The sequence below is a fragment of the Telopea speciosissima genome, chromosome 3 (genome assembly GCF_018873765.1).
Source record: "Telopea speciosissima isolate NSW1024214 ecotype Mountain lineage chromosome 3, Tspe_v1, whole genome shotgun sequence".
NCBI classification, from domain to species: Eukaryota; Viridiplantae; Streptophyta; class Magnoliopsida; order Proteales; family Proteaceae; genus Telopea; species Telopea speciosissima.
In genome coordinates this window covers 27,951,515-28,095,693 of record NC_057918.1, presented here as the reverse complement: position 1 = coordinate 28,095,693, position 144,179 = coordinate 27,951,515, and the positions used below count along the sequence as shown (strand labels likewise).

The window sequence follows — 144,179 nt, the reverse complement described above, 5'->3', positions numbered from 1 at the left end:
CTCCATGTATGTGGAATTGATCCCGACCAGCCCTAGAACCACTAGCAAAGAGTGGAGGCCATTAAATCACAATCACATCTACTCTTTTCTTCTTCCCAAATGACATCTACCTCCTTCCTCTCTCAAATACTGATGTAGCTAGTTACCGTCGTAAATAATGGAAACACAAGGGTAGCTCAGGTAAGTCTTTTGGTCAACAATGATGAGATAATGTTAGTGCATAATTCAAAAATCTCGGATTCAAGAGTCCAAATTTTGCAACAACCTGGAACCCAATGTCATAGTTGAATATCCTGACATATAACGAAATGTAGTCGGCACCATCTACTAACCAACTGACCATCGACAGTGCCGATGGATTCAGAGATTTTAGAAAACACAAAACGAGTGATCACTCTTTAAAATAATTTACAAAATACAAATCCAATATTAATATCTCCAATTCACAACTCCTTATATTTTTCAATTGATCGAAGACACAATCATAAGCATCATACAAAGGTGTAATGGAAAAAGAGTATACATAGAGTAACAAACCTCAATCTCAAAAATGAGGAATGATAGATCAAGCGAAGTTTGTCTCGCCATCTTACTAAGGTAGTTGCATATCAATTCCTTGTATCTTTTTTGGTAAACATAACAATTCCTTGTACGATCCAGAGTTTTCTTGAAAAAATCATTAAGGGGCCTTTGGGGGCTTGGAACTGTGATAAATGTTGTAAGAATTCCAGATTAGGGCCTAAGAGTGTACATCTAGGTGCAGAACATACATATTATAAATTGTTATATGTAAAAAGTGAAAAATATTACATAAAACGGAAGTCTTTGTGACCTAGATAAAAATAAACAACATCATCCATATAAATTGTTTTTTTTTTTTGATAAACACCTCATCCATATAATTAACTACAATGAATCAAATACGTGTAGAGGTGAATATATTCATAAGCACCAAAAATAATTTCGATATGGTCTTAGCTTGGCTCTGATCAAGAAAGGCTTTCACTTTGGCAATTCCGCTCTCAATTAACTACAACCCTTCCTCAAGCATAATTGGTGGATCATTTTCTTTGCTTGTTTAGCCTGAATGCGCCAGTTCCCTATCAATTGTCAATGTGGTGTTGTTTGAAGGACATGAGCATCAGTCCAAGTATTTGTTGAGGATTGATATCTTGTATTATTAATCAGACATTTATGGTCACTCTTGTGGACATAGGGTTGTGGGCCGCCTTTGAAGGTCTATTAAAAGACAAAGGCATGAGACAGAGATCTCACTTTGTAACCATATTTCTCCATTTTCTAATTAAAATACACTCATTGGACCATGAACGTAGGCATGTTGTCAAACCATATATATCTTTGTGTTGTGGCTGTTTGTTGTTTCCTGTCTTTGTGTGTTTTTTTTTTCTTGTTTCGTGTTAGGTTTTTAATTTCAACAAATTGATAACAAAGCAACAAGTTATTTTGATTCTGGTGTTTTGCTACCACGATAGCCAAAAGGGACTCAAGCATCAAGCATGACATCAAAGAACAAGTTTACTCTTTGGTGAGTTAGGAGAAGGATCTTCTGATACTGCAAGACTTGGCTCAAGCTTTGTATGGGAAATCAAAGAATCAGAGAAGATGGAAAATGATGAGTGGGAGGTGATGGATGAAAAGGTGGTAATATTAAACATAAACCCGGGATTATATCGAAATCAGAAACACAATGTAAGATACTTAATCAAAAGTGTTGCATACCTGAAACCATGAAGTTGATCATCGCCAAATTAAACAAAAGAGTGAATCTGGAGCTTATTTCCTATCCAACCCATAGTGCAAGAGTGCTAGAGACTATTATAGTAAGAATTTTGCTAGGGAAATGCCCAATTTCAATTAAATAACTTTAGGCTTCCTAATCCATCAAGTTGGTCTTAATATGATAATGTCTCAGTAAGGTGGCTACATCTTTATTTCTTGTACCACTCATAGAACTGTCTCCAAAAATCATTAGGGCCTTTTGGGTACACATTATAAATTTTTCTGTTTAAAAAGTGAAGGATGTTACATATAAAGGAGTTTTTGTGACCTCGATAAATATAAATAAATAATTGGCTATAATGAACTGGATATGTGTAGAGGTGAATATATTCATCAGCACTAAAAACAATTTGGATGTGTTTTTAGCTTGGCCTTTAAGAAATGCTTTCAATTTGGCAATTCTGTTATCAATTAACGTCAATCCTTCCTCAAGCTTAATTGGTTGGTCATTTGCTTGGCTTGCTTGGTTGCCGTTGAATGGGTTAGTTCCATATTGATTGTCGCAGTGGTGTTGTTCGAATGAGATTGTACAGCTAACCTTAAAAATAAATAAATAATTAAAGGATATGAGCATCAGTCTAAGTATTTGTTGAGGATTAATATCTTGTATTTTGAAGAAATTGATCAGTGCTTTATGGTTACTCTTGTGGGCCTGGGGTTGTGAGTCGCCTTCAAAGGACCGTTAAAAGACAAGAGGCGTGAGGCAAAGAGCTCACTTTGTAATTCTTTTTCTCCATTGCTATTGAAGATACTCTAATCGGACTATAAATGTATAGGCATCTTGCTTAACCATGTATATCTCTGCGTTGTGGTTGTTTTTTGTTTCTTCTTTCTTGCATTGTGGTTAGGTTTTCAATTTCAACAGCATTAAGAACTATAACCAATGCTTAAGACATTCCTACAAGACGTGTTTCTTCTCATCAATTCTAACCCGTTTACTCACTTTATTCTTTGGACCCAGTTTCTCTCTACATACGGTGAATAGAGTCTCTTCATCTATCCCATCTGACCATTTGATTATAGTGGAGAAGAGTATTTTGGACCATGAACATTAAGGGTTGGGAGTTAGTAAAGAACCCAAAGTCCAATCATAGTGTCACATCACCATTGGGAAAGAGATTCATCCTAAAACTCAGCTTACCCTTAAATGCCTTTGTAGAGTAACGATATCTTTTAGCAAATAAAAAGAGTAATGGCAAAGAATCTTTACCCATACACACCCCCATCTAATCAACCCATAGCCCTTAAAATTAAAATATTATTTCATGTTTAGGTCATAATACTAATGGAATTTTGTGAAATAAGAGTTTCACTCATTTTTACAAGAAAAGATTTTGATACACATATACATGAGCAAAAGATACATATCAAGATCATTCACAAAATGTGTAACATACATTTAAACAACAAGAGTATTTTTTTTAGCCTAAGTCCAATAACTGATAATCATTATTAATACATCAATGGATATTTATCTAGATCCTATAGGGTTAACCTCATCAAAATTAGACCCTCTGATACCTCTACGATTGAATTATTGCAACTTATGGGACAGGGTAGGGGGGAAAATTAAAGGGGAGAGGTTTCCCATGACTCTAGCATATAATTTGAGTTTGGTTTCTTTGCACATACCAACAGGTGAACGTACATGTGAGAGTCAATCACCTGTCCTTTTTTTGCCATTTACAAGGGGAAGAGGGGTTTTTATGGAAACAAAATTAAAATGTGATTGACTCTGAGATGTACGTTCACCTGTTGGCAGGTGCAAATGATTTATTCTCTATAATTTCCCACCAATAGGCATTGTGTGTGGAATCATACAGTAATGGAGGGCCGCAATTAATGAGGGAAGATAGTGTGAGTCCCATGGATGTAATGTGAGTGGACGTATAAAGGAATCCACATGCTAGCGTCGTTGTGTGCTTCCTTTTCCCAAACTTAAAACAAGGTAGTTTTGTAGAAGAAAGGCAGTACAATCATTGCATCTACCAAAATTACATTATGAGGGGAAAAAATTTGCACGTAATAGATTATTGGGAACTAGAAATGTCAACATAAGAATTTCTTGACAATGGCATTGAATTGTTTTGGATCCTCAATTTGGGGAACATGTGATGTGTTGTTCAATATTTCCAACTCAACCTTTCCTCCAAGAAGCCTGCATGAAATATCATTAAGCTAACACACTATTTATTCAAATGATGCCAAAATGAGACATGTGATTCGTTATGTTTGAACACACCCTTTAAGGTCAATAGCCTTCTTCAATGGGAATATCTGATCTTGCTCTCCCCATACAATCAAGGCTTCCTATAACCAAAACAAATACTTCATCACCATATAATTAAGGAAATGATGATTACATAAAGAATAAAAGGCTAGCACGCCTACGTAGTATTTTGCGATCATCAACCCAATATGTGTGGGGAGAGGAATTAGAACTTGAAAATTTCTAAAGCTTTTGATAATGCAAGTGAACAGTTAATTTCCTTCAGAAATTATTTGAAATAATTTTTTAGATAGCTAGTTCGCCTTATGAGATTAAAATTTCCAAAGAATCCTTAATGTGCCAATATCAAAGAAAGAAAAAAAAAACAATCATTGAACCATTTATCACTTACCACTTGGAGAGGAGAAACATGTGCCACGTCATCACTTCCAATTGTCAGTCCCTTGAGAAGTTCCATCTTCTCTTCTCTATTTTCATTAAACAATGTCTATAACCACAAAATAGTTAATCAAATTTAGTTCAATTTGCAAACTTGTCAAAACTTGTGAAAGAATAGGCAAGTTTATATAGTTATAATGCGGCAAGTTTATATAGTTATAATGCGCAACTGGGATTGGGCATTTCTTTTTTTGATGATTGGGTTTATCATAAATCTTTTTTTTTTTTAAAAAAACATAGGTAGCCCCAAGGACAGTTGAAATCATGGCCTCTTAATTGGGAGGTGTTAGTTCTTGCCAACTGAGCTACTCCCTTGGGTTTTATCATAAATCTTCATGTGCACTAACTCAATCAAAATTATAGAACTATATTATTTTGTGTTTACACCCTCTTCGGAATATTGCTAAATATGTACTCTTGTTCCTACCACCAAGCAATTTAAGAAATCAAAATTGCAATAGAGCATAATAGTTCATTGATAACAAGAGGAAAGCAAAATAAGAGGAAAGGGGGGGAGGGGGGGGGGGGGACTAACAAAGGAATGAACTTATTAAATGTGTTTGATAGAAAATTTTCATTTAAAAAATGGAAAAATGATCTCCACGTTACCGGCATCATTTGCATTCTCATAGACTCTATCCTTCCTGACATGTGGGCTCCATGTATATGCACCGTGTGATGCCTTCTTGTGCTCCTATTAGTTTGGCGTGAGTGATTTTATTTACACCAACAACATATTGATCTCTCGGCTCTAAAAAATAATTAATTATAACTTTAAGGTTAAAAATTAAGTACACATAACTGCCACTAGAAAAAAGGAGGTGTTTGTGATTATTTCATTCCTCTTAAAAATCCATAACCACTCATTTTTGGCATCAAGATATTCTGTGAATTACTTATCTTAAATAAAGGAAATAGTGTAAATCCTCTTCACAAATATGGTAAACATTTTCTTAGACAATGGAGTCCACTTTAGACTTACACACTTAGTTGTGCCACATGGAAGGGCGATATATCAATTCTGACCTTTGGATAAAAAATGGTCTAGATTTGTCATGTGTCAAATTTGAAACTCAAATTCAATCAATACCCCAATGCTGGAATTTTCCTCTTGTATATTTAGTCATCTATTTTTTAATATATTTATTTTCAGTAAATTTTTTTAAATTGTATCTTACTACTTGGCCAACTTTGTTTGATTTAATTTGTCATGTAAATATGGAACATTGGGATCTACACATGTTTACATAGACTAAAACAAGGTTTCCCAGAAGTATCGGAGTTTAATATGCTCATTTGCAATATAAAGGTTTACACATGTTTACTTTCTTGTTGGCAAAACTTATACTGTTTTTGTTAAAATTTCGACAGTTTTTTGGTTTGACCAAAACATGACCATAATATGAGTTTTCGAACTATGTAGCTATGGGTCTGGATCCTCTCCCCCACAGGAAAGATGAATTCCTCTTCAATAACAACACAACCTTATCCTAACTAAATGGGATCGGCTACATGGAACCTTGTCCTCCAATCAACTCTATTCTTTTTTTTTTTCCGGGTAAGAATCAACTCTATTCTTTTTTTTTTTTTCGGATAAGAATCAACTCTATTTAAGATTATACTCGATACAATTAAGGCCTAAGTTATGCATGTCTTTCACCATTTCTCCCAAGGTTATTTTAGGTTTGTCTCTTGCTCTTATAGGTACTCTTTTATTTATCCTTTATGTTTTGGTCTTTCATATTTTCTCTCTCTCTCTCTCTCTCTCTCTCTCTCTCTCTCTCTTCTTGCCTCCCCGTGTGATCCCACAACTTCCACTCTTGGGAATGGTGAAACGTTAACGGAACTGTAACTTTTAATCCTGCAACGTCCCTCATCCTTCTCACTTCGCTTTCACCATCTCTCTGTCCCTCTCTTGCTAAAGTACTTTATATCTTGTTTGCTATTACTAAAATTTTCCATAAAAACAGATAAAGCCAATTGGTTTTTCATCAACCATCAGTCTTTATCTGTAATACTAACAATTTATTAAAATTTAGCTTTCTTTACCTTCAAATGAATTCAATCCATAATAATCAATGGCTTGTTTGATAATATTAATTGGTGTTTCGGCATTTTATGTGAGACATCAACTTCAATGAAGAATGAAGACAAGAAAAAGGAGCATCTAATTACTCCCATTACTTTATGTAAGTAGTTTGATTACAGGTTTTCTCATTTCTGGTGAAAATGAATAAGGTTTCTTTCACCAAGTGAACTCCCAAACTGGCTATCCAGGATAATTTTGCCATATCATTAAGGGAGTAAACTCTTTTTTTTGGGGTAGAAATAAGGGAGTTAACAACCATGCGTGAAGACTCAAGAGTTGAAAGTTAGCCCAAACGGGTAGGTAACACGTGGGAAGGTGGAACCTATCTCCTTTATCCTATTGGAAGGCTTGTCATCCATTCATTAACCTGTGCCTCTACCACGTGTACGGATGAGTGGTCAGTAGGGATGTAAATGGATAGTCGAAATCCAAATCCATATCCGTGTTCATATCCGTTTAGCACTATCCGAATCCATCTGAAAGCTAAACGGATAGGCTATAGCTATCTGAAAAGCTATATTTGCATGTAAACAGATAAAATATTTGTTTCCGTATCTATTTAGCACTATCTGAATCCGTCCGAAAGCTAATTAGATACGGATGCGGCTAGGCTATAGCTATCTGAAAAGCTATATTTACATGTAAACGGATAAAATATCCGATCCGTATCTGTGACAGTATCTGTTTAACACTATTCGAATCCATCCGAAAGCTAATCGGATGTGGATGCAGATATAGCACTATCCGATCCGTGAAAATCCAAAGATTATGTCAGATTAGCCGAGATCAATACCAATACCCAAAAAGATCATGTCCCGCACCTTGCCCGGGCTGCATGTGCAGCGCCAGACAGAGTGAGGCGTGAAAAGATCTTGCCTCACCCTTGCTCGGACAGGGGTGAGACGGCCTTTTCACACCTCACTCTGTCCGGTGCTGCATGTGCATCCCGGGCAGAGTGCTGGCCAAGAGCCAAGTCCATACCGATACTCTGTCCGATATGGCTGATAACTATCGGTATTTATATTTTAAACGAGGCCTATAAACGGATCGAATTCGGCTCGGATACGGATCGGATGTAATCGGATTCGGATATTTCCTAGTCGAATACGGATACCTCTAAACGGATTCGGATGCGGATCGAATTTGGATTTTCGGCCATCCGTTTACACCTCTGCCTTGTGTAACTCGAACCTTCCTCCCCCTAGTGGATACAATTCACTCTCAATCCATAGTTTTAGATCATGATTCTCTTTTCCTCATATTCTAAAACCTGTTGAATCTTCAAAAACCCCAAAGATCGTTATTTACTTAATTTTTTATAATTAAGTATTCGGATTCGGATTTCTATCGGAATATTTGGATTTTTTTTGGGATATCTCTAAACGAGTACGGATGCCCCTAAACGGATACAGATGCGGATCAAATTCGGATTTTCGATTATCCACTTACAGCCCTATTTTAAACCATGCATGGAAGAGAATAGAGAAGATAGACTTACGGAGAGAAGGTCGTTGAGCAGGAAATTCGGTAATATCGAAGGAGGCTTGAAGACCGCAAGTCTAAATAAGTTTCGTAACTGCGGTGCCGTACTCGGCAACATAAGTTCATCAATCCTCTCCACTTTCGCTCTCTCCCGAGTCTCCTCTTCATCTTTCCGTACCATATTCACGGCGGAGCTCGCAATCACCACTTTCTCGATTCTTTCCGGCCACATCGACGCCATATGATACGCCACCATACCACCATAGCTCGTTCCCATAACACTAAATCGTTTCAACTCTAACTTGTCGAACAGCTTTCCCAGAGAAACCGCCTGGAAAACCTCTGATCTCTCGGATGACTTTGTCGTCGATTTACCAAAGAATATGAGATCGGGAACGTAAAGGTCGAAGTGAGCGGAGAGCGGTCGGATCTGGTGTTGCCATTGAAATATACCACTTGGGCCAAAACCATGGATTAAAAGAAGTGGTGGTTTCCCAGTGGATTCTGAACTCGGTTTAGGACCCCAGAAATGGAGGGTGGTTTCAGCATCTACCTCTATGGTTTTCGGCGAGAGGCCGGCCGACTTGTACTTACGGCGGAGAGAGTATCCAAATAAGGAGACGAGGCTTAGGCGAGAGGCACCCATGAGGAGGAGGGGATGATCTGCCTCAGTACCTCAGCCGCCGTGAGCGACGGCGAATTGCGAAGCGAAACTACGAGAGTGATTGCTGGAGAGGAAAATGGTTGTCGCCTTCTTTATTTTTCTGAATGTTAAATGGTTTATATAGTTATTTAAGATAGCGGGTGCCACGGGAACATGTTCTTTACATGTAGGCATGGAAAAAAATTATGCTATTACCCAGGTTGCAGGAATTTTCCTGCTACCTTGGCTTGGAGCCAAAGAAATAGAATAATTCATTTTTTCTTGTTCACAAATATTCTCTTGGTTATAACATTTTTTAAAATACCTTTTTTGATTTCATTTCATTGACTGTGAACCGGATAATAGGAATATTCCTACAACTCGGGTAGCAACAAAATTTCGTCCCGTGGTGATAGTCATCATGAAATGAACGAATCAATTTTAGCCACCTGGAGGGATGGTTCGGGCAACAGATGGTTGGATAAACAGGTGAGGGAAGCTTGTGGTTAATTTGGTGATCCGTTTGAGACGCATGGCCCATTTTGTAGGAGGTGTTTTAACCTTTCGAAGAGAATATAAAAGGACTTTCCCTTTTTTCTGTTTAAATAACCCCAGACCCCAATGGCCCTGTGGCCCTATGGCCCCAATCTATAGTGACCCCTTGTGCATTTTGAATTTGATACTTTCTTTATGGTATATTTCTCCTTAAAGTTCGTAGGTTACAATTTTTAAAATGTGTTTCTCTAGTCTTTCTAAGTTAGAAAAATCTTTAAAAAAAGAATTTCTTGTTATGCTTAAACTTGATGGTTTCATTGGATTATATACTATCTACGTGGATGAATAATGTGGTAATTCCATAATTTTCATGAGTAGATATCTAGGCAATATTTAGATTAGCCAATCAAAAATTTTTTGGCTCGAATTCATTATGGAAAAAAGAATGTTGCATGGTCAATTGATCCTTGTGCCTAGATATAAGAGCATGTAAAATTACCATCCAGCCCATGTGAAATAAAAAATTACCATCCATGTTAATGCTCCTGTGTGCATTCTCAATTCCCCCATGTAGGTGCAGAGGCTACACGACCAAACAACAATATTTTATCCTTAATCATATACCCCCTTCTTAAGGGTCCAAGTATCGACATGTATCCTATTAAGAGTTTTGAATTTTTTAATATTTTATTTTGCCATTTACCCAACTTTGTTTCAACTGAAACTTGACGTAAATGATTGCATTAGCCATGATTTCAAAAAAAAAAAAAAAAAAAAAAAAAAAAAAAAAAAAACCATGATAAGACAAATAACATGATGATACAATTATTAGTTTATGTGTCTCTCTCTCTTCTTAAATTCAATTTTTTTAAAATTTTTTCTTGTCTTTTCTCGGCTTCCAAACATCGCTTAACGTACTCTCACCAAAAGAAACAAAAACATAGCTTAGCATACAGTCATAGAAAACCATATGCGTACAAGCGCTAAACCCCAAAAAAAAAGGGAACGGGAAAAAGGTGAAACTTTTCTCTACATCAATGGGTATAGGGAGAATCTCTACAACAACATCAAAAAATTCTCCACTTATTTGGCATAACTTGAAGTACTGGTGTAGAAATACTCTATACCACTTGGCTGCTCTGGGGTGGACTGGGCCGGGCCCAAACCATTGTCTGTCACTGTCTTGTTTCTTTTCTTTTTTTTCTTTTTTTTTTTTTTTGTGTATCGTAAATGTCTGTCTTGTTTTAATAGACAATCGGATGTCCTCACCAGGAGTTTAGTAATCGGTATCGGAAAACCTGACCGATCCAGATCCAGATCCAGATTGGTCCGTATTGGTTGGGATCGGTCAGGTTTTTCATTGTTTTTTTTTTTTAAATTAGATTTTTTATCCTTGGCCGTACCAATTCATCAATACGGGATCGGCCGAAAATCGATATCGTTCTCCACTGATCCATAATTCCTCAAACCATGAATGTCACGGACCAATTAGCAATAACATACAAAATAAACAAAAAACTAATTGTGACGGGCAGTGGTAACCTTTTGTGGTGTCATCATCTACATGTTTCGGTTGATTGTATGTTTTTTTTTTTTGGTAAAACAGTTGATTGTATGTCACTGTTAGTGCAGGCTAGCATCCATCACAACTGGCCATGTGGAATATTGAAATGGGTCAATGTGAGAAGGACTGTCCCACGAATTTTTATCTTCTACTGTTATAGCACGGTGCTGTCGCACATCGTGCGGTGCAGCAGAGGCCATGTCTGTGCCACATGGCCTCTGCTGCGCATCGTGACGGATTCCAAGCCTTATACATACATTGACATTATTACAAATTGCTAAGGATTTAAAACAAAAGGATGTTTAACTTTTTTTTTTGATAAGAACAAAGGATGTTAACCATAGGAGATGAGAAGAATACTTTTTTTCTGGATTGATCCTTGGATACCTTCCATTCCTGGTTCCTCTCTTGCTTCTGATCTTCCCCATGTGAGCGTCGTTCTATTGGTGGCAAATGTCATCTTACATGGACAATGGGATAGGCCTCAACTTTTTTTCACTTTGTTAATGAAATTATTAACACCCCCTTTCCAGGAATGAGGATAGATGGTAGTGTACTCTATCTTATGATGGTCGTTTCTCCACTGGGCTTGCTATAAAATTTCTCTTTCTGATAGCCCCTCTAAGATAAAAATTTTCTCCAAGTAGTGGCGCTTCCTTTGGAAATTAACTTTACATCCTAAATTTCCCAATTTTAATCTACGCAGGGATTGCTAACCCAACCCTGAAAACCTCTGCTTCGGCTTTTTGCACTTTGGTGGATGGATCTATCACTACTGTCATTACAGGATTTGTGTATGCAATTTCTGATTTTGAAGCTGAGCTGCGTGAGATTCTGGAAGGTCTCAAATATGCTCGGAGCAGGAACATCTCCTTCCAAAAAGTCTGGTGTGGAGATTATAGGACTCCTTGCTTTTTTCTTCAAACCAAGAAGGAACGCTGGAGCTGGAACTGGAACTGGAACTGGAACTCTTTCTCAATGGTAACCCAGATCTTTGGAGTTTTTAAAGACAATTTAAATTTAAATTGTGTTCAAATCTGAAAGTATTATGTGCGGCAATTTAAATTTTTGTATACCACGAACAATATTTGTAAATTCCTTTCATAATGAAGTTTTTTTTTTCATAAAAAAAAAAAAAAGGATTTTAACTAGAAGGCTGGTTTTGTATGACCAAAATTATAGAAGTTCATTTTACATTTAATGTATTCCCAAGGAAAGCGAAGAAACATTATCTAAGATTTGTCACGTAGTACCAAATTACATCATGAAAGAAACCCTTTCCTAACCTTTTTCTTGCTTAATCCCCATCTTTTTCTTTTTGAACTTCCAAGAAAGAAACAAAACATGGCTTTGACATCAGGGAAGCAACCTAGTTCAAGGATTGTAGATGCTTACCTGTCCTCGAATCTTTTTCCTTCCTTAAATTCCTCTTTTACTTATTATTGAATTTCCAAGAAAATCAACCACATATAAGCTAGCCTAGTTGATTATCAATTAGCCACAATATGAATCCAGTTAGCCATCGCTTCCACATCCAGAACCATAATGTACTTCTGTACAAGGAATTGTTTATATACATGAAACCAATTGGGTGACAAATTGTCACTTGGAATAGTAATAACATTTATAGAAGACACAGATCAAGGTCTCCAGCCAGAGCTACTGGTAACCCCTTGGCTTGAGACAGATATGTTGCTGTCACGGTCATACATCCGCTGGATCTCTTCCCTGTACACAGTCAAGGATTTATCAGGTATGGCTGGAGTCAGCTCCACCACATCCCCCATTTTCAGCTTGCATGTAGGATCACTCACAGGCTCGTGATTCAGTCTAGGTCTCAACTCTTCCTTAACAGAAAACCAGTATGGATACCATTTTGAGTTTCCCCGCCCAGCTCTATCCATCAGATCCATCATAGTTGAGTTTGCCGGAAACTCTTGAACAGACATCTGCAAAATCAACACCCACAATAAATTAATGGAGTACTCTGTGAAGTTCAAATGAGAGTACACTGACAGCAGCTGGCTTGATATTCAAGCAATGAAAAAGGGGCTATTGAATTAACTGAACAAGCAAATAAAAAAGGAATTCAGGTACAAATTGCATGTGTTCAATGGATCAGAGAAGGCAGGGTTCCCCTACAGACCATTCAAGCTAAAGTTGATCATTGTTCCTATAAAGTTCGAACTGTCTATAGGGTATTAGGCATCCAAATTTGGATATTTGTAGATGAGGGTGCTACATACTGATGTTGTATGCTACCACAACTCTCCAGCTTCCATGTATTGAATAACAAGTTAAAGGCAAATAAGGAGCATCATAGAGCCGCACAACCAACATCCTCACTAGGTTAAATGAGGTTCGAAAGACTTGAAATGAGTCAACCAGCCATGAAAGTCCCAGCGACACCCAAACAAATTACAAACCTGCTGTTTCCCCCGAGCAGGTAAAGATTTGAGTGAGGGTGGGCCCTGGTGCAATGGTAAAGGTTGCTCTATTGTGACCAAGTGATCATGGGTTTGAGTCTGGCCCTTTTAGGCAAAGAATTCAGGAGTGAATCTATATAAGGATAAACAGGCACCCACCTTATCATTCTCCATCATGATGACAAAAACAGGTCCATCTTCTCCACAGCGAGGTACATAAGAATATGGACAATCATCAGTATGAGAAGGAAATGAACATGGGGGCCTAATGGAGTTGGAATTGCCATGGGATGAGGTCTGGTCCTTGCTCATTGTCTCACACTGCCAAGTGACCACCCATCTGGCCCACTCCACCATCTGAAGCACAAAAGAAGAGTATTTACAATCCCCTTCCTTGTATCGCCAGTGAGCTGCAAATCCAAATTCTGCCTGCAAATGCATCTCCGTTGTTCGAATCTGAACTTCCAGTGGGACCATGTCTTCACCCATTACCACCGTGTGAAGAGATTGGTAACTGCAAATAGAATTCCAGGTCAGACAAAGAGAAGGAACCAAGACAATAATCTTGTAATTCAATGGTTATCTATGCCATACCCATTGAATTTTGGATTGACTATGTAGTCTTTGAATTTTCCAGGCACTTCTGGCCATATCTGATGAACAATTCTAAGTGCTGCATAACAAGCTTCTTCATTCTCAACGATCAGTCTCATGCCATGGATATCATGGATCTCATCCATGGTTAACTTCTTCCTGAAAAGTAAGCCACGGAATTAATTCCTAATGTTGCATTAAATTACACTATTGATATTGTGATTGCATTGTACCGTACAGTATATAGCATGTTATTAAAGAACGTCTACAATGGACAAAGTTTTCCATCATGCCCAAGGCTCTAAAAGCTACAATGATGATGTTTTCTGCCACCTATAGTGATGGTGAGGCAGGTGCGGACCATCTAAATTCCAGGGAGACCTCTGGATCAATATCATGTTCAGTTCCCGTCATTGTAAGCCTCATGGCCCCACCTCTCATCCACAAACACTAGCTCTTAAATAGTCATGGATCTTCATACACAAACAACAGTTTAAGATTTTTTTTGCCACATGAGACATGATTATAAGAGAAAACCAGCTTACGAATACATGGCACTTGTTGTAATACAAACTCAGTTGCCACAAGTCAAAGTTTTGCAGCCCAACCCCGTGTTTCACTCTCCATTTCAAGTCATAATCCATCTCATGCTCGTTTTGTGTGTGTTTTTCTTTGTCACATATGCACACATGCACGTGCACACACACACACACACACACACACACACATATACATAGAATACGTACTTCAACATCTTGCGGTAAATGCTGTACAAGCTCTTGTGTCGCCCAGAGAGGACATGATAAGGAATCTCTCCATCTTTCAGAGCTTGCTCCAATTTCTCAACGGATGAAGTGATCATTTCATCATTGAAGGACTTCACAAGCTTGGAAGAAAGTTCTTCATGCTGATCTGGGTTGAGATGTTTAAAGCAAAGGTTTTCAAGCTGCTCCTTCCAAGTTGAGATACCAAGTCGGTTGGCCAACGGAGCAAAGATCTCCAACGTCTCCTTTGCAAACCTCAGTTGCTTGTCCAAAGGCAAAGCCTCTAGTGTCATCATGTTGTGCAGACGGTCAGCCAGTTTAATAAGTACAGCCCTAGCATCTGCCATTGCAAGAAACATAGTATGCAAGCGGTCTGCTTCAACAGTTTTATTTGCAGTATTGTTTTCTCGGGCAAGCTTGCTCAACTGACTCAGCTTTGATACCTACAAGCATAAACAGTAGTTGAAGCTTAAATCATTTTACTATTATAAACACAAAATACTGATCAACATATACATAGATAAAGAGAGAGACAGTCAGTTGTCACCATCACAAACCCATAACAAAGTTTCAGAAGATGAAATCAAAGCCAACTAAATCTTATTCTTACACTATTAGGAAGAAGCAAGTAACTGTCCCCCCCCCCCCCAACACACACACACACACACCCACCCAAAAAAATAGGGAGGGAAGAGAGGAGAATATGCAAAATAAAGTCTTTTCCAAGTCAAGAATAAGCAATATCATAGCAAATAAAAATATGGCATCTTAATAACATGAAATTGTTACAGAAATATTAGATCATCATAAATCAATGGTTGTTCATATATAATACACTTCACAGGCACCCATTAGGTGGGGAAGTATACTGCAACATGGAACATCCAATAAATAAGCATGTCTATGTTCCCTATCATGAATTCACATTGACCTGCAAAATTTATAGCTCACTGTTTAACGGGAGAAAAGAGAAGACAATGAATCACTGCTTTGTTCACTCAAAATATTATGAGAGCAATTTTATAAAGGAGAAAAGTTCCATGGGATGCAGGAGCCATGCACAGACACATTGGGGGGGCGGAAATGACCGCCCCACCCTCATAAATGCTGGAATATCCGCCCCCCAATGTGCCACAGCACGAGCTCTCATTGGCTGCCGCACGCATGGCCCCTGCCCATTTTTAAAATACCAAACCACATGGACAGCAGTCAGGAGCGAACAATCAAAGAAGTATTGGTATATTATCCGGTTTAGATAAGCAAAATACGGCATTAACTCCTATCAAGTAGTTCAAAATAAAGCAACTGTTACAAACAACAATGCCAACAACAGATACAAAAGGATCAAACTGGCCGCAAGAAATGCACGCACCCCTTCTACCAAATCCGACACTCCAGTCCCAAATGTCCGACGAATATAATCATAATTCATAAAAGAATCGTCAACAGTGTCATGCAGAAGCCCTGCCGCCACCACCGTTGAATTAGCACCAACCATAGCAAGCAAAACTGCAGTTTCAATGCAATGCTGCAAATATGGATCGCCACTTGCCCGCATCTAAAACAAAAGAACAAACCTTCTCAATCGGATAAACAAGAACTTCCATGACAAAAATAATGTTGAAATTCAAAATCCAGTTACCTGACCCCTATGTGCTTTTTCTGCTTCATAGAATGCCTTAACAACAAAATCATCGTAGAAGATCTTGTGTCTTAACTGAGCACCCAAAAGCAGCTCTTTAGCGTATGGTTCGCACCTTGTCTCCGCGAAATTATCTTCCATGTTGAAGGTAAATTCATCCACCAGGGTAACGGAAGAATCTGCATCAAGGTTGCCTGGCATGGGGAAGCTAGGGGAATCATAATCCAGACAAGAACCCAAAGCATTTCGGACAAATCCGTTAAAGAGTCCATTGCCGCCCGTTCTACAAGAAGCCTGTAAGTGCAGATCCCCGTTCCGTTCACGGGCAATCCTCATCGGCGGGCTTCTAGAAGAAGTAACACCACCGCTACTGCAAGAAACAGGACCTTGAAAGACCGATACAGGGCTGTGGTCTCTACATTTGAGTGAAGAACTCAAAGAAGAGTATGGCGAATAGCTAAACGAGCTACTTAATTCCTCCCCTCTCTCGTGCCATATAGATCCTAGCTCATCTCCGCCCCCAGAGAAGCTCGATGCGTGTCTCACGGATGGGGAAGAAAAGAGGCACGATAGCCCACCAACAATTGGCTTCTGCGCTGAAGAAGGTGATGAAGACGGTGGCCGAGGGTTCAACTCGTAGTCCGAATATGCGTGCGAATTGATCTGGCAAGGGTGCGGAGTCGAACACACACTACTCGGAGGGCTCGCATACAACGCAATAGTTGGTACCGCCATGATCGAAGCACCAAAATCCTAACTTTTCCCCTCTTTTCTACGTTTCTCACCGATAAAATTTGACAGTTTAAAGAATTCCAAAGGAAGTCGAATGAAACCCTAATTTACTTTCCAATAATCAGAACCAATCGACGATTGGTTTTTTTTTCTTCAACTTTTCTCTTTCCCCAATCCCAGGAACATACATAAAACGAACAGAGGATTAGGTCCCAAAAGCAAATCAAGACGAAACACTAAACAAGAAGAAAACTACAGTATTTACAGATTTTATAAAGAAATTGAAACAAACCCTAGATCTTGTATTAAGGTTCAAAAAACAAGAACGAGTTCTCCAGAAAGCGAAATGCGTTGAAGAAGAGATGGGAAACCTATCCCCAGCTTTGATAGAAGAGTCAAACCCGACTTCGAAGGCGAAACAAAATAGAGAGTTTCTTCGGTTCTTCTTTTAATGTCTCCGAGGATGGATTCCCTTTCAGGCCTTCACCTTCACCTTCCCCTTCCCTCTCTCCTCTTCCTCAATTTTTCCCAATTTGATTACCTTACCGGCCAAGGAAATTAATGATACAATTACATAATTATCCTTATCGATGAACCGAAATAACGGAAATTACAACTCAGATTGCTCCGTACACGGAAGCAGTTGTTCATACTCTTATTAAAGAAGGAAATTTTAATTAATTAAAAATAATTAAGCGTTCTCTACTTCTCTTGCCGTTAGAATTAAGTGTCATTGGCTTGCTTCTTTAATAAGTAATGGAAATTTGTAAAAATTATTGGAGTGGCTTATTTGGATAACCGTCTTTCTATGCAATTTAATCGAAGTGTCAAGGTCTAATTGAGGATATTATTATTTTTTCTAATTAATAACAATATATATGAAGTACATATGGGGAACGAAATTGGGCTACCACTACCAAAAATATATGCTCTCTAAAGACAAAACAAAATTAAAAAAAAAAAAAAGAATTTTGAATCCAAAATTTTAATTGGATCCAATTGTCAATATAATAATAATATCTAAAAATTGGTAGGTCTTAACCAAAAAAAAAAATTTAATAAGTCAATGACAAAAACAGGACTAAGCAAGTTCACCCCAAGTTCAGTAGAGACAGATTCAATTGAGATATCCCAAATTTCCAACCCAACCTTAGGCTAGGCTAGACCTAGATTGAGCCCTAGAGAACTTTAGGATGGGCTAGAGTTTCTAAAACCCGGGCCAATCTGCTTGGAATATGACCGTGGGAGATGTGAATAATGGTTCTCATTCCTAGAGCTGGAACCAAGTTTTGCCTTCAACTTTCATGATTTGGGAAAATTATCTCCTTCAGGTTCCTATCTGGTTCAATTCCCCAATACTTGTAATAAGGGAGATAGATCCTACCCTGACAGAGTGTTCAAGCAAGGGTAGGATGATCATTGTACCCCCACCCCCCTTATTACAAGCACGGAAAGAACTAGACCGAGTAGAAAACTAGAGGGAACAAAGATCCCATGACTTGTACCTCCATTCTTACCTCTTTTGCATGGATCATGTTTTATCTTTTTCGTATTCTATCAGTCAAGCAAGGAGAACCCATCCATATAGACCTGAGTAAAAAAATTATGGTTGTTTTTTTGTAACTCTTTTATTATTTGAGAGTGTCATTTGGTATTCTAACTAATTGACCACATTAACATGTAATCGGATACTTATAAAAAAAATTTTAATCGGGACATATGGGAGAGAGGGAGAGAAAGTCAACAACGGGCGGCGTCTTGGACAAGAAGGGGTGTAATTGAAATTTCGCTGAAGTTGAATGGCAAATATAAAGTGAAGGTGGTATATGAATCTCTTCACTTCTGGAAGATGTGGGATCTCAACATTCCAAATGACGCGGATAATTTTATTTTATATATTTTTTTTATAAGAAAGAGATGTCTACTTATCCCAAGGGGTCAGCTCGGTTGGCATAAGTCCAACTCCTTAAGTCATGAGTTCAAACTAGGGGTGTCAATGGGTCGGGTTGGGCCGGCCTGCCTAAACCTGACCCGACCCTAGAGGCCTTAACCCTAACCCCGACCTTGACCCGACCCTGTCAGGTGTCAAGAAACTCTCAACCACGACCGACCCCGCAGTGTCGGGTCGGGCAGGTCGGGTTGGTCCCGATTTATGGCACCATCCACGTGTCTCATTAGAACATGTTTTTGTAACATAGGATCTCAACCTATGGGACAGCTAATAAATATGTTGAAAAAATGGCGTGTGTATAAACTCTCTCTACAATTGTAACGATGTCCCCTTAATAGGCCTGGAAGCTTATAGGCTACAACTAAATAACAATCATGTGTGACTCTTTTATGGGTTCACTGATGATGAACTAGTAGTTATCTATGTACAATTCTCTTCGTTTTTTTTTTTGTCAAGAAAATACTTATATTAAGTATATAATATATATATATATATATATGTAATATTATATACCTATAATTAATACAGGGGTCGGTGCGGCTAGGCCCAGGATCTAAACCGACCACCGACCCGCCAGGTCGACTATAACTAAACCCAAACCCGCCCGGGTCAAAAATCGGTCGGCCGCGGCGCTCGGGCGTTGGCCCGCTTTATTGACACCCCTAGTTCAAACCACCTTAGGGTTTATCCTGATAATATAATATATAAACTCTTGATAAAAAAAAAATAATAAATCTCTATTTGATTGTGTTTTCTTTGCTCTCCAAGAGGTGAGCACAGTTAAGTATCTCTCTAGGGACAGAGACGTCATTTCACGATGTTCTGAGAGGATTTAAGAAACACCGTGTAAAAAACACCAGCAAATAGAGATCTCACGAGGTAATGGACAACCACGTGGTGACAGCAAGGTGGCGACAGGAGTAATGAGGTGAGAGCACAATAGGTTAGGCTTTTTGTTCCAATTTTCCCACGTGTCACTGGGGATCGAGGCCTTGAGAGGGTTCGAGTGTCGTCCAAGTTATACCTTTCCACACACGAGAAATTGACACGTTGCTTTCTTCCCGCGAATTAAGGTAATCAAGTTGGTGGCAACTGGCAACGAATTGGACCATACACCGAAACAATTGTATGTATGTATAGCGTGCTAGATTCTGATCATGTATGAGGGAGTCTTTTTCTTGGGGTTCCCTGTACGGCAAACTAACGCAGTAAAACAGGACCGGAGGATATCATCTGGATCGTTCATCCTCAGATTCAAATTTTCAACCACGACAAAAAAAAAATCTAGATTCCTGGCACGCTGGACTGCCCCTTCCTTTCTTTGGACCATTTATTCCACACGAACAAAACAATTTCTTTGAGAGGTGGCCCATTAGGGGTTTGGGTTGATTCGGCACCTAGGGCCAAACCCGTCTCTTGAGTCGATATCTTCTCTTTGTTTTTTTTCTTAATGTCGGCAGCAGTGCAGCACACTTCTCACATTCTTTCTCCTCTTCTTGATGGTTTTTTTATGCTTTTACATTTGGGGAGTGTGGCCCCTACGCACATGAGGGGACCAATGAGAACACACACAAAACTATCTTTGGGGTGAGATTTCTACCTTTTATAGGAGTGGGATGATCATTTCACCCCAATTGGTTATGGGCATGGGAGATACACTCCCCCCACAAAGAACTTTTCTCCTCTGTCTCTCTCTCTCCTTCTCAGATATCTATACGAATTTTTTTTTTTTTTTTTATAACGCTCTCTCTATAAAAAGTCCTCAATACCCCCTATCGGATAGAGTTTCCCTAACTACCTTGAAATTGCACACCGATGTCAAAGGGAACCCTCCCCTGAGTGTAATCATCCACGATTTTACATTTTATCTCATCTTCAATTCTGTTTTGAGTCCTGTAACTTTCAATTTATTTTAAGAGTGGCTAATGTTATAGCAAATGCTCCTACAAGGAGGCCTTGTCCATAGCGAGTAGGAGAGTTTGCCTTTATCCGATTCCTATTAGGCCTGTAAACGGATTGGATTCGGCTCGGATATGGATCGGATGTAATCGGATTCGGATATTTCTTGGTCGAATACGGATACCTCTAAACGGATTCGGATGCGGATCGAATTCGGATTTTCGATCATCAGTTTACACTTCTGCCTTGTGTAACCCGAACATTCCTCCCCCTAGTGGATACAATTCACTCTCAATCCATAGTTTTAGATCATGATTCTCTTCTCCTCATATTCTAGAACCTGTTGAATCTTCAAAAACCCTCAAGATCGTTATTTATTTAATTTTTTATAATTAAGTATTCGGATTCGGATTTTTATCGGAGTATTCGGATTTTTTTCCGGATATCTCTAATCGAATACGGATGCCCCTAAACGGATACGGATGCGGATCGAATTCAGATTTTCGGTTATCCATTTACAGCCCTAATTCCTACTTATCATAGCATCATGTTCCAGATTACAAGAGTGTATCTGACTCTCTTGAATAAATTTTCTTTCAATAAAAAAAAAAGTCTTGCTTTCTCAACTACCAATACAAACTCCCTAGATTTTCACTAGGACCCTTAACCTGAACCCAAACCTAGCTTGACCCTGATTAACCCTAAATATCTTGGTCCATTGAGTTGTGGATCTAACAAAGTCCAGGCTATATGACATTTTTCGCAAACAACATGTCTCCATTCTTGAACCCGTGGACACTTGGTCGCAATGGAGGAAACTTAAACGTTACACCAAAGCTTGCTCTCTATTTATTTGTTTAAATATATATTATATAATACAGGGTCGGGCTGCACCTGCTAGGGTCGAGGCCCCAACCCAGGCCCAGCCAGGCCCGACCCTGTCAGGGCTAGGAAAACACTAAACCCAACTTGGCCCTATATTAAACACATGCCCTACCCGGCCCTGTTCGGGCTCAGGATGAGTTCAGGCAGGCTGGGTTTTTTTGACACCCTGACTAAAATTGACTTAAAATCCGAAATAATTTTATAAACATCATAATATCGCAAATAAATTCCAAATCTAGGATGACTGCCCTCCCTTCCTCAACCATAGTGGCACGTCTTTAGAGTCAATCTAGACTTCTATATCATCTCATCCTTGTTCTTGGGCTATTTGGAATCCTTGCAAAACCCTCGGACCTCCAACTCCTGTACACATCTAATGAATCCAAAATCCATACACACACCAAGAAAATTTACACTGTAAAACAAGGAAAAAGATTGCTACATTACCCTTATACAGATTCCTTTATATCCTCACATAATAAACAATGAGACCCACAATAACATTTTATATCTTAATCTGACCACGTGGACCCCAAATGGATGATACCATTTTTCAATCCCTCCTTGGTTGTAGTGTGCATATTCCTTTTTACACCGTCCTTGTAAGAAACCCTCCCCCATAAAACAATACAAACCCCCAACCTATCTTGCTAGTATTTGGAATCAATATCAATTTCTCTATGGCAAAATGAACATAAACAATCAACCAACAGTTGGTGTGATACTTACTTTTAGTGCTGTGATACCTTACATTTAGTGGGAATTGCATCAACTAAAAGTTTTCAAAGAAAAGTGACAAAATGAGAATGAATTTCCAAACCCCAAGTAAAAACACCACATGTAAGAGAAATCCAAACTCAAAGAACCGAAAATATGATTAATAAACAACACTTTGGCACCCACTTTAGTAGAAAATTTTTCTGATCTAATAAGAGGGCAAACCTAATCATCTAAAACATAATAAACTCTTAAAAGAATGCGTAATATAGCTTTAGATACATTAGGTTAAAAAATAGAAGAAATTTAAACATTGCAACATCCACCAACAATTAAATCACTAACCTTAGAATACAAAGGATATGGTTTAATAGAACTAAGAACCATAATATTGTTCAGAGATGGTATCCAATGATACTCCCATATTGAAATATCCCTTTATACCCCAACTCAAAAACGGACCATTGAATGCAAAACAAGTAGTACCTTTGTGACACTGTTCGTCTGTTCGATATTGGAAAGCATTTTTTCCTAAAAGTTGTCTCATGAAATAAAAACTGATTGTGGAAGTATCTAGCTTTTAAAATAGATGCACATAAAATAGAAGGGGTTTTTTTTTGGATGAAATAAGAGACCCTATTCACAATATTTGTTTGAAAAGCAGAATTGATAGAATCAAGGATCCTACACATTGTTTGAGGTAACAAAAAGCAAGATATCCAATAGGTTGGACACTATTTTAGCAGATATTTAATTAACATAACCCTACCATTTCCCAAGTTTTAGTCTTAACCTATTAACAATCTGATCCTAGTTAATAGACCACGGGGAACCTAAATACACTGCTTTAGTATTAAAAGAATTAATTCCAAAAGTACGGAAAACAGACCCTCGATCGGCCAAGAAACATTCTTACTAAACAAAACACCACTTTTACTAAAGTTAATCTGTTGTGTTGATAAATTTTAAAAAGGATTAATAATAGACATTATTATACACATCTCATCTTGCTTAGCTCTACAAAAAAAAGAAATGTAAATCGACAAAGAGAAGATGAATTCTTCCTAACATGATGCCTCTAAGAGGTTACCTTTGCCTAATCCCTTTAGAAGGTTCAATAAAGTTGAAGCAACTGCCCTCGTGCTGTATACAAATTGTGAGACAATTTCTCTTGTGCATCAATTGATTTAGCATGGAAGATGCCAATTTAAGTGGACATTGAAAATGATCCCATTATCATGGTTGGGGGGAATCTCCTACATGACACAAGTCTGCAAATTATTTCATCAAGAAGGGAGTGTAGGAAAACATTCATACTTTGATAGCGTGGGATCTTTTCACTTAAAATAAATTAGACTAAATGTTTTCTGTGTTGGAAGCGCAGCCTGCTGTCAAACACATGGAGGTGGATGATATATCGGTATCGATGGCCACCAATACCGTGAACTAATTCTATACTTCTATGGTATCACCAAATGGCAATCCCATGTCCAAGTGAAAGTGTGTTGGTCGCAACATCCATGTGGATGCTCGCTTAGCCAAAACGCTAAAAACTCTATGGATGGGCATGTGCATGTGTCGGGCATGCACTTGCACATTCTTGCACGCGACTACCATTGGTATGATTATGATAGCCTCGTGTGCCTTTCTTATCTACTTTCTGTAGGTTTTGCATGAGTGCATGACAAGAGGGTGGGGGTGGTGGGCCGGTGGCACAATGCAAGGTCTAGGTATGGCCCATACCCACGACGTAATGGATCCTGATCTTCTACTGCCGAGCTGCCTGACAGGACCCTACTATCAAGACATAGCAAGACAGTAAATTATCGCCTTATCCCTGCCCGAGTGGGGGTAAGGCGGTCATTTACTGCCTTGTTGTGTCTTGGCAGTAGGTAGGGGTAAGGTGGTAATTTATTGCCTTGTTGTGTCTTGGCAGTAGGGTCCTGCCAGGCAGCTCGATAGTAGAGGATCCAAATCCCGACGTAATATTTTATGTGGACCTCAAAATCCATGCATTGACTTCTTGAGTTGGACTCACGTTCACGTACGTGAGCGTACAAGAACGGTTTTGAGCCTTTCAAATAGAATCCACCCTGTGGGATTCACATGGGGTGGATTCCATCTGAACAGGTCAGAACCGTTCTCGTACATTCACGTATGGCTCCTGATTAGCCAGGTTTTATATCACCTGGTTCTTCACATCATCGTTTTATATGTATCAATTGTTAAATTTTTTCTATTTGCCCATGAAAATATAATGATCTAGAATTAATTGAAAAAGTTCACTTAGAAATGCAGAACGGTGATGGGTTGGGCTAAAACTGGACATATTTCATGGGGTTATTTTATTGGATCGAATTTTCCTTAAGCCACATTGAACGGGAATGGATTAACTGCATGGTTTCAAAAGCGTGCGGAGGGAATAGGTAGGGTCTTTTGAGGAACATACAAAAACCCTATTAACCCTATAGGGGTATGTGAACCCTAGAATGGCCGATGTGGTGAGAAGGAAAATTTTCTTTTATTTTATTATTCCATAAAATATGCATCAGCCGAAAATAAAAGAAAAAACAATTATGAAAAAGAAATCCTTTGCTCATGGACATGACACGTGTTTTGAAAACAACATCCATAAAGAGTTAATTATTCTCAGCATACATGTAGAGGAGACGAAGCGTAACGTCCTGGCGTAATTTGGAGGTCATCGATTCACTTTCTCAAAGAATAGTTTTAGGAGATTCAAATTGTCATATATTCCATTCCACGTAAGCCTATGACAAGCATTATAATAAAAATAACATAGTTACCCGCCTGAAAATTTCCTTCCTATTAAAAGGATCTTTCCGTCAAGGCTGAATTTAGGGTTTGTTTTTTTGAAGCATATCGTCAAGGTTTCTCCATGTTGCCTCGTTGTGGCATTATGATCGCGCGCCTCTTGCTTGTTCAATTCAGCCCCGTCAATCTTCTCATGCTTATGATGGGTGATCATGTATTTAGGGATGTAAATCGATATTCGAATCCGATCTGCATCCGCATCCGTTTAGGGACATCTGTATTTATTTAGAGATATTTGAAAAAAAAATCCGAATACTCCAAAAAAATTTGTCCAAAAAAAAAATTCAAATACTTAATAATAAAAAAATAAAATAAATAATGATCATGAGAGTTTTATAAGATTCAACGGGTTCTAGAATATGAAGAAAAGAAAATCATGATCTATGAGATTTGGCTTGTTGTCTTCTCCATGTCGGATTTCGCTAATACAATATTTTGATATGCAGAAGTCTGATTTGTATCTTGTCCATGTCGGATTTCGTTGATGCAATATTTTGATATGCAAAAGTCTGATTTTGATATCAGATGTTAGGTACTTGATCGATATGTCAAAAACTCCAGAGCTGATGGAACACGTTAAAACAAATCCTTTTAACGTATCTCATACTAGGTTGGCCCAATCTACGGCTTATACACTAGATTTTGCTCATGAAAGATATAACTCTCTCTCTCTTACTTATTGTGGAACACATCTTGAATTGAAGTGGAGGAGAAGGAGATTATGGAGGAATTACCCCAAGGGGAAGCAGATCATAGTGAAATTCTCCCCATTTACCCCGCGGTCAAAGTGGAAACAGCTTATGCTAAACGGCAAAAGAAATGGGGTTGCAATTCTGTTTGTAACCAAAACCTACTTGATTACAGATTGATCTCTTTTTCAAAACTTAATTCCAATAGGATTATTAAAAAAAATCCAATTTATTCTTTATGTTTTTTTTTACCCTTTTTAATGAGTATATTGATCAATGATACAATTGCCACCCTAGAAGGACCTCAACCCCACTTAGTGATTGGATTCTTTCGAGAGAGAGAGAAATAAGGCAAAGAAACACACAAAACAAGTTTTGGGTATTTTTCTTTTTCAACTTTTGTTTTATTTTTTTGGTTTTTTTTTTTAACTTAAGGGCATTTTTGTAATTATATCTTATCAATTACCTTCTTCAAAATTTTGATATGTTAGTATTTAACGCCTGAAATTAATGGTATGAACTTAAATGGCTTTAGGTTGAAAAGTAAGGGGTGTACAAGGAATTTTCAAAGGGTGCGTGTGGAATTGTCAGAACCTTAGTGGTGCATGAGGAATATTGGGTACGTTTTAGGGGGTATGAAATATATTATATTGGACCGAGTTTCCCTCCACCCGTGGTAAATGGGATCCCATTCATCAAGGGATGTGAGAAGGGAAGAGTGTGTATCGGGAGAGTATTTTCGAACATACAAAACCCTAGGCTGGTGATTGAACCATCCTCTATGGGTGGAGGAAAACTGTCCTATTATATTTTAGGGTCCTTCTATAAATCACTAAAGTTTCACTTTTTTTTTTCTTAACCTTATTTTTATGTTGAATAGTAGTTAAGAGCCTGGGTAATTATGTAATATAGCCAACAATATTTCGTCCTCTTCCTCCTTCCTACTTTCCCTCACCCCCTTGCTGAACGATGGTGGGTTTCCGAAATAGGATCTTGAGTACTGTGAAATGGAATAGGTTAACCTAACGTAAGACCTCTCTCTCTCTCTCTCTCCTTGCCTTATTTTTATGTTGAATAGTAGTTAAGAGCCTGGGTAATTATGTAATATAGCCAACAATATTTCGTCCTCTTCCTCCTTCCTACTTTCCCTCACCCCCTTCGCTGAACGATGGTGGGTTTCTGAAATAGGATCTTGAGTACTGTGAAATGGAATAGGTTAACCTAACGTAAGACCTCTCTCTCTCTCTCTCTCTCTCCTTGCCGCAAACCCTGCGGCCATCCCCTCCCATGTGCCCTAGGCCCCAAAGCTTTTGTGACTGGAGTTTTCTTCAACTTCATGGGCTTCAAAACTGGTTTCTATTGTTGAAGTTGGATCATGGTGGGGATCGAATCTGATCTGGACTTTTGGCCCGCGAATCTGTTGTATCTTACCCATCTTTTTTATTATTAAAATAAGGGGAAAGTTTTCATACACAGCTGTATAAGCCGTGTATGTGAGAGGGTGGGAGTTTCGAGGCATTAATTAATGGGTGGGGATTTATGATTTTTTCAACTCTTTGTGAGAGGGGATACGATCGTGCATGCTTACACGGCCGTGTATGAAAACTTCCCCCTAAAAATAAAGATAAAATTTTAATTCAATGAATGAAAATGAAAAATTGGAATCTCTACTTAGCATCTGCCCCGCCGCCTTCTCTCTCTCTTTCTCTCATGTACATTACTGTATTTTTTAGTAATTCTGATGCAACAACTTGGGAAGAACAACCCAAAAAGTCTGGAGGTGTTTCCGTATTGGTTTGCAATGAGTTATTTCTTCATTGGTCTTGGTTAGTAATGGAGATTTGGGTGTCTTTTTGTGGACCATATTGCAATATCTATGTGCACTTCTCAGGCAATCTGGTAACTACTGTAAATGGGTACCCTCCTTGAGAGCGTTAATGAATTCAGATTCTGTGCTCGAGCTGCCATTTGTCCATATGTAGTGTAGCAAAAAGAAAAATGTTATTGGATTTGCGAGTTATCCCTCTCCACAACACAAGAATTAGTAAAGGACACGGAGAGTTCTGTCAAATCTTTATTGATTGATTGGATAATTGGCCGTGGGAACCGTTTCTTGTGGTGCTATTACCTCTCTTTATATATGTTTCTCCTACGACCCCCTTTGCAAAGACGTGCGAGATTGTCTTCCTTTTTCCGCGGATGATTGAGTCATTCTAGGGTTAGGATACTCCCTGGAGAAGTGATCCTCTCTTAATTTTCAGTCATTAGTAGTCTTCCCATCTGTGAATTGCGGTTCTCATTCACAACGTCATCGGGATTCTTTCCAACTAATCTTGCGGATGTGTCTGTCCACGTTTTACCTTGTCACATATGATATATGAGTCTTCGATGGAATATGCTTCTAAGGCCCCACCCACTCTTCCACGTGTCATCCCATAATTGATTGGATATAATATGATGTATGATGTAGGAAATAAGAATTGGGGAAATCGTTATTAGAACATTTCAGGATGGAGGGGGAGGGAAGAGCATGAGGTGGGAGCAGGGCAGGAGGGAGCAGAGGGGGAGATTCCTCCTCTACTGTTGGCCAGGGAGTGCCGGAGTAATCAGTTGTCGATGATGGGTGCGGATTCCACTTTCAGAACTTGCTAATTTGCATCTAATGGGCGAGCCGAAGATTGAGATGAGTTTGGGTAAAGTGAAATTACAAGAATTACCCCTCCACTCTTATTTAACAAAAAAATCTTGTAGGGATAAATAAAATAATAGCAAAACGAACTCATTCATTCTTCATAGTGCTTCGGAAGAAAACCCTATATTTTAACCCCACCTTCCTTCCCTTGGTGAAGACATGATTTAATCCCAAGACCGCACAACAACCAGCTGAGGCCCTTATGATTGCGCGAGCCAGCACCTTCTGCCAATCATCAAGCTTGGAGACAAAAATCTAATTTCTCACTAGCAAAGTTTCAGTTATTTTATAATGACATTTTAGCTACCTCTTTAGGGAACTTGGCAATGCAAGCCACCAGAGATAATGATGCTACCCCATCCATTGTAAAGACTTCTTAATTTTTTTTATATATATATTTTCCTTTTCTTAAAAAATAAAATAAAAAGCTTGTAGACAAAAAAATAACAAAGATATCCCTTAGGTGGGGTATCATTTAAAGGGCAAATTGCAAACATTGGTCAGTCATGATCCTGATTAACCAACAAGGGCATAAAAGCTTCTAGGCTGAAAAATAAATCTGCATATATTGTTTCCAATTTTACCAACCAAAGTATGAAGTCGATATTATTTACATTGCATATATTCATTAATACATGTATATGGACGGTACACATTTGAATGCATACCAGAGACTGAAACAGGACTCAAACTGAAACGAAGCTTCCTACTGCAAATTGATGGAGAGTAATTCACAATAACTCGGTGTCTCGCCGGTATGACACTAAGCTACGACAGGGTAGGATGCGCAAGTCGCAATACCTGCAATTGAATCATCATATATTATAAGCTTTATGCACCACACATATGATCTCTAACCGGTAATTAACATGGAAGAAGAAATCATAGGAATAAGAAGAGTGGCTTTGATTCAATTTGAGGCTACCCATTACATCAAAATAGATCATGAACTGGTACAGGCCATGGGTAGGCAATTTCTTGGGCCAGGCCCAGCTCAGGCTGGATCTGCAATGAAAACTCCAAGTCTGGGCCCAGCTCATTTGAGTCGTGAACCACTTTACATGCCTCATCCCCGCATGCACAATCTCATATTAAGCAATCAAGTAGCCCTTATACAATTATGATTAGCTTGTTCTTTCATTGGTGCTAATCCTGATTTCATTAGGTGGAGCATCATTTGAAGGACGTACCTAGTGCACAGGTGCCACTGTGGGGTTTAGGGAGGGTTTTAGTGTACACAGTTTTACCCCGCTTTTGCGGAGAGACTGTTTTCCAACTTGAACCCACAACCACTAGGTTGGAATGGAAAAAACTTATCATTATGCCAGGGTCCACCCTCATTATTAAAAAAATGCATCCACCTCCAATATACCACTCCCCTGTGATTACAAGCCCACTCTTTTGATACAAATTCGTGATTTTTTCTGCACTTTGAAGCTGGGTTTTAAAAATGGAATCAGGTCATATTTGGCTGAGGCCAACCTCAATTCCCCCGATTTATCTTGGGCCCATTCTATACAAAAAAACCATAGATGCCTGGAATATACCGATTCTAGAACTACTTGGACTGATTCAGGCCGATGGGACCGATCTGGATCCCGATTCCAGGTTTTTAAACCCTGCTTTTAAGGCATGTCAAAGACCAAACTCCAAGCTACCTCTCATGGTGTTGATTATTAAGATGTAATTCAAGTTCAACCACAGCTTGGTTCCATGGATAATGCAAAATGAATCAATAATGGAAGAGTTCAAAAGAAAGAAACTCACCACACATGTTCTTCCCCATCTCCATCTTGAAGTAGCCACTGTCGCCCCAACTTGCTCCCCATGAGTTCTTGACGAGCCAATATGGAACATCATTCTCTACTCCATATCCGACAGCGAGAACAGCATGGTTCACATCCTGCAATCACCAAAGTCAATACATGTTCAAATATAGAAAATCTCATGGGAGCATGGTCACCTTAGGTCGAAACAGCAAAGTTCATGCTACTATTTCAGGTTCTTGGATTGAATAAAGATCCAAGTTAAGTTTCCAAGTCGGACCTAATTCAGAAATTGAATACTGGTTGCTATTCCATTAAGTCTCCATTATAATTTCAACTTTTGTCATCTTACTTTGAATCTTCTACCAAGCCTTCATTTCGTTATGCATTTTGTCCTAAGAACTATAAGACAAGGAGGACAAAACCAGAGTGTAGATACAATGGAAACAGAAAGAGTTCTGATAACATTACCCATGAGAGGATGAACGTTTCATCCTCCATTTTTCCAAAAACATGTCGTGCTAGATAAGATTTAGAACAGAACAGCAGAGAACTCTTTTGTCTAATAATCTGATTCTAGCCTCTTCTTTTTCTCTCTTTCGATTTTTGAAGAGCTTTGCACAATTTCATTCAAATGGAGGATGCTAAATGTTCATCTCAGCATATTTTGAGAAATAGAAACTCACCATTGGAGTGCTACCACAGGTGGTGCTGGTGAAAACACCTTTACTGTAGAGCCGGAATTCTTTCACCACTTCGAATGCAATACTAACTGGCCGAACAGCTCCGACAGCATGCTGTAACTCATCCTCTGCCCCCTGTATTCATACATCTTAGAAATTAGAAATAGGAGCGACTCCTTTGTGTTTGGGATTACTTTACCTGTTGCAGTAAGAATGATTCCTGTGGGAATTACTACTTTGGCTCTTACAAATGTTATATTGATACTTTTAGTAAATGAACAATGTAAATGATCACATTGAAAAGAATGGAATTTTTCTTTTTGGAAAACCACTCAAAAATAGCAGAACATCAAAGGATCACCCCGTATAAGTAAATATATGACGAGGCTATGGAAGAAAAACTTGATCGAAACCACCAAGTTAACTCGATTTCGCAGGTTTCCGAGACGAGTTGAAGGGAGATTTTATAAAATCCCTGGATTCGACTGGGTTTCGATGGTTTCGACCATATTTCGGTGGTTTCAACACATATGCCCATCGAAACTAAAGGAAACTTGGCTCGAAACTAGGACAGACATGTATTTATGCTAGAAACCAGGTTTTTGAATTTGTATTTCATTTACTTAAGATATTATTCATAAATAAGCAAATATCTCATATTTCAACTTTCAAATGTTCGGGTTTTTCTCAAATCTAAAAATTCCATAAATCTTAATATGATAAAAGATTGTTAAAAACCAAAAGTGCGGTAAAATATTCATTTGTTTTGATGTCCAAAAAAATATTTTCATTCAGAGCGATTTTGATAGCAATCACGCACACCAAATTAAGTTTGATCGGTACATAACTCCATCAATATTAATCAGATTTAAGCAATTTTGGACTTGTTGGAAAGCTATCAAAACAAAGCTTTCTAGCAAATCCAAGATTGCTTAAATCTCATTTATATTGAAGGAGTTATGTTCCGGTCAAACCTTATTCGATACCATGTCCAACAACAATATACAGTATCAAACTCGGATGAAAACAACAAGTAATATTTTTAGTGTTCTTTATGTGAAACTAATGCATGGATTGAGTTTAAAATGTAAAAAATAGACAACACAATAAGAATCAAGGCAAAAAAATAACTTCTGGCCTCGAAACCAAGGTTCGAGTTATAGCCTGGAGAAAGTCCCAGGTTTTGATCGAGATATGATCGAAACCGAGACGTTTTCTGGCTGATCGAAACCTAATCGAAACCCGAGTTTTAGAACCTTGGTTGAGGCAATAGAAATCTAGTTCAGCTTACCATGGTAATGTTGACCGAATCAAAAACCTTTACACCAACATTCTCCGAAGTGTATTTGCAAACTCCATCTGCTGCGGTGTAAGGATATGCTTCTTCGGTGTCCAGACCACCATTGTATTTTATGTACTCAAAGGCTTGGGAAGGCAAACCGCCACGGCACCCAAAGTTATTGAAGGAACCGGCGCAGTCCACCAGCTGCTGCTCAGACAGAGAAATGGACTTCCCAAAGGCCTGGGTGTAAGCTGCCTCCAGAGCTCCAGTGGTACTGCACCAAAATTGATATTTAGCTTTTAGCGTATGAAGTACATCTAATTCTGATCAGGCAAGCTGTGATGTATTCTCTAGAGTCTCACCCACCTGAATGTCCAGCAAGATCCACAGTGGCCCTGATTCTTGACTGGGCTAACAATCCCCTCCACTCGCCAGTCTTTCTGTACAATTACAGGCCAAAACATAAACAAAAACAAGGGTCATCTACTCATCACATTCATATACATAAGATACGTTGGAATTGATTGAAGATGTAAGTTTTCCACAAATTTGAGTTTATATATAGTTCATCAACAGTTCAAACCACCACCCATGGTCTGTCGTTGCGGTGCTGAACACAAGTTCCGTGAAATTAATAGAATACCCACTTGCCCTCTTGCGGCTATGTAATCACAAATCCCCGATCACCACCAAAAATTCTATCCCATTTCAATCGATTTGGCAAGGAAATCTGTACGTACAGGAACTTTCCTCTTTATTCTTTTCATTTGATGGACAAACCAGGGTTTTTCCGATGGCTTTCCAATTCGATCGTCCGTTTTGGTTTCAAATCTTAAAAAAGCAGGGTGGCATGTAAGTACCAAATCAGGGAGATCGACATCGGATATTATGTGATTGCCCTTTGTGGTGGCAGAGCAGTTTTGTGCAGCACCGAGCTTCTGGGTCCGGAACTCCTCCCAGGTCAAATCGGCGAACTCTGTGAAGAAATCAATAGACATCAATCCATCAAAACCCCATATCGAACATATAAAAGATAAACAAGTAGGAAACAAAAAGGATCGATCACCTACCGTTGACGGCGAGTGTATAAGGGAGGCCCTTTCTGTTGGTGGATCTGATCAGGTCCAGGTTCTCCCTAAAAATCCTAAAACGAAGCTTTGTCTCATCCACTGTTTCGTACCTCTTCTCATACCTAAACCATTCCAACAAAACAACCACATCACACCGCAACCATAATTAACACAGATATTCCGATCACTGATAAAGAAACAGAACTAAACGGAATTAAAAAAGTGTAAACCATGGCCATCCCAATCATGGTCAGGGAAAGGGAATAGGAACTAGGAAGTGAGGAATAGGGAGAAACCAACAAACCTCCAGGCAAAGCGTGCGAAGGAGATAGCATGTCGAGTGTCGCCGACGATGCGGAGGAGAGAAGATTGGAAGTCTTTGAAGCCATCTGATACCAATCGGATGGGGTTCTCGTCTTCAAAGGCGGATCCGGCATATACGGCGGCGCTGCAGCAGACAAGGACCAGTGAAAGTAGGGCCAAGAACGAGACAGAGCTCCGGAATTTCATGGCCATTTTCTCTATCTGTGTCCAAGTTCTTCTGCACTGCAGTGAAGGAAGGAACGGGATTGATTGATTGAGCTCTGGATTTCAATCTCCTTTTATATTGGAAGGGTAAAGGGTCTCTGACCCGCGTTTCCCACGCCAAGGCTCATAAATATTATTTATTGTTTTTTTCTCTCTTAGAATAATAAATGAAGGAATAATAATAAACTTGGACACAGAAAACTCTTTTTCTATATTGTAAGCAAACAAAAGTCTCTAACTTTGGATGACGTAGATAACGTCTGACAGTAGTAGTGAATTATTAAAATGGGTTTGGATGACGTAGATGATGATGTGGAGAGCAAGTTAGGTCCTCCTCAGAATCCTTTCAGATATATATATATATTTTTTGTTTTGGTTAGAGAATCTTTCAGATTATATCAGTTGTCTCTTTGTAAGCAAAGACATGACACAGAATCGCACCTTAATTGTGCATATATTTAGATCGAGTTTTCCTCCACCCATGGATGACGGTTCCCATTATTCTAGGTATTAAAATCTTCTGTAGTATCGATGGGGGCGGTGGTGCATATCCGGTGGTAGAGCAGAAGCCAGGTGTCATACACGTATTAAAATCTTCTGCAGTATCGATGGGGGCGGTGGTGCATATCCGGTGGTAGAGCAGAAGCCATGTGTGCCATGTATGACACCTGGCCTCTGCTGTGCTGTCGGATGTGCACCGCCGCCCCGTTGGTATTGCAAAGGATCTTGGTCCATTATTTTAGGGTTCACAAACCCCTCTTAAGGTTTTTAAATACCCTATTGATACGGATTTTTATCCTCTTAAGTGCGGTGCACTGTCCAATGTACCAAACTTGAGAATCCAACCATGCAACCAACACTTTCTACGTTAAAAAGTCACCATTGCCCATGATTTTATGGTTGGATTCTCAAGTGTGGTGCATTGGGCAGTGCACTACACTTGAAAGAATAAAAATTCCTACCGATACCCTTTTGTACCCCTGCCTACCTCATTCCCATTCACTGGGGTTGGAGGGAAACTCGGTTCTATATTTACTGTTTTACCTCGATGGAGGGTGAGGGTTCACTTTTTTTGCATTCCAGCTTCAGATTACAATATAAAAGATTTCTCTCTAGTCTACATATATTCTACACCCATTCATGCTTAAGTGGGTGGGCCACTCAGCCATCTTTAGCTCAATTTTAATAGGGAAAAAGAAGCTCCAGTGCTAAAGACACATGAGTATGCAAAATTATCGCTTTGTCCGCGTGAAATAAAATATTCCATCCATATTGATACCCTTGCATGCATTTTCATCGGCCTTAACATTGGTGCAAGAGCCAAATGACCAGGTAGCAACCATTTTAATAATGTATAAAAATCCTCTATCATATTGCAGGGTGTGTAGTGCACATCCTACGACACAACAGAGATGAAGTGTGACAACGCGTTACACATTGCCTCTATTGTGCCACAGGATGTGCACATACCGTACTGTAGGGTGTGTGGTGCACATCCTATGGCACAACAGAGATGAAGTGTGTTAGCGTAGCACACATCGCCTTTGCTGTGCTGTAGGACGTGCACTGCACACCCTGCAGTACGGTAGAGAATCGAGACTCTTTAATGACAGAGGAGAAGGTTCTTTGAGCAAGTGGTATAAAGGAGTTCCAATGAGGTGGGATCATGGTTTGAAGAATCGATATTGGTATTGGTAGATGTTGATATTGATTCTTGGTTGACCCTGTATGGACGGATCCGTATGGACCAAGGGTAAAAAAAAAAAACAAAACCTGATTTTTGAAGAAAAATAGAGGTAAATCCGTCTAATCCAGACTGATACAGGGCGATCTGGATCTTGATCGATATCGGCATCGGTCCCAATTTTGATTACCAAATACTTAGGTGGTATAGAATTATTTTGTACATAGAAGGGTACCAAGGTCATTTCATGTGAGGAGGAGGGAGATATAGAGAGAGAAAAATGCTAGCATTTTTAAGTATCATTACCATATCGGTCGATAAGGCCAAAAGTGTTTTTTAGACCAAAAGAGGGTTTTTTTTTGTATTTGACTTAGCTTGATACGAATGATCTGTATAGGTATTGGCAACAACGACAACCAATACTAGCATCGATTCTGTGAACTAAAACCTTGAATGTTCCTTCTTGTAGCGGTTCAGAGAACCTTTTTCAATTCCAAAAATATAATTATAAGAAAGGAAAAGTGACAGTAAATAATAGGAGAATGTGGTGAAAGTTCACCACACTATCCTAGGGCTCATGAAACCTATTTTTAGTATGTTCCCAAAAATACCCTCCCAGCAAGTATTTAAGTCCCATAGAATGAATTCTCAATAATCACAGCTTAAGGAACCCAGTCCATAATAATAAAGTAAGGGAAAGAAAAAGCTATCTGGTCGTGTATGGCGCATGGCCCTTGCGCACAAACACAAGGCCACATGAAATTTTTGTCGCATCCTCAGGGATTTTCACCTTTTCATGGGGGCACAATGATCATTTCGCAAGCCTCTGTGTCTAGGCGTAGGGGCTGCACGATGATCAGGTATCTCTTAGTCGTTGCCAAGTATGCTACCATCTCCTTGGCTGTCCTAAGTCCTAAACCCAGAATAATAATCCTCTCCAAATCCTTAAAGTGTGCAGTGCGGCAGTGCGGTAGAGCTAGTTGGAGATGTCAACACTTGGCAGCTCGGACATCCAACGGTCTATATCAACGAACTCGATCCGTTTGATGTCCGAGCTGCCAGGTATCGACATCTCCACCTAGCACTGCTGTTCTCCACACTTTTAGGAATTAAAGAGGATTAAAAATTTAAAATCCCTAAACCCACCCTCCCTTGGTTGCTCAAGAATGCTTCTATTATTTTTTATTTTTCCTTTAAGATCCCTTCCCCTAAGAATAATATATGTGGACAGAATTCGTAACCATAAAATATCTGAATTGTTGCACAAGTTGGTCAAAAATTGACAAAGGCGGGGGAGCTTTCATAGAGTCATTGCATTTCCATTGAGAGACGTCTCTTTAAATAACCCTAAAAACACTGCCACCTTATAGTTTTGATGGACCTATTTCCATGCCCATGTCAAACCCAATTAGTTTATCAAATTTCATCAAGACATAATTTCTCATATCGTGATAAATCATTAAGGACTGAATTTTCCTTTACTAATGCTTAAGAGAGAATCTCTTCATCCATGTGATTATGATTTGATCATATTATAATTTCAAATCACCATGGATGAAGAGATTCTATCTTAATCCGATGACACGAAAAACTTCTATCTAAGATTAGAACGTAGAAAATTCCACACCATACTTAGAATATGTACCACTCCACATATGGGAAGTCTAAATATATCTCTCCAATGGAATCGAAGTCCTAAAGATGACAACATATGGCCATCTGGTAAACGGACAAGGGCGCATCAACCACACAAAAGAAGTTGGAATCACTAATCCACACGGAATGATTAGGAAAAACCTTGAAAATATCTGCACATACCTTTGCGTCCCTTTTGTTGTTTAGCCTATCAGAAAAATGAAAAAGAAAGAAAAAGACCCTTTTTTGTTGTTTAATATTTTATTTCATGAAGTCATTTTCGGTTGTTTGTAAGCATTTACATAAATAATTGAGTACATAACTTGGATACCATTCATCTCTAGGTAACCAAATTTACAAAGGGGTCAATGCTTGATTGTAGGACCACTGGGGGGGGGGGGGATATTTATCTTCCCCTATTTCAATAGGTCTTGTTTTTTGGGTAAACCATTTCAATAAGTTATACTTGTACGAAGGTTATATTAGAATTTCATTGAAATCCAATATTCTTATAATCCAAATCTAATCCAAAAGGTAATCGATCGTCACCATTATTGGAGTTTGCCTAATAAATAAATAAATAAATAAATAAATAAAAAAATATATATATATATAAAACAATTAGTAACAAGTATAATTGGAACTCAAGATATTCAGCCCTTTATTATGGAGGGAGAGAGATAGAGACATGCAATCCCTTTCTTTTTTATTGGTATGAGTTTTATCTTACGAAAGAATACAAGTTTAACCCATAAGTTTATTCAAAATTTTAGAGCATGGCTAGGGTTTTACATGTTATATATAAATGTTGCATTAATGGTTTAAACAACTGATTCAACTTCGATTGCTTATATATAGGGAAAGAAAACGCTACCTAGTTGTATGCGATGCGTGAATTGTGTGCCTATACACAGAATCGTGCGAAATGATCGTCGCACCCCCAAGAATTCCACCTTTTCAAGGGGGTGTGGAGGTCATTTCGCGTTCTCTGTGGGGGAGCACAGGGGCCATGCGCACACTGACATCTTGGGGGCCAGGATTTTCGTCCTTCATGAGGGCAGGGCGATCATTTTACCCTCCACTGTATCTGGACGTGTACGCTCCCCCAAAGAAAACTTTTTTCCATATATATATATATATTATTGACACTCTTCAAGGTGTTAAATAATTTGTAATATTTCTTTTTTACTTTTTTAGTATGTCACATTTTTTTCAATGAGGGTAATAGTGTCATTTGATAAGTGTACTAAAAAATATGCATGAAAATGACTTTTTGATAATGACATAATGATATGTCATGTTCAATTTAGTTTTAAAAACTCAGTTATGCCCTTATTTTAAAGAAATTTTGAGAATAAGATAAAGAGCAATTAAAAGGTATCAATTTCAATTTATATAGGAATTTTCTCACAGAGACCCTTCAAGGTATCAAATAATTTGTAATCTTATTTTTTAGTCTTATATCAAACAATTTTTTCCATTGAAGCTAATAGTGGCATCTCACTTTTTTTTGGTAGAATGTGGTATCTCACTTGCGTAATAGAAAAATGTGTATGACAATGATACTTTTGATAATGACATAATGATATGTCACAACTATTTTTTGAAAATCCTTTTATACCCCTATCTTGAAAAACCTTTCGAGAATAAGACCATGGGCAATCACAAGGATGAACACAGGAGGGTAAAGGGATCTTTTCCAAAGGGGGAGGATAGAGGGTAACACAAGTTGGGCTCTTGGTGTCTTGCCTAACCTTTTCCCATATATATATATATATATAAAAATGGCTATGTAGATAGGTATCATAGGAATTACTAGTCATAGGCTTAGTTAGTAAAGTCGCGTATCATACGCGTATTATATGTGTTCCCATATTTTTAAATGTATAATACTCCCGTCTCCGTATTTTCCCATATTTTTATAAAAAAACGCGTTTTTTAAGCAAGCACGTATTATACTCGAATAATACACGTATTATACGTTTTTTATAAAAAAATTATCCAAAAGATTAGAATTTAGGAAAACGATTTCACTTTCCCTTTCGTCCCTTTCGATTTCGTTGAACATCCAACCGTAGCAGAAAAAGTAGCCGCCCTCCATCTCCAATCATCCTCGCCATCTCCGTTCAACAAAGCGGCACTTAAGTCTTGTACTCTCCTCTTGTTTCTCTGGTCTTTCAACTTGCTCATGTCATTTTCGGACAATCTACATTCATTTCTTGTAGATTATTGATATTTTGGTATGTTAAATGATAATCTTAGAGATGTTATATAGCATATTATATTATTGTGTTTATTTTAGTTAATAAAATCATGATATTATTTTGTTTATTAGGTGGTGAATGCATGTTATATAATGAATATATGTCCGTTTTTTTTAAAGTATTATTGCCGTCTATGCCGTATTATATCCGTATTAAACGCGTACCGTATTATTACCGTATGCATTTTATGAAGCCGGATTTTTGAAAAGTATTATTACCGTCTAATCCGTTTAACTGCCGTACGTATCCGTTCCCGTTCAATTGCCGTTCCCGAACTTACTAACTAAGGTCATAGGTATCGACAATGATAACAAAAAAAAAAGAAGATAAAACTCAATAAATCCTACATACAAGTGATATATGCATATATTTCTAGTTACTAGTTTAGTTCACTCATATAAACAACAACATTTTAGCTTAGTACAGACAACACAATATATAGATGATATGTTTACCAATCCAACTATACTCTTACATAATTAAAATAAAAAAGTAAAATATAATTACCTTAGCCAAAGGCAACAACTGTTAGTGGTGGTTGTTAATTTGTCAATGCCATTGGGACTAAGGGTGTTAAATGGTCCGGTTTCGGTTAAATAGTTCAAACTGTTTAATTAAATGGTCTCGATTGTGAAATTATACCATTTATTAAACGATTCCACGGTTTCGATTTTAAATTGTTCAGTTCGGTAAATGGTTTATTTTTATTTTTTATTTTGGCACATTTGTGTACATTTAAAAGTATTAAAATGTTTATTCAGTTAAACGATTCGATTTGGTTCAAACCATTTAACTAAACGCTTCAATTCTAAAACTATAATCGAACCATTTATTAAACGATTTAACGATTTTGATTTAAACGATTTATTTTGGTAAACGGTTTGGATTTGCTTTTGACACTCTTAGTTGGGACTACTTTTCCAAAGCAAACAAATGATGTTTGATTATATTAATATTTTAACAAATACAAAAGAGAGGAAAATGTACAAGAAAGCAACAACTCTTTCAAATGTTAGCAGAGTGTGAGAGTAAGTTACATATAATGGTGTCAGGCTGGCAGCAACTACAGACTATTATCATGGGGCAATAGTCTTGAATTTTAGTAAGAAAATAAACATGAACTCATAAACTTGGTAGAAAGATCAAGCTCCAATCTCCAGACTCCAATGTATCTAGAAAAATGAAACATATAGGAAACAAAGAATCAGATAAAATAATCTCTTTTGATTCTTCTCCACATGGATTCCACATTAGACTCCCTTTTGCTTCGGCCTTTTACGGATCAGACCTTTTGAGAAAGATCAAAACAAAAAGGTTTTTTCTTCTTTTGTTTTGGGGTCTTGAGTAGGAATGTAAACGGATCGGATTCGACTCGGATAGTACTATATTCGCATTCGTATCCGATTAGCTTTCGAATGGATTCGGATAGTGCTAAACAAATACGGATACGGATCGGATATTTTATCCGTCTACATGTAAATATAGATTTTCGGATAGCTATAGCCTATCCGTATCCGTATCCGTTTAGCTTTCGGATGGATTCGGATAGTGCTAAATAGATACGGACACAGATATGGAAACGGATTTCGGCTAGTCATTTACATCCCTAGTCTTGAGTTGATAATATCACAAGATCCCCCATGGCATGATTTGGGTCTGTAAGATATGTTCAAAGTTTATTTATGACCTTAATTAATTATTGGGCCCGGTCATTAGATGAGGATTTTAATGCATGGGCTGATTCAAGTATGTCACTCGGTACAAATAGAGATGAGCTAACTCAACTCATTGTGGAAGTGGGTTTGGGTTTTGGGACAATACTATAAGTACTAATCAGAAGGGTCCCTGCAGTCATGTTGTTTTTCACTTTTCTTTTCTCCCACAAGAAAAGGGTGCACATTGGTGAAGAGCGGGAGATTGCAGAAGATCCTTTCAAAGCTTGATTCGCCAAGAGTAGAGTAAATAGAAGATCATTGTTTGTTTTCTTATTGTTCTTCATCAACATACTAAGGTGCAAGGTACAATAATCCCTTTCCTTTTAGTTCCATTGAATGTTTGTATTTTAGAAATCATATGGACATTCTAGTTAAGGTTTTTCATTGTTTAAATCCCAAGAGCATTGTTTTAATCTAACAATTGGCATAAGAGCTTTCCCATATTGATCTGGAATCAACAAAGTAATGTTCTTTTGGATCGTTCTTCAAGGAGATCAAGGTTTTTTTCCAAATTATTTTTCTTAAAATTGGGAAAACTACATGGTTCCGCCGTTGCTGGAATTTTTGTCCAGTGAAAAACTTTTCTGACACCACCGCGTGATAGCTTTGGTGAGACAAGCGAAACGACGGGTGGATTGTTGCTGGCCATTGCCGAACGTACCCTCATGCATTGATCGATCACCGAGTAGATCTCACTTGCCGAAGGGTTTTTTTTTATTTAAAAAAAACTGTTTCGTGTAGGTCAAATTTGACTCGATCAGAGAATACCCGATCCGGTCAACTTAAAACCGACCTGAAATCTGACCCGCATAGTTGACACGGGGGCCCAATTTTTTGACCCAGTGAACCGGCCGATTTGGTTTGACTAAACCAAATTAGGTTTGACCCAAAATTGAATTGGGTTTTGATCAGAAGCGTGTGATATCACACGCCTCCTTTGACCAGCGCGTAAGAGCATGCGCCAGATTGGTTTGGACTGTTTTTGGGCTATGCAGCTTCGTCTTTTCAAGATCTACGTCGTGGTGCCCTCTCTTGATCAAAACAGTAACTTTAGGAGCACATTTTTCAATGTTCTATATCTCTTCCTTTATGGGGTTGATTGTTCGAATTGGAATTTTAACAGAATTCTGATTGTTTAGGGGTTGTTTTATGCATCAATACTGTTTAAGTTGGTAGAAATATGTAATGGTATAATATGTTGTGCAAAAGGTGTTCTTTTCACCAAAAGAGGCCGGTTCGTTCTTGCAGAACGGAAAATCAAGCCTATGCACCCAAATGAAAAATGTCGTTCTCCCAGAGAATTACCAAACGCAACCTTAATATACACATTCACAGGCGATCGAACTCAATTCATTACTCATCATTGCAGGACATTCAATGCAACAAAGCACCCATTGAGTTGATAAGGTCCATGACCCCCAACAACCTTATCAAGGAATTTGATTTAGATGAGTGGGGTCCCTCTCATGACATTGTCTATGATTTTTTTTGTTTTTGGTAGAAATGGCCTTGTCTGTGATTAATCCTTAAATAAAGGGAAAAAGTTTTTTTTTTTTGGTAATAAACAAAGGGAAAGAATACTTGACATCAATAGTGTTGAGGTTTTGGTGTCTTGATTTCTGATGATGGACTGTGTTGTGTGGAGCCTTTGGGGATTCTTGTGTGATTCACTCGTTGGATCCATTTCGAACTATCGCGGGGTATGGAGGGGGTTCGAGGGCAGCAGCCCCCGAGAAATTTTTTTTAAGGACTATATGGGTATTTCGGTAAATTTTCTGTATAGGATTTTTGCTATAAATCTATAGCGAGAGTTTTTTCTCTGTATTGAAAAATCTGAGAGGTGTGAGGAACGAGCAACTGTAACCCTATTCTCCATTGATAGTGAAACAGATCTCATCTTACCTTGGACGTAGGCAACTTTGTCGAACCACGTAAATTCTTGTGCGCATTGTGTGATTGTGTTTGTGATTTTCATTCTTCTCTACATCGTGTTAGGTTTGTTTCTACAAACAACTCATCTCTCTCATAGTCACAAGTCTTCAATGCACCTTTCCGAATCACAATGTATCTCTTCCTCTCATTCCCCCCCGCCTTGTATTCTCTTGGACTTAACTCCTCTCAGGTTCCCTGCCCGGTCAGGTTCGTAGGTTCCTCTCATAGGGGGCCAAAAATGACGACCTCACCCCTTACCCGAACACACTGACCGAATGGGGTGAGGTAGTCATTTCTGCCCTCCCTATGAGTGAAACCTATGAACCTGACCGAATAGGGAACCTGAGAGGAGAAAAATTCGTGTTTCTCTCTAGCTTGTAGTTTGATTTTGCTGGAACATTGTTCCTTCCTAATAAATTCTATTTATCAAAAAATTCAATGCACCTTTCCCACTTCAATTAATTTAATAAAAATCTTTATGAGTTTTCAAACTTGCCCACTCTCCACGTATAGAGAGAGAGAGAGAGAGAGAGAGAGAGAGAGAGAGAGAGAGAGAGAGAGAGAGAGAGAGAGAGAGATTGATTTCATAAATTTGTTTTCAGTTAGTGCCAATTGATAAGTATAAATTTGTTTTCATGTAGTACCAATTGATAAGTGTACTTAAAAATGTGTATGAAAATGACTTTTGATAATGATATAATGATGTCCTGTTCAATTTAGTTGTAAAAACTCCTTCATACTCTTATTTGAAAGAAATTGTGAGGATAAGACAATGGACAATTAAAAGAAGGTGTCAAATTCAATATATATAGGAATTTTTTCAATGAGACCCCTCAAGGTATCAAATAATTTGTAACCTTATTTTTTAGCCTTGTATCAAACAAATTTTTTCCACTGAAGGTAATAGTGACATCTCACTTGCGTAATAGAAAAATGTGTATGACAATGACACTTTTGATAATGATATAACAATGTCACAATTAATTTTTGAAAATCCTATTATATCCCTATCTTGAAAAACCTTTCGAGAATAAGACCATGAGCAATTAAAAGAATGTATCAAGCTCTCAATGCATCTAGAGAGCCATAGAGGTGTCATTTAGATAGCTAGCAATATGCACCAATCACAATGACAAACATAGGAAGCTAAAGGGGCCTTCTCCAAAGGGGGAGGATAGAGGATGACACATGTTGGGATCCTAGGGTCTTGCTCAATGAAAAAGGAATTGTAACATAACCTTTTTATCTTTTTTCAATGAGAAAAAATCATGTCATTTTACATGGACAACGACAATTCTTGAAAATGATATAATAACGATAAATCACTTTCATTTTTTTGACCCTTGACTTAAATAACTTTTGTGAATAAAACAAGGGACAATCAAAAGAAAGTTATGACTTCCCATTTCACCATCTTGGTGACAACATATATTTGTGTGCGTTCATCTGGGCTAGGCTGGACTGGGCTTAGGAGCCTCGGTTTTAAAAAATCCGGCCCATCATGAGCTAGTTGAACCCCAATAGCTTATGGTGTAAATGGGTGCAACTAGGCATTATTGAGATTTATCAAGTTCTTTTGGTTCAATACATGGGAAATTCAAGGTAACTTTGTGAAGGACCTTTTTAACTATTTTCTTAAAAATCTCTCCTCTACCTTTTCATATCAAATTGATTTCATTATCCAATGGGTTGCTCTTATCTAGCAAATCTGAAAAGCCTGTAATCATTAATTTTTCAATTGTTCTACTATATAAGCACCCAGTTTTAACTCACACTATATTGACTTTTTAATCACTCAAATAAAGAGGGGCGAATGGGCCTCAATAGGGAGAGGGTTTAGTATCAAAATAATAATGTTGCTTTATTTGCTACAATACCATATCGTTCTTTATGTCACTTTATCATTCATATTGATGGTGTTTGAAAAACTAATGCATATCTACTGACAGTGGGGGCCGGGAGTTATTATAAAGGATTGAAGGGTTAACTTTGTGGCAGCCAAATGCAAACATAGTAGGGGCTTCTCTATGCTGATTAAGAGTCTAAAGTTTTGGCAACTAATTATATATTTAAATTTTAAAGCGTTAATTTTTTTCCCTTAACCTCATTTAAGGCATTTCGAATGGATAATTGATGAAACTCCTCAGTATATTTCCGTTGGTGTAAGTTTTGGAGTTTCTGAAAGAATGTCAGGACGGCGGAACGAATTTTTCACGTAATCTGGACTTTATATTCTCCCATGTTCCAATAGGTTCCTTACCTTCTAACTGCCTATCTGCTTGAATCTAGTCCCATCAGATCGCAACATGTCCCTTTAGACGAGTAGCAGCAAACTTTACCCTTTTCTGATCTACCATGTCTTTCCAGTAAAAATTGCTTTTCTAAGCTATTAAGCCAGTCCAGAAATTCTATCACATTTCATCTCTAATAGACTGGGCTACTCGTATTATAGCAAATGATATTCTTTTTCTTAGTAGTTCTTTTGTTCGTGTTTCGTTTTTGTTTGTTCCTCATTTACTCAATGGTGAAGCCCATGTATTGGCTATATGTGCTTCAATTTTTTTTTAAATTGTCTAAAGTTTGGTGATTACATCCACCTCTCTTTATTGTAAATCCTCTCCATCAGAAACTTCTCCTAGCTCTTCATTGTTTGAATAATATAGTTCATTCTTTGAAGAAAAAAAAATGCTTTATTAGAATTTTTCCAAAATTAAATTGACTGATACAAATCTTAAGGCTCTCCTACAGTCCTACCACCTTCCTACCCCCCTCTCCCCCCCCCCCCCCCAAAAAAAAAGAAAGAAGAAAAACCCAGCTACAAGTAGAAATAAGAAGATTGAGGTTACAACTAGGGATGTAAATAAACAGTCGAAATCCATTTTCGTATTCGTGTTCGTATCCGTTTAGCACTATCCGAATCCGTCCGAAAACTAAATGGATACAGATATGGATAGGCTATAGCTATCCGAAAAGCTATATTTACATGTAAACGGATAAAATATCAAATTTGTATCCGTGTCCGTATCCGTTTAGCATTATCCACATCCCTAGGCATGCACCAAGATGTGTGCGGCACAGCTCAGCCGCTGGATGCCCCTTGGCAACACCCTAGGTGTTGGGCACCCTGGAGATGATCCTGATCCTCTGTTGCACATGCCCATACCACCTCAAATGGGTTTTTCGCAACTTATCATGAATAGGGGCAATGTCTAGGTTTGCTCTAATTTGTTCATTCTTTATTTTATCTAATCTACTTTTACCACTCACCCACTGCAACATCATCATTTCAGTCACATGAAGTTTGCGTAGATGTTTTTTCCTCACTATCCATATTCAGCCCATACATCATTGTTGTTTGTATAACTATTCTATCAAATTTCCCTTTGAATTTTAAAAGGATACGTCGATCACACAACACTCCAGAGGCACCCCTCCATCTCATCCACTCTATTCTAATTCTTTGTATAATATTATATTCTTTTTTTTTTGCTAAAGATCATCAATGTATTGATAATAAAATGTAAAATGGTGTACATTACATAAAGAGTCGCAGCCAATAGGTGAGACTCTCCCTACCCAGAATCACTCAAATCTATAATGTGGCCGGCCCAATACCTCCCATTCAACCGATTGCAAGATAAAGTTTGGAGTTGTGACCCAGTATTACATGATACTTTTGAAGCAGCAGCCCTTTTGGCAAGGGCATCAGCAGGTGTATTCCCTTCTCTGTAACAATGAGAAATTCACCATTGGGTTTCGAGTAAATAACTTTTTGCCGACCACCACGCTTGAAGAAAACTCCATGGAATGTTGGAACTGAGTATAGCAGAGACTACCAAAGCTGAATCACATTCCACCCATACTTTTTTCTATCCTTAATCTCTGAGCTTCCTTGATTCCGATAAAAAAGGCTGCCATTTCAGCGTTGTAGTTTGTTCCTTCCCCTTGATAGGTAGCAAAACAATTGGTTACCGCCCCGTTGTGGCTTCTGAAAATACCTCCTGCCCCTGAGGACCCTGGATTCCCCAGGGATGCACCATCGATATTAAGCTTACACCAGCCTGGTGGTGGTGCTCTCCATTTTACTTCAATGATACGCTTCGACTGGGGCTTGGAGATTGTGGCTTGAAAGGTTCTTGCCAAGATCAAATCTTGAACAGATTTTACTTGAATGCCATTTAATCTTGTATAGTCTACAATCCCTCTTATACACTTCCTTACAATCTGCCTTGGAGAGCAGGTTGATGCATCGTATCTTCTTTTATTTCTTTCTAGCCAAAGTTGGTGGCATGTTATCACCACCAAGGACCTCCAGATGTCAAGGGCTGAAACCACCTTGGCTTTCCTCCTCCACCATGAGAAGAAAAGTTCTAGAGAAGGGAATCCAGTCCAACTTTCTTTAAAAAAAGAATCTAGAGTTATCACTTTGTGACAACTCTTTATTATCAATTTTCACCACCCAATTCTTAATCTTATTGTTACTAAAGTTACACATCATATATTCTGTTCTTATTCTACTTATCTTAAAACCTTTTGATTCCAACATTGCTCTCCATAAATCTAACTTTGCATTAATCCTTTTTTGTCCCGTACTTTGTATTAATCTCCTTGTTTGTTTCATTTGTTAAAAGAATATCATCTGCTAAAAACATATCTGAATTTGCATGTCTCTAGTCAACTCATCCATGATTAGTGGTGTAACCTTGTCTCCTCACAGTTCTTACGCTAGTCACACCATGATACATATTTTAATAAAGTCCACGTATTTAATCGAAACATTTTCTTCTCTAAATTTTGCCAAATCAACTCTCTAGAAAATCCATGACAAACGTTTTATAAATCAATAAAAGATCATATGAGATCTTTCTTATAAGTCCTAAATCTATCCATTTAATATGGTCAGTCTATATTGGATCTTACACAGTCTAAGCCAATTGGGCCATTTTGGTCTCGGGACCAATTACCTTACCATTGATCCCATATTTGGTTAAGGCCAGTTTTTTATTCTTTCAGTTTGACCATGATTGGCCCAACTAGAATCCAATTTCACAATCCTAATAAAGGACAAATGGGCCCAAACAGAACCCAAAGCAGATTTGGTCATAATCCGTGGCAAATCCTAATGAACAAATCGTACCAAACAAAACCCAAGGATATTTGGCCATGGTCTGTGAGTTTTAGCTGGAGGAGTTATTTCATTGGATGGATCGATTTAGACCAATAGTTAGTTAAAATGAGAACGGTAAAACAACTTTTATCAAAAAAAAAAAGAACGGTAAAAAACCTTTCTGAATCAAGTCATTTTCGATTATCTAATTATAGTTAAAGTTTCACGTTTATTACCAATTTGACATTTCCGTGCAAGTGTGTCAAACAGACTACTTAGTCTTTAAATCCCATAATGAAACCATTTCATTCGATCGGTATCATTTAATCTTTTTCTTAATGGGTGTGTCAATGGATCTATTGTTCCTACACGTGGGATTCGGCAGGGTGACCCTATTTTTCTGACCATTTTTATTCTTTGCTTACAGGCTCTCACTGCAGTTATCAAGAGGGCAGAAGAATCAGGGGTTTTTTCATGGAGTAAGGATGCGGCATAGAGGTACTCTAGTTATCCATCTTCTTTTCGTCGATGATTCTCTTATTTTCTAGGGTGAAGCTGGATGAAATTACTGCCCTTAAGCAGTGTCTTGATTTGTACTGTAAGGCAATAGGTCAAGACATCAATCTCCAAAAATCCAGCCTCACTTTTAGCTAAAATACACATGTTAGATTCAAAAGATGGTTATCTCGAGTTTTGAAAGTGCCTTATGGTGATGGTCCATCAAAATACCTTGGTCTTCCTATTGATTTTGGCATCTCCAAGAAGTATTATTTGAAGAAGTGAATGAAAAGACCTTAAACAAACTGCAAGGATGGAAAAAAAGTCTATTGTCTCATGCAGGTAAAGAGGTGCTCTTGAAAGCAGCAATTGCTCCAATGTCGAATTTTGCAGGTTTCCATTTCAAATTGCCTATATCTTACCACGACTCTATAAAGAAAACTGCCTTCAATTTCTTTTGGGGTGAATCTGAAAAGGGCTCAAAAATTCATTAGGTCTCATGGTCGAGACTATGCCATTCAAAGCATCGTGGTGGGCTCGATTTTAAGGATACAAGGATGCAAAATCAAGCCTTATTAGCAAAGGTGGCATTGTGGTTGTGGTCTTCTCCGGAATCACATTGGATCCGCTTCATCAAGGCCATTTATTTTCCAACATGTGATTTTCTTCAAGCTTGCCTTGGTAGCAAGCCCTCATGGGGCTGGCGTAGCCTATTAGAAGGGAGAAAATTACTATTACAAGGCCTACTATGGCAAATCGGAGATGGATCACTAGTGAATATTTGGTGTGATAATTGGGTGCTGACCCAATCTCATTTCAAGGTGAAGCACCCGAAACCAGCATCTTGCCCATTGCATTTTGTTTCAGATATTATTGACCCTGTCAACAGATCGTGGAAGGTTGATTTGCTCCAACAGTATTTCCATCCGGAGGATAGGGATGCAACTCTCAAAATAAATCTGAGCCTATACCCTAGTGAGGATAAGCAAATTTGGGGTGCATTCAAGACGGGGGTGTTTAATGTAAAATCAGCATACAACCTCTTATCGAATCTAAATCTTGAGTGTGTTGTCATGGGTCCTTCCTCTCGTGAACATCAATGGGAGTTGGTACCTAATTCGGTATGGAAACGCATATGGTCACTCCAAACTCTCCCAAAAGTTAAATTTTTTTGTTAGAGAGTATGTGCGGAAGGCGTTCCAATGGGTGACGGTCTCCTCTCATAGCAAGTGCCTATCGATCCATCGTGTCGTCGTTGTGGTGGAAACAGAGAGACAGTAGATGATTTGCCCCTTGAGTGTCTATTTGCCAAGGTGGTTTGATTTGGTAGTTCCTTATCATATAGGCCTCCAACAAATCAAGTACCCAAGTTCTCAAGTGGTTTGAATCTCTATCACACGCTTGTTTCCTGTGCTGGTATCTTTGGAGAGCAAGGAATGATTATGTGTTCAACACTAAATATGGACACCGCAAGAGATAATCACAGTGGCCGGCCGAGCTTTTCTTGAGTTCCATGCTGCTTTTGCTAGTGGCAATGCAACAACATCTGCATCTTATACAAGGTTCTAAAACTCGGGTTTCGATTAGGGTTCGACCAGCCAGAAAATGAGTTCGTCTCGGTTTCGACTATATCTCGGTTGAAACTTGGGACTTTTTCTAGGCTAACTCGAACCTTGGTTTCGAGGCCCTGAAGTTGGTTTTTTGCCATGATTCTTGTTGTGCTGCCTATTTTTGACATTTTAAACTCTATCCATGCATTAGTTTCACATAGAGAACACTAAAAATATTACTTGTGGTTTTGATCCAACTTTGATACTGTATATTATTCTTGGACATGGTATCAAATAACGTTTGACCGGAACATAACTCCTTCAATATAAATGAGATTTAAGCAATCTTGGATTTGTTAGAAAGTTTTGTTTTGATAGCTTTCCAATAAGTCCAAGATTGCTTAAATCTGATTTATATTGAAGGAGTTATGTACCGGTCAAACTTAATTTGGTGTGCACAAATGCTGTCAAAATCACTTTGAATGAAAATATTTTTTTGGACATCAAAACAAATGAATATTTTACCTCACTTTTGGTTTTTAGCAATGTTTTTCTATATTGATATTTATGGAATTTTTAGATTTAAGAAAAACCCTAGCATTAGAAAGTTGAAAATCGCACTTCCTGTCGAAAATCCAGTTTTTGTTCTTAAATTGGAAGGTTGACTTTTTTTCTTTTTGGAATTTTATTTTTTAACTATTTTTATTGGATTCAAATAGAGGATATTTGCTTATTTATGAATAATATCTTAAGTAAATGAAATATTTACTTAAATGTTATTGGACATAACTAAGTGTCTGTCCTGGTTTTTGGCAGTTTCTAGCATAAATACTTGGCTGTCCAAGTTTCGAGTCAAGTTTCCCTTAATTTCGATAGGCATATGTGTCGAAACCACCGAAATATGGTCGAAAATGGTCGAAACCATCGAAACCTAATCGGATCCAGGGATTTTATAAAATCCTCCTTCAACTCGTCTCGAAAACATAGGAAACCAAGTTAACTCGATGGTTTCGACAGGTTTCGATCGAGTTTTTGTTCCATGATTTTATAGTGCGCCTGCTGCTACTCTCAATTGGATTTCTCCACCGGTTGGTTACCATAAGGTCAATTGTGATGCAACATTGGGAAATAGAAGTTCAAAGGGGGGGGGTCTAGGTTTCATTTTCAAAGATCATAAGGGCACAGGTGAAGGCAGTCTCAACTCCACACCACTTTAGATCGACGGTTCAAGGTGAAACTATTGCAATTCGATGTGCTCTTATAGAAGTTGTAACTGCTAGTTTCACTAAACTTCAGGTGGAATCAAATTGTAAGGAAGTGATCGGCTATATCCATGACCAAAACCGAAATCCACCCTATGAATTTTCTTCCATTATTTCAGATATTAGGAGATTATCCCCCTCTTTTGATTTCATTTCATTTCAATGTATTCCACGGGCCCTGGTTAGGAAGGCTCTATCTATCAGATGCCCCCACATTGAACGTATTCCACGTGGCTTCATGATCTTTGTGAATCTGAAGCTTTAGGTTGTACACATACTATCCTTCAATGAATCTTCCTTCTACCAAAAAAAAAAAAAAAATGAACGTGGAAAGACCCTTTGAAATAATAAATAAAGGGCAAAAGAACTCTAATTAACCGATTTTGTAATCCCTTTACCAGCATAGTAACCAGTGAAAGTACAAACAAAGGCATTGGTTTGGATGCGATTTTTGATTTCACTTGGGATTGAACGGTCTTTTTGTTCACAAAGACATTGATTTGTGTCTGGGTGCAGGAACCACGAAACTGATTAGCGTTCTCTTTCCCATAGATAAAAATGTCGTACTGAGCTTGTCACCACTATATGACATTTGCCCTCTCTTTGTACGACAGGGGGGCATAAATGATTAGGCAAAACCTATTGAAATAAGGCATAAACTTTTCTCAAACAATGTTTAGGATTGGATCTTCTTGATAAACAGACTTGTTCTGCCGTATAGAAAGTGGATGTCTAAGGAGTGATCTGGATAAGCCATGTTTCTGAATTTCAGACTCAGATTCAATCATGATCCTCCCTATATACCTATGCACCCTTTTCATGATCCTGTGTACCTGCTTTATAGTTTTGGATTTTTTTGGGTTTATTTGCAGTTGCAGTGTAGCCAACTCCTTTTGGGCTGAGCAGGAAACCTGAGGGGGAGGGGGTCATGATTCAAGATTAGTAACTGACAACTAGAACTCTTGAAAAAGGAACAAGACATCTATGGTGGGTTTCACGCATTTGTGCAGCTCACATTTGCTGCAATTATAAATACATTTCAACACATTTCAACAAAGATATTGTACATGTAATTCACAAAGAGGCCACCTATCTGATTCCATTTGACACCGATGAAAATTCTATGGAACCAAATAGCCTTCCTGCATCTTCTGACAAATAATTCACAGATTCTCTTATTAAGAACAAGAGGATAAGACTCAAAATATGGTAGGGCAAAAAAGGGATTGATCAAAACATGAATCTCTCCACATATACAGGCCTGTGTTTCAGTGTCACTCGAAGAAGGTCCCACCTTCAGTATTATCTTCACAGAGATCAGACTGGGATCTACTGGGGGAGATGGTTGGTGGGGACCCCTGATCTGGTGACATAAGGAAATAAGCAGACATGGCTTTCCTGAACCGTTTCTTGTATTGCTTGGGTGAGATTACAGTGGGAGATGAGTTCTTTGGCTCAAAGAAAGCCTTCACCCATGTCTCAAGGTGCTTGTCCCATGTGTACTGCCTCATAAAGTCAATGATCCCAAGAACCAATTCATGTTTCTCCTCATCCACCCCAACCAGTAGAGAGTATTCCATTACATCAATAGACTGCCACAATTCAATGTGAATATTTCATTAGAATATATGCAAGGAAACCTTGATTTCTACTCAGACACAGAAAAATGACTTCAAGTGCCATTCAAGGATATAAGGTGTCACCACAACAGAAAATTATACACGCATGTTTCTTATTTTTTTATTTAACGAAAAAAAAAAAAACTAAAAGAGAAAAGAAAGCTACACAAGCATGTAAGTATGATCACTGCATTTATTTGACATTTAATAAAAATGTAAAAGCAAAAGACTACAGTTGCACCAACTTGACACAACCCGTTGGTTTTGAGCCTCATGGTAGATGATGATGTGGCAAATTCCAACTATTGGATAGGTAGGGTCCGTGGGATTAGTCACGTATCAAGTTTGATGCTCCGACCCAACCACAAGACCCACATTGTACGCCTCGGTTGCATGTAAACTCCCTTTCACCCACATTTTCCATTGTATCTACAAAAGTTTCTTTCTACCACCTACGTATTGACCTTATGAAATTTTTTGCCATCTGGAGGACACTGTTTAGGCTAAAAATTTTACAGGTGGATAGGGGACCATCTGGGCAGGCTGTTGCGACAAGGCAGGCCCGGCTGGTGTTACTACCTCCCTAGTTTAAAATTGGTCAGTTAATACATAAGAAAGGAAAGAAATCTCATTTTGTTTATCTGATACATAAAGACAGCATTTCGAAACCAGATGGAGCCATCTCAGATGATGGTATGTTAAGGTTCACAAGATCTCATTCACACCTAATCAACTTTCCAGATGTTACCATCTTATGAATTCACAAAAACACTATGGAAACCCAATGAAAATTATTTCATTTCTTTAAGTCTCTGAGCACAACCTAGGAAATGGAAATGTAAGTCACCTTTCCTTTGACGGCTGGGAAAGGTGGCTTAGACTTCATTTGATGCCACCCTGCCAAATCTGGTGCCTATGTAAAGGAAGCTGAACAGCATTAAATGGGAAAATAAATACCTACTAATAATGACCTTGTTCAAATAATCACTACCAACAGCTTTTCTGGCCATTTTAATAAGTTTGTAGTCTCACTTGATTATGGTGCATTCTCATGTAGGGATGTAAACGGATCGGATACGGATCGGATGTGATCGGAGCCGGATATTCCCTGGTCGAATACGGATACCTCTAAACGGATTCGGATGCGGATCGGATTCGGATTTTCGACCATCCGTTTACATCTCTGCCTTGTGTAACCCGGACCTTCCTCCCCCTAGCGGATACAATTCACTCTCAATCCATATCTCTTAGATCATGATTCTCTTTTCATCATATTCTAGAACTTATTTAATCTTCAAAAACCCTTGAAATCATTATTTACTTAATTTTTTATTATTAAGTATTCGGATTTTTTTTCGGACGGATTTTAATCGGAGTATTCGGATTATTTTCCGGATATCTCTAAACGAATACGGATGCCCCTAAACGAATACGGATGCGAATTCGGATTCGGATTTCGGTTATCCATTTACATCCCTAGTCTCATGTAGGGGTAATGTGCAGGAAGTAGGCATCAGTTCACCAGTAGGACAGAGGACCTAAAGGGGTTGTCAATACACTGGGAATTATGTCCAATACTATGCCCATTGTATTCACTAATTGATCAATAAAAATCCTTACCTCTGTTTTTTGTGCAAACCCCCCACCCTTTTGGGGTTGGGGGGGGGGGGGAGGGGAGAAATCTGACAGGATCAAAATCATCCCATGGAGTTAAAAGTTTTGCATGCTATATTCATGCAAATGCCAACCCCCTGCATGTGCCCTGGATTAACAAAAAGCAGTGGACTAAGGCCCTTCAAATTCACTTCATCAAAACCTTGATCGGTTGATCACATGGACTCAAATCAAGGGTTGAAGGATTGACCTATTTTTGTCCTGACTGGCCAATCTAGATCAGGATAGGTTGAATCCAATATTTCAATGAGTCTTTGGGATAGGCATGATCAGCACTGATCCAATCCCTCAAACCTTGATCATTAACCACCGAGGTAAAGGCCTGATTTGTTAATCGTTTATGTTAATTCTTGGACCTCTTAACATCCAAGTCCATCCGTTACTTGGGCTTACCTCCAGAAAAGCAGTATCATTCCAGATAGCTCTCTCAAGCAACCGCTTAGCCTTGTTTCCCACAAAAATTGGAGAATTAGGCATTTCTTCAATCAGATTCTGATCCAGCAAAACTTTATTGCTCCCACTAGAATCCGGATTATACCGTGACTGGGAAGATCCTGTGAGATCATAGAGTCTTGTAACATTTCGGCCAAACAAAAGATTCTCCATAATGAGAACATTCATCCTGGATTCCTTCCCACCCTTGAGGTGCTTTGATGTAACCTTCACAAAAGAATAAGAACAAAATTTAAGGCTCTGAAAGCAAGGCAAGTATGTGAAATCCATGAAGAAGAAAAAGAAGCAATTTAGTTCAAACTAAGGTGCTTGCTCTAGATAATGTGATAGAGCGCATACTAGAAGACTTCATCTTTAGACCAAAATCCAGCTCAAGTTTATGGTTGTAACCTTGCAATTTGTTACATTCTTTCAGGAGATGAAACATGGTTGCAACTTAACAGGATTGAGAAAGGTGCATAGAGGATGGATAGTACACCCAATTGGATCAACCTTTTCCTAGGTGAGACACACTTGCACACCAAGAAGCCTTTGCAAATGGGCACCAAGGTGACATTGACATTTAATAAGAGGAACCCACATCAAAATACTTGATGCCACTTCAAGCATCCACTAAAGGGAATGATTATGGTCAGTGCACTGAATTGTCAGCACTAAGAAGTTGAAGTCCAACTTTATAAACTAGTGTACATTAGTTGAACAGATATGGAACCAAAAGAAAAAACTGGTTCAAATGGCGAATTTCAAAAAATAAAAACATGTATTCAGTGATTTCGTACTGTAACATGTATTTTCGAAAAATAGCCTATGTTATACATGATTGCGTACCATAACATACCTAAAATAAAGAAACCAATTAAAATATGCAATTGCAAGTGACAGATGAAGAAAAATTACATAATATTATTAAATTTCAGAATATTGCATCAAAGGTGCAAGTGTAAGTCACTGACACTTCACAAATCACAAGTTCACAATTCACATAAAAGCCCAAAGGTGCAATGAGCAAAAGTCCCCTGCCCTTCCTCCTAGTCTCCTACTCTATGTCAATACCAGAAAGAGGTCTGGGCAGGCTCGGAAGACGAGGAAGATTGTTGCCGCCAATGAAACCGTTCCTTTGACTTGATCACAAAGATGACCATTGCATGATATGTCAGAAGAAACGCTCAAAGTCCAACACAACAGCCTGATAGGTCGCATCATCAACATACTCTAGGTACCCCAACCTTGGATATAGATCACCGGGTTGGAAAGATGATGCAAGCGTGCCTCCACTGTAAACACTACTTACTGTACCGGATTGATGGGGCTGCTATTGGGGGCATGGGAAGGAGAAGATGTTATCAATGAAAGATGCCAAACCTTGTGACTGATCATCATCGGTAGTGCAGAATGAAGACGATGAAGAGCCATACTGAACAAACCCACCATACAGTCATACCCGACAATGGATGTGTCTGTGAGAAATAGATGGTGCACACCACTGTCCCGGTTGCTCGAACCCACTACTACCTTCCAAACTGAGGCCTCCAAGTGTGTCAGACATAGAAGAAACATCTATCTCCATGTCAATGCTATCATGTTCCTCACCTACTCTCCATCTGTGGAGTGACCCTTTGGTATAACCTGCAGGTTTGGGGGCACGTGCAACATGGTTGGCATCTTGGGTAGCATGATAGAATATCTCCTGTGAATTGTGAGGCTGTAGACCGGCCAATGGTGACTGTTAATTGTGTAATGGTGTAACTCGGTTAGAATAAGGAATATTCTAATCCAGATTCCCAGTTTATGTTTATGGTGTAATTAGGATTACTAATAGTTTCTAATTCTGGTTCCTAGTAGGATTAGGAATCTTTCTATGTACTTTCATCTTACTATAAATAAAGGCCTTGGGTGCAGCTGCTGATTATTGAATCTGTTCTTTAGCATCTTCCCTTTCTCTTCTCTTCCCTTCTTCGATTCTCTGGTTTCCCAAGGGTTAACTCTGTAACAGTGACCAACCTTTTTTTTTTTTATCAAAAATTTGTTGCAAGAAAATAAAATTTTTAAACAAAAAAATAATAAAAAAATCTGACTTAGTGGAGTCGTAGATTGGCTAATACTATCTAACATGTAATAAATTGAAGCCTAACCACTACACATTTACCTTATTTTTTTTCAAAAAATTAGTTTAGGGAATTACCTCAAAGTTTGGATCTTCATCCAATCTCTCCCCTTCAACTCCATCAAATCTTTGTTTAGATGACTTGCCCAAGGTTAGAACATCTTGTTTCACAAAGAAATGGAATGACCAAAACCCACTCAGATTTTGAATTATTTAGCCTTCACAGTCCAGGTTTGAAGTTATCAGTATCATAAATTTTTTTTTTTTGGTAATTAAATATATTACCGAGCCCCAGGAAGGGGTAGGGAAAGGAGAACAAAGGATCAATATACAAAGAGGGAAGAGGGGCACGAACAAAAAGCCCACTAGGCTGACAAACAGCCAGCCAAAAAAAGTGGGGGAGGGGGGTGGCCAGCCTGCCTACACAGAGGTGACTGACCGCAAAAGGGCAGAATCAAGGCCCCAAAAATCCAAAATGTGTCTATTCTTGGAGTTGTCCGTGGAGGGACGATGACGGATGTAGCTGAGCTTAGAGGACACATCAAAATAGATGGCTTTCCAAATCGCATCAAAAGATCTCGATTTGGAAGTCCATCTCCTGAGGTTCCTCTCCATCCAGATATGGTGGATAGCTGCGCTGAAGACTAGCTTCCCTATAGTGTCACATATAGAGCTTCCTGGAAAAGTATTGAGCAACCAAAACCATTCGCGATCAAAGCACCTGGTCCTTCTACTGCGCGGCCAGATAGAGGCTAAAGCTGTGTTCCAGATAGTGGTAGAGAAGGGACAGTCAAAGAAAAGATGAGGGATATCTTCACGGCCAATCCAACAAAGGATACAAGCGGGGGAAACAGGGATGGTTCGGCGGTCAAGGAAGGCTTGGGTGGGCAGACAAAGTCTGAGGGCTCTCCAAACAGTAAGACTGTGGCGAGGGATACGGTCTTTGAACCAAACAAGGTTGTGCCAGGGGACGGGGGGACAAGGGACCCTGGAGAAGTTCCAAGCAGAAGAGGAGGAGAACAAACCGGAGGGTGAGGGGAGCCAAATAACCTTATCCGGGCGGGTGGAGGGAAGGAGGGGTAAGGGACGAAGGGTGGGCTAGATCAAAGAGATGATGTCTGGGTTAAGGGAGGGGTGAGGGGTCCAAGAGCTAGAGGAGATGAGGGAGGAGACAGTGGCAGCCTTAGGGAGGCCAGAGTAAGAGATGGCCCTGGGGCCAAGAATGTTATAGAGGATGCCAGCAGGATGCCAAGGATCAAGCCAAAGAGAGGTGGAATTGCCATTGGAAATGGAAGAAGAGATACCATGGAGGGCCAGGGGCCGGGGGGAAAGGATCTTGCGCCAAATCCAGGAGGAGTCGGCATGGATGGACACAGTCCAAATGGAGTCAGATCTAAGGAGGTGAGAGTGGACCCAAGAGACCCAGATGGAGTCCTGGCAGGAATGGATTCTCCAGAGGAGTTTAAGGAGACCCGCAGTGTTAGAATCACGAATGCGGAGGATAACCAGACCACCTTCAGACTTGGGGAGGCAGATAGACTTCCAGCTGACAAGGTGGAGAAATCTAGGGGTGTCACTACCATTCCAGAGGAAAGCACAGAGGATTCGCTCAATAGCGTTGATGGTGGAGGAGGGGATGGAGAAGATGCCGGTCCAGTAAATGTAAGTGGCTTGGAGGACCGAGCGGATACATTCAAGCCTACCCGCGTATGAGAGAAGCTTACCTTTCCAGAGTTGGAGGCGTTTGCGAATGTTGTCAAGTATAAGGGTGCAGTGGTGGCTCGAGAGCCTGGCAGGAGTGAGAGGAAGGCTAAGGTACATGACCAGAAGAGAGCCAATGGAGAAGCCAATTAAGAGGCGGAGAGCTTCTTTAATGGAGTCAGGAGTACCAATAAGGAAGATTTTGGATTTCAGCAGGTTGACTCTGAGACCAGAAAGGGATTCAAAGAGATGAAGCGAGTCCATGATGGCGGAGATGGAGGCGTGGGACTCCTTAGAGAATATCATCAGGTCGTCAGCAAAGGCCAGATGGGAGAGGTTGGTGCTCTTGCACTTGGGAAGAGGGGAGATAAGGTGGAGATCAGTTTTGGTTTGCAGGCTTCTGGAGAGGACTTCCAGGGCAAGGGAGAAGAGGAAAGGGGAAAGAGGGCAGCCTTGGCGGATTCCAACATTAGAGCGAAAGAAACCGGCAGGCGAGCCATTTACCAAGACAGAGAAGGAAGGGGTGGAAATACAGGCGTATATCCAGCAAACGAAGACAGGGGGGAAACCCATGAGGGAGAGCACATCACAGATGAAGTCCCAACGGATAGAGTCAAAGGCTTTGTGAAGGTCAATTTTCAAGAGGGCCGCCGGAGAATGTGATTTGCGGTCAAAACCGCGAACAATCTCAGAACAGAGGATGATGTTGTCTGCTATACTTCGGCCGGAGATGAAGGCCGATTGGTTGGGACTGACAAGGGAAGGGATGACTCCCTTAATCCAATTGGAAAGGATCTTGGCAATGAACTTGTAGATGAGGTTGCAGAGGAAGATAGGCCGAAAGTCAGTCAGAGAGGAAGCCCCGTCCTTTTTAAGGATGAGGCAGATGAAAGTGTGATTGATCTGAGCTAGTTGGCCAGGTTTGAAAAAGAAGCTGCGGACAGCTTTGAAGATCTCACCTTTAAAGGAGTCCCAATGACTGAGAAAGAATCCCATACTGAAGCCGTCAAAGCCAGGAGCCTTGTTGGACTTATGGGAAAGGATAGCTCGAGAGATTTCCTCATCAGAGGGGATGGCCGTGAGAGAGCTATAGAGGGCGGGGGGAATGAATTTGTCAATGAGAGAGGGGGGGATAGGGGAGGGGGGAAGGGACGGGTTGAAGAGGGAGGAAAAGAAAGAGGAAGCAACATCTTTGATGTCAGGGGGGGAGGAGAGGTGGGTTCCATCAGAAGCGACGAGGAGGGTGATGGAATTTCAATTTTGCCTAGCTCTGAGGGAGCGATGGAAAAAGGCAGAATTCGAGTCACCAAGCTCCAACCACTTAGAGCGCGATTTCTGACGGAGCGAGCTTTCCTCAGAAGGGGAGAGAGAGGAAAGATCAGCGGCGAGAGCCGGGTTGAGAGGGTTAGACTGGAGCTGAAACTGAATGGAGAGGTCAGACCGGCAATCTGAAAGACGGGAAGGGATATTACCGAAGGTGGAAAGGTTCCAACGCCGAAGGGTAGATTTGGTGTTGCGGAGCTTACGAGCCAGGGCTATCAAAGGGAGAAAGGGGGAAGAGACCGGGAGACGCCAGGCTTTCTTAATGGTCTAGAGGTAAAGGGGGTAGGAAGTCCATATATCAAAGAACTTGAAAGGTTTAGGACCAAACGAGGAATAGGGCTGGAGAGAGATGAGGCAGGGGCAATAGTCAGAAAGACCTTGGAGAAGGAAGGAGGCATGGGAGTGGGGGAGGGAGGAGAGCCAAGGCTCATTCACAAGAAAGCGGTCAAGCTATGCGGTCCAGGCCAACACGGCGGTTGTGCCAGGTGAGAGGAGAACCTGACCACCAAAGATCATCAACGCCAAGATCCTCAATGCAATCATTGAAGGGGTCGACTGCCGAGAGATCAATAGGCCTGCCACCCAATTTTTCAAGCTGGGAGCGGACAACATTGAAATCTCCGCCAATGCCCCAAGGGAGGGAGTCTAAACCGGGCCGAAGGAGGGCGAGATCGGACCAGAGGGTCAGACGATCAGAGGCAAGATTAGAAGCATAGACTACAGTGATGTAGAAGGGGGAGGGAGAGTTGTGAAAAGAGAGCCGGAGATGAACAAATTGGGGGGAAGAGTGGGAAAGGGTGATATAGATTTTGGAGGGGTCCCAGAGAATCCAGATCCGACCAGAGGGCGAGTAGGAGTAATTAGAGAGAAAGGACCAGGAGGGGGCAACGGAAGCAGCGATATGAGAAGCATTCTCCTGAAGGACACGGGTCTCGAGGAGGCCACAGAAGGAAGAATTTCAGGATTTAATGAAGGAACGAAGTTCAAGATGCTTGGCCAAGGAGTTAAGGCCACGAACATTCCAAATAAAGCCGGAAAACATGGAAACTAAGTCGAACGGGAGAGCGAGATACTAGGAGGGGAGCTCTTGTAGTGCCTGCGGGCATATGCAACCGCCGGGCAGCGAACCAAAGGACGACAAGGGGGGAGAGGCAAGGCCACGCCCGGAAGGAAAGGGTGAAATTTGGCGGATAAGGTTAGTTGGGTGGGGGAGGGGGGGAAGAGGGAGGTAGCAAAGGGGGGGGGGGGAGGAGGGGTGTGTCAACAGAGGGGATGAGGGGTTCAGAGGTGGAACGGGAAAGGGTTGAGGGTAACGGGTTAGGGTAGGTAACTTTGTATAGATGGGCTGGTGGTTGAATGATAGGGAAATTGTAGGAGAAAAAGGATTTGAATTGGGCCAAAGTGGAGGGGTGAGAGATGGGCGGAGAGGGAGGGCCGAAAGGGTTTTTAGAAAGGGTCAAGGGACGAGCCGGAGAAGAAGATGGGGTGGGTTGAGAAGCTGGGCTTGAAAGAGGGGATGGGTGGGCCAGGGGGTGGGCTGAGGGGTGGATGAAGGAAAGGGGATGGGCAGTGAAGATGGGCCTGCTAGGGGGGGATGGATGGCCGACAGTAAGTTATTAAGAGAAAGGGGGAGGGAAATGGGATCACGTGAAAGAGGCCACGTGGGGATGGGAGGGGTTGGTAAAAGGGGGGGCAGTTTGGTCATTAGGGAGGGATCAAGGGTGCGGGTTGATAAACGACAAGGAGGGGAGGTTATACCTCACAGATCCGCAGTTGTCGAAGACCAAGGAGTTATCACGAAAATGGCTGGTTTTCTCTTGCAGGGAACTCGCAGCGACTAAAGCAGGAGCGCAGACACCCAAATCTGGAAAGGAGGGAACCTCGATGAGGGTATCCAGCACAGGCGTATCATCGGAGGGCGGCCCTTGAAGCGACTGCTCAGCGGTAACAGGCGACAAATCAGTGGAAATAGAGCTGCTTCCAAGAGGATTGACAGGTTCAGAGGACTGGCCAGCAGAGACGAGCAGACCGTCAGGGAGAAGGCCATCAGAGGATGTAGTGGCAGAAGGTTGAAGGCGGTGCAGGCGATTCTTCCGGCGGCGAATCGATCTCCCACGGCGTGGCGGGGCAGACGAGTCTTCTCGAAGAGATTCAGAAGCAGGGGCTTGCATAGGAAGAGATGGAACCATAGCCGGGGGAGAGAGCATCGAAGAAGACGACGGGTGAACAGCCGCTGAAGCCGCAAGGGATAGCGGCAAAGCAGCGGCACAGTTTGCCGTAGTGTGCCCGAAGATCTTGCAGTGGTCACAACGAGGGGGTAACCAATCAAACTTGATAGGCTGAGCAAAGCTGAAGCCATCATCTTTGACAACCGTTATGATCGAGGGAGGGGCAGTCTCGACCGAGACGTCAACGCAAATGCGAGCAAAGGAGAGACAATCCATCTTGAGGGTGCGAGCGTCGGTGTGCAGAGGGAAACCAACCACAGAGCCAAGGCGACTGAGACAATCACGAGACCAGTAGTAGAGGGGGAGTCCAGGGAGAGTGATCCACAAGGGAACAGAGCTGAAGTAAACCTTGTGGAGCAGAAGATGGGGGGACCATTGCCGGAGGAAAATGGGCTGAGAGCCCACCATCCAAGGAGCACCCTCCAGAACACGAGCTTTAACCTCATCGGAGAAGAAGCGAAAGACGAACACTCCAGTGTCGAGGAGGAAGAGCTCAAAGGAACCAAGGGGTCTCCATTGCTTCGATAGGGAGGCTTTAACGAGGTTGAAAGATGGCCTCGGTCCAAGGAAGTGGCCAATCAGGCAGGAGTTCCATTTATCAGTCTCAATAGAGAGAAGAGCAGCAGGCCAGTGAGTAACAGGGAGTCCATTTTCAATAGCAGGGGGGATATAGGAAATAGTCAAGAAACGTATGGAAATATCGTATAGTATCGGAGAGACGCAAGATACGCTAAAGATATGTATGGAAATAGTCAAGAAACGAATGGAAATGCATAGGATATATGAAAAATATAGTTTTGAACCATAAATCACTATAAATAAGGGTAAATCTGTTTGTAACCAACCCAGTTAGAACAATGCATTGTAACCGGACTTATTTACCCCCCCATTACTTAGCAACTACTTAAGATGAGGGGTTTTTTTATTTTATAATTTCACCCTTCTCCATCTCCGACTCTTTCCCTCTCCCCTCCCCACTCCCTGCAGCACCCACTCCCCCACCACTGAACTCGGGACCAGTCAGCGATCATCCATACCGTTGTTCATGGGTTTCTCATAAAATGTCATTGCTGATTTGAATGAAAAGCAAGGTGTTAGAACATCAGAATCTAATAACCAGACTAGAATAATCAGAAAAGGAAGAAGGGAAAGAAGAGAAGAAGAGAGGAGAAGGAGCACGTAAGTTCCAAAGGTGGGAGAGAACCTACTGCTAGAACTGAATGTTCTACCGCAGGTCTGTCCCTCTTATATTTATAATTAAAACATAATAAAAACAGGACAATAGTTCCCCTACAACCAAGCGATATTACAAAGAACTCAAGAACCGATAGAAAAGAAAGAGAAAGACCAAACTGCCCCTTACGCTAATACTTCGACACTCCCCCTCAAGCTGGAGCATATATATCATCCATGCACAGCTTGTTACAACTTACAACAAGAACGAAAGCTAAGAGCAAATAGAGACTTGGTAAACACATCAGCTAGCTGATCAACGAAGAAACAAACGGTGTCTCGATCAACTTCTTCAACACTGCACTGTGAACGAAGTGACAGTCCACTTCAATATGTTTGGTCCTCTCATGAAAGACCAGATTACTAGCAATAGAGATGGCTGCCTAATTGTCACAATACATCTTCATAAGAGTCAGGACCGGAAAACCCGTCTCAAGAAGTAACGACCAAATCCACATTAACTCAGTAGTAGTATGCGCCATAGCTCTATACTCTGCTTCAGCACTAGACCTGGCAACCGTGGTCTGTTTCTTGCTTCGCCATATAACCAGGTTCCCACCAACAAAGGTACAATATCCTGTGGTAGACCCACGATCACTAGTTGAACCTACCCAATCTGCATCAGAGTACGCAACTAACTCCATATGTCTATTGGGACGATAAATAAGCCCCTTTCCAGGAGCACCCTTTAATATCGAAGAATCTGAACAGCTGCATCCCAATGAGATTTACAAGGGGATTGCATGAATTGACTGAGAACCCTAACAACAAATGATATGTCTGGCCTAGTAACAATCAAGTATATAAACTTCCCAATCAAGCTTCTGTAGGAGTGCACATCTTTAAGAGGTTCACCATCATCAATCCCAAATTTTTTATTAGGATCCATAGGAATATCCACTGGTTTTGCAGTAAGCATACTAATATCAATCAAGAGGTCTAAAACGTACTTTCTTTGAGATAGGCTGACCCCGTTTTTGCTTCTAACAACCTCAATCCCAAGAAAGTAATGAAGCTGGCCCAAGTCTTTGGTCTGAAAATGCTGTTGTAAATAATCCTTTACCTTCTTACTGCCACATGATGTCATCTACATAGACAACAAAAACAACCACTTTCTCTCCTTAGCGACGAACAAACACTTCTGAAAAACATTGAGAGAAACCATAACCAGTCACAATAGCACTAAACTTCTCGAACCACGTCCGAGGGGACTGTTTCAGCCCATAAATAGCCTTGTGCAACCTACACACACGTCCACCATTCTCCCCCTGAGCAACATACCCTGGAGGTTGCTCCATATAGACCTCTTCAAGTCACCATCAAGGAAGGAATTTTTAATGTCTAGCTGGAATAAAGGCCAATCAAAATTTACAGTCATAGAAATAAGAAGACGAACTGAATTCAAATGTGCCACAAGAGAGAAAGTCTCAAAGTAGTCAACACCATAAGTCTGGGTGTAGCCCTTAGCTACCAAGTGAGCTTTAAGCCGCTCAACAAAACCATCAGAGTGATACTTAATAGTATACACCCACCTACACTTCACCAAGCCTTTGCCAGGAGGTTAGTTTACCAACTCCCATGTTTGTTGAGTCAATAAGGCATCCATTTCCACATCCATGGCTTTCTTCCAAGCAAGAATAGCAAGGACCTCAGTGTGGGTGCGAGGAATGGTATAAGTAGACAGTGAGTGAGCAAGACTATGGTAACAACTCTCGTTCGTTTGACTTGATTTGGAAAGCCATCTTTTGGGATGTCTCCTCTAAGCTCAGTCTTCTGCCCCACAAGGCCTTTTTGGATTCCCCAAGAAACAGGCATATTGTTGTTTCCTGGGGTTTAGATAGTACTCTGTTACACCCTCTCCCCCCCTTTAGAGGGGATCGGGGTATCCCCCCCTTCCTTTGCCCCTTTGTATATTCCCCCTCCCGTTTTCTCCTTCTCGCCCCTCTCGGGCTTTGGTAATATAATTTTTTATTCACCCAAAATAAAAAGAAGAAAAAGACTGGTAACAAGAAGGAATATGGGAGAGTGACACAAACTTATTAATGGGATATGCAACTAAAGACTTTTGGGTGCATGAGCGTTTACCTTTATGAAATGCAATTGGTAAGTCAACTGGTTCAGCTAGTAAGTCAGGAAAAGCAGGTAAGTTAGGATCCGCACCAGAGGTTGAGGATGGTACAAGAAGAGATGGAGATGGGCCAGTAATATCTGTACTGAGCTGCCCAATATGCCTCTTGCGCCGATACACCTGCAGTGGAGAGGTAGACAAAGGAACAACCACAGGGATGGGAGGAGGGTCAAAGACAACTAAAGGATCGCCCGACAAGGTGGGCTGATCAGAGAAGTAGGAGGTACCTTCAAAGAATGTGACATCAGCACTAACAAATTGCCTCGGAGTAATGGGATCATAACACCCGTACCCCTTTTGAGTACGAGAGTAACCCAGAAAAACACATTTAGTTGACCTAGGGTCTAACTTATCACATGGTTGATGGAGATTAAGAACAAAACAAACACATCCAAAAACCAAAAGCGGGAGGAAGAAGGGAAAGAAGAGAAGAAGAGAGGAGAAGGAGTAAGCAAGTTCCAAAGGTGGCAGAGAACCTGCGGCTAGAACTGAATATTCTACCGTAGGTCTGTCCCTCTTATATTTATGATTAAAACATAGTAAAAACAGGACAATAATGCCCCTACAACCAGCCGATATTTCAAAGAACTCAAGAATCGATAGAAAAGAAAGAGAAAGACCAAACTGCCCCTAACGCTAATACCTCAACATAAGGGAAAGGGAAGATTCCTTGGTGTGACTCTGCAGAAAGACACTTAATTCCCCTTCTCTCCTCACTCATTTATCTCTTCCGTCCCCCATCCCTCTATCTCTCTTTCTCACTTCCCTCCCGTTCACTCTCTCCTTTATATGTGTCTCTCTCCTCATCCCTTTCGCTCTCTCTTTCTTCTCTCTCTCTCTCTCTCTCTCTCTCTCTCACACACACACTCAACCACTTTGCTTATTCATCAATATCATTTAATAACAGTTCAGTAACTCCGTAAACCCAATCCGGAATCGCACTGTGAAGGGATTGAAGCGATAATGGCGTAAAGGTGTGGAATTTGGTTCCTTAAACTCTGTTTCGCTTTATGACCTCAGCCTTTATTGTTAAATTAGTTTGTTACAAAGGATCGGTTTACAATTTCCAGTTCATTATAAAGAGTTATTTGATTTTGTTGTAAAATAAGTTCATGGGTATTTCTGTCCTAGGGGTATTATTGTCCTTGTACCTATTCTAGAATGTTCTCTCATCTATTATAAATAAAGACAAATCATTATTCTCAGTTCTGCACGTGGTATCAGAGCGGAAATATACTTCGGGATCCGAACCCTAATGGTTCTCATTACGAAATCCTAGGCTCTCTCTCCCTCCATCGTCTCCCTTCTCTTTCTCCTTCTCGGTTTTTGTGCCGCAAGCACCAATCACCGCTACCGCCATCTCTCTCTTCCCTTATCGGTTCTAACCACCACCTCCACTCCACTTTTCATCATAGATCGAGAACTCGCAAGATCTCGCCGAGATCTCGCCTAGTTTCTCGATTTTTGGAAAAGCCGAGACGAGATTGCCTGCGAGTCTCAAAAGTGCAATATCTCGGCGAGATCTCGGATCTCGGTTTCGACCCTTGTTTTAACCCACCTACCACTTAAATACCTTACCTAACTTGCCAAAACTCAACATATCTCAGCGAGATCTCGGATCTCGGGTTGACCCAAAGTAGAGGCTTCAAGTTGGAAAAAAAAATGCACCAACTCGGTGACGACTCGTCTCGGTTTTTCCAAGAGCCGAGTTGGTACCAAGACCCGAGTTTTAATACCTTGCTTTTCATCCCCTCCACCTTCTAGCGGCTCTACCACCCTCACCTCTCTCTTGGTTCTAACCACCGCCTCCGCCACCTACATCCTTCACCCTATTCCATGGTCTGATTCTCCTTCGATTTTAGAAGATGATGTTCTCCTTCGGATCCACAAAGTGATGATGTATTCATGATTTGTCTCTGACCAACAACCATGGGTGATTCCGAGATCTCCTCTGCAGCTACTAGACAGGAAGGTGTCAATCAAAGAGATCTTCCATTCTCTGCTAGCTCCATTAAATTAAATGCGAGCAATTATTTGATGTGGGTGCGATCTTGCTACCTTGCCGTTGGTGCTCTTGGGCTATCCAGATTTCTTACTGGAGTAGCTGTTATGCCTACTGCTACTGGTCCTGCTCAAGACAAATGGATGACTTCAAATTTCCTGGTGATGTCCTACTTCATCAACTCCATGGATCCTACTATAGCCGGGGGCTATCTACTTCTTGATACCGCTGCCAAAATTTGTAAGACAGCAAAAGATATATATTCTCAGGTCAGTAATGCTGCCTAGTGTTATGAACTTCACTAGAAGATCAATGCTACAAAACAAGGGGAGTTATCTCTTTCTCAGTATTATTCCACTTTGCATAGCATGTGGTAGCAGTTAGATTTTTATGGGTGTTTCTCCGCTTGCTACTGCTTTTAAGAAATAGGAAAATGGGCTTCGGGTCTTCGATTTTCTCATAAGCCTTGATATTGAGTTTGATCAGATTTGGGTTCATATCCTAAATCGGGAACCATACCCAATACTTGAGCAGGCTTATGCCATGGTGCAATTAAAGGATAATCGACATAATGCCATGGTTTACCAGTTTGTCAGGAACGATAAACCCTTTCCACCAGTTCTCAAAATTCATCCCGTGGTGGACTGGACTCTCTCGTGGTACTGGTGATCGTCCTACTTTTGATGGTGCTCCTGTGAAGTGTGACTATTGTGGCAAGGAACGACATACCCATGAGAAGTGTTGGAAATTGCATTGCGACCTGCAGATACTCAAGGTCACGTACAGAGTCGTCCTTCAGCCAGAGCTCATTATACTTCATCCGAAGACATTGCTGCTACTAACCGATCTATTTCTCTGGAAGTTCTCCATACCTCATGTAACTTGGTAACTCAATTGGACTCATCTTCTTCACCGGCTCCATCTGTAGCTTCGGCCACCTCCCTGCCAAGGAATTCTGAACCGTCTTCCTCTTCTGCCCCTTCATGTATTTTTGTGTGGCCACAGCTCCTCTGTCACATTCGATTCTTAGATAATTGACTCAGGAGCTACTGATCACATGATTGGTTCTCCCCTTCAATTTTCCCAATACACTCCCTTGTCAGGTAACACCAAAGTTTATATGGTTGGTGGTTCTCTTTCTTCTGTTTCTGGGAAGGGTACCATTAAATGCACCCCATCACTATCCCTATCTTTTATTTTACATGTTCCTAAGTTTTCACTACGGAAGTATACTCTTGACCTGTTGTCTGAAACAGGAATGTTGGGGTGTAAGCCTTCAGATACCTCCTTGGAACCAAAAACCCATCTAAAGGGTAAAGATGCAGATCCTGTGGATAAGGGCAGCTATCAGAGACTGGTTAGTCGTTTGATATACTTGTCACACACATGGCCTAATATAGCATTTGTTGTTACTGCTATGAGCCAGTATATGCATGATCCTCACTCCACTCACCTAGATGCAACATACAGGATCTTAAGATATTTGAAGTTTACTCCCGGGAAAGGTGTTCTCTTTTCTTCACATGATCACTTACGAGTTGAGGCCTACACTAATGCAGATTGGGCAGGATGTCTGGATGACAAGAGGTCCACCTCGGGATACTGCACTTTTGTTGGTGGGAATTTAGTGACTTGGCGGAGCAAGAAGCAATCTATAGTTGCTCGATCCAGTGCAAAGGCAGAATTTCAGGCTATGGCCCATGGTATTTGTGAGCTCGTGTAGCTGCAAGGACTTCTTCGTGATTTATGTGGTCCTGTTGAGCTTCCCATGCGCCTATACTATGATAGCAAATCTGCAATAAGTATTGCTCACAACCCAGTGCAACACGATCGTACCAAGCATATTGAAATCGATTGTCATTTCATCAAAGAGAAGCTGGAGTAAGGAGTAATATGCATTCCATTTGTTCAGTCTGGAGATCAGTTAGCAGATATTCTTACTAAGAGTATCAATAGTAAAAATTTTGTATCCATTGTTATCATTTATCAAGTTGGGCATATTTGACATATATGCACCAACTTGAGGGGGAGTGTTGTAAAATGGGTTCAAGAGTATTTCTGTTCTAGGGGTATTGTTGTCCTTATACCTATTCTAGAATGTTCTCTCGTCTATTATAAATAAAGAGGGGCTGTGATGAATTAGTCACAAGCCATTATTCTCAATTCACCAAAGATTTCAATTCAAGAAAGTTTGGCCACGGAAGCCCAAAGGAGTCCCAAGGTTGCTCTTGTAGGTTTTGAGGTTTCTTCTGTTTCTTTTTGAGAATTGTGATTAAAGTTGATTCATTTTTTCAGGCTTTGCCCTGCTGTAATTGGTACTTTGTCCCTCTTCTTCTTCTTCCACTGCATTGCCAATTTTTCTTGCATCGTTTACATATCCTACAATCAATGAAGAGTAAGTAAAACTAGTAGAATTTAAGAGAACCTAGAGGAATGCTAATAGTAATCGATGCTTGGTATACAGGTGAAGGAAAAATTGAAATCAATCATGTTGGCTGCCCAGAAATCAAAATTATAATGCAGAAGCATCGATGGTTTGGTTCGTGAAATTCCTGAAGAAGGAGAATGCAACAGCATCCATGGACAACGCTGAGATCTACGGAAGAGTACTCACTTTCAATTACGACTTGCCCGAGAAGATGAAGGGTGGTGAATAAGGTCAGGCTGTTCAGCCCATTTGGGTGGATGCTGATGCATGGTTCGAAAATCCACAACAAGAAGAGGAAATGCAGTGTTTGTAAGCGGAGAACCGAAAAGAAATGCAAGGAGAGGAGTTGCAGAAAAAAGAAACTGGCTGAGGAGAGAGAAGGAGCAAAGGAAGAACCAACCGAAACCAAGAATGATCCATGGCAATGACCGCTCCACCAGCTCCAGTTCGAGTGAGCTCTCTACTATCTCCTCGGCCTACATTGCATCCTCCGGTGTTGGTGCCACCGACTCGTCCTCGTCTCCTCTACTAGCAGTATCAGCACCAATCAATGAAATGAAGCACCAAGTTGTTTGGATTTCCAGCCACTTTATATGAAATTAATTCATTTGCCCTAAAAGTAAAACTCAGTTGCATTGAGGGCAAAGAAATACGGTTACAAATTCTGTTTGTAACCTGTTTAGTTACAGACTGACACAATAAGTAATATGTAATATATATATATAAGTAGTAGACACAAATCGTAGGAAAACAAATCTTTAAGACCTATCAATTGGCGAAGAGGCCGAGTTTGGTTAAAAGTTCCGTCCATGGGTATACGCCTTAAAACGTCCATACACCAATCATGGGTCCGGCGCATAAGAGCTTGCTTGAATGCGTTGGGCATGCCCTACATCCAACGCTTACCAGACCTCTCATCCAACAAGCCCAGTCCAGACACAAAGGGGGGACAAATGACCACCCCGCCCCCCATGATGCTAATGAGCATGCTCTCATTGGCCCCTGCACGTGCGCACATATATATGTGGGAAAATCTTGTTGTAACCAAAGTTGACTACAACAGGATTGTAACCTTACTCTTTTGCTCATCCCTAAAAGTTATTCTAGCCATGGATAAAAAAGGGTTTTCAAAATAAGTTGAAAGTAACTTGTGATTTTCAAAAGCTGTCATTGTCCATGTGAAATGACAAGATTGCCCCTACATTAAATAATTTTTGAGAATAAGACAAGGAGCAAAAAAGTGAGGTTACAACTACTTATTTCACCTACTTGGCGACAACAAGCTACAGCCTATATATATATATACAGAAAGAGAACAAAGTATGGCAAGACAAGTGCATTCAATTGATTATATATAAAGGATGAGGTTTCTTACATGTACTAATACCAATTTGTTAAGGTATTGTATCAGTACCTTAAAGATATAATACGTATCAGTTAGTATTGGCGGATATGAAAGGATACTTAAAACCTTGTTCACAGTAGGTTTTGTGGGGTCTAAGGACGATCGAAACAATGTTGGTTTCAATCGACTTTAGGTTAAACACATGGTTATACCGTTCCAGCGATACGAAACGGCACAACCGAGATGACCCAAAATTTTGACCGAAAACTTGAATGTTTTGGTCATTTTTTGTATAGCTGTAGGTTTGCACTACATTTTGTGCTGGTACAGGTTGAAACCGAAATGTTTCCGTCGGTTTCGACTGAAACGTGTGACTTCTCCAACCATGCCAGCCCATATACATAATCCAGACTAGATCTGAGGCCTATTTGATTATCTTAGAGAGTGAGCGCTGTAGTTGGTTGAAATCTTCAACCTTTTCAAAGAGATACAATTTCTTATTCCCGACAGCATTTAATACTCAATTCAGCAGAAATAGGACACAAAAAAATTTAGTAGATGAAACAAGCAATCCTAGGAATGCCGGTATTCATGGAGCAAAGAGGATAGGTTTCTCCTAGAACCCAACAACGAAGTTGCCAAACCAAGAAAGGTGAATCATGTATAATAGAAGACTTACTAAAGGTGGGAAACAAATCTCAAGGGAATGAAGAGTGGTAAACTTTGGAAACTTTGATGAGCTGAATCTAAATGGTATGTTGAACAGGATTAGCTTAAATGAAAAGTTTGTACCTGATAAATCCCAAGAATCTTTGCCAGACATGTTTTGCTTCCTGAACTGATCGATTCAGACAGGTACTTAAAATACTCTGGAGCAAACTTGATGAAAGACTCCAGCTCCGTCTTTGTAAGTTGTTTGATGATAAATCTATCATCCAAGGTTTTTGCAAAGAATGCATTGCTCGTTCCACCTGGAGCCCCCCATTTCTTACAACGACTAAGAGACCTTATGAAGTCCAACTCAGATGGGCAACATGTCCTCCTCAAGGCCTCAAACCTCTTTGCATAGTAACAAGTCACGTTATACTTCACCTGTCCAAGTGGACCATCATCGAAGGAATGGAGTGAGTGAAGATTTACCGAATCAAAAAGTGATAGTGAAACTGAAGACTCCCCACCATCTTTTGGTCTTTCCCGATCATCGGATTTCTGCAGATGGTAATCTTGGGAGACCAGAGCATATGCTATAATACTTGTGGGTTCATCATCATAAACTGGAACAACAGTGTCGTTAACACCCACAGGCAAAAACATCCTGGCCCCACCTTGACATTCCAACTCCAGAAAAGATGAGACGTAGATGGGAATGTACTCACTTAGTGTATCAAACTTTGGAGCACTCCCAGAAGAATTCTTTTTGAAAGAACGGTAGTTCGAAAAAGACATCCCTATCCAGCTTGTACAGTCTTCCACAGTGTCAGCCTGCTTGGTGGGTAATGCATGTCCAAGAGGTTTAGTTACACTTCCAGGGTGATTTTCACCTGTCCATGCTGCGTCAAGGATGTCTGCCAAATTTTCCATATGGGGGAAATGTCCTGAGAGGGCCCTTTGAACAACTACCCCAGATTCCAAAAGATCAAATTGATTAGCGAGGCTACTGCTAGCAGAAACTATGCTAGGCTGGTTAGGGACCTCACCAATTTCTCCTACTTGATTAAGGCTTTCATCAGGCCTCGTATTCTCAAATGAGACAGTACTGGTAAAACCACCATCTGGCCTAGGAGACGAATCTATTTCGACAAGCTTCTCAATATTACTTGAATGTTTCTCCTTATGTTTCTGTGCAGAGCTGTTCAGCCCTTCCTGATGGCTGCTGTTGTCTAAACTGGACACATAAACAAAGCGGTGGTCCCAGACATAAGAATGAAAGAGTATCTGCCTCTGCAACCGATTGATCTCAAGAATATCAATTACAGGTTGACATTTCTTGGGCCCCCTGTTAAGTGTTTTCTGGAGAGATACCTGAAATAATGTTACACAAACTATTCAGAAACTGCATGCTTGAAAGGAACATATTTAAAAAGAAAAGGCGATGCTCCATTAAAAAGAATGCCAACCAAAAGAAAAAGGGGGAAGAAACAGAGAGGAAAAAGGGGTAGGGGATGTAAAAAACTAAAGCAATTACAGGTTAGGCCTTGCCTTTTCAGAGAGAAGAAAGAGGAAGGGAACCAACAAACAAAAGCAAGTCAGGGTTTATTTTCCCTTTTTTCTTCTTGGGGAGTGTATTTATGTGCTTGCATGCACATCAGTCAAGGGGTAGCAAAGGACTTAACTTTGGTGACTTTCCCCTTAAGGTAAACAGGATCCCACAAGTGCATCAACCAGAGGAATGCATATTGTCAGCCAACTCCTGAGTAGAAGATGGCTCACAAAGCTTTTTCTTCTTACTCATATGAAAGGCTGGAGTCAACCAATACACGCTATGGGGCATTGCAGTGCATCCAAGAGCTTGCCTACTGATAAACTGACATGCATATGTGCAAATTTATGTCCTATCACAAGGAAGTCCATTTCAGTAGGAAAACAAATAGAAATCACAGGGCACAACCTCAAATTCAGCCTTCTCCTTTAGTAACATCCCTTCTAGTTCTGAAATGTGGCGTCTTGATTCAGGTGCTTTCAGGTTGTTGCTAACTGACCCAGTATCTGATATTTTCTCTGCAATTTGATTGAGAGCATTGAGTACTTCAGTAAATAGAAGTTCTCCTCTGTCAACCACCTGTTACATACAAAATCAATGAAATCAATTACCATGAGTCACGCAAATTTCAGTCAAAAAGATCTTTCACCTTTGTTTAATTTTTCAACCTCATTTGCTTCTTTTTGTATCCACTCCTGATTTTCATAGTTAAAATCAAGTTTTGGGGGTGGAAGGTAGACAGAATGAACATCAATTGAAGCATAGCGGAAGCAAGCAACCATGCTCCCAAACCTGCAAATATAAGAACAGTTGAGAGAGAGAGAGAACATATAGCTATACACATGGACTTAGGTATCAGATCATAATGGCCATAACAGCCAGATTAAATAACATTGGCCGGATCAGCCCCCGCCAATACTGCATGATACTACTGATCTCCCCTATTAAAGTGTATATCGAGCATATAGGGTTAGTAGGCTATCTCAATTAGAGTAAGGAATATTCTAATCGAGATTCCCTCCTATGTGTCTCCTATTCTATTTGTAGTTAAAGTCAGTCCTAGTTAGTCTATGGTTAGTCTAATCCTAATCCTATATTGGTTTCCTACTGTAACTATGTTTCTAATTTGTGATTTCTAGTACGGTTAGGAATCCTTTCTTTGTATTCTGATTCTATATAAATAAAGGCACTGTGGGGGGACTGCTAGTTGCTCTGGAAAATTTCCACTAAGCATGACTACATCTGGGTCCATTGGGTTTACTCCTATCTTCTCTAATCTGAGTCAATTTGGACTGCTCCCATTCTTGCCGACTCTTCTTGGGTCTGGTGCAAAATCCTCCTCCTTTGTCCCCTTGCCTTAGAGGTACCATCTCCAAGATTGCCGATGGGAATTTAACCTCCCTCTGGATTGAAAACTGGCATCCCTTGGGAGTTCTACTGTTTGTTGTTGGAGCCTTTTCGGTCAACTCCTCAGGTAATCCAAAACATGCTAAAGTTTCCTCCATTATTTCCCATGGCTCTTGGTCCTCCTCTCTTCCCCCTCTCCCGAGTCTCTCCCCGGCCTGGGCCTCCCTCCCCCATTGTTCCCCCTCAACCCTCCACCACTGACTTAACCCTTTGGCTCCCCTCCCCAATGGCTGGTTCAGTTCTAGATCTGCTTGGAATTTTGCTAGGCATAGTGGTCCCCCTGTCCCTTGGCACAACCTGGTGTGGTTCAAAGGCCATATCCCACGCCACAATTTTACTGTCTGGAGATATTTAACCAATCCGTTCCCACCCAAGCTTTCCTCATCCACCGTCACTTTTCTGTCCCCCACCCCCCCCTGTGTCCTTTGTTGGAATGGTATTGAGGAGTGAGGACATCGACCACCTTTTCTTCTCTTGCCCTTTTGCCTGCTCAGTTTGGAAAAAAGCCTTAGACTCCTTTCAGCCCCACAATAGGAGACCTTGCCCCTTTTCTAGGGAGTGGCTTTGGATGGATATGACGTTCTCCGGTAGTACTATCTGTGATGTGGTTGGCAAGCTAGTGTTCGGTGCTGCTCTATCTTGTATTTGGATGGAGCAGCCGAACAGAATCTTTGAAGATGTACTTCCAACTCCCGTTCCCTTGACATGATTTGGAAGCCATCTTTTTTATGTTAGCTGTAAGATTTTGTTGTTAACTCATAAATCTATTGCAGACTTCCCAAGGACTCCCCAAGAAACAGGCATATTGTTGTTACCTGGGGATTACCTATTTCTCTTCTTCTTCCTCCTAGCTAGGGTTGTAAACGGATCGGATTCGGCTCAGATAGTGCTATATTCGCACCCACATCCAATTAGCTATCGGACGGATTCGGATAGTGCTAAACGGATACGGACATGGATACAAATCGGATATTTTTATCCGTTTACATGTAAATATAGCTTTTCGGATGGCTATAGCCTATCCGTATCCGCATCCGTTTAGCTTTCGGATGGATTCGGATAGTATTAAATGGATATGGACACGGATACGGAAACGGATTTCGGCTATTCATTTACACCCCTACTCCTAGCCCTTCCTAGGGTTCGCTTTTGTCAAGTCCCCTCTCTTTCCCCCTGTGTATCCCCCCCCCCCCTTTTCCCTATTCTTCCTTTTGGAAACGAACTATTTATTCACAAAAAAAAATTAAATAAATAAACTAGGGTTCTACTATTACATTCAAAGATCAAGTTACTACTATTTTTGGTTCCATCCAAGCTCTTCTTATTTATTCTTGAAGGATTGTTCGATTGAATGGAGAATCTGTCTGATCTGTTCTTCTTCTTCAATCTTATTCAAGTGAAGGTCTTCATCTCTCCATGCAATGCACCCTGGTTTTAGGGTAACACTACTGTGGGTTTCTGGAAATTTATTTCCTCATTTAAATAATCAGTTCGATCTCTCTGGTTTGCTGAAATTTGGGTTTAAAACCCTAATTCTGATATCTATTTTGATTTGGGTTGTTAAACCCTAATTTTTTGGAGTCTCTTAAAAAGCCGGCTGTACCTTTGCTACGGATCGTTATCCTCTGCTGTCCGCTGCCCGAACAGCACAGTGCTGTCCCCTCACATGGGGCGCGAAATGACGCCTTAACCTCCCCTTGGGCAGTGTGTTCGGGCATGGAGGTTAAGTCGTCATTTTGCCCCCATGTGAGGGGACAGCAGGTGCTGTTCGGGCAGCGGACAGCAGAGGATAAATATGGCCTTTGCTACTGGGTTTTGAAACCCTAATTCTGGTTCTCTCAAGTGCCTATTGTATCTCTACTACTGCTACTACTTTGTTGGTGATTAGTTGATATTATGGCTGATCCTAAACCACCAACAGACAATGTTCAAGTCTAGATTACTACCATTAAACTCTCCAGAGTTTCGAAATACCTTTTATGGGCCCAGGCAGTACATGCATACATTCATGCCAAAGGAAAACTAAAGTACATAACTGATGATCCTCCTACTACAGATCCAAAGGATTCTTCCATGATCACAGCCTATGATGAGTAGATGCAGTTGGGTTTTAGGTTAGAGATGTAAGTAAGAGAAAGAGGAGAAGTCGAAGAAGAAAGAAATGACGAAGAGAGCAAGAGAGAATGAAGAGAGAGAGAGAGAGATTTCGATTGTGAATCTCTTGTGTGTGAGAGAGATCTCTCCACACCTATATTACTTCATTAATAGAAAAAGAGAATATTAAATACACCTCCCTAGGGAGGTAAAAGATAAGAAAGGTAAAAAATAGAAAATACACAATGGAGCAACTAGACAAAAGGCTAGTTCTTAAACTACCCTTATCACATCACTTCTAACAACTCTAACACTCCCCCTCAAGCTAGAGAATAAATGTCATGCATTCCCAGCTTGCATAGAAGAGTACCAAACTCAATAGAGGTAAGAGCCTTGGTGAAAATATCCGCCAATTGATCACCAGTCGTCACAAGAGGAGTACAAATACAGCCAGAGTCGATCTTTTCCTTGATAAAGTGTCGATCCACTTCAATGTGCTTGGTCCTGTCATGTTGCACTGGATTGTAAACAATACTGATGGCTGCTTCGTTATCACAATAGAGTCTCATAGGGCCTTCAGTGTCAAATCCCAGTTCCTGAACAAGTCTTTTGAACCATATGAGTTCACACACTCCATGAGCCATAACTCTAAATTCTGCCTCTGCACTGGATCTGGCTACCACATGTTGTTTTTTGTTTCTCCATGTAACCAAATTACCTCCCACAAAGGTACAATAGCCGGAGGTATATCTCCTGTCTGTAATGGATCCATCCCAATCGGCATCAGTGAAACCTTCCACTCTCAAGTGATTGTGCCTTGCATACAACAGACTTTTCCCTGGAGAAGACTTCAAATATCTGAGAATACGATACACAACATCCAAGTGGCCACTCTACATGAATTGGCTCACCACTCCCACTACATAAGAGATATCTGGGCGTGTCAGAGAGAGATAGATAAGCTTCCCCACTAGCCTTTGGTACTTTCCTGCATCAACAAGAGAAGGACCACAATCTTCTCCTAGTTTGTTATTCTGCTCAATAGGAGAATTTGCTGGTTTGTAGCCTAATATCCCTATCTCTGTCAACAAATCAAGAACAAACTTCCATTGACATATGTTGATCCCTCTCTTGGTCCTTGATACTTCAATTCCTAAGAAATACTTTAAGGGACCCAGATCTTTGATTTCAAACTGTTGAGCCAAGTAGAATTTCAGTTTGTCTATCTCAGTTGTATCATCTCTAGTGGCCACAATATCAACATAGACAATGAGGGTTGTGATGGTACCATTGTCTCGCTTGGTAAAGAGAGTGTGGTCAGCTTGGCTCTGGGAATATCCATTCTTCAAAATAGCCTGTCGGAAGCGCTCAAACCATGCCTTTGGTGACTGTTTGAGGCCATACAATGCCTTCTTGAGGAGACAGACTTTCCCTTCAGCTAAAGGCATTTTGAAGCCTGGTGGAGTTTGCATGTACATTTCCTCTTCTAAGTCGCCATGAAGAAAGGCATTCTTCATATCTAATTGATATAATGGCCAATCTTTATTCACAGCCAATGATAAAAGAACTCTTATAGCGTTGTGCTTAGCCACAAGAGCAAATGTCCCCTAATAGTCAATTCCGTACACTTGATTGTACCCCTTGGCCACCAACCTTGCTTTGTATCTCTCAACAGTACCATCATATTTATACTTGATTGTGTAGACCCATCTGCACCCAACTGGAACACGTTTCCTGGGAAGATCCACCAATTGTCAAGTACCATTCTTCTCAAGTGCCATCATTTCCTCAAACATAGCTTGTCTCCAGTTTAGGTCAGACATAGCATCAGTAACATTCTTAGGAATAGAAGCAGAAGAGAGCAACAATAAAGGCAAGACCTGTAGGAGAAAGAGCATCATAGGAAACAAACTGGGCTATAGGATTAGTACAAGCTCTTTTCCCTTTTCTAACAGCAATGGGAAGGTCTAAATCAGATGGAGGAGAAGGGATGTCACCTGATTGAGGAGAATGAATCTCAGGATGTAGATCCAAAGAGGACTCTTGGTTGGTCTTCTGTCCTTTACTCTTCAAGCTTTCACCTTTTTTGTAATGAATGTGGTAATCCTTCTCATTACCCTTCTCATTACCAGAACCACTTTCAACAACCAATTCTTTTTCATTGTTAATATTCACACCTGATTGATCATCAGTATCAACCACATCCACAGTCCTGTGTTTTCCAATGTCAAGCATAAAAGGAGAAATAGGTAGAGGAGAACGAAGTAAATCAGCAGCCTGTTCACTTCCACAATTTTCCCCCTAAAGAGGATGCTAAGAAGATGGGTGATAGCACTTGTAACCTTTGGTAGTAGAAGAGTACCCAAGAAAGAGACACTTGAGAGCTTTTGGATCAAGTTTAGTGTGAGTGGATCTGTTAGCATGCACATAACAAACACAGCCAAAGACTTTAGGAGGGAGAGAGAAAGCAGAAACCTGTGGAGATAAGATTTCTAAGGGAGATTTGCCTACATCGACTACCAAGAGACACCCTCTTAGATTTTCCTCTAAAGTGATCAACTTGATCAATCTTCACAATGTTTGTCCAAGATCAACATAAACACAAGTGTTTGGGCACGCACTCAAACCTAGTGGCTTTCTAGGCTCGCCACTAACAACCTTACAAAACTCTCAAAGTTGAGATTACGATAACAAGCTCAAAAGCCAAACTTGGGATTAATAACTCAATAAATGATATTAGTTGAAGTGGCTCCGACTTGTTCATTAAATATAGCTCAAAAGAAGCTCAAAAATCAACATAAAAGCCAAGTGCAGCAGGCAGATTTTTGTCCTGTTGGCATAGTTGTCACGGCGTCACGGCGATCCAAGTCGGTGGAAGGGTGTCACGTCGATATATCGACATGTCGCCCGCCGTGGCGTACCATGGCGAGCATGTCGACCATGTTTAATTTTTTATTTTCTCGTATTTTTAATGTCATTTAGTATGCTATAATATATGTCCTATAACATCAAAAATCAACATGAAAGTGTACTACACTACTACTAATATACTATGCCACTATGGTTTAATTCATGAAAGTGTAACTAATATCCATTAGTGTATATGAAAGTATGAAAAATTGAAAATATAGATTAACCTATCAAATAATTGAAAGCAATAGTAAAAATCAAATGATAGGCTAACTACATTTTGAAGCTTGATAGCAATAGTCTTTCTTTAGTGTATGTGATTTGGAGCAAAGCATCTAAGCTATTAAATGGTTTAAAAAAAAATTTTAATCTAACTTTTATATGTACAAATATCGACCGATATGCCAACATATCGTGGTATGGCGTCCATGGCGACGCCATGGCGTCGCCATACGAAGCCATATCGAATGATATATTGACATCCACCATGGCGTAGCTCGATATGCCCCCTCTCCCAACGCCAGACGCCATGGCGGCGCCATGGCGACGCCATGACAACTATGCCTGTTGGTCGACTAGTACTCAATATGACCATTAAGCATCTAGCTGTTGCTTGGTATCGGTTGGTCACTGGTTCATCGACTGTGCCTGAGCACCAACCACTAGCTCGGGCCGGCTGAGCTAGCAACTCTCGGGTCCCATCGGCCAGCATGTACCGGTCAACTGGTACAGTGTACACAGGCTGGCAGGGCCTAGTAGCTCCAACCCAATTTGGACTGTGCAAGCTTGGATTTTGACAAATATGATTTCAAATATTTTCTAAGTCAAAATCCCAAGTTTAAAACATGTTACAGCCTGAAGCCAAATTACCTAACAACTAAGTCTAGGTATACCAATATGCTTAAGTTAGGTCTTTTTGGTTTAGGTGAGTCACTAATGTCTTAGTATTGAAAATCACCCCACATATGCATGCTTAGGATTACAAGATATACAAAAATTGAATCCTAAGACATAGAGATACACCATAATTTGATGAAGTGTTTGAGGAGTGATCACTTTAAGCTCTTGACCCATTGTTGCTTGATCTCCAATTGGTCTTACTGATGGAAGCTTGATTGAGTCCAATTTGCTTCACTTTTATCATGCCACACATGGTGGACTTAATGAGGTGCTCTTGATGATGCCATGTGAGTGTCACCACATGCCACACATAGACTTAGTGAACTAACAGAAGGGCAAATGATAACCTTTGAAGTTGCCACTTGCTGCAAACCATGGGAAGGCCAAGCTCATGATAGAGGCTTGACCATTCAAGGAACCATTGCTTACAACCCATTCTACACACTTTCAAGTTCAAGACAAACAAGTGAGGTTAGATAGTACAAGTTAAATAGGCTTTTTCCTATTTGAAACACAGTTAGTGATCGCCAAAAACTAAGTGAATAAAACATGTCTCAACAAATATCAGTCGTATTAACCCTAAATCCTTGACCATAGACAGAAGTAAATATCATTTGTGGAGCACATCAGACTGATTAGCTTTTGGTGTCTACCACCTCAGAAGTATCAAAGGAGGCCAGAATCTAGGGAATCTAGAAAATGAACTTAACCATCCAACTGAGATGGCAATAACTACATAATAAGGGCAAGGACACTCCCCTTCCAGAAAATTTGTGTGTCAAATACCTATCATACTCATTCCACACTCCAACAACTAAAATAAAGAAATAAAAAGTAACAAAATACATGGAAGTTGCCATGTGACAGTTTTTGGTTCAATCAGATTTGACCAACTAAAAATACAAGGGGAAGTGTCCAATACATGGTAGACATTTGAGATGGGAAACAGAATTTGACAACATGTGGCCTATCCAGATACCCTCTCTATCCAGTGAAAAGAATGATAAAATCACCTGTCCATGTGGCGTGAAGGGAACATTCCATCCCAGGTAATGAAGGAAATTTAGCTATTGTACATTAAATATCTTATTATCTTATTTATTATCACATACTTGATGTCTCTTTGTATTTGTTAGTTTAAAACTCAGTAACAAATATTTATATGCAATTATTATGGGAAAAATATATATAGTTATATGGAATAAGTTATTACAAGAATTATCATATAATCTATGGACATAAATTGTTCAGAAATCAGAAGTGTAGGGTTATCAGTACTTGGGGGTTATTGAGTTTGAGAGTTCTATCAAAGTGTGACACCAAAACAAGTTTTACGTAAACAACAAAGACCTGTCACCAAAAACCATTTGACCAATCAAAACTAATGTGAAACTTGGATAGTTGAAATCAACGAATCTGTTGATCTTAAACCAATGAGATCTCCTAAGTAAGATTCACTAAGTAGCAGGTGTCGACCTTTGTATAATTGCCATATGTACTGATTTTCCATTCATAGGTAGCAACAACTTTTTATAACAGACTAACTATTTACCATAGAGAGACATCACTTGACAAAGAATAAAGCATACCCATAGAATCGGAGACAATCTCTGTACAGAGAATGACCACAGCTAGCCACCCTGCTTGCAGCAGCATGGTTTGAAAAACTAAGCGCCAAAGATTTTCCAAAAGAGAAACCCCATGCAGCATCAGACATCACCACTCTCCGAGTCGACGGAGGGAAACCAGAGGTCCTTGGACACCGGAGGCACCTGTGCCACATCCAGATCTTGCCTTCTTGTTGCCCCGGCAAGGAACAAGCTGGAAGCTTCTTAACAGAAATAGTGAGGCTGCTTTGTCTATGAGTATAACAATGAACATGTGCTTCTGATGGCGTCTCACATGACCGGCAACGGTAACTCTGAGAAGAAAGTACTCTATGTTAACTTCTTTTTTGTTTGGGAGGGGGGGTGGGTTTGGAGGATGCTATTCAGAGGGAAAAAAATGTGATAAATGAATGTTGTGAGGAGAAGAGAAGAGAAGAAAAAGATGACGATGATGATGATGATGACCTGATCAAATAAATGGTCCTGTAAGAAACGCCCAAAAGGCTTATCAAAGCTACCATAGTACTTGATACGGAAGAGATGGGCCCGTTCACAGACAGTTCCCTTCCACACACATCGGGTTGATAGAGAGACCAATAAGCTCTGATCGTCAGACAGGGATGGAGGAAACTTTTCCTTGGAATACACCAGCTCCTCAGGGTAGTTATTGCCATCTTGATGTAGTGATGCCAACCTTGAAAGACCAGGTTGATTCCCAACCATCGTGTCATGATTAATAAGAGTAAACCCACCTTTCTCTGAGGGCTCCGGATCTCCAAAACCACTAGTAACAAGTTCATCATTCACAACATCTTGGCCACTGTTGGTTGCTGAAGCTTGGGCTTCAAAAGATTCTTCCACGCCTACTTTCTTTTTAATATGTAGTGCATGATTTAGGGAAAGCTTGGTTTGGTTCTTATCGGACTCACAGTGTCCTAAAGACGAAAAAGGAGCAGAAGCAGAAAAGTTGATGGCTCTTGCAGGTCCCGTATAATGGGAGTTGGGGCCTTCAGGTGAACAAGGAGATAAAGCCTTTTCCCTTTCAGGCTTTCTAATGGAGGCATTGGAGATTGGTGAAGTTAGACCTGATGACGGGGGGCTGTTGGATCTTTGTGGTTCACTACTAGCGTGACATTTGTTGCCAGCAGCAGGAACAGTGAAACTAGCTATGGTAGAAATGCACCCGTCTATACTGGATGGCTTGTCAGGAAGTGCAACAGTTATAGGTGACTTCAGTGGAAGTTCTGGCAGAGAAGCACCTTCATCAACAAGAAAAGAAGTCTCCAAGGCCAAGTGATATGCAGCAAAGATACCATACTGGACGACATGCTTCACTTTCTTCAGCTCATCCCCATTAGCACCCTTGAGCAAAATCTGAAACACCCAAAAGCAAATAGCTTGTTAGAGTTCCCACCTTCCAAAATAACACGTTAGACATGTACAGAAGTGCTAAATAATGTAATCAACAGGTGGACTGAAAGGTCTGCAAATGGCATGACAAAACACATTGTATAGATGAAGGCAGTTGGGACTGACCACATGACACGCATGAGAACAACTTCAACAGCCATCCCAATCAATGATTTTATTGATCTATGCAGAGATGTTTCTACTGAATTTTGCAGCACAACTTTCTAAAGTTCCACAGTTAACAAGATTTTTGAAATGAAGATCTCCCAGATGAGCGGTGAGCTACATGCAGTGGTGGTTCCCACTTCCAGCAGCCATCAGTATTCAGTACAGTATCGCATGACATGCCATCCAAATTAAAATTTTGAACTTATAATATGCCATTTGTGGAAATATTGCAGTCAGTATGACCTAGACTTTGAAGTTTGCATCACAAAATAGAATAAATTGGGGTAAAAGTTCTGAGAGACTTAGTACAACCCAATGGTTTTGGACAGCCTTCAAAGAACATAAGCGTCTTCACCAATTTCTTCCCACCCTGTTCAGCACTGCCATGCTCTTCAAGAAACTTCTCCACGTGGAATGCATCACAATAACCCAACTTCTGCGAGGAGAGATGATCAATCGAACGAACAATTTGTGCACCTGTGCAGCGGGCTATACACTCTAACAGCGGCCTCTTAATATTGAGAACAAGTGATATATCTGTAGCAAGGAAGTACTCTTGGGCAAAACTGGAGACTGACTTCTCTACTAAAAGGACATTGGGGTGGTGGGCATCTACTTTTGCAACTGCCATCGTCAAGTGGTCCATTTCCTAAGAATGTAAAAGCCATGAGAAACAAAACCCAGGAAAGATTATGTTTGCTTGAGTAGCAACCAATAAATGACTTAATGTGGGAAGAGAAGAGGGACAACTCCAAGAGAGAGAGAGAGAATACAAAGCAAGGCAAATAATTGAAACCTTTGAAAGAGTATCAAAACTTGAGAGGTTCGAGACCCGCTGATACTCAAGAGCTCCTCCAAGGATTAGGAAACGAGGTTTTTCAAATTTTGATGTCATTTTCCGGTGAGCCACATTTTTTTCACAAACAACTCCTTTGACCACCATACTAGAAGAAATGAGGTCAAACACTTCATCAGCAAAAGAAATATTGTAAAAAATGGCAACAAGAAGATAATGACTTCAGGGAAAAAATTGACATTCCAGTGACAAATCTGAAAACAAAGATTATAATATCCATGCATGCAATACAAGTGAGAAACACAACCAGGTAGTTCAAAACTCAAACATGGACATGATTATGAACATGCAGAAATTAGATACATCAACTCCCCAAGTACAATCATTCACTCAAATGAATCATATGGAGGTTTTCATCTTTTATCTGAGTAGATTCAGTAAGGATTATATTGTTTCATTCATTTTCCGACATGTTGCTTTTCTCAAGTGTTGACATCAATATGCTACTTTGACCTTGATGGCCCTTGGGGATGAACAGCTAAGATTTAACAATACCAAAGGAAAAATACTAATAGACAGAACCCCTTTTCACATCCAAGGAATAAAGTTCGGAATCAGAGTTGAGAGAATGATGTGACTTGTCACTTATGACAAAGGTCTTCTTTATTTATAATGTGATTACAACCGAAAGGGGTAAAACGGGAAAAGGAAAATAATATAAAACCCTAATGTAAAGTGATAAGATGCTCATCCCACAGATCTCAACACTCCCCCCTCAAGTTGGTGCAAATATATCATACATGCCCAACTTGGAGACTAGTGGGTGAAACACTTTACAATTTAACCCCTTTGTGAACACATCAGCCAGCTGATTAACAGAACTGACAAAAGGAATACAGATAAGGCCTTGTTCTAACTTTTCTTTGATGAAGTGCCGATCGATCTCAATGTGCTTTGTCCTGTCATGTTGGACTGGGTTATGGGCAACGTTGATAGCGGCTTTGTTGTCACAGTAGAGATGCATGGGAGCTTCAGAGGTAACCCCGAAATCACTCAACAACCCTTTAAGCCACATTAGGTTGCAAATGCCCTGAGCTATAGCATGATATTCTACTTTGCACTGGATTGTGATACAACAAATTGCTTCTTACTGTGCCATGTGACCAGGTTACCTACAAGGAATGAACAATAGCCAGAGGTAGACCTCTTTGTTAAGAATAGTAGTTTCAGGGGTATACTTGTACATATCCCCATGTTTTTATGTTTTTTATGTTTTTTGTATAAGGCCATGGACCTCTCTGTAATTATTCATTCTTTTGAATATAAACCTGTTAGTCTCTAGTTTGAGAAATAACACTTAATCCCCAACATCGTGTTTGCTCTCCTAGAGCCTCTTCTCTTTTCTTCTTCTTCTTTTTCCATTCTAAAACCTAACATGGTATCAGAGCATCTTGCTCCTGGAGTTTGAAGGTGATTGAAGGCTGTTTGGAAGGTGAAGAACAGTTCCTTTGAAGGAAAACCTAGCATACCTTCTCAGATCTGTTTCTCTCTTGTTTGCAATCCAAATGATGAGTAACCAAGTGCTCTAGTTTCATTTGGAAGTTCTCTTTCTTCCCCTTGTACCCTCTCAAGCATCTTGGAAGCCCCTAAGGATCAGAACCACATCTCGGCCAGGCCATTTCTGTAATTTTTTCCGCCAGCCAGAGACATTGATTCGAAAGAGCTCTTCAATAGAGCTTGGTTTGGGAGATTTTTTGGGCTATACACTTTCGTTTCTTGGTAAGGAAGGTTCTTCTTCTTTGCTCCACTGCTGTTTGATGATTGTGTAAAGTTCTATAGGCTATTTCAAGGTTTTCTGTCCTAGTTTGTATCTATTTTTTTGTGTTGTCTCTTGAGAACCCACTGTGTTTACTTGTGGTGCTGTTGTTTGGCCCCCCAACTGTTTGCTTTGAAGTCACAATGGGTGAAAAAAATGGGGACACAGTTATACCTCCATCTGAAATATCTAAGACATCTGAGTTTCTCACTGTTGCAGTAGCCTTGCCTTTAACCCCTTCACCTTCGTATGAGAATCCCAATGTTCAGCTCCCCATTGTCAAGCTTGACAATCATAATTACTTGGATTGGTCACGGTCTATGAAGCTCATTCTTCGGAGTAGAGGGAAGTTGGGGTACATATCTGGGAGCTTTAAGGCTCCTCTCTCCATTGATCCAAGTTACTCCAAATGGGAAACAGAGAACTCCCTTGTGATGACTTGGCTTATTTTTTCGATGAAGCCAGAGATTGGAAGAAGGTTTATGAGCAAGGAGACTGCCAAAGACATTTGGGATAGTGTTGCTCGTATTTTTTATAGAGTGGGAGACTCTACCAAGGTTTATCAACTTCTCCAACAGATTGTTAGCTTGTGCAAGGGTGACAAGAGTATCTCTAAATACTATAGTTTGGTCGTAAGACTGTGGAGGAGTATGATCACTACAAGGATCTCCAGCTGTGCCCTGTCGATGAGCCTAAAGTGCATCGGTTGTTTGAGAAGGAGAGGGTTCTGTTCCTCCTTGGAGTTCTTAACCCTGAATTTGAACCTTTAAGGGTGCAGATCCTTGGCCGACCAAGTCTTCCCTCCCTGGAGGAGGTGTGTGGTTATCTACAAAGTACGGAGACCCTTAGGGGTGCTATGGAGACCACTCCCACCGTTGAGCGCTCTGCTCTTGTTTCTTCCACTCCTCAGGATCGTACTCCCTTCACTAAGGGATTTGGTAAAAGTCGATTCTCCTGTGACTATTGTGGCAAGTCTGGGCATAAGCAAGAGTTTTGCTGGGATCTTCATGGGAAACCATCCTCTGCTTCATTTGGGGGACAGAAAGGACAGAAGAAGAATGGGCCTAAGGCCCACGTTGGAGTTCATGAGCCTGATCCATCTTCTCTCTCCAAGGAAGATATAGCTGCATTTCACCGGATTGTAGCCCACTTGGATGGTTCCTCCTCTACTGCTACCACTACTTCCACTACTCTACAGGACTCAATCTCTTCTACCACCACTCCCTGGGTCATTGACTCCGGAGCCACAAATCACATGACTGGTAGGTCTCAACTTTATAATTCCTACTCTGTTTGTTCTGGGATAGATAAGGTAAAAATTGCTGATGGTTCCCTTTCTTCCATTTCGGGTAAGGGAGATGTCCAAGTTACTCCACTTATCCCTTTGAAGTCTACCTTTCATATTCCCAACTTTGCTACTATTCTTCTTTCAGTTAGCCAATTGACTAAATCTTTGAACTGTTTTGTCACTTTCTTTCTTACCCATTGTCTCTTTCAGGATTTGGTGACAAAGAGGGTGATTGGCAGTGGACATGAAGCAGATGGCTTATATGTTTTGGACACTTGTGCTTCCCCTGTTGCGAAAGCTCAATCTTATGTGTATGGGCAAGATGGCGGACGTACACAGGAGGATATTTTGCTTTGGCATCGTCGTTTGGGACACCCTTCTGTTTCTGTTATGAGGAAACTGTTGCCACATTTATTTACCTCTTTTCCTGTCAATCATGTTTTCCATTGTGAACCTTGTCTTTTTGCAAAAATGTGTAAGACAGTTTATCCATCTACTAGTAATAGATCTATTTCACCTTTTCACATTGTTTACACTGATATTTGGGGTCCTTCCCCCATTACTTCTTTACGTGGCTTCCGCTACTTTGTCTCTTTCATTGATGATTTCTCTCGAGTTACTTGGGTTTACCTCTTGAAACAAAAGAGTGATGTCTATGCCGCGCTTAAAAAATTTTATGAGTTGGTGTATACTCAGTTTCAAACTCGTATTCAGATTGTCCGTTCCAATAAAGGTGGAAAGTATATGTATGGTGGTTTGGAAACCTTTTTTTCTGACCATGGCATTGTCCATCAGGTGGCTTGTGTTGATACCATAGTACTATATCTCGCGATATATCGGTATCTCGGGCCTACCGAGATATCCGAAATATCCGAGATATCGCGAAATATTCGAAATATTGCATTTTTCTGCAATATTTGGGGGTCCATCTCGGGGGTATTTGGCCATATTTAGGCACTGAAACTTCATGGACAGCCTTATTTAAGCTTAATAAACACATTTAAACCATAAAATTGTAAAAATGTGAATTCAAATTGGTGTTTTGGGCTTGCACCTTGATTGACATACGGTCGCCGACCTTAATGTATAAATAGTTAAATACACATAGATTAATGAAATCACAACTTAAGTTACAAATTACAAGTGCTAAACGCTAATAGTAGTTCTTTGTGCCTCCCTGGATCAATCCCACTCATGCCTCATTGAGTCGGCGTCCATTGCTCTCTGTTTGAATGACATATGTGGACCACGGTATAGAATCGGAGAAGAAACGAGTGTAGTCATCCACAAGTGTCACGTAAATGGAATCATCAACGATCAGTAGGTAACCTATCCTAGGATATAAACTAGGGTTACCAATCGATCCACGTGAAGAAGATGATCCATTGTGATATGATGTTGGCGCCGGGCATGAGGCGATGGCATTGGCTGCATGTATGGGTGGTGAGGTTGGTATCTAGGTCCGCTTAGGGTATGCAAAGATGTTATCTACAAAAAGATGATCCAGTATGTCCTCGGGGGGACTGTAGTCATAGTCCCCTACCCACTAAAGCTTTATATGATGATGATCCATATCCATATCCACCGTAAGGTTGTGATGCACCATAATCCGATGCCAATGGAGTGGCATGTGCGTCAAAAGATGGGGCACGCCGATGTCTAACATATATTTAATTCATTACCATCTAAGTCATATTACCCCTAATTATTTCCTATTTTAGTTGTAGGAAAATGAATTTTTTAAACCAGAAAAAAAATAAAAAAAATACATATGGGAAAAAATTTCACACCGTGAGGTCAGATCGGCCTCCGGTGTCTAACATATATTAATATCATCAACATCCAACAACATTTGTCTGAAAGTTTTTAAAAAAATAGTTTTAGAAATATAATTTACCTTAAATAATGAAATTAGGCTTGGATGATGAGCTTAGATGACCCTCAGACGTCTTCCCGTGACAAGGAGCTTGATGAGGCTTGGAAGGGAGGAAGAAGAGAGAAAATTCATTTTCAGCAGCTCTCGGTCGAAATATCGACCAAGAGCTGCGAAATATGAAATTTATAAGGATTTTGAATGTGACACTATTGTCACTTTTACAATATCTCGCGATATATCGTGATATCTCGCGATATATCGTGAGTTCCACGATATATCGTCGAAATATCTCGATATATCGCGCAAGTTATGTACTTTTTATTTCGACCTTGTTTCGTATCTCTGTCGTATCGAGATTCACGAAATATCGCGATATATCGCCGATATTTCGCGAGATTTTATACCATGGTTGATACCCCTCAACAAAATGGGGTTGCTGAGCGAAAAAATCGCCACCTGTTGGAAGTGGCTCAGTCTCTTTGGTTTTTACAATGCATGTTCCAAAAACCTTTTGGTCCGATGCCTTACTCACTGTTGTCTTTCTTATCAATCGTTTGCCCTCCAGTGTCTTGAACTTCAGAGTCCCTCTTGATGTCTTACCCTCACTTTCGTCTTCTTTTTCTCTTCCCCCAGAAGTGTTTAGTTGGATTTGCTATGTCCATATTAGCAAATCTGCCCGTACTAAATTGGACCCTAAGGCCTTGAAGTGGCTCTTTCTTGGGTATTCCTCTACCTCCAAAGGATACAAATGTTATCACCCTCCTACCCGTTAGTGGCTTCTCTCCAAAGATGTCCATTTTTTTTAAACAATTCCGTATTTTCAGTCACCTCTTTAGGGGTAGAGTTCATCCCTTGGTGGTGTAGTTGAAGAGGTTCCTGAGTTTGTTTCCTTTCCCTCCTCCTCTCTTGTTCCTATTTCCCCTTTTCAGATTGATAAGGGAAAGAAAAGTTCTGTGGATACTCTTGTTGAGGGAGAGAGTTCTATAGATGCTATTGTTGAGAAGGAGCCGCCTGGTGCACAGGTGAACAGAGAACAGGGGGAGCTATGTTAAGAATAGTTACATTAGGGGTATATATGTACATAACCCCTACTTATGTACTCTTTGTTTCATTTTGTATTAGGCCAAAGGGCACCAGTGTAATTTTACATTCTTTTCAATATAAACTTGTTTGTCTCTTGTTTTAGAGAGATAACAGATTTCCCCAAGAATCGTGTTTGTTCTCTTTGATCTCTTGGAGTTTTTTCTTCTCTTCTCCATCTACTCTAAAACCTAACATGGTATCAGAGCTGTTTGTTCCTGGAGTTTGAAGGTGTTTAAAGGTTGCTTGGAAGACTAGGGCTAGCCTTCATTGCTGGACTCGAAGGTAACCTGCTGTATCTTCACAAAGCTGGTTCTTGTTTGTTTGACATCCAAATGGAGAGCAACCAGAGGCTGTAGCTTCGTTTGGAAGTCCCCTTTCTTCTCCTTTGAACATCTCAAGCTTATTCGAAGCATCAAAGAGCAGAAGTTGAAGTTCGGCCAGACCTATTTCTGCAATTTTTTCGCCAGCTGGGGTTCTTGAAGTGACACAGCTCATCATTAGAGCTTTGTTGGTTGTTTTTTCTGGGCTACTTGGCATCGTTTTCTGCTGGAGAAGGTTTGTCTTTGTCATTCCGCCGCAGTTTGTTGATTGGTTGAAGTTTTACAGATCTTTTTTCAGTCCTTGCCTCTGTTTTTTCTCTGTTTTTGACTGCTGTGTTTGAGGAACTGTTGTTGGGCTTGAAGTATTGTTATTTGGACCCTTCCCGTATTTGATTTCGGGTCAATATGGGTGACAAAAATGTTGAAACAGACCTGCCATTATCTGCAGACCCTACGGCTGCATCCACCCCAGTCCTTTCATATGAGAACCCCAATGTGCAGCTTCCCATTGTCAAGTTGGACAATACCAATTACCTTGATTGGTCCCGATCCATGAAATTGATTCTTCGTTGTAGGGGGAAGATGGGGTACATAAATGGCAGCATCAAAGTTCCTCTTCCTACTGAGCAAGGGTATCCTAAATGGGACACGGAGAATTCTCTTGTGATGGCTTGGCTTCTTTTCTCCATGAAGCCTGAGATTGCCAGGAGGTTTATGGGCAAGGGGACTGCCAAGGCCATTTGGGATAGTGTGGCTCGTATCTTTGATAGAGTTGGGGCTTCTACAAAGGTGTACCAACTCCTCCAACAGATTGTTAGCCTTCGTCAGGGTGATAGGAGCATTTTTTATTACTATAGTCTTGTCATGGGCCTGTAGGAGGAGTATGATCATTATAGGGATCTGCAGTTGTGTCCTGAGGATGAGGTCAAGGTGCACCGGCTGTTTGAGAAAGAGAGGGTTATGTTCCTCCTTGGTGGCCTTGACTCTGAATTTGAACCTTTTAGGGTACAAATCCTTGGCCGACCAAGTCTTCCCTCACTAGAGGAGGTTTGTGGATATCTACAGAGTGAAGAGACCCGTAGGGGTGCCATGGGGACTACTACTAACCCCACTGTTGAGCGTTCTGCCCTTGTTTCTTCCACCCTTCAGGACTCCATTAAGGGAGCTGATAAGGGGGCTGCTAAGGGCTCTACAAAGGGCCGATTCCTCTGTGACCATTGTGGCAAATCTGGGCACACAAAGGATTTTTGTTGGGATCTTCATGGGAAGCCTTCCCCTAATTTTGCAGGGGGAGTGAAGGGACAGTGGAAGAAGGCCCCTAAGGCTCATGTTGGAGTCACTGAGGCTAATTCATCATCTCTGTCCAAAGAAGACATTGCTGCCTTTCGTCGAGTTGTAGCCCACCTGGATGGGTCCTCTGCTACTCCTACCTCCACGGCACTACAGGCCTCTTCCTCCTCCGGCACCATACCTTGGGTCATTGGCTCAGGTGCCACGGATCACATGATTGGTAGGTCTCAGCTGTATAATTCCTATTCTGTCTGTTCCGGGAAAGATAAGGTAAAAATTGCTTATGGTTCTTTCTCCTCTATCTCTGGTAGGGGAGATATCCTGGTTACACCTTGTTTACCCTTGAAATTTGTCTTTCATGTTCCCAACTTTGCTACTAATCTTCTTTCCGTTAGCCAATTGACTAAATCCTTGAACTGCTTTGTCACTTTCTTCCCTACTCATTGTCTCTTTCAGGATTTGGTGACGAAGAGGGTGATTGGCAGTGGTCGTGAAGCTAACGGCTTATATGTTTTGGAGACTGGTGCTTCCCCTGTTGTGCAAGCTCAATCCTATGTTTGTGGGCAAGGAGGTGGCTGTACTCAAGAGGATATTTTGTTGTGGCATTATCGTTTAGGCCACCCTACTTTTTCTGTTATGAGGAAACTGTTGCCTCATTTATTTTCTTCTTTCCTGTCACACATGTTTTTCATTGTGAACCTTGTCTATTTGCCAAAAGTTGTAAAACAGTTTATACATCTAATGGTAATAGATCTACTTCACCTTTTCATCTTATTCATACTGATGTTTGGGGACCCTCCCCTGTTACTTCTTTGCGTGGCTTCCGCTGCTTTGTTTCCTTCATTGATGACTATTCTCGGGTTACTTGGGTGTACTTGTTGAAACACAAGAATGATGTCTATGTTGCATTTAAAAATTTTTATGAATTAGTGTATACCCAATTTCAAACTCGAATCCAAGTTGTCGTTCTGACAAAGGTGGGGAGTATACGTATATTGGTTTGGAAACCTTTTTTTCTGACCATGGCATTATTCATCAGGTGGCCTGCGTAGATTCCCCCCCGACAAAATGGGGTGGCTGAACGCAAAAATCGCCATCTCCTTGAAGTGGCTAGATCCCTTTGGTTTACTATGCATGTTCCCAAAACTTTTTGGTCAAATGCCATATTAACTGCTGTCTTTCTTATCAACCACATGCCATCCAGTGTTTTGAACTTTAAAGTTCCCCTTGATGTGTTACCTCCCTGTTCTTCTTCCTTCTCCCTTCCACCTAGGGTGTTTGGGTGTATTTGCTATGTCCATATTAGTAAATTTGCCCGTACTAAGTTGGACCCTAAGGCTCTCAAGTGTATCTTTCTTGGGTATTCCACCACCTCCAAAGGCTATAAGTGCTATCATCCCCCTACTCGTCGGTGGCTTCTTTCTAAAGATGTCCGTTTCTTTGAAACTATTCCATATTTTCAGTCACCTCTTCAGGGGGAGTGTTCATCTCTTGGTGGTGTTGAGGGTGAAGAGGTTCCCGAGTTTGTTTCTGTTCCCCTCTCCTTCCCTGTTCCCATTTCTCCTTTTCAAATTGATAGGGGAAAGAAAAGCCCTGTGGATACTGTTATTGAAGGGGAGCCCTCTGTGGATAATGTGGTTGAGGGGGAGCCTCCTAGTGCACAAGTGAACAGAGAACAGAGGGAGTTACTAGTGTATACGAAGGACAGGAGAACTCCGGCTACATGGCTTCCTATAAAGAAGACTGGCCAAAACCCTTCTTCGTCTCCTCATCCTGACCCTTCACTCATTGAGACAGGTATACCTCCTTCTACTTCTCTACGCTCAGACTTGGATCTTCCTATTGCCCACCGCAAGGGAACTCGGGCATGTACTAATCCCATTGCAAAGTTTGTTTCCTATGATTTTATCTCCCTTACAGGTATAGCCTTTTCTGTGGCTATCTCTTCCATATCTATTCCCAAGAATGTAGCAGAGGCTATGGCAGATCCGAAATGGAGAGAAGCGATGAACACAGAGATGTTGGCTCTTGAGAAGAATCACACTTGGGACCTGGTTGAGCTCCCTAAAGGGAGAATCCCTGTTGGATGCAGATGGGTTTTCACGGTCAAGTTCAAGTCTGATGGTACTGTGGAGAGGTATAAGGCAAGACTTGTCGCCAAGGGTTATACACAAGTGTATGGCATTGACTATCAAGAGACCTTTGCTCCAGTGGCCAAGCACAACTCCATCCGTGTACTTCTCTCAGTGGCTGCAAATCTTGATTGGCCATTGTACCAACTTGATGTGAAAAATGCATTCTTACATGGTGACCTAGAAGAAGAGGTATATATGCATCATCCTCCTAGGTTCAAGCATACTAGTGGCAATGGGAAAGTTTGTCATCTTAGGAAGGCTCTTTATGGACTCAAACAGTCTCCCAAGGCTTGGTTTGAGAGATTTAGACAAGCCCTCCTACAAAATGGGTATACTCAAAGTCAAGCTGATCACACATTGTTTATACAAAGAAAGGACAGCACCACTACAGCTCTCATTGTTTATGTTGATGACATTGTGGTCACGGGAAACAGTGAAGCTGAAATCTCAAAACTTAAGCTTTATTTGGCTCGGCAATTTGAGATCAAAGATCTCAGTCCATTGAAGTATTTTTTGGGCATTGAAGTTTCAAGATCCAAGCAAGGGATGAATGTGTGCCACAGGAAGTTTGTTCTTGATCTACTTACAGAGACAGGCTACTTAGGATGCAAACCAATATCCTCCCCTATTGAGCAGAACCACAAACTAGGGGAAGATTGTGGTGAACCTCTTGTAGATGCTGAAAAGTATCAGAGATTAGTAGGCAAGCTAACCTATCTCTCCCTCACCAGACCTGCCATAACTTATGTTGTTGGAGTGGTGAGTCAGTTTATGCATGTACCCAAGATGGGACATATTGCTGTAGTTTATCGGATCCTCAGATATTTGAAGTCATGTCCTGGAAAGGGTCTTCTCTTCTCTAGGAATGATCACTTGAGAATCGAAGTTTATATAAATGCCGATTGGGCCGGATCTATTTCGGATAGAAGGCCCACTTCTGGATATTGTACTTTTGTTGGGGGAAACTTAGTCACCTGGAGAAGTCAGAAGCAACCTATAGTAGCAAGGTCAAGTGCTGAAGCAGAATTTAGAGCCATGGCTCATGGTGTGTGTGAAATCTTGTGGTTAAAGAAACTTGTTCAAGAATTGGGGTTTGAGACAACGGAGCCTATGAGTTTATACTGCGATAACAAGGCAGCTATAAGTATTGCTCACAATCCGGTTCAACATGACCGAACCAAGCATGTTGAGGTTGACCGACACTTTATCAAGGAGAAGATAGACTCTAAGACTATTTGTACTCCTTTTGTGAAGACCAATGAACAAGTGGCTAACATCTTCACCAAAGGTCTTAGTTCTCATCACTTCAGTTTTATGTTAGACAAGCTGGGTATGTATGACATATACCACCCAGCTTGAGGGGGAGTGTTAAGAATAGTTACATTAGGGGTATATATGTACATAACCCCTACTTATGTACTCTTTGTTTCATTTGTATTAGGCCAAAGGGCACCAGTGTAATTTTACATTCTTTTCAATATAAACTTATTTGTCTCTTGTTTTAGAGAGATAACAGATTTCCCCAAGAATCGTGTTTGTTCTCTTTGCTCTCTTGGAGTTTTTTCTTCTCTTCTCCATCTACTCTAAAACCTAACAAGCTACTGGTGTATACAAAGAAGGATGGCAGCAAAAATCCTTCCTCATGGCTTCCCATAAAGAAGACCTGTCCGAATCCCCTTTCGTCTCCTCATCCTGGGTCTACATCCATTGAGACAGGTATACCTTCCTCTACTTCCACATCCTCAGACTTAGATCTCCCCATTGCACATCGGAAGGGAACACAGGCATGTACTAATCCCATTGCCAAGTTTGTCTCCTATGATTCTATCTCCACTACAGGTGTTGCCTTCACTGTGGCTATCTCCTCCATATCTATTCCTAAGAATGTAGCAGAGGCTATGGCTGATCCGAAATGGAGAGAAGCAATGAATACAGAGATGGTGGCTCTTGAGAAGAATCACACTTGGGATCTTGTTGAACTCCCACAGGGGAGAATTCCTGTTGGTTGCAGATGGGTATTCACAGTCAAGTTCAAGTCTGATGGTATTGTGGAGAGGTATAAGGCAAGACTGGTTGCTAAGGGATATACACAGGTGTATGCATTGATTATAAGGAAACCTTTACTCCAGTGGCCAAGCATAATTCCATTCCTCTCTCAATGGCTGTAAATCTTGATTGGACATTGTACCAGCTTGATGTAAAGAATGCATTCTTGCATGGTGACTTAGAAGAAGAGGTCTATATGCACTCTCCTCCTGGGTTCAAACATCTTGGTGGCAATGGAAAAGTGCGTCGTCGTAGGAAGACCCTTTATGGCCTCAAACAATCTCCTAAGACTTGGTTTGAGAGGTTTAGACAAGCTATCCTACAAAATGGATACACCCAAAGTCAAGCTAATCACACCTTGTTTATACAAAAGAAGGGCAACACTATTACAGCTCTCATTGTATATGTTGATGACATTGTGGTCACAGGAAACAATGAGGCTGAAATCTCAAAGCTTAAACTTTACTTGACTCGGCAATTTGAGATCAAAGTCTTGGTCCTTTGAAGTATTTCCTGGGGATTGAAGTTTCAAGATCCAAGCAAGGGATCAATGTTTGTCAAAGGAAGTTTGTCCTTAATCTATTTATAGAGACAGGATACTTAGGATGTAAACCAGTCTCCTCCCCTATTGAACAGAATCACAAACTAGGGGAAGATTGTGGTGAACCTCTTGTAGATGCCGAGAAATATCAAAGATTAGTAGGCAAGCTGATCTATCTTTCCCTTACCCGACCTGACATAGCCTATGCTGTTGGAGTGGTAAGTCAGTTTATGCATGCACACAAAATGGGACATCTTGATGCAGTTTACAGAATTCTCAGATATTTAAAGTCATGCCCTGGAAAAGGTCTTCTCTTCTCTAGAAATGGCCACTTGAGGATTGAAGTATACACTGATGCTGACTGGGCTGGATCTATTTCTGATCGAAGATCCACTTCAGGTTCTTGTACGTTTGTTGGTGGAAATTTGGTTACTTAGAGAAGTAAGAAGCAATTTGTGGTGGCTAGGTCAAGTGCTAAGGCAGAATTTAGAGCCATGGCTCATGGAGTGTGTGAAATCTTGTGGTTGAAGAAACTTGTTCAAGAGTTGGGATTTGAGACTGTTAAACCTATGAGTTTATATTGTGATGACAAGGCAGCCATAGTATTGCCCACAACCCAGTGCAACATGACAGGACAAAGCATGTTGAGGTTGATAGACATTTTACCAAGGAAAAGATTGAATCAAAGACAATCTGCACTCCTTTTGTGAAGACAAATGATCAAGTGGCCGACATCTTCACCAAAGGCCTTAGTTCTCATCATTTTGACTGTTTGTTGAACAAGCTGGGCATGTATGGCATATACCACCCAGCTTGAGGGGGAGTGTTAAGAATAGTAGTTTCAGGGGTATACTTATACATATCCCCATGTTTTTATATTTTTTATGTTATTTGTATAAGGCCAGGGGCCTCTCTGTAATTATTCATTCTTTTGAATATAAACCTATTAGTCTCTAGTTTGAGAAATAACACTTAATCCCCAACATCGTGTTTGCTCTCCTAGAGCCTCTTCTCTTTTCTTCTTCTTCTTCTTCCATTCTAAAACCCAACACTCCTACCATCAATGGATCTAGCCCAATCAGCATCAGTGAAGGCCTCTAACCTCAGGTTTCCGTTGTTGGAAAAGAAAATTCCTTTCCCTGGGACAGACTATAGGTACCTCAAAATTCGGTGCATTGCATCAAGGTGGGATGTCCTAAGGTCATGAAGAAAGTGGCTAACAATGCCCACAACATAGGCAATATCAGGTCTAGTATGGGACAGATAGATTAACCAACCAACAAGTCTCTAGTACTGCTCTTTGTCAACGGGATCACCCACAGCACTACATAGCTGATGATTAACCTAAATAGAAGAATCAACAAGCTTACACCCAAGCATATCTGTTTCACTAAGGAGGTCCAAGACATATTTTCGTTGGGAAATGAAAATCTCTTTGTCGGACCTTGCAACCTCAATCCCAAGAAAATAACGTAGAGGTCCTAGATCTTTGGTTCAAATTCAGTGGATAACAGATTTTTTAGGTGAGAGATCCCAGTATCATTGTTCCCAGTGATCACAATGTCATCTACATACACAATAAGAGCTGTGATTTGGGAACCACTCCGTTTTACAAACAATGTGTGATCGGCTTGGCTTTGTTGGTACCTGTTAGCAAGAATTTGGTATTCTCGGTATTAGTGCCTAGCGCTAATATCGAGAGGAGAGAGGAGGGTAGTTTAGTCATCTTTTGGTTTATTTATTTTTTTGGGTATTTTACTGTTATGCTCTAATAATGTTTATTTAATGAAGTTAAGTGGGTGGGAGGAGACAATTAATCTTTCTCTCCCAAGTTACACCATCGTCTCTCTCTCTCTCTCTCTCTCGCAGTTTTCTTTGTTTTTCTCTTCCTTTTCTCATATAATTTACATGGTATCAGAGCTATAGGTACTGATTACAGCTCTCTTGATCATCTTCTTCTATTTTCTCAAGCCTTCTATCGATATTGAAGTGTTAGTGGACTGCTGAAGCTTTTGCGCCTTCTCCTACCTTTTGTTTGAAGGGGTGCAACACCCTATGCTGCATTTTGGGACTGTTTAGAGACTAGTTCATGTTCTAAATTAAGAACTAGGTCTCTCTTTGTGTTTGTGGGTGATTGATGGAGTGAAGATTGCATTGGAAGTTGAAGAACAAAAATCGGCAGCAACCTGTCAGGGTTTTCAGATTGATTTCTTCAGGGTGAGACATCGTTTTTTGTTTTTTTTTTTTTTTTGGCTTTTTGGACTCTCATTTTTTGGCTGGAGTTTTTTGGAGTGCACTGGATTTGTCGGAAGCTATTGAGCCAGCAGAATTTTTCGCAGATCACCAATTGTGAGATCGATTTTTGTCATGGTTCTGTCAAAATCGATTTTTGTTAGGGTTTTGGAGGATCAAATTTTCAGATTTTTCTCATCATATTTTTCTTGCAATTTCCTCCATCGATTGGGCTGTGAATGATGTCTGACAACTCAAAAACTGTGATGACTAAAGTTTTCTCTTCCTCCAATCGTATCATTGAAAAGAAATTGGAGGGGATCACCAACTTTCAACAATGGAAGAAAATTGTGAAGTTGGTTCTGACCGGATGTGATCAGCAGGATCACCTGTTCAAGATCAAACCTGATGATGACTCAATGTGAGATACTGTTGATACAAGAATCTTGGGACAAATGCTGATTCTATGGAGAACCAAATTGTTGATTTGGTAACACACATTGACACTGTCAAGGAGTTGTGGGAGTACCTTAATGTTTTGTACTATGGACAGAACAACCTTTGTCGCATTTATGATCTATCTCAAGAGTTCGATCGGGCTGATTGAAAGGGTCGTCCTTTGACCCAATACTTTTCTGATTTCAAGAGGATGTATGAGGAACTAAATTCTCTACTTCCTGTTACTTCTAATGTGGAACAAATGCAAAGTCAGCGGGAGCTGCATGCTGTCATGGGATTTTTGGGAGGACTTGGGAAGGAGTTTGATTCAGTCCATTCCCAAATTCTTGGTGGTGGTAAGGTAGCCACATTATTCGAGACATTTTCCAGGGTTCTACGTGTTTCTTGTGAGAGTATTACTCCTGTTGACACATCGGCTTTGGCCTCTGTTGAAATCCTTGAATAATGGCTTGAGTCAGAGTAACTACAGCCATCCTTTATTTATAACAAGAGAAAGAATGTTCTGGAATGGGTACAAGGACAATATTACCCCTATGACAATTTTACCCTTGAACCCATATTACAACACTCCCCCTCAAGTTGGTGCATACATGTCAAACATGCCCAACTTGCTAACAATAGAACACAACAATTTACTACTAATTCCCTTAGTAAGAATATCAGCCAGTTAATCACTAGACTGAACAAATGGAATACAAATGATTCCTTGCTCCAGCTTCTCCTTGATAAAATGCCGATCAATCTCAACATGTTTGGAGAGATCATGTTGGACTGGGTTATGGGCAATGCTGATTGCAGATTTGCCGTCGTTGTAGAGTTGCATAGGAAGATCAAATGACATCCAAAGATCTTGAAGAAGTCCTTTTAGCCAAAGAAGTTCACAGATACCTTACGCCATGGCTCTAAACTCAGCTTCAACACTTGACCGAGCAACCACTGCCTGCTTCTTGCTTCTCCAAGTAGTTAAGTTTCCTCCAACATAGGGGCAATATCCAGATGTTGATCTTCTATCATCAGGACTACCTGCCCAATTTGCATCAGTATAAGCTTCTACCTGGAGATGACTGTATGAAGAATATAGGATTTCTTTACCAGGAGAAGACTTCAGGTACCTTAGGATCCGGTATGCTGCCTCCAAGTGAGAAGAGTGAGGATCATACATATACTAGCTAACTACACTTACTGCAAATGCAATATCTGGTTGGGTATGGGATAAATATATCAATCTCCCAACCAATCTCTGATAACTTCCCTTATCCACAGGGTCACCTTTCTTACTCTTCAAGTGTGTGTTAGGCTCCAAAGGTGTATCGGCAGGTTTACACCCACGCATCCCAGTATCATTCAACAAATCAAGAGTGTACTTTCTTTGGGAAAGAGATATACCCTTAGAATAGGCAACCTCTATTCCCAAGAAATACCGCAATCTGCCCAAGTCTTTGACCTCAAACTCTGTGCCCAAGTAAGTCTTCAACTTTTGAATTTCTTGTGCATCACTTCCAATGATCACTATATCATCTACATAGACAATCAGAGATTCAGAATAGTCATATGCTGTCCCACTCTTTTAACACAAACTGTATGGTCAGCATTGCTTTGCTTATAGCCATTGGCAACCATAGCTTTATGAAAACGACCAAACCAGGCCCGGGGTGATTGCTTTAAACCATATAAGGCCTTCTTCAACTTGCACACCTTTCCCTGAGTTTCTGGTGAAGCAATCCTAGAGGTATCTCCATATAGACATCCTCTTCCAACTCTCCATGTAAGAATGCGTTCTTAACATCAAGTTGTTGGAGACTCCAGCCTTGGTTTACAGCACAAGAAATAATTACCCGAACAGTGTTCATCTTTGCTACAGGAGCAAAGGTTTCTTGGTAGTCGATCCCATGGGTTTGGGTAAACCCTTTGGCAACCAATCTCGCTTTGTATCTATCCACTGTCCCATCCGACTTGTGCTTTACTACAAAGACCCATTTACAACCAACGGGTTTCTTTCCTTGTGGACGAGTCTCCAAATCCCAGGTTCTATTTTTCTCCAGGGCATGCATTTCTTCATTCATTGCCGCCTTCCATTTCTGTTCAGCTATTGCTTCCTGCCAGTTGTTAGGAATAGAGTAACACGCCGAGTCTCCTCACTCTGTAAATAACTACAGACCTCACTAAGTGATGGAAGGGGGGACCAACCTAAAATCTGGAGCCTAATTGGCTCATAGTCAGGGTTCAAACCACCAAGTAAAGTGAAGACACGCTCCTTTTCAAGAGTCTGAAACACCTTTACTTCATCCTCTAGGTTGGTCAAATGAAGATCCCTGTAATGGTCATACTCCTCCAAAAGACTAAGAAAAGCATTGTAGTATTCAGAAATGGTCTTGTCACCCTGTCTCATTGTGTTAATCTTTTGGTGAAGCTGATAAACCTTGGCAGAGGCACCCACTCTATCAAATGTACAAGTTATTGTAAATTTGTTGGAGGGAACCTGATATCCTAGAAGAGTAAGAAACAGACAGTAGTTGCTCGTTCAAGTGCAGAATCGGAGTATAGGGCTATGGCACATGTTACTTGTGAGCTAATGTGGGTGAAACTGTTTTTGGTTGAGCTTGGGTTCGTTGATGATTCTCCGATGCAACTGTGGTGTGACAATCAAGCTGTTGTCCATATTGCTTCAAATCCTGTGTTTCATGGAAGAACGAAACATATTGAGGTTGACTGTCATTTCGTGCGTGAGAAGCTGCACAAGGGTTGATTTCTCCTTGTCATGTCCGTACAGGAGAGAAACTTGCAGATATATTTACGAAGTCTTTGGGGAGTGCAAGAGTGGATTATATTTGTAACAAGTTGGGCATGATTAACATTTATGCTCCAACTTGAGGGGGAGTGTTATCGAGAATTTGGTATTTTCGGTATTAGTGCCAAGCGCTAATACCAAGAAGATAAAGGAGGAGAGAGGAGGGTAGTTTCGTCATGTTTTGGTTTATTTATTTTTTGGGTATTTTACTGTTATGCCCTTAATGATGTTTATTTAATGAATTTAAGCAAGGTTCAAGATCTCGGGTTTCGACCAGGCTGAAAGATATGGTCGAAACCTAGTACTTTTTTCCAACCAACTCGAGACAGTAGTTTCGAGGCTCATAAATGGTTTTTTAGGTTTGATTTTTTGTACATAACCTATTTTTGACATTTTAAACACAATGCATGAACTATTTTCACAAGGAAAAAAAAAACTCAAAATGGTACTTGTGGTTTTTTACCCAAGTTTACTAGTGTACGCACAGTGTACTGAGAATTACAGTTGTAAAGACAGACACTTATTTATGCCAAATATCTTCATTTAATTAGGATATTATTCATAAATAAGCAAATACCCCCTATTTGAATCCAATAAAAATAGTTAAAAAATAAAATTCCAAAAGGATAAAAAGTCAACCCCCCAGTTTAAGAACAAAAATTGGATTTTCGGCGGTAGGTGAAATTTTCAACTTTCAAATGCTGGGGTTGTTCTCAAATCTATAAATTCCATAAATCTTAATATGGTAAAACATTGCTAAAAACCAAAAGTACGGTAAAATATTCATTTGTTTTGATGTCTAAAAAATTATTTCCATTCAGAGCCATTTTGACAGCATTCGCGCACACCAAATTAAATTTGACCGGAACATAATTCCTTCAATATTAATCAAATTTAACCAATTTTGGATTTGTTGGAAAGCTTCCAAAACAAAGCTTTCTAACAAATCCAAGATTGCTTAAATCTGATTTATATTGAAGGAATTAAGTTTTAAAGGAATATGTCAATCACACAACACTCCGAACACACCTCTCCACTTTATCCATCCTATTTTAATTTTCTATGAAACTTCATCATCTATATTACCTTCTTTATTTATGATTGAGCCCAGATACCTAAAATAATCACTTTGCAGAATCTCCCTCTCATCAATTTTCACCTCTTTATCTATCCTAGTGTAACTAAAGTTACACACCAGATACTCCATCTTTGTTCTATTTATCTTAAAACCTTTTGATTCCAAGGTTAATTTCCATAACTCCAACTTGGCATTAATCATTGTTTTTTGTCTCATCCACCAAAGCAATATCATCAACAAAAAACATACACCAAGGAAACTTATCTTGAATGTCTCTGGTTACATCATCCATAATTGGAATTCAGTACCTTGACACCACCCCCCACAGTTCTTACACTAGTCACCACACCATCATGGATACCTTTAATTATGTCCACATATTTACTTGAAACGCCTCCCTTCTTTAGTACTTGCCAGATTAACTCTCTAGAGGCTCTGTCATAAGATTTTTCTAGGTCAATAAAGACCATATGGAGGTCCTTCTTGCAATCTCTAAATCTTTCCATGAGTCTCCTAAGTAAGTAAATAGCTTATGTCGTGGGGCTTCCTAGCATAAAACCAAATTGTTTTTTCGTAGTAATAGTTTATTGTCTCAAATGAGTTTTAATAACTCTCTCCCAGAATTTCATGGTATGACTCATTAGTTTTATGCCTCTATAGTTGTTGCAGCTCTGAATATCACCTTTATTTTTATAAATTGAAACCACAATTCCTCTATTCATCTGGAATTTTCCTTGTGCTCGTAACCTTATAAAACATCTTGGTTAGCCAAGATACACCACAGATTACTAAGTTCTTCCACACTTCTATTGGGACCGCATCTGGACCTAGAGCCTTGCCTACTTTCATCGTCTTTGTAACAAACCCAGAACCTGGAACTAGTACCTGCAAGTGGAAGAGAGAAGAGAGAAAGAGAGAATTGAGGAAGAAGGAGAAGTCGAGACTGCCAACAAGAAACTGTAGTCGACGATCGTTGGCAGTCCCCTCATCGCATATATATAAAGCTCAGCTACAAATAGAGAAGGATTTAAAGTCCTTGCTGTAACAGAAGTCCAAAAATAGTAGACTAAGTCTAGCCTAACTAGGAAATAATAAAACCAAAGATAAAATAACAACTAACCACGATAGAGACACTCCCACTATAGTGGTACACATACAAAGTATTGTACCCCCATGGTACAAACTTTAACACTCTCCCTTAAGTTGGAGTATATATATCAAAGGCTCCATCTTGGAACAGCAAGAATAGACATTAAAAACAGCACCGGTCTTGAACATATATCGCAGTTATAGATGCCAATGAACTTCATATCAGCTCAAGCAAATCAATCATCAGCAATAATAGTAGATAAAAATTGTGTGTCGAATAAACCCAGCATAACCATCAGCAACAAACAAAATCGGTGGTCGAAAATACCAATCCATAATCCAAAATATCATATCAACAACATCATAAGCTCTTCCCAAGGAAGGCAGGTAGTAGTAATCTGCATAAAGAAGACAGATAAAAATGCAGCATAGGTCACTGTGAACCACTGGTAAAATTGTAGTATAGTATTGCACCCCCCTGATAAAAATGCAATATAGGTTACTGAGAACCAAGTAGTAGCATCAGGTTGTTGGGGACCAAATAACTGAGCATCAGGTTGTTGGAGATCAAGTAGCAGCATCAGGTTGTTGGAGACTAAGGGTCTGTATGGTAAAGTTTAAAAAAAATACTTCTGGTGTTTTTGTGTTTTTCTGGAATGAACCGGGTAAAGGAACACATTTGAAATAGTTTTGAGAAACAACTTGTTAACAGCCAATAGGACTAAATGCTTGAGTGATCAATAAGATCACCAAGCCCCTTTATTTATAATAAAAGAGGAGAGACAATAATTACAATAATACCCCCTATAGCCAACTCTAACTAATGAGTTGGCAATGGGGGAAAAACCCCGGAATGCCCTTACGGCTACATAACTCAACACTCCCCCTCAAGTTGGTGCATAGATATCACACATGCCCAACTTGAACAAAATAGGATGAAATAATTTCCCACTCAAACCCTTAGTGAAGATATTGGTTGACTGATCATCGGACTTCAAAAAAAGCATACAAATCTGTCCACTTTCCAACTTCTCCTTGATGAAATCTTTGTCGATCTCAACATGCTTCATACGGTCATGCTGCACTAGATTACGGGCAATACTACTTGTGGCTTTGTTATCACAATACAACATCATTGGGAGATGAACAGAAACACCAAGGTCTTGAAGTAATCCTTGAATCCACAATAACTCACAGATTCCTTATGCCATAGCCCGGAACTCTGCTTGAGCACTGGACTTTGCTACAACATTTTGTTTCTTGCTGCACCAAGTAACAAGGTTCCCCCTACAAAAGAGCAATAACTTGAAGTGGACTTCCGATCAAGTGATCCACCACAATCAGCATCGGTATATGCCTCAATACAAAGATGATCATGCGGAGACAAAAGAACCCCTTTTCCTGGAGCTAACTTCTAGTAATGAAGAATGTGAAGAACAGCAGCCATATGTGTAGAGTAGGGATCATGCATGGACTGACTGACCAAACTCACCGCAAACGCAATGTCTGGTCTAGTATATGAGAGAGAAATTAATTTTCCCACTAGTCTTTGATAACGGCCTTTATCAACAGGTTCACCATCTTTATCCTTCAGTCGAGTACCCACTTCCATAGATGTATCACAGGGATGGCAACCCAACAAACCAGTCTCAGATAAAAGATCCAGGACATACTTTCGTTGAGAGAGAAAGATGCCTTTTGAGGAACGAGCAACTTTAATCCCAAGAAAGTTGTCGGAAGAACTGTGGGTTAGAAAAGAGAGAATGAGAGAAAATTATATCTTGTATTTATTGATAGGTAAGCCCCTCTATTTATAATAGAGGGGAAAATACAAAGGGACTGAAATAGGCAATGTGGGACTAAAACCCATATAGCCAACTGTAGACATAATTACCCCTAACTAACTGTCTCTATAAGAGCAGTGTCTTAAACCTAATAACATAGGAATTAAACTACCCCAAAAGGACCGGAATACCCCCAAGGTATTCTGGATTACATATTCCAACACTCCCCCTCAAGTTGGATTATACAAATAAGTAAAGAGAAGCTCCAGCTTGAACTAATAAGAAAAAAAACTCCATAATAATGCTAACACTCCCCCCCTCAAGTTGGCGCATATAAGGTACTAATGCCCAACTTGAACAAAATGGGAAGAAACTAAGTCGCAGCAAAGTCCAACTTGACAGATGAATGAAGCTCCCAAATAAACCTTCAAGAACTTGAAAAATAGATCTTCAAAACCTGGGCAAACTTGAACAACAAACTTTCACCAATCTTTAATAGCTGTCTAGTGATGAATCTCTGACTGATAATCTTGAAGATAAGCAACTAGGGCAGCAAGCAACGAAAACAAATAAATCAAGCAACATAAATGATCAACCCGACTGTAGAACCTCACATAGGCAGGCAAGAACCAAACATCTTCAATACTTTAATACTTCAATCTCCCCCTTACGGCAAACTCAACCCCCATAACAAAGGAGATACCCAATGGCAATGGTGGAAACTCTGACCTTCAATGTATTGCACCAAGTGTTCCTGCAAGTTCTGCTTCTACAATGTCTGTAGGTGTACTATACATAATCTCCCCCTCACGTGTAGTAGTACACGTGGACTTAACAAAGATGATGTAAGTGATAGGGCAAAAGCATAATATTCCAGAATTTTCCAAAAAAGGTGCTAAGGGTAATGGAAAAGGAAGAAATGGCATATTAGAGAATACCATTATCATCCAATGTGGTTATGGGTATATGCCAAAGGTATGTTTTGGGAAGTGGCGAAGTGAAAAGAGCAGTGGGATAATGAATTACGGAGTAAAACAATGCAACATATAAATTTTCAACCATTTTCAAACGATTAAACAAACACTTAATGGAAACTCCTGCAGGGGAGAAACTCCTAACTCCAATATTCAAATCTAATAAGTATACAGATCTGATTTGAAATAAAGAAAAGCTCCAATCTTCAAGGCTTGATAAATCTTCAAACAAGGAAGAACAAGTGTGCAAAAACTCCAATGTATAAACTCCCACATGCGAAATAGGACTGACGAAAATATCTGGACAGCAATTGATGTAAGAAGCTTCAACAAAAAACTTGGATCAGATCTGAATTAGTGAACAATGCTAGGATCAAGCTCCAAAGTAAGCCGAATATGAACCAGAAATGCTTCACATAACTGAATAGGTTCGTAGTTGCAACCAATAACCTTGGAACACACTGTTGTAATCCCAAATAAGCTGATCTCCAGGGTAGTAGATTCGAGTCTTAAATAATGAAAGAAATTCGATATCCAATAGTAGGATACTCAGTCTCAATAATAGGGCAGCACTAGTCCACATAAAGGTAGCAGTAACATGTCAACCAGTCATGCTTACATAAGCTAATCAATAAAACCAGCAAGGTATGTAGTAAAGCCCAATAGAACCAACAAATTTAAGATAAATAATCCCACAGATCCATAGGTAGTTGAAGCCGCCAGCCACATAGGAACCACTAAAAAATAGATTGATAATTGAAGAAATTGAGCCATAAGTGTGAACCTGAATTTGTTCAAAATAATTTGATGAATGATGCTGAAACTTGGGTTGAATACTCCTCTGATATGTATAAGACTCCCCTCAAAAAATTAGTTTGATAGGACAGCCCTAACCCCAAAATCGATTTTTGTCAGGGTTTTGGAAAACCTTGAAATTGATATCGATTAGGGGAAGGGGACTTCAAAAATCTGTTGATGCTTGTCAAAGTGTGATGATTTCTTGGCATAGATGCTGTCCACAGCTGCTGGAATGGATCTCCAATACGAACACCCAATCACTTGTAGGATTTGAGACTTGATCTTCAAGTGGGAGAAACACCAAAAAGTGCAGAAAAAATAGTGCAGTAGCTATCTTAGGTAAAATACTTCTTTAAGCCATGAATAATTGAAGTAGATTGCCTCTCTTGTTGGTAGAAACACCTCCAAAAACTCCAGAAGCAGCAGGTAACCCTACAGGGTTTTGGAAAACCCGAAAAAATAGAGATCGATTGGGGAGGGGTCTTCTAGAAAACTTGGATAGGTGCAAGATTGAGGTCGAGTGGTCCTAGTAATGGAAGTAATGAGCCCTCCAAAAATCAGCAAAGGCTGAAACCTGTAACCCTAATTTCGATTGGAGTCAAGGTATTGTTAGGGTTTTTAGCAGGTAACCAAATTAGCAGGTTAAGAAAGTTTTTGTTGCACATGGACAGATAATGGAGATACCCAATGGCAATGGTGGAAACTCTGACCTTCTATGTATTGCACCAAGTGTTCCTGCAAGTTCTGCTTCTACAATGTCTACAGGTGTACTGTACATAATTGGTATTAGCACTTGTAGGAACACTTGGTGCAATACATAGAAGGTCAGAGTTTCCACCATTGCCATTGGGTATCTCCTTTGTTATGGGGGTTGAGTTTGCGGTAAGGGGGAGATGAAGAGTATTGAAGATGATTATGTATAGTACACCTGCATTCGTCTTGAAGCACAATTCTTCCAACAAAAGTGCCCTAATTTCCCTAGATCTTTTATTTCAAACTCATGTCCTAGGAAGCTCTTCAGACGGGAGATCTCTGCACCATCATTTTCTGTCACCATAATGCCATCGACATAAACTATGAGAATAGTGACCTTGTCACCAGACTGCTTAATGAACAGAGTACAATCAGCATTACTCTGTTTGTATCCTACTAAAATCATGGCCTTGTGAAATCTACCAAACTAAGCCCGTGGAGACTGCTTCAGCCCATAGAGTGCACGCTTCAGTTTGAAGACTTTACCATAAGTTTTTTCAGATTAAAAACCTGGAGGAATCTCCATATATACTTCCTCCTCAAGCTCTCCATGAAGGAAAGCATTCTTGACATCAAGCTACTGCAAATACACCCAAAATTCACAGCACGGGATAATAGAATACGAACGGTACTAAATTTCGCAACAGGAGCAAAGGTCTCCCGATAGTCCATCCCATAAGTTTGAGTAAAACCCTTGGCCACAAGTCTTGCTTTGTATCTGTCAACCGTGCCATCCATCTTCTGCTTGAATACAAACACCCACTTACATCCAACTGGCTTTTTCCCTGGAAGAAGAACAACAAGGTCCCAAGTATTATTTTTCCCCAAGGCTTTCATCTCTTCCACCATAGCTGCTTTCCTTTTTGTGTCTGCAAAGGCTTCCAGCTACTTCTGTGGAATAGAAACATACGAAAGAGAAGACACAAAAACATGATGGGAAGGAGAAAGAGAATCATAGGAAACAACATACGATATGGGATGTTGGGTACATGTTCGAGTACCTTTTACGGACATCAATAGGTAATTCAAGAGAAGAAGAATCCTTACCAGATGGAGTAGTAGGCTCTAGCTCAAAGGATGGCGATGGGATGAGTAAAGACGCCGCAATGGTGGTGGTTTCTGATAGAGTTGTTAGTCGATATGTAACAGGGGTAGTTTGGGAACTAGACTGTGGACTAGCTGCCCTATTACGTATTTTATCTTGTTTGTCTCTTTTTACCTTTTACCTCCCTAGGGAGATGGATGTAATAAGTCTATTAGTTCTATTCAAGTAATATAGAGTGTGGAGAAGTCTCTCCAACACACAAGCATTACAACCGAAATATCACTCTTCCATTCCCTTGTTCTCTCTTCCTCTCTTCCTCTCCTCCATCTTCTTCCTCTTCTCTTACCTACATCCTTAACCTAAAATCCAACTTGGTATCAGAGCTTTAGGTTGAGAGTCGTATCATCACTCTGCATACAAGATATCTGGGCGTGTCATAGCGAGATAGATAAGCTTCCCAACCAGCCTTTGGTACTTTCCCGCATCAACAAGAGAAGGACCATAATCTTCTCCTAGTTTGTGATTCTGCTCAATAGGAGAATTTGCTGGTTTGCAGCCCAACATCCCTGTCTCTGTCAACAAATCAAGAACAAACTTCTGTTAACATATGTTGATTCCTTTCTTGGTCCTTGATACTTCAATTCCTAAGAAGTACTTCAAGGGGCCCAGATCTTTGATCTCAAACTGTTGTGCCAAGTATCTTTTCAGTGTACCTATCTCAGTTATATCATCTCCTGTGACCAGAATATCATCAACATAGACAATGAGGGTTGTGATGGTACCATTGCCCCGCTTGGTAAAGAGAGTGTGATCAGCTTGACTTTGGGAATATCCATTCTTCAGAATAGCCTGCCGGAAGCGTTCAAACCATGCCTTTGGTGACTGTTTGAGACCATATAGTGCCTTCTTGAGGAGGCACACTTTCCCTTCAGCTGAAGGCATTTTGAAGCCTGGTGGAGGTTGCATGTACACTTCCTCTTCCAAGTCACCATGGAGAAAGGCATTCTTCACATCTAACTGATATAATGGCCAATCTTTGTTGGCAGCCAGTGATAAAAGAAATCTTATAGAGTTATGCTTAGCCACAGGAGCGAATGTCTCCTGATAGTCAATCCCTTAGACTTGACTGTGCCCCTTGGCAACCAACCTTACTTTGTATCTCTCAACAGTACCATCAGATTTATACTTGATTGTATAGACCCATCTGCATCCAACTGGAACACGTCCCTTGGGAAGATCCACCAATTGTCAAGTATCATTTTTCTCAAGAGCCATCATCTCCTCAGACATAGCTTGTCTCTACTTTGGATCAGACATAGCATCATTAACATTCCTGGGAATAGAAGCTGTAAAAAGAGCAGTAATAAAGGCAATACTTGTAGGAAAAAGAGCATCATAGGAAACAAACTGGGCTATAGGATTAGTACAAGCTCTTTTCTATTTTCCTAACTTGCTTTTTAGGAGTTCACATAAAGACACGAATATTTCTGCGATTAAGTCTACCCTGAATTTTTCAACTTGTCGTTTAACAAAACAGGGAGTAGGCTGCTCCCCCTGAATTGTATCCAAAGAAGGCCCTTCTGGAACATGAACCTGATCCAGCACTTACTCCCCCTAAAGAGGAACATGGGAAGGAGGAGGAGCAGGTAATGTGGTAGCAAGTAATGGTCGGGCAGCAGGTAAGGTCGGCACATCTTCACAAGCCAAGTCAAACCCCCCCTGAAGAGTGATGATGAATAGTACGCTAGGACTCATGAGAGATGATGTCCATGGAGACTAGCACATGTCAAGTTGGAGGATGGTAGCATTTATACCCTTTTTGAGTTACAGATTAACCCAAAAAGATACACTTAACACCACGAGGATCCAGCATCCCATAAGAATGATGATTGCGAGCATAGCAAACACAACCGAAAACCTTTGGGGGAATAAGATAGGAGGAGAACCCTTGTGGGACATTAACTGGAGCACGAAAGGCCAGAACCCGGGTGGGCAAACTATTGATCAAGTAGGCAGTGGTAAGAATAGTATCACTCCAATACTGGGAAGGAACATTGCGATCAAACATCAAGGCATGGGCCATTTCAAGAAGGAAGCGATTTTTTCTCTCAACCACACCATTTTAAGGAGGTGTGTCAACACAACTGGTTTGATGAAGGATTCTATTATTAGCCATATAGTTTTCAAATTGCCCTTCCATGTATTCTCTATCATTGTCACTGCGGAGAATTTTCAAAGTGGCATTGAATTGAGTCTGAACTAACTTGTGGAAAAGCTGAAAACACCAAAAGACTTCACTCTATACACCCAAGTAGTGTGACTATAATAATCAATAAAAGTGACAAACCATCTATGGCCAGAAATAGAGGCTTTCCAGGCAGGGCCCCATACATCAAAATGAACAATATGAAAAGGAGAAAGACTTCTTTTATTTAATGGGGAATAACTAGAATGAGTCTGTTTAGCCAAAACACTGGCTTCACAAAAAAACTCATCCTTATTACAATTTTTAACCAACTGGGGAAATAAATGAGATAAAGTCCCAATGGGGGGATGGCCTAGCCTATGATGCCACTGATATAAGTCCGAAGAGACAGAATGCAACTGATGCGTGTGAGAGGGAACGGCAGTAGAAGTCTGTGAACCACTAACAAGCAAGTAGAGACCACCATGCACTTTACCAACTCCAATCGTCTTCCCTGTCACCAGATCCTGTAAGACACAATGGAAGGAAAGAATCTTACTTTGCAATTTAGGTCCTTAGTAAGGCTACTAATCGAAATACCTGAGGCAAAGTGAGAAACAAAACTAGAAGTGACAGCAGGTGTAGAGGACTGGGCATTGGTGGGTGAAGAGGCCTTTAACATCCGATGGAAAGCTTGAAGTTCTTCCAGAGATAGACCAGTGTCTCTAGGAGGGGCTGCAATGGTGTCAGTGTGATTTGCCTTAGCAGTTGGCTAACCACGGCCCTTGCTACCACCCCTTTTTTACGATTCGCTTCAAAATCAGTAGGCTTCTCATGTAACTTCCAACATGTGGCCTTAGTGTGCCACAGCTTACCACAATGTTCACATTTGACAGGCTCCTTAACAGCTTTGGAGGTGTCAATAGTAGTAGTACTCGAACCAGACCGAGTATGTAAAGCTGATCGATCTGCAGGTGAAGGGTGGAGCATAGCTGAACAGCGGCGATCCTCAATGTGAACCAATGCTTAAGACTGCTCCAAGGTAGGAAAAGGATCTCTACTGAGAATCTGTACTCTAATCTGATCATATTCAACATTGAGACCAGCCAAAAAATCATAAACTCGAGTTTTGTCAACATGTTTGCGGTAGGCAGCAATATCAATGGCATTGGTGGGCTGATAATCCGAGTAATAATCAAGCTCCTACCAGCACTTACAAAGCTCTGTATAATATTGGGAGACAGATAATTCATTTTGTTTTATATCATGAATCTTCTTCTGCAGTTCATATACTTAAGAATCATTCCCAACTTGAGAGTAAGTTTCCTTGGCAGCTTTCCATATTTGGGCAGCAGTGTCCAAGAGAAGATAACCTGGTGCCACAGTAGGATACATAGAGTTAAGAAGATAAGACATCACCATGGAGTCATGGGAGAGCCAACGATCCTGAGCAGGACCTTCTTCATCAGGTTTAACAAAGGTACCCGTAAGATGTCCTGTAAAACCTCAACCTACAATGGTTAGGTAATTAGATCGAGACCACATCAGATAATTGGTCCCATCTAACTTGATGGTATTTGCAGCGAAAGGAAGGTACTCATTATGACCAGAACCATCTGATCCAGACGAAGCTGTAGTACGATCAGACATAGTGACAAGAGAGTGGAGTCAATCGAACTGCTCAACCAGTGAAAAAATCGAGCCTATAGACGGGTTTTGGAATTCCCACAAATTTGATCGTCAGAATAGGCCAAAAAATGGAACGAGTCTCCCTCTGGTAGTGGCAAATATATCCTCCAAAAATCAGCACTTTCTGATGAGCTAATGAAAAAACCTAATTTTGGGTCAAAATTAGGTCAAAAACCTGTTCTGGAGACATCGCAAGAATGAATCTGAGTTCTTGTTGATTCAAATCTGCAGTCTTCAAACAGGAGTAGATGTTGACCAATAGCAGCAGGGAAAAAAAATCTCCAAAAGAGGCAAAAATCGACCTTCAAAAAAGAGAACTGCCGGCAGAATCTGGTCAGCACCTGTAATCTTCAATCAATCATAATCTGGAATGAGGTAGGATGGAGGGCAGCATCTAGATCTTGAAGATATCACCTCATAGTGCTGCCCTTAAGGGTTGAGAAGACCCGAGAGTGAGGGAGAATGGTTGTAAGGGAGTTGCAGTAAGAAAAAAAAAAAGGTTGGAGTAAAGTCATGGAGAGCAGGGAAGGGGAAGAAGAAAGGGAAAAAAGAAAAAAACTTGGAGGCTGCAACCTAGATCAGGATTTTGGCCCTGATAACATGTTTACAGCCAATAGAACTGAATGCTTGAGTGATCAATAAGATCACCAAGCCCCTTTATTTATAATAAAAGAGGAGAGACTATAATTACAATAATACCCCCTCATAGCCGACTCTAATTAATGAGTCGGTTATGGGGGGGAAACCGAATGCCCTTAAGCCTACATAGCTCAACACAACTTGACGGTGTTTTTCTGGAACAGAAACAAAAAAGGTAACAAAAAGACTCAACATAATAATTAATGACAACTCTCGACTACCGCCACCACCACCACCCCCACCTCCACCACTACCACCACCACCAAAAGATATACTTCTGTTAATATGCATTCCATATGTGTTTTTTTTTTATTTTAGTGGCACAAATATTTTTTTCCAGTTTTACCATACAACATTTTCTTGTATAGAAGTATTCCAAATTAACAGAAACACAAAGTATTTGCGAATCAAAAATACTAATTTGGAATAAAAACGTTCCCATACACACCCCCCCCCCCCCAAATTACTCAACATAAGGTTGTTGTGAACTAGACAGCATAAGGTTGTTGGGAACCAGACATCATAAGGTTGTTGTGGACCACTAATTAATTGCATTGTTGCTGAATACCACAGATAATTATCTTCATAAATAAAATTGTTACTGAGGATACAAGCAAATGACACGAACAAAATAATAATAATCTTCAATTGATGACTTGATCATATAATAACAATAATCTTTAATCTCCCCCTCATGTGTAGCAATAAACGTTGACCAATAATGCAAAGGATGCAATAGAGAATAATCCACCATCATATGGCAACAATAACCAACATCACAAAGGATGAGCATTACATATATCTCATGATCAAAAGCAACTGCAAATCATTTCCAATCTCCCCCGCATGATAGCAAATAAAATGCCAGCTAAGCCAGATTTAAACAAATTTGAGCAAATAACCTCCAATAATAGCAATAACAACCATCACTCCATGCAAGTATCAATTTTCAAAAAATTGCAAAAAACTAATGTGATTTAAGTATCTACAACCCTAAATTGGGTGTTATAGGCCCACAGTGGCAAAGGAAACTCAATTATAATCAAGGAACGGCAATTTGGGAATTAACCATAATGTTCAAGGGGCCCTTTGGTAGATAAGATATAAGTAATAGCAGAACTGTAGCTAAACTCAAATTCACAATAAGGTGGCAGTTCTGTAATTTATGCAATTATAACCACACCCCAAATCCAAAGGGTAAACTTGGAATGAGAAGTAAAGACAAATGGAGGGTAATAGGAATAGGGGGGTCTTACTAGATCTTTTAACATCCACCACATCATTCTTTAAATTTTTATCCACTACTATGCCCACTCCACTTCTATTACTTTTATCCCCCGTGTTCCATAGTTTAAAGTCATCCAACTTCTTAGCTTTTTTACCCTTCCATCCAAGTGTATTTCGATTTCAACAGGATTGAAATCTGGTCGAAACCAAAATTTCAAACCTTGATTTGATGAATAGAAGTTGGCTTTTTGCCTTTGGTTCTGTGGTAATTCAGAATGCTACATGTTGTGGTGATTCAGTAAGAACCCTGGTGGTGGTTTCAAGGTTGGGGTATCGGTGGTGACTGGTGATTCCAGCCCTGCAGATCAGATGGTGATTCTTGATTATATCTTTTTATATTTTCTTTTAGTTCTTTCTTTCCCACAATTGCATATCAATTTCAATTCCTGGTTAAGAGGCATGAATTTTTGCTCTCAAATTCTCTAGCTTTCTGGATTTTAAGAATCCTAACCTCAAAGGATTCTTTCATTACCTCAAACCTGTCCATCAGATTCAGATCATATTTACAGACTCACTACTGCTTGTATTGTTCATTCGACTGGAATTCCAGGCTGACAAGAATTGTTTAAATCGAATTATTTGGCTTCTGTCAAACTTGTTCTATCGCTATACCTGAGATCCTGTTGCAAGCTGATCTCCCACTAGATTTCACTGGTTCAGGATTAGTACTACATTATAAGGCTCTGTTGAGTTGAGTTGAGTTGAATTGATCTGTAGACAAGCTGGCATAAGTACATTCTATTTTTCCTTTTTTTTTTCACCTCCCTTTTTTATAATGAATAGCTGCCCCAAAGATTTTCTTTTGTTTTTCATAACTGGATTAACTATATCAACATAGAATTACACCTCAAAAGATATCAAATGAACCAATATTAACATGTCCAAGTTCTGGGGTTAAAGAGGTTTGTGAATCTGATACCAGCACATTAATGCATATGTAAACTAAATGACTAATAGGCATCCAATTCCGACAAAACCCCATTAGAACCCAATGAAGTAGGTGTATAGAGTGGACCACCCGGGAAGTGCAACATTTACTGCACAAACTGGGAAGATCAGAATCTCCTATAGTGCTTTATGAGCAGTTAAAAAGTGAAAGCAAACCCGGTTTAAGATTTTCCAACTAAAAAGTGAAAGCACAAAAACATATCGTTAATTGCTGCAGCAAAGGGAATACAGTGTGGGAAACAATATGACAGGTGGGGTAATCTTCATAAAAAGGACTTTGGTTTCATGGTACATGATGCAAATACAATAAGACCAGTAGACCACATATGTAAATAAGTGTTCTGGTATAAGGGCAGACCACACATCAAGTTTCAAAAAATGCAATCCATCACCACACAATATATACATCTACCAACTTACCACGTATTCAATTTATGAGGGGAAAACTCTTCATTAGTTTCATAAACCTAAACCAGAAATTAAACAAACTACACAGTACCCCTACCACAGCCAGTCTTGTCAAGAAACAAAAGATTGGCCAAGTTACAATCTGATGAATTGTGAGTTTGTGACCCATCAAAGAAATGGTTATTGAAAACTCAAGACCATTTAGTTAATAAACGAAGCATATGAAATGAGAAGCCATTTAATACGAATCATCATTTATTTATCATAAAGTTACCTATCACTGCGACGCCCACAAGATATGCATATGACCTTCACATATCCACCAGGATTCATTTCTTCCCCCTTGCTTGTGTCTGGCTTCAGGAATGTTGCAGCCTCCCAACACAAAGATGTAATTATCTCTAACCAACTTTCTTTGTCAGCTTCTTCACCAATAGGTAGATTTTCGACCTGCAAAAGTTGAGCAATCGAAGCCCTAAATCCCCATCAACCACATTATTCATGGCCTTAGAATGCTGCTCTGCGCTCGATCGGTTCCTAAAGCGGTACTCCCCACTGACAAAGCTGCTTGAAGAATGTAAATATCCCCACTCTCGCGTTTCATCGTCATCGTCATCGTCATCAAATAGCAAAGCTTCCCTCTCATCCTCTTCATCTTCTGGAGAAGGAGGTATCCAAAGTAACCCGTCATTCTCAAAACCAATTGGCTCTGCTTCTGTACCATACCCATCAGATATAGAATGATCCAGCAGTTTCACACTCATAATATCATGTGCCTCTGCTGCTTCCCCCATTTTTTTGATTCCTTCTAACCTCGTGAGTCCTGAATCTAGATTATCATGTACCGAAGAGCTACTCAAATCTTTTGTTTTAATATTTTCTGCACCAGAATGCACTTTATGCTATCCATAGGTATTATCAATCTCATCAAACTCGGGATAAACACCATATTCATTATAATCGTCATCACTCCTAAACACTAAAGAATAACCAGAAACAATGTAATTCATCAAAAACATCTCCAAAACAGTCATGGAATAAAATGAATTTGCAAGAACAGATGAACAATACAAAAATGAAAGAAATAAGAGAAAGGGGCAAAAATTTTCTAATCACCTTGCACACTCTATATCCTCTGGGCCAAAATCCATGGAGCTAGGTTGACTTATTTTGAATGAGAGATGGGAAGTTCTTTTAATTGCTACTGATTATATGTTCTTATCTGGGCAGTTAATTGTGAGGTAGTACAATACTCTGATTTTGCCTACAAACTGCCTTCCACGAAGGCCTTCATCATATTGTTTTTCATTCCAGCTGTCAGCACGATTTTAAGCTTGATTTAAAAACTTATAAGTGGGCGGTAAACTGTGGACCCAAACGGAGTACAAACATGTTTTATTTTTTTGGGGGGTAAATTACATGTACCTCCCCTGAGGTATGACCTAATTACATTTTCACCCATGAGTTTTGGGAAATTATACGTTCCTCCCTTGAAGTATGACCTAAGTAACAAAAACACTCACTCTGTTAACTGTACACGTTAGTTGCTAACGGTACGAATTTTTAAGTCTTGAAATGAGTTATAACCAATATACCCTTGATGGGGTAAAATGATATTAATGCCCTTCTTCTTCTTCCGTCCATGAAAAGGCTGAGATCCTTCATCATGTTTTAATTTAAAAAATTGGTACTGCAGCCAATTCCCTAATGAGTTTTCCATCATTATTTGTTGGTGCAAAGTGGATAACAAAGAATGAAAGAATGTGGTTTTATTAAAGGCAAATTTCACAGACATTCCTTATCACTATTCGAAAAGGCAAGTACACCCTAAATTTTGTCAAAATGGTACAGACTACCTTTATTTTATATTTTTATTTCAACTTAGTCCACTCCGTTAGATCTGTGCAGTTAACTCTTTTATAATGACAAAATTACACATATCATAGGGTGAACTTCCTATTATACCCTTAAGGGTAAAACCCTAAATCTCATTCTCTCCGTTCATCGTTTTCACCGGGTGGCATAAGAAACAAGAGCAGCATTGTCGTCCCAAGTCCAAAACCATGGCCGATAACCTGGTGGAGGTGGAGGGTATGGGTACGCCCCTTGGGGTGGATACCCATACCTTGCCACCGGCTGAGGATATCCCGTTGGCGGTAGACACGCTCCTTGCAGCGGCGGCGGATAAGGTGGACAACCAGCGGCCCCTTAAAAATTTAAAAAAAAAATGCCGTAACGAACAGATGGAAATGCAAAAAAGGGATGTCGAACAATTGGATTAACCTTGATCTGTATCTACAATATTCAAATTGAAGCACATGCTGACAGCCACATGTAGATTCCCTAATCATTGTAGAAGAAGAGCTTTCTGGGGTTGGGTCAGACTAGGAATCCCAATTCAGATCTATCCCTGCATTTACGGTCGACTGGACAGAATTGCAATTGAACAGGAAGAAGAAAGAAGGAAATAAGAGAAATAGGAAACCCAAAAGGAATATGAAACAATAACCCAATTCAAAGTACTCAAAACTGCATCACCACATCAAGATTATTGAAAATCAAATTTATATAGCAGACAATTACTTTATAATTACTCATGAAAAATCAAAACCCATATGAAACAGTACCAGAGAGATTTTAAACAAAAGACCCAGAATTTTTCCTCGCCGGACTAAGTAGTTCAGAGGAACAATAAGTTTGGTATTCGGAACTCAGTTTAAAAGATGCATAATTGAGCCAACCAATCAAAACCACAAGCAAACCCCAGGAAAACCACCCCCCCCCCCCCATTAAAGATATAAAACAAGTGGGAACTCAAGAAGAAGAAACCTCAAATGGCGAAATACCTGCTAGTGAAGAGCATTCCAACAAAAAAGCTACCGACACAAAACAATAAGGTCCATCTCCTAGACACTACGCTCTTAGAAGGCGGCTCTGCTAACTTGTTCTTGAAAGACATTTCGTTCGTCCTTTCTGTCACTCAACTCACAGACTTTCCAAAGAAAAACCCATCTTTTACAATTTCAAAAAGGGCTCAAAATCTGTCTCAAATTCGAATAACCTTGTCCTTAGAATTCAGAACAAAGATCAGAATCACATGAAGCTCTGGAAATGAAAATCTGAAGCTGAAGGAGGGGAATTGAAATCAGAACAGAGACAGAATAACAGAGATACAGAGAGAGAAAGGATAGATTCTACTTCACTTCTTTACTCTGGTACATGAGCTCTCTGGTGACTGAGAGGAGGAAAGAGGCCATTGCGAGCATATGTGATGAGCGGTCGAGAATGCTTATGTGCGCAAGCTCGTTGATTTGCTATGGCGGTTGAGAAGAGGGGAAGAAATGAAATGAGAGTTTATTTTGACCGGAATTTATTCTCTCCGGTCGCAGAGAGCGTCACCGGCGGTGCTACTGCTCACCGTGTCGTATTTTCTTGTTTATGGGCTTCTGTGTGAAATCAGTGGCGGTCGGAGAGACAGTGGTGGTGATGAGGAAGTTCGATTTGGGAAGATGATGGAATCTTAATAAATTTTATTTAAATTATTAAGAGGGTAAAATTGTCATAACATTGCTTAACGTCAGGGGAAAGGTTGCCATTTTGACAAAATTTAGGGTGTACTTGCCATTTCAAATAGTTACAGGGGATGTCCGTGAAATTTGCCCTTTTGTTAATTATAGGAAAAATTTACGTTTTCCATCTTTATAGTTTAAATTTATTATGTCTATCACCCCTAGAAATTTTCTAATTACAATCGTACCCTTAAGTGCTATATCTGTTTGTTTTAATTTGAAAATACAGATTTGACCTTGCCTCTTCTTCTTCTTCTTCTTCTTCTTTTTCAAACCCTCGTCTTCTTCTTCCTCTTGTCTTGGTCCTCTCCTTCTGAAACTCCCTAATCATGGTCGTGGCTCCATTTGAGGCGAGATGATCTTAATCCTTGCAAATTTTTAAAGGTATTTTGTTACTTGCAATCCCTGCAAACTTTGCTTGTCATGGCTTGTGAAACCCATCTACCGTTTCTGATTTGTTCACTTTCCACCTCGCATAGTTTCCACCAGCAACTCATCTTCCTCAAATAGTTTAGGGTTTGAAAAAAGGGAAGATGAGTTGCAGATTCTCCCAAGGACACTGGAATCTGGTGATTCCACCACATTGTTCTTCGGATGCGACTCTTGAGAGCCTCCATTGTTCAGGCAATCCACCTCGATTCCACAACGATCTCCGGTAGAAACTTCCATCTCTCTCGATATCTTTAGAAATTCGGCAATTCAAGGAAGTCCTACGATCAAATCCATTGCAATAAGCCCTAATCTAAACTCATCCAGCCTTAGAAGAACAATTTCATTTCAAATGATTTTAGTTCAAGCATCTCCAAGTTTATACAATTCTATTACACAGTGCTAATATGTAAATCCCCCCTCCCTAATAAATAATACAACAAATCTAAAATTTCTGCCAAAATTTAAACCATTCATGGATGAACCGAAAGAAACAATAATAAGCTCTTCTCATCTTTCACTAAAAAAACAAAGGATAAATTACAGATCACCCCCTAGTTTTAAAAAAAAAAACTCAAATGTCCCCCTCTATAGTAACGGTGTTAGTCTACTGTTAGTTATTGGTGTGAAAGGACTATTTTACCCTTGTACTAAAACATTAGAATTAAATTTACAATACTACCCTGCCTTCGTCTTTAACATTGGTCAAGGGTAGTTTAGGGATTTAAATTTATTTAACTGGCTGACATCATCACGTAACAGCATAAAACTAATAGCAGGGACTAATTTGTCATTTTGGGGTCTAAACCAGGGGATGATTTGAGTTTTTTCAAAAACCAAAGGGAGATTTGAGTTTCGATTGAAAACCAAGGGGTGATCTGTAATTTACCCAAAACAAAATCTTCTCATGGTCATAGGTCAAGGTGCATCATCCCCAAAAGCAAGTAAAGGAATTAATGTGAGACATTTCAAATTGATGATTCCTCCGAGTTATAACTCATAAGAGGCTTAAAACCATGGCATCATGAACGCAAGTGTCTCATATAGTCATATGTAGGGATGTAAATGGATATTCGTAAATCCGTATTCGATCCGCGTTCATATCCGTTTAGGAGAATCCGAATCCGTCCGAAACTAATCGGATACGAATATGATAATCCCCCTATCCGATCGATTATTATCCGATTCGTTTAGCAGCCAATGGTAATAAAATATGTGAAATATAACTTTGTGTTTGTCTATCCTTTTAAGTTACCTTATTGGATTTTGTTATCTTATTTTTATAAATTTATAAGTTAAGATAATGTGATTCTTTTTCTAGATTTGTTATTGGTTTATATATATTATTTTATGCAATGTGCTACATGGAATTACATATCTATTAAAAAATCAAAAGTAAAAAACGTAAGAGAATAAAAGACTAAGAAGAGTAGAAGAAAGGGTAATAACTGAACTCTCAAGTTTCAACCCTAACCTTCATCATAAAAACGGTAACTATGTTAATGGATAGTCGAAAAATCGTCTTCGATCTATATTCATATCCATTTAGGAGAACCTGTATTCAAAAAATCATTATCCAAAAATTATTCGAATCCGTCCGAATACTGATAGGATATTATCCGAATTCGTCCGAATATAAACGGATACGAATATGATAATGCCACTATCCGACCGAATTCGATCCGTTTACATCCCTAGTCATATGTTCCAATCTATAGTGATTCTTAAACCCTAAACCAATTTCTAGCACACAAGAAGAAAAGAGAGAGAAGCAAGAGTTTATTCCTAGTTCGCCACATAGAAGAAGAACCACAAAACCACAATTTTGAAGCTTTTCAGAATGGATTAAGCGTGTCAATTTACATTTGACTGATATCGGTATATAAAAAATTGACAATTTACAGATTAAGCCATGAGTTTGGTGGCTTGCTATATATTAAGTGAACAAATTCGATGGTTGCTTGTTTTGAACAAATCGGAAACCATACACTTCAATAATGGCAATCTCAAATGAGAAAAGAGGTGAGAGTGACAGTCGTTCTTCTGATGAATCTACACGCAGACGCCATGGTAGGACTAGACTCCAGAGACGGTGAAGTTGCAGGCTTTGATTCCATTACTAGGGTTCCATTTGATCTCTATCTTCTGTTTTTTGTTTTTTTTAGTTTTCATTTTGAGAAGATGATTCTTTGCTTCATCCCAAATAGGGGTAAAAAGTAATATCACTTTATTCTAAATGGGTCAATAAGGAATGAGGTGTTATTAAGGGTATTATGGACATTTAGATTAAACTTGGATGATGACATCATCACTTAAGGGGTGGTATTCCGCCTTTCATGGGACCGGGCAGTTATTTTGCCCCCATTGTGTGTCTAGGGCATGGTGGTACATTCATCCATAGAGAAATAATACTTTTTTTTTGGTAAAGTAGAGAATTAATACTTAGCTCAAAGAAAAAGTAGGTACATTTGCCACTTCTTTTTTTTTTTGGTAAATGGAACTTTTATTGCCCGCAAGAGTAGGGCTGTAAATGGATAATCGAAAATCCGAATTTGATCCGCATCTGTATCTGTTTCGGAGCATCCAAATTCGTTTAGAGATATCCGGAAAAAAATCTGAATATTCCGATAAAAATCCGAATCCGAATACGTAATTATAAAAAATTAAGTAAATAATGATCTTAAGGGTTTTTGAAGATTCAACAGGTTCTAGAATATGAGGAAAAGAGAATCATGATCTAAAACTATGGATTGAGAGTGAATTGTATCCACTAGGGGGAGGAAGGTTCGGGTTACACAAGGCAGAGGTGTAATGGATGGTCAAAAATCCAAATTCGATCCGCATCCGAATCCGTTTAGAGGTATCCGAATTCGACCAAGAAATATCCGAATCCGATTACATCCGATCCGTATCCGACCGAATTTGACCAAGAAATATCCGAATCCGATTACATCCGATCCGTATCCGAGTCGAATCCGATCCGTTTACAGGCCTACGCAAGAGGAACTCAAGGCTTCTAGATTACAAAGATCCTGAAGCCAAGTAGTGGAGAGAGGCCATCCTGTCTTACATGCCATAGACAGGGTCTTCCGGGTTAGGGAATCGACTACAGCATTAGCCTTCCTAGGAATAAAGGAGAAAGAACATTCGGAGAATTTCTCCACTAAAAAGGATATCTGAGATAATATACATAATAGAAAAGGGGGGTGGGGGTGGGGGTGGGGGCAACGAGTTCTTTAGATAACTGATAAGGGAGATATTATCTGGATCCACCAAAATGTGCTTAATTCCTCGTGCTTTTGCTCCCATTAAACCAGCGATACGTTTCCCACTTCGATTGGAAGCCAGATCATATTCTCGTACAAAAATGTGATCTCGTACAAGCTCGTACACCTGAGGCCAGTCAAATGGAATCAACACTGTAATAGACGCAACATTCCAGATGAGGTTTGGAAAGGAGTATGGGCGTGTAAGGTTCAGCCTAAGATTATAAATTTCCTGTGGAGGGCTTGTTCTAATGGATTGGCATTGGCGAAAGGGCTATCGAAGAGGAACATGCCAGTGGATCCTCATTTCAGTTGTTGTGACATGCTGGAAAATACGAATCACATTCTCCTGGATTGCGTGTTCGCTCGAGTAGTGTGGTTTGCTTCTACACTTTCTTTCAGCCCTCCAAACGTTGAGCCCCAGATTCACAAAGCAATCCAAGGCTGGAGCTCTTTGACCTCTTCTAATAAGTGTCTGGGGCATGAGACCTTTGGCTTAGTAGCTAGCGTATATTTGTTGGTCATTATGGAAGGCCCATAATGATGCTTTATTTGGTGGAAAGCATTTGAATCCCGTTGAGGTGAGCAGGCAAGCAAAAATGGAGTTTGAGGAATTTTGATCTCTTTCCTACCAACACTCGGGTTCCGACCTTGAACATGGAGTGCCCTCTCCCACACATCTCTGGATTCCGCTTGATCACCCAACGTTTAAGTTGAATGTTGATGCTCCTATTGCAGGTAACAAAGGGGGTTTGGGTTTTGTCCTTAGAGACTTCTCTGGTCAGATGGTATTAGCCATTTCTGATCCCATTCCTAAGAACTCTAATCTTTTGAGTGAGGTTCTAGCTGTTAGAGCAGGTATGTTGCACTGTCTTGTGGAAGGGATAGAGTTTCTACAGGTGGAGAATGACAATCGGGATCTCATGCACTATTTCACTGGTCAACAACAATCTCCCCCCCCCCTTGAGATCATCAACATTGTTCAGGATATCAAGGATCTCTTTTCTTCCTTTTCTTCTTGTCTTTTTCACCACATTTCTAGGGAGAATAACAGCGTGGCGGACTCCCTGGCTCGGAGAGCCTTGTCCATAACGTGCTAGACATCTTGGCCCATTTCCACTCCTTGGTTATCAGAATTATGTAATTCGGATACCTTATGTTGGTGCCACTCGCCGTTAATATATAGACCTTTTCTTACCAAAAAATAAAAAATGGAATCAACAACCTTTGTCTCGGTCGTACAAGATTACATTCCGAGCTCCTTCAATTGATGCTCTTTTATAGCCACCAAATCCCTTGGCTCCTCATCCCATCTTTGATGTGAGATTAAAGTTGGAAGCATGCACTGCAGCAAAGGACCTTCGTTGAAGGGTCTTTGGTTCTCCGTCTTCATACATGTGGGATGAGATGGAAATCCAGTGATATTCACTATTGAGTGGGTCTGAACTCCCAACTATATTGGGAAATTAAGATCAAATCCATCCTCTAAGCCATTGAAGTGACATTTCTTTTGAATAGGACATTTTGTTGGACAAGTGTGTGTCCATCAAACCCGATTCAGTCCGACTCAACCCGGTTCACCTTTGTATTGAACATTTATACATTCTTGTTTAATATTGTCACATGCGATATAAACTTTTTGAGCATTATGTGTCCTTAAGTTATACTTAAAATGGTAGTCGTGACTAAGGTTTGGGCTAGGCACCCTTATCATATGGTCGTCGCATTGGGTATGCCTAGACATGTGATGTTAGGGTACGAATGCGAGTGCTCACATGTTTGATGTGTGCATTGGCAAAGAATCTACTTTGTCGATTCCCTCATGTATTACTGTCAGATGTAGGAAGGGATAGACATGTATCACCGATACCCTGTACTTGAGGGAACCCTGTCACTGCAAAGTGTGATCGCATTCTTTGGTTCATCAATGACTGAGACTCAAGCGAGTCAAAGCTGGTGTTCTGGGAATGCGTGAACACTTTGTGAGTGAAGGAGTTATCCAACACGGTCACCACTGCTCGATTGGGGAACACCAAGATAGAGACTGTCTGTGCATGGTCAGATCAGAATCTGGATCCAGTGCCGTTTTGGAAATGGTTTTGCAAAAATCTATTTTACATAAAATGATACATTATTTATAATTATGTGAACAAAGTATTTTATCGAGTTTTACGGGACCCGATCAGATGCACAGACGCTCATATATGGACTTGTACTATGGATTGGGGTTTGGCAGTACATGTGTACGTGCCCTAGATTCCATAATGATGGTATTGATTAGTGGGGGGTTGTATATGATAAATAGTTATCATATAGGGAGTTATTTAGAATTTGCTAATTTAATTAGTACTTTATTTAATTAATGGATATGGTGCTAATTATAATTATCCATTAAATATGAAATAAAGTAATTAATTAATACTTTCCCTATTAGATTCTGCTTGTTTACCTGTGTAGCACTTTGAGTTTAAATAGAACTGCCAGACTGAGAGAGAGAGAGAGTATGACTCTCACTGGGATTAATTAATCCATCAGGGTTTTTTAATTAAACCCTAGGCTTATATATAGGGGACCAAAACGCAGAAGGGAGAGCGAGCTCTCCACATTTTTGGCAGACACTCTCTCTCCTACATTTTTGGTCTCTCTCTCTCCGTCTTGTGATCTCTCTTCTTCTTCTTGCTTCTCTCATCTGTGTTTCAGAGTTAGGGTTTGAGAAACCCTAGATTTGTGCTGAAGAGTTGGAGAGCATCTGGGATTGGCTTGAAGAACCTTGGTGACACCATTGGAGGTTCACATCTGTTTGCTTGGAGCGCTCACTGGAGGAAGAACCATTGTCTATCGGAGGAGCAACATTTGAGGCTCATCAGGTTAGCAATTCTTAATTAATTCCTTCAATTATTAATTATTAATATTTATGGGATGCGAAAGAAACTCAAATCGATTTATTTCCACTGCGCATTCGAGTATGGGATGGATCCCTCTTGCCATGTGATGACCAGAGATGTATTTTTCTATGTCCCTAATATGTTCTAAAATTGCATGGGACGCATGAGAGAAGGAGAAACACTGATAGGGATGCACTAGGGTTCCCATGGGCAACCATGGGAAACCCTAAAATTAAAATGGGGCACCCATGGGACACCATGGGACAACCCAGGGTGTGCAAAACCCTAAATTTCAGTTAATTGGTTTTTCTAAGGAACCATAGTTTGGCCTACAGTGTGGTATCAGAGCCACCTTTCTCACCCATAAATATTGAATAATTAATGGTTAATATGATTATCATGAGTGGGATGCAAGTTGGCACATGGGTGATTAGAATATGGTTGTTGTAACAACCTTTCCATGTGCACATAGGTAGTTACAAGGTTGTTGGTATAACAACCTACCCATGTATGATGGATTTGATTATTGATTTATTTATTCCAATTATTGAAGCATGTATCCAAATAAATGATTATTGTTTTTTTAAAATTTTAATCATTTGTGAGGAAAGGGGGAGCGCACGCTGCCAAGCCTCTACGCACGCCCCTTCCCCTTTTTTCCCTACCTATTTGTGTATTTTCTTTTTTAATGGGTTGTTGCCTACGGTGCCAGTCGGTTCTACTTATGGTGTTAGTGGCTACTGTCTACGGGAAAAATAAAATTTTTGGTTTTAAAGGAAAAAGATGGGTGAAGGGATCCCTCCCTCCACTCACTTGCAATTAAAATATGATTTTAATTTTTGAGCTTGGATACATGTTATCACATGTGATGTGGTGGTTCAATAATTGAAGGAATCCATGTAATTTTTATTGGTTTACTTGCTTTAATGCCCATACATGAAATTATATTATGATGTGATTATGGGAATGACATTCTAATAAATGGATGGCTTGTTTATGTATGTGATATATGGGGTTATGGGTGGATGTGATGCTTCTCTCTCTTTCTCTCTCCCCCTATCTTTTTTATAAACAAATGTACTCCACCCCATGGGCAGTCCAAATGGTGGGTTGGTTTCTTCATGCAGGGTTTCTTTATTATTATGAAAAGGAAAGTGTATAGAATTTTTCCTAGGTTTTCATTGTAATTTTAGAGGAGTTAGGACCCCCAGAGCATGTAGATGGTGATCCACATGTGACGCTCAAAGCTTATGGAGATGCAAGTCACCTACTTTGAAGACGTAATCGGGCGGAGAAGATGATCGAGGCGTGGCATCCATGGCATGATAAATGCACCCAAAGTTATTAGTTTTATTTTTATTGGGAGGGTTCTTTAATTGCTTTTGATAAAAATACCGCCATCTCATAATCACTTTTAATTAATGTTGATTAATTATGTTATTTTATTCCATCCATGATATGTATGTGAGAGTTGCTTAATCTCTCTTTAATCATAATACATGTATGATATGGACTAGTCTTAATCGGTAGACATATCCATGCCCTCCTATTGAAGATAAATGTAGAGATTGTGTGATATGCCCCGCATACGCCGATAGAACATTGCCAGGATCACTGTCACATGGTTATCTATATTTACCTCTATCTAGATACGTTAGGATATGGATAGTGAGAGGGCACTGCGACAACATAGTTGTCATGGCGTCGCCATGGCGTCCTAGCGCTGGAGAAGCTAGCATGGCGACCTACGCCATGGCATCCTTCTTTGATTTCTTCTTCCTATCTCTCTTTCCCTCTTCGATTTCTGCCTTCCCTCTTCGATTTCTTCTTTATTTATTCTTTCCCTTTTCGATTTCTTCTTTCCCTCGTCGATTTCTTCTTTATTTCTTCTTTCCCTCTTCGATTTCTTCTTTCCCTCTTCTATTTCTTCTTCCTGTCTCTCTTTCCCTCTTCGATTTCTTCTTCCTATCTCTCTGTCTCTGTTTTGCAACTAAGAAGTCGCCAGATCTGATTCCAAGAATTAAATACTCATTGCTTAGTTGATTTCTGTGATGAGTTCTTGCTGGAATTGATAGAACATGATGTGGTGATGCTTTGCTTGAAGGTTTAGACTGGACCGAGAAGAGTTGAAGGAGTTATCTCCTTCGTACTTTGCCTTTTTCCATCCCAGGTTGAAGATAACCATAAATCCGATCGTGGGTTATTACAAACCCTTATTTTTTCCTTTTTCCTAAAGTACCCTTCTCTTCTTTTATTCCCCTTTGTCCATACTTTACACAATCCTCCAAGTTTACCCTTAGTCATTAAATCAAAACCCTTTTATGCCCTTTCTTAGATTCTGCTTAATTACAAGATTGCCATCCTTAAAACTTGAGAAACAATAGAGAAAAAATAAAACATGGCTTGAGTATACATCTATTAAACCATTAAAAATAGAGAAAATAAAAAATAAAATATGGTCGACATGCTCGCCATGGCAACGCCATGGCGGGCGACATGTCGATATATCGACGTGACACCCCTCCACCGACTTGGATCACCGTGACGCCGTGAAAACTATGTGCGACAGTGGGCCATCTTTCTTGATTCCATGATTCTAACTAATGCAATAGGTAAGTACATGACTTGGGTGTATGTTAGCCGACAGGATCTGGACATGGCACCCAGGTGGCCGAAAATATTGAAAGCCCATGAGGTGGATAGCTTAGTCCACACTACCATGGTGTGTATAATGATTCCCGGCAAGGTAAGCTATGCATGTAATTCATTTTTTGGGTCATGAGGGAAACCTAAATCATGAAAGACCATTGATGTGTGTGTGCTCAATTTTAATTTCAATGGTTGTTAATTAGCATGTGGTTTTTACTTGTACATGTGTAGATAATTATACGATAACTGCCATTAATTCAAACCTTTTGACACTCATTAGCGAATATAAACTTAATGGTACAAACTATGTCAATTGGTATCGGAGCATTAAATTGCTCCTGACTGCTGAAGGACTATACACAGTTCTTGATGAACAAGTTCCTCCTCAACCCGGCCCAAATGATTTTGAGGCAAATGAAGAGATGCAGGAGTTCCTCATGAGGGATTCCAAGGCATCACTTTATATCCTAGGATCGTTGGAAAAGTCAGTTCTGGACTCGGTCAAGGATATACGCACAACTGGGGGTAAAATGGACAAGCTTGCTGAATTGTTCAATAGGCAGTTGACACACGCCCACTCTGATGTGGTGGGTCAAATCCATAACTCCAAGATGTCACAGGGGACTCTAGTGATGGATCATATAATAAAAATGATCAATCAGTTTGAAAAACTGGAATACATGGGGATTGAATTCAGCCTGCAATACAAGACTAATGTGATCTTAGCATCACTCACTTATGCCTACACGCCCTTCAAGATGTCCTACAAGGTGTCTGACAAGGAGATGGAGCTCACTGAGCTTGCTAACACGTTGGTAGAGGCTGAGGGTTCCTTGAAAAAGGACAAGGCTGAGGTCAATGCAATTGATGTGCAGCCTTCTTCATATGGGAAGTAAGGGCAACACCTGAAACCCAAGGGTGGAAAGTCTGACAATAAAGGCAAAGGCAAGTGCTTCTATTGCAAGAAGGAGGGTCACTGGAAAAGGAACTGTCGTGCTTACCTGGCAACTTTGAAAGATAAGAAGCCGGATGAAACTAAGGCTGCTAAATAAGGTACATGTGATGTTCACATTCTTTATGAGTCTAATTTATCTTTTAAACCGACCAATTCTTGGTTGGTGGATAGTGGTTCCACTGTTCACATTTACAATGATTTGCAGGGGTTCAAGGAGACAAGGAACCTGAAAAGAAATGAGGTGCATCTTCGGATGGGCACTGGAGCTAAGACCATGGCGATGGTTGTGGGAACTTTTATTTTAAATGTTAGTTATGCTTGTTTAGTTTTAAAGGATTGCTATTATGTACCTTCTTTCAAGAGGAAGATAATTTCAGTTTCAAAACTTATTTTGGACGGATATAGTCTTTCTTTTAATTCTAAGTTTATTATTCATTTTAATAATTCCTTTGTGGCATTCGGATATATGCAAAGTGGTTTGTATTTTCTAGATTGCTCTATTAGACCGAATGTTGTTTCAAATGTTGATTTGAAATGGAAAGCAGCTCCAGTGAACTCAACATATCTATGGCATCTAAGATTAGGTCACATTAATATGGACCGAATCAGTAGATTGGTGAGGGATTGACCCTTAGAGAGTCTGAGGGTGGAACCATTCCCAACCTGTGAGTCATGCCTCCAAGGCAAAATGACCAAGAAACCCTTTAGCAATAAAGGTACTAGAGCTACAGATCTGTTAGAGTTAATACACATTGACGTGTGTGGACCCATAAACATACAAGCGAGATATGGGTATGAGTACTTTATCACATTCACCAATGATTACTCTAGATATGGTTACATATACTTGATGCGTAAGAAATCAGAAGCCTTTAATAAATTCAAAGAATTCCAAGCCGAGGTTGAAAGACAGCTCGATAAACGCATCAAGTCCTTACGATCAGATCGTGGAGGGGAGTATCTATCGGATGAGTTTAAAGATCATATAATATCCCAAGGGATAGTTAGTCAGCTAACTAATCCAGACACACCACAAAAAAATGGTGTATCCGAATGACACAATAGGACCCTATTGGATATGGTCCGGACGATGCTCACTTATAGTGAGCTGCCTCTCTCTTTCTGGGGGTATGCTTTAGAAACGACAATTTACATCTTGAATAGGGTCCCATCCAAGTTTGTATCCAAGACACCATTTGAGTTGTGGAAAGGGCGTAAGCCCAATATTCAACACCTTAGGGTATGGGGTTGCATAGCACATGTGCGAAAGCAACAGGCAGACAAGTTGGAATCTAGGACTTCAAGATGCCATTTCATAGGCTACCCCAAAGGCACGATATGACATTATTTCTATGACCTAGTTGACCAGAAGGTCATTGTAAGTAAACACGTCATATTTTTGGAGGAAGAAATGATGACCCAGAGGTCCGAACCAGTAGTCATTAAAGAGCTATCAGATAGCTCAGAAACGTCACTTCCTGAAGTCAGACCAATTGGCATACCCGTTGAAATACCAACACCTGAAGAACCTCGACGTAGTGGGATGACTATTAGACCACCCACCAGGCTTACTCTTCTAACCGAAGAGGAAACTGTGGAAGAGTTCCACATGGTATCGATTGAATCGGATGATGATCCAATGACATACTCTGAGGCTCTAAAGGATGTTGACGCCACTAGGTGGCTGGAGGCAATGCACTCTGAAATCGATTCGATGCATTCCAACAAGATCTGGACTCTAGTTGATCCACCACTTGGCGTCAAGCGAATTGGATGTAAATGGATCTTCAAGAGGAAGAAGGGCGTAGATGGAAAGGTCAAAAGATTTAAAGCGAGACTGGTGGCAAAGGGCTATAGCCAGAAAAAGGGTATAGACTATGAGGAAACCTTTTCACCAGTGGCGATGATGAAATCCATCAGGATTTTATTGGCTATCGCCGCACACTTTGATTATGAGATCTGACAGATGGATGTACAGACTACATTTCTGAATGGGTTCCTACAAGAGGAAATCTACATGGAACAACTAGAGGGCTTCTCTTCCTTGGAGGAAGAAAGAAAGGTGTGCAAATTGCAGAGGTCCATTTATGGGGCTGAAGCAGGCTTCCAGGAGCTGGAACATCAGGTGTGATCAATCAATCAAATCATTTGGTTTTGATCAAAATATGGATGAACCATGCGTTTACAAGAAGATCAGTGGGAGGACAGTATATTTTCTTATTTTATACGTAGATGACATATTGCTGATTGGTAACGATGTAGGATTCCTTTCATCAGTAAAATAGTGGTTATCCACAATGTTTTCGATGAAAGACCTTGGTGAAGCTGGCTATATCCTTGGGATCAAACTTGTAAGAGATTGCCAGAAAAGGATGCTAGTCTTGTCACAGGCTACCTATATAGACAAAGTCCTGGCCAGATTTAGTATGGAGAACTCCAAGAGGGGAAGTGTTCCCTTCAGGCATGGAGTCAGTCTTTCCAGATCTCAATGTCCTTAGTCTCAGATGGACATTGAAGAGATGAAGAGGATTCCCTATGCCTCAGCAGTAGGAAGTCTAATGTACGATATGTTACGTACAAAGCCGAATGTTTGCTATGCAGTAGGTATTGTGAGTCGTTACGAGTGTAATGAGTGGAGGTGCCATTGTATAGAGGAATACAAAATAGAAATCTACAGTCGATCCCTATTTTTATGAACACCTTGCATCATATGATGCGGCTAATAAGGTGTTTGTGTTAGGAAGTTCCTAACATTTCTGGAGTAGTCCCTGATCTTGTCAAGGGCCCCATTCCCCTGTTATGGGACAACAGAGGGGCCATTGCACAAGCTAAGGAGCCTAGGGCTCATCAAAGGAACAAGCACGTGCAGCGGAAGTATCATCTCATCAGAGAGATTATCCAGCAGGGCGACGTGAGTATCTCCAAAGTGGACACAACTAAAAATGTGTTTGATGCCATGACAAAGGGTTTGTCACCAAGAGTGTTTGAAAAACACATGAAGGGCATGGGTTTAAAATTTATGGAGAATTGGCTTTGATGTACAAGTGGGAGATTGTTGAACAAGTGTGTGTCCATCAAACCCGGTTCGGTCCGGTTCACCTTTGTATTGAACATTTATACATTCTTGTTTAATATTGTCACATGTGATATAAACTTTTTGAGCATTATGTGTCCGTAAGTTATACTTAAAATGGTAGTCGCGACTAGGGTTTGGGCTAGGCACCCTTATCATATGGTCGTCGCATTGGGTATGCTTAGATATGTGATGTCAGGGTACGAATGCGAGTGCTCACATGTGTGATGTGTGCATTGGCAAAGAATCTACTTTGTCAATTCCCTTATGTATTACTGCCAGATGTAGGAAGGGATAGACATGTGTCACTAACACCCTGTACCTAAGGGAACCCTGTCACTGCAAAGTGTGATCGCATTCTTTGGTTCATCAATGACTGAGACTCAAGCGAGTCAAAGCCGATGTTCTGGGAATGCGTGAACACTTTGTGAGTGAAGGAGTTATCCAACACGGTCACCACTGCCCGATTGGGGAACACCAAGATAGAGACTATCTATGCATGGTCGGATCAGAATCTAGATCCAGTGCCGTTTTGGAAATGGTTTTGCAAAAATCTATTTTACATAAAATAATACATTATTTATAATTATTTGAACAACGTATTTTATTGAGTTTTGCGGTACCCGATCAGATGCACAGACGCTCGTATATGGGCTTGTACTATGGATTGGGGTTCGACAGTACATGTGTACATGCCCTAGATTCCATAATGATGGTGTTGATTAGTGGGGGGGTTGTATATGATAAATAGTTATCATATAGGGAGTTATTTGGAATTTGCTAATTTAATTAGTACTTTATTTAATTAATGGATATGGTGCTAATTGTAATTATCCATTAAATATTAAATAAAGTAATTAATTAATACTTTCCCTATCAGATTCTACTTCTTCACCTGTGTAGCACTTTGAGTTTAAACAGAACTGCCAGACTGAGAGAGAGAGAGTATGACTCTCACTGGGATTAATTAATCCATCAGGGTTTTTTAATTAAACCCTAGGCTTATATATAGGGGACAAAAACGCAGAAGGGAGAGCGAGCTCTCCACGTTTTTTGGCAGACACTCTCTCTCCTATGTTTTTGGTCTCTCTCTCTCTCCCTCTTGTGATCTCTCTTCTTCTTCTTATTTTTCTCATCTGTGTTTGAGAGTTAGGGTTTGAGAAACCATAGATTTGTGCTGAAGAGTTCGAGAGCATCTGGGATTGGCTTGAAAAACCTTGGTAATACCATTGGAGGTTCAGATCTATTTGCTTGGAGCACTCACTGGAGGAAAAACCATTATCTATTGGAGGAGCAACACTTGAGGCTCACCAGGTTAGCAATTCTTGTTTAATTCCTTCAGTTATTAATTATTAATATTTATGGGATGCGAAAGAAACTCGAATTGATTTATTTCCACTGCGCATTCGAGTATGGGATGGATCCCTCTTGCCATGTGATGACTAGAGATGTATTTTTCTCTGTCCCTAATATGTTCTAAAATTGCATGGGACACATGAGGGAAGGAGAAACACTGATAGGGATGCACCAAGGTTCCTATGGGCAACCATGGAAAACCCTAAAATTAAAATGGGGCACCCATGGGACACCATGGGACAACCTGGGGTGTGCAAAACCCTAATTTTCAGTTAATTGGTTTTCCTAGGGAACCATGGTTTGATCCCTGGACCGTAGTTTGGCCTACATATTTGTGGTCCCAACTCTAGATGGGTGGTGAAATGTAGTCTCTACTACTTCTGGCCTGATCTTGTCTTTTTGGTTGAAAAGAATTTATTCAGAAAGACATGAAAGTCTCATGGATAAAGGATTACAGTGATCCTAGATCCATGGATCTTAAACGGGCCAAACCGTCCTACACGTCACGGACAGAGCCCTCCTTGCCAGAGAGTTAAAATATCAATATTAGTAGTTTGATTCTCATGCATTTACTTAACTAAATCATATTGTGTTCTTTTCGAAATTATAAGAAATTGGGTGTTGTCTAAGAAGTGATGTGGAGAATGGGTAGAATTAAGGGAAAATATACAATTAAATGTGTGTACATTGTCCTTTTTTTGGTCTCGTATTTGAAAAATCTAAACATTTAAAATGCATATAGTATGTTTTCGTTTTTTTACCGTTTTCAAAAAGTTTAACCATTTTTGTATACTTTTCTTTTTTTGGCCATTTAAAACGAATTTATCGTTCCCATTTTAACTATGACCTAGATACACCGTCGAAAGAGAAAAGATTCAGTGGAAAGCAAGACCTACCTCTGATCTGTTATGAATGTGGGGAGTTTAATATTTGACGAGAGACTTTGAGGGATAGAATGAAAGACCCAATTCAAAACCCCTTTTCCTATCGAGCAGATCCCTCTTTATGCGAATGCTATGATATGGCCTCCTATGTCTCTCTCCTCCCACTTTATTAGCAAATATGTCATTTCATATGAGAGAGAGAGAGAGGAGAGAAATACATAAGTAGGCACTACCGTTATGTACACAGTCTAGCAAACAATGCCTCTCTCTCTCTCTCTCTCTATGAAATGATATATTTGCCCTTCACATTAAGAGCAAATATGTCATTTGATAGGAGGGAGGAGAGAAATACATAAGGAGGCACTACCGTTGTGTACATAGTCTAGAAAACAATGCCTCTCTCTCTCTCTCTCTCTCCTATGAAATGATATTTGCCCTTAATGTAGGAGGAGAGAGATAGACATAGGAGGTGCTAGCATACACTACACAGATGTAGGGAAAAAGATCTCTGGCAAGTTGTGTGGATTATGCACCAAGACATAGGAGTACGTGAAATTAGCACCTGAGTCTGTACACTAAAACTCCCTTCCATGTTGATGCCCCTACGCTGGTGTAAAGGCCACGCAGTCTGGCAACAATCTTTTGCCCATATATGTATATATGGGATTTTCTTATTGACACAACCTTAAGATGCCAAATAATTTGTAAATTTACTCTTTTTTTGTCCTTGTAGAAACACACAATTTTTTCTAATGAGGGTAATAATGTCATTTCACATGTGTACTAAAAACATGCATGATTTTGACATATTTTGATAATGACATAATATATATGAGAAAATCTTGTTATAACCACCTTGGTTACAACAAGATTGGAATCTTACTTTTTTTGCCCATTGTCTTATTTTAATCATGGTAAAAACTTAGTTGGAAAATCAGGTTTTGACCCGGCTGAGTCACCCGAGTCGAGTCAAAATTTTAGAAAACCTGGTCAAGAGTCATGTAGATTCAGTCAAGGTGAAAAATGACGCAATCCGGTATTCACTCGCTCGAGTCAAGCAAGACTCAGTTTTTTAACCCGAGTCACTTTTAATTAGGAGATTCTTGTCAATTTTTAAACATATAAATGCTACTTGAATTTTTTTTGGTAATATAAATACTACTTGATTATGAGTGAATATATCAATAAATATAATAAGTAACAACTAATAAATGTAAATCTATATGTGTAAAATAATAAAGACCAAAAATGCTTATCACAACTAACGTTTTGGGTCTCTCTCTTCTTGGAAATTGCCATGTAGCATTTATAATTCTATATATAAATGAAAAGATCGAAGGCATCTCTCTCGAATTTTTATCCTCTCCTGTTATAGCAGGGTGTTGTAATGCATTGTATGGCAGTTGCACAGGCCATATGCACCATGTGGGGCCCACTGTGCCACATGGCCTGTGCAGTGCTGCACGATGCGTAACAGCACCGTGCTGTAACAGGAGACGATAACGATTCCATCTCTCTGTCTCTCCACATTGCAGTCTTCATCATCCAATTGATAACAATGTAGCATTTATTTTTATTTTTTAATAGTAAAAAAAAATTACTTGGCTTGACTAGGTTTAACCAGGCCGAGTCACCAGGTTTTCTATGTTGGAGATTTTCAACATAATGGTGTTGGGAATAGTCCCACATTGGAAACGTAGGAGTATATACTTTGGTATATTTAAAATAGCCCTATCTAAAGTTTAAGTTATTAAACAAAAGGATGCTACAGTGTATGTGCGAGCTACCGTGTATGGGCGAGGTCTTTCGTCCGAGCGCGCACGCGCACGAGTACGCGTGGCGTGAGCAGTGGGCTGTAGAGGCGTTAGTGGCACTTTGCACGCTTGCACCGCTTCGAGCAAGTTCTGATCAGAACCGTTCCTTTTGATCAAGTGGTCCGATTTGAATTTGGATGAGATCAACGTATTCAGTTGATCAACAGTTATGGTGGTTATATTTCTGGACGGTTTAGATCGTACAGTTACAATCTAACGGACCAGGTTCAAAATTGATCAACAGTTATGACTGTTATGTGTTTGGATGGTTTAGATCGTACAGTTACGATCTAACGGCCCAGATTCAAAGATGGAAGAATCCATCAGTTGGGAACAGGTGCCAAGTGGCTTATTAATATTCGAGGATTTTCAAATTTGAATATATCCCAAAACGTTCTCTTCTTCTCCTCATTCTCGAGTGATCTTGCGAGAGTCCTTTTTCTTTGCAGGAAGCGATTTCTCTGCCTACGGCTTTCTTGTTTTCAAAAGGCTTTCTAAAACCATTTCTAGGCTTCGTTTGTGCAATATGCAGCCAGGATAATCAACACAGTTTGAGGCTTCATTATATCCTGGGAGACAATTCGTCTGCAACCTATTTGCATCTGGAAGTAGGGACGAATTTCGTCTTAAGGAAAGCAACTCTATAACGCGCCTTGAAGGTTCAAGCCAATTCCTGTTTTAACATTCTAAAAGGTGAGTTGAGTCAGAAAACTTGATTTTCCAACTATGGGTAAAAAAAGATTTTCAAAATAAATTGAAAGTGGATCATTATTTTGTTTTCAAAAGGTTTCATTGTCTATGTGAAATGATAAGACTACCCCCACAGTAAATAACTTTTGAAAATAAGACAAAGGGCAAAAAAGTAAGGTGACCATGCACTTCTTAGTTCACCCTTTATTTTATGGAATTCTTATGTCACCTACTTGTTGACAACAAAACGCACCATACAAAACGCATCGTAGCCTGTGCCCAGACACATGGGCCTGCCATTCAGAGGGGCAGGATGGTCATTTCACCCACCCCCATGTGTCTGGGCACAGCCTATGCCACCGGCACAGAAAAACATTCTCCCTATATATATATAGGGAAGGGTTTTCTGAGCCTAAGGCATTTTTTACGCCATCTCACGGTATATTTTTTTATTCATTTTTAAGATAAATGATTAAAAATAATTCTATACATACAAACAACACCTTATATGTACTAACACATGCCCTCTCACACATTCTCTTTCCTCTTTCATCATTAAGTGAGCCACTATTAAATACTCTGACACCCATCGAAAAAGACTTTTCTCTTTCTAGTGTATTTGATACAAATATACAATTCTAGTGTGTAAATCCTTCTCCCATACAAAGTAATGACGACACAAGTGGACCCCATAATTTATACTTTCATTGGCACGTATGACGTTGCCACTGTGTTTACCCCCGCAAAGGAGGCAAATGCAAGATTCAGTGGTTGTCAACGCGGCTACGCCAGCACTCCCATGAGTCTATCTCTCTCCTCCCCATATGAAAGGACACCTCTACCCCCTTATTTTGAGGAGGACAGAGATAGACAAATGGGAATACTGGCGTAGGCCACACTCCCGGACAAAAACCTACTTCCCTATATATATATATATAGGGTAGATACCCGAATGTACTCACCCATTAGCCCAGACACTTGTATAGAGACCATGCGGCCAAGTGGAGATCACTTGCCCATATATATAATACGGGAGGGTCTTTTTAGCCAAAGGCATTTCTTATGCTAACTCATGATGTATTTTTTATTTATTGTAAGATAAACAATTATATATATACACACGCCCTCTCACAAATTCTTTTTCCTTTTTCAGCAATAATATAAGTGGGGCCCTGTTAAATAGTCTAACACTCTAACATCCATTGAAAAAGATGTTTGTCTTTCTAATGTATTTGATACAAATATACAATGCTAGTGTGTAGATCCTTCTCCCTTACAAAGGCATGAGTGCATGACGACCCTAGTGGACCCCATATTTTATACCCTCATTGGCACGTATGACATCGCCATCGTATTTACCCTGCAGAGGAGGCAAAAGCAAGGCACAATGGTTGTCATGACGGTCCCTCTTACTTTTTTTGATATTGACGGGTCCCTCTTACTTATTTTATGTTTTTAAGGTTTCAAGGTATATACTTATACGACTTATGGATCTCACAAAAAGGAATATTTAGAATTGTGTACCCTTCATTCCCATCCAATGGTGCATGGTGCACGGGAGGGTTTTTTTGAGCCTAAGGCATTTCTTATGCTATCTCACGGTATATATTTTATTTATTTATTTTAAGATAAATAAATATATATAAATATACACACGCCCTCTCACATAGTCTCTTTTATTTTTCATCATTTATACCTGGGGCTGTGGATCCTATTAAATACTCCAACATCCATCGAAAAAGACATAAACCCCTGGCCGAGCTGACGGTCAAGACCAACCTCTCGGGCCGACCTCCCAGGCCGAGGTGATTGTCAAGGCCGACCGACCAGGCCGACCTCCTAGGCCGACCTCCGAGGCCGAGCCCTCCTCCACAGAAGCTACCATAACGCCCCACCGGGGATCGCGGGGTCACGTCAGCACATCCCGAGAATCATGGGATAAGGATCGAGCCACGATCCCAGCACAATACGAAATCACACTTTACATGGACTCTTACCTTAATAAGAGCCTAACCCCGAAAATAGCTCTCTACTCCACTCTACGCGAGAGAGCCTTCCAAAAGAAGGACTCCTACCATACTAGGACTCTCCCAACCGCCTCGTCTCATCCTCACTCTATAAATACCCAGGTATGGAGTACCACTCCGGATCTTGCTTTTACTACGCAATTATGCTGTTGCATTGGAGACCTGACTTGAGCGTCAGAGAGTCCTTAGCCGGAGCCACACTGGCTCTCTTGTGCTCATCGCTTGGTTTTTGCAGGCGCATCCGTGGGCGAATCGGGCATCAGAGGTTTTCACCCGCAACAGATTTGGCGCCGTCTGTGGGAACGACATCAGCAGGCCATCGTCGTTTCTACCAACTTCAAGAGCAACAATAATGGTGCACATGAGATCGGGGCAGCATAGCTCGACTTCTCGTACGGACGAGTCACAGCCCATTGGGCAGATGAGGTGATCACGGCCCCCCGAAGCCTCACGGCAGGGGATAAACAGAAGACCCCCTCGGGCAGGGGGTGCGTAGCCCATCACGGGCACCACCATCAGTCCCATTCCCCCACCAGAGGGTGAGAATGGGGGAGGTGTGCTAGCCACAGCCATGACTGATCGGGTACAGGCCGAGCCAAACTTGGGCGGGTTGGGCCTACCAGCCATCGCCCTTACCGGAGAGTTTGGACCCCGAAGCCCCGGCAAATAATCGGCAAGTTATGGACTTGCAGTTGTAGATGCTCTACACCAACGAGATGCTACGTACCTTCATGAACCAGATGGCCCGAGTCGGGCTGATGGGCCAACCACTAGTCGCGCCCCCTCCAGCCCCGGTCCGTGCAGAGAGAAACTTACAGCAAAATGGTGGCCGACGTAGGGCCGAGCCTAGCCGAGCCGCGTCCTCACACCCGTCTCGTCAGAAGACTCCTCCTCCGCACCTTAGCAGAGGCGCTCGACTGGATGGGCAAGAGCATCGCCAAAGCCCGGGAACAGGGCAGGAAATCGAACCAGCAGGCTCGGTAGCGAGGAGGTCGGTATTTTTTGGATGGCTCGGAGAGGACGAACAGCCGAGGAGAGTCCGAGAACAAGGGAACGAGCCGAATGAAAGACGCGCTGCGAGATAAGGAGAAGGATCTCGTCATACCCCCCGACATCAAAGCTCGCCTCCCCGAGAAGAACAACAGGGGAGCCCCCGTGGGTCCAACTTCCAGGAGGAAAGAAGAACAAGGAAGGATGGTGCAGACCGGGCCGACCAGAACAACCGACCACAATTGGATGACCGAGCCTACCGACCTCAGGCTAAGGAGCCAAATGGTCGACCTAGGCCGAGCGAGCAAAACAATTTGTACTAGGTGGATGTGCCAGTTGGCCGAGCACCTGAAACCGAGCTGGAGAGGCGGCTATGAGACTTGGTGGAGCAAGTGGAGGGGTTGAAGAAACAAGCGACCCCGGACGCCTATTCGTTGGTCGGGCGTCACTCGTATCCTCCTGAGATCATGACCGTGCCACTACCGACCAGGTTCAAACCTCCCCCGTTCGACCGATATGACGGGACGACCGACCCGACAGATCACATCAACTACTTTAATGCGATGATGACCATGTACGGGGGAACCAAGATCGTTTCTTGTCGAGCCTTCCCTGCATCCCTGAAGGGCATGACGACCTCATGGTTCTCCTGGTTGCCACCGAACTCCATAACAAGCTTCGCTCAACTCTGTCGAGCTTTCGTCATGCGCTTCCAAAGTAGTATGAAACACAAGAAGACAACGATCAACCTCCTCAGCGTGAAGCAGAGGCCCGACGAGTCGATCCGAGCTTTCGTCTCCCGCTTCAACAAGGAATCCTTAGACATCAAGGATTTGGACGAGGCCACGGCCCATACGGCTATGAGCAACGGGCTCACCGATATGGACCTCATCAAGGACTTGGCCCGAAAGTCGACCAAAAACCTGGCCGAGCTCTTGGAGAGGTGTAATGAATTTGCTAATATGGCCGAGGTCCTCCAAGCCCAGAAGGGAAAAGAAAGCCAAGCTGATAAGAAAAGGCCGACAACCGATGACTGCAAGGAAGATAAACGACCCAGGTCGGATCACCAAGCCCAGAGATCGGATCGAGCTCAGAGCCCCGATTACACCCCGCTGAATACCTCACGCAAGGAGATTTTGATGCAAATACAAGACAGTGGGTACATCCGCCGGCCCCGACCTATGCAAGCGGGGTCATCTCAGAATCCTAACAAATATTGTCAATTCCACAAGGACACCGGCCACGACACCGAGGATTGTTATCAGCTAAAAAGAGAAATTGAAGAGCTGATAAAAGTGGGCCACTTGAAGCGATATGTTAAGGGAGGTCGTGAAGAGCGTGGGGGTCGGCGACCTGAAGAGCGCGATCAAAGAAGAACCGAACCAAGGCCCGAAAGTAGGCGACTCGAGCGAGATGAAGATAAAGCCCGAGCTGAGAAGAAAGAGGACGGGTCCGGGCCGAGCAGTGACAAGGGAGCTCCCATATACACCATCCTCAGAGGGCCCGGATAAGAGACTACTCGAAAAGCTAAGGCAAACGGACAGTTTGTCGGAGTCACCGAGATGCCCACCAAGAAGCTCAAGCCAGCGGCGACGATTTCCTTTACTGAAGCCGACCTCGAAGGTATAAGTTTGCCTCATGATGATGCTTTAGTGGTACAGGTAGAAATTGCAAAGAGACCTGTCCATCGAGTATTGGTCGATACCGGCGCATCCGTGGACCTTATGTTGCTAGATGCGTATCGGCAATTTGGCTTCGGCGACGAAGC

At 40.4% G+C, this 144,179-nt stretch overlaps 3 protein-coding genes and 1 pseudogene across 4 annotated transcripts; all 4 read right to left on the bottom strand.

Annotated features, from left to right (window-relative positions):
* Positions 1 to 3,823: 3,823 nt before the first annotated feature.
* Positions 3,824 to 8,697, bottom strand: LOC122656460 (uncharacterized protein Mb2734). Its single transcript, XM_043850977.1, has 4 exons — positions 8,056 to 8,697; positions 4,422 to 4,517; positions 4,043 to 4,110; positions 3,824 to 3,958 (listed from the first exon to the last, which is right to left on the bottom strand). Exons 1-4 carry the CDS (start codon positions 8,683 to 8,685, stop codon positions 3,850 to 3,852), a joined length of 903 nt encoding a protein of 300 aa, XP_043706912.1. The 5' UTR covers positions 8,686 to 8,697; the 3' UTR covers positions 3,824 to 3,849.
* Positions 8,698 to 12,235: 3,538 nt separating this feature from the next.
* LOC122654472 (probable GTP diphosphokinase RSH2, chloroplastic) lies at positions 12,236 to 17,403 on the bottom strand. The gene is made up of 6 exons (XM_043848572.1): positions 16,168 to 17,403; positions 15,898 to 16,083; positions 14,508 to 14,968; positions 13,762 to 13,920; positions 13,327 to 13,681; positions 12,236 to 12,690 (listed from the first exon to the last, which is right to left on the bottom strand). Exons 1-6 carry the CDS (start codon positions 16,900 to 16,902, stop codon positions 12,382 to 12,384), a joined length of 2,205 nt encoding a protein of 734 aa, XP_043704507.1. The 5' UTR covers positions 16,903 to 17,403; the 3' UTR covers positions 12,236 to 12,381.
* Positions 17,404 to 29,234: 11,831 nt separating this feature from the next.
* LOC122655718 (pro-cathepsin H-like) lies at positions 29,235 to 33,908 on the bottom strand. Of its 2 annotated transcripts, none has more exons than XM_043850013.1 (8): positions 33,673 to 33,908; positions 33,369 to 33,490; positions 33,159 to 33,274; positions 32,665 to 32,738; positions 32,308 to 32,572; positions 31,020 to 31,151; positions 30,335 to 30,470; positions 29,235 to 29,368 (listed from the first exon to the last, which is right to left on the bottom strand). In XM_043850013.1, exons 1-8 carry the CDS (start codon positions 33,882 to 33,884, stop codon positions 29,331 to 29,333), a joined length of 1,095 nt encoding a protein of 364 aa, XP_043705948.1. In that variant the 5' UTR covers positions 33,885 to 33,908; the 3' UTR covers positions 29,235 to 29,330. The 2 variants fall into 2 exon arrangements, with proteins under 2 accessions (XP_043705948.1, XP_043705949.1); XM_043850014.1 differs by having other exon boundaries at positions 31,020 to 31,154; positions 32,311 to 32,572.
* Positions 33,909 to 52,590: 18,682 nt separating this feature from the next.
* LOC122655040 lies at positions 52,591 to 118,858 on the bottom strand (annotated as a pseudogene).
* Positions 118,859 to 144,179: the final 25,321 nt, after the last annotated feature.

Excerpts from the sequence above, each read along its gene's own strand:
- LOC122656460 (XM_043850977.1), bottom strand. The coding sequence starts at position 8,685 with ATGGGTGCCTCTCGCCTAAGCCTCGTCTCCTTATTTGGATACTCTCTC. Across the intron at positions 4,518-8,055 it reads TGCTCAACGACCTTCTCTCC|ACATTGTTTAATGAAAATAG; the intron begins GTAAGTCTATCT and ends TTGTGGTTATAG. Across the intron at positions 4,111-4,421 it reads ATGTTTCTCCTCTCCAAGTG|GAAGCCTTGATTGTATGGGG; the intron begins GTAAGTGATAAA and ends TTTTGGTTATAG.
- LOC122655718 (XM_043850013.1), bottom strand. The coding sequence starts at position 33,884 with ATGGCCATGAAATTCCGGAGCTCTGTCTCGTTCTTGGCCCTACTTTCA. Across the intron at positions 32,739-33,158 it reads ATGTCGATCTCCCTGATTTG|AAAGACTGGCGAGTGGAGGG; the intron begins GTACTTACATGC and ends GTAATTGTACAG. Across the intron at positions 30,471-31,019 it reads CCTGTGGTAGCACTCCAATG|GATGTGAACCATGCTGTTCT; the intron begins GTGAGTTTCTAT and ends TGGTGATTGCAG.
- LOC122654472 (XM_043848572.1), bottom strand. The coding sequence starts at position 16,902 with ATGGCGGTACCAACTATTGCGTTGTATGCGAGCCCTCCGAGTAGTGTG. Across the intron at positions 16,084-16,167 it reads AAAAAGCACATAGGGGTCAG|ATGCGGGCAAGTGGCGATCC; the intron begins GTAACTGGATTT and ends CTTTTGTTTTAG. Across the intron at positions 13,682-13,761 it reads GTCAATCCAAAATTCAATGG|TTACCAATCTCTTCACACGG; the intron begins GTATGGCATAGA and ends TTCTATTTGCAG.